The 139,944-nt window shown below is 52.8% G+C and overlaps 5 protein-coding genes across 9 annotated transcripts; 1 reads left to right on the top strand and 4 right to left on the bottom strand.

Moving 5' to 3' along the window:
- Positions 1-3,475: 3,475 nt before the first annotated feature.
- APLNR (apelin receptor) lies at positions 3,476-5,129 on the bottom strand. The gene has a single exon (XM_019414394.2). The coding sequence runs from the start codon at positions 4,845-4,847 to the stop codon at positions 3,705-3,707; it is 1,143 nt and encodes a 380-aa protein (XP_019269939.1). The 5' UTR covers positions 4,848-5,129; the 3' UTR covers positions 3,476-3,704.
- A 44,837-nt stretch (positions 5,130-49,966) lies between these two features.
- Positions 49,967-74,708, bottom strand: TNKS1BP1 (tankyrase 1 binding protein 1). 3 transcript variants are annotated; one of them, XM_019414395.2, is made up of 12 exons: positions 74,586-74,708; positions 71,477-71,585; positions 69,797-70,430; positions 68,333-68,402; positions 63,013-64,416; positions 58,958-61,041; positions 52,826-53,192; positions 52,418-52,568; positions 52,170-52,306; positions 51,265-51,422; positions 50,948-51,020; positions 49,967-50,418 (listed from the first exon to the last, which is right to left on the bottom strand). In XM_019414395.2, the coding sequence occupies exons 2-11, from the start codon at positions 71,568-71,570 to the stop codon at positions 50,960-50,962; spliced, it is 5,160 nt and encodes a 1,719-aa protein (XP_019269940.2). In that variant the 5' UTR covers positions 71,571-71,585; positions 74,586-74,708; the 3' UTR covers positions 49,967-50,418; positions 50,948-50,959. The 3 variants fall into 3 exon arrangements, with proteins under 3 accessions (XP_019269940.2, XP_053755673.1, XP_019269941.2); XM_053899698.1 differs by lacking the exon at positions 74,586-74,708 and adding an exon at positions 74,474-74,542; XM_019414396.2 differs by lacking the exon at positions 74,586-74,708 and adding an exon at positions 71,915-72,039.
- A 1,045-nt stretch (positions 74,709-75,753) lies between these two features.
- SSRP1 (structure specific recognition protein 1) lies at positions 75,754-85,338 on the bottom strand. Of its 2 annotated transcripts, none has more exons than XM_019414400.2 (17): positions 85,224-85,338; positions 84,598-84,733; positions 83,485-83,670; positions 82,847-82,952; positions 82,124-82,314; positions 81,789-82,019; positions 81,558-81,661; positions 81,327-81,455; positions 80,862-81,083; positions 80,089-80,161; positions 79,542-79,680; positions 79,367-79,412; positions 78,081-78,210; positions 77,484-77,654; positions 77,216-77,304; positions 76,498-76,684; positions 75,754-76,258 (listed from the first exon to the last, which is right to left on the bottom strand). In XM_019414400.2, exons 2-17 carry the CDS (start codon positions 84,649-84,651, stop codon positions 76,187-76,189), a joined length of 2,130 nt encoding a protein of 709 aa, XP_019269945.1. In that variant the 5' UTR covers positions 84,652-84,733; positions 85,224-85,338; the 3' UTR covers positions 75,754-76,186. The 2 variants fall into 2 exon arrangements, with proteins under 2 accessions (XP_019269945.1, XP_053755671.1); XM_053899696.1 differs by lacking the exon at positions 85,224-85,338 and adding an exon at positions 84,859-84,979.
- A 53-nt stretch (positions 85,339-85,391) lies between these two features.
- Positions 85,392-115,002, top strand: P2RX3 (purinergic receptor P2X 3). 2 transcript variants are annotated; one of them, XM_019414402.2, is made up of 12 exons: positions 85,392-87,376; positions 94,366-94,501; positions 94,949-95,020; positions 95,257-95,320; positions 96,406-96,499; positions 96,804-96,881; positions 97,620-97,761; positions 98,227-98,363; positions 111,827-111,920; positions 112,235-112,300; positions 112,917-112,994; positions 113,429-115,002. In XM_019414402.2, exons 1-12 carry the CDS (start codon positions 87,258-87,260, stop codon positions 113,540-113,542), a joined length of 1,194 nt encoding a protein of 397 aa, XP_019269947.2. In that variant the 5' UTR covers positions 85,392-87,257; the 3' UTR covers positions 113,543-115,002. The 2 variants fall into 2 exon arrangements, with proteins under 2 accessions (XP_019269947.2, XP_019269948.2); XM_019414403.2 differs by lacking the exons at positions 111,827-111,920; positions 112,235-112,300; positions 112,917-112,994; positions 113,429-115,002 and adding an exon at positions 98,705-99,785.
- A 3,625-nt stretch (positions 115,003-118,627) lies between these two features.
- On the bottom strand, positions 118,628-122,587 carry PRG3 (proteoglycan 3, pro eosinophil major basic protein 2). The gene is made up of 6 exons (XM_019414404.2): positions 122,523-122,587; positions 122,057-122,197; positions 121,330-121,643; positions 120,522-120,653; positions 119,599-119,710; positions 118,628-118,814 (listed from the first exon to the last, which is right to left on the bottom strand). Exons 2-6 carry the CDS (start codon positions 122,115-122,117, stop codon positions 118,756-118,758), a joined length of 678 nt encoding a protein of 225 aa, XP_019269949.2. The 5' UTR covers positions 122,118-122,197; positions 122,523-122,587; the 3' UTR covers positions 118,628-118,755.
- Positions 122,588-139,944: the final 17,357 nt, after the last annotated feature.

The raw sequence follows: 139,944 nt of genomic DNA, 5'->3' as shown, positions 1-139,944 counted from the left end.
TAAATTCCTGCAGCTTTTCCCTGGTGTGGTTCCAAAGGCTGAAAACAAGCGACACCCAGTCCTCCAGCTCCCTCCTCCTTCCCACCGCAACCCTCTCCCTCCTCACCCACTGTTTTCGTTTTCTAAACATTTTTTTTTGAGTTTATTTTTTTTAAGAGAAAGAGAGACAGAGAAAGTGAGGGGGGAGAGGCTGAGAGTGGGAGACACAGAATCCTAAGCCGGCTCTGTGCTGTCAGCCCAGAGCCTGATGAGGGGCTTGAACTCCCAAACCGGGAGACCATGACCTAAGCCAAAGGTGGAGGCTCAACCGACTGAGCCACCCAGGCGCCCCCCTCCTCACTCTCTTTATTTCTTTCTCCACAGCTCTGTCTCTGTCTCTCCCTTCACTCTCTCTCTGCCTCTGTCTCTTGGTCTCTCTGTCTCTCTGTCTCTCTCTCTCTCTCTCTCCCTCTCTCACATCCCCCACCCTTCCTCTCACCTCCCCATCCGGACCAGTCCCTATGTGGTGAGCACTCCCCACGTGTGCCAGCGCCTTACAGCTGAGGCCCTCACTTTCCTTCCAGCCCACCTGGCCCTGCCTCACTTGTACTTCGTGCTTGAGAGCGTGGGCTTTGGAAATGGTCAGGTTCAGCTCTCCCCGGTCTCGTTCTTCCATGTACTGGTTGTGCAACCTTGGTCGAGGCACCTGACTAATCTCTCCGAGTCTTGGCTTCCTTACCAGCCAAATGAGGTAAAAATGCCCGGCTCAGATTAAATGAGATAATATTTGGAAGAGCTTCGCACACACAGTGGTAAATCACAGCAGACGCGGGCTCTCTCGTCACCATCCATCCTGCTGCAGTGACCACCTTTGCATCATCTGCAGACGCTGTTAGTGCCCAAAATCTTCAGGGAAGATGAGGAACACCTCTGGACTGAGTAGTCCCCCTCCCCAAGGTTTGCATTTCAGACTCTTCCTCCCCCAAATCAGTGACCATCCATCTCTGACTCTCTGCTCTTTGGTGCCCACCTTAATTTGCCCAGAGAATCTGTGTGGATGCGGACATCCCCAAACCTGGCCTCCTCCAGAAATCATGTGAGGAGTTTTTAGCAGTTTTGAGCCTCTGGAGGGGTAGTCCAGGAAATCCTGATTCTGTAGGTCAGAGGTGCCGCTCAGGAGTGGGTATCTGAAAACATCCGGAGTGACTGTTTGGAGACCAGGCACCCGAAATTCTGATCTAAATTGAATGCATGCTCACGGAACAATGAATGAGTGAATGAGTGAATGAATGAATGTGTGCACTCCAAAGTATGGGCCCATTGGCTCCACAGCTTTTCAGAGCCAAAAACTGAGCTGCTTTATTTCCTGTGCTCTCCCCTGGTCTCACTCCCAACCCTTGCCCTGCCCTGGCATGTATCTCTCCGTGCTCTTCCCACCTCCCCCCCTCCCTTTCTAGTTTCCCACCTGACTCCCATTAGCTCCTACTTTCCTCCTGTGCCCCCTCAGCCATGCCCACGCCACCTCCCACTGCAACATTTGCAAACTGGGGGCCTTTCCCCATCCCAAGACACTTGTGTGAGAAGCAGCTCTGGACACAAGAGTTACACAAAACAGATTTATTTAATGAACCTCAGTGACTAACAAAGTCAGAAAGTAGCAGAGACGTTATGAAGAAGAAGGGGCTGGTAGGGGATGGGGTAGCCTCCACCCTCTGTCCGGGGCCACCGATGAGTTCCAGGAAAGAGGTCTCTGGGGTCACCGAGGAGAGTCTCGGAAGCTTCCCTTCTAGAAGCTTCCTCCAGCCTTGACAGCATGCTTTGAGGGCAGTGCTGGGCTGGGAAGGGAAGATTCTGGCCTGTGAGGGGGAGACTGAGCTGAGAGGAGTCTCTTCCTTTCTCCTCCTTCCTCTGCTCCCAGGGCTGGCGCCATCCCAGGGATGGTCAAGCTCTCCATTTACACCAAGCTGGGCTCTTCCTGCCTCCGTGGTACAAATCTCGTCCTTCACATCCCATCCGGAGTCCTCTGAGAACAAAACCTGGAATATACACACCCCTGCCCCTAGCTCACAAAGGCCCCACCATCAATTTTGTCCTTGAGGCCTCTCGGGTGCCATGAAGTCATGCCCTCAGCCCTGCCGAGGGGTCCTGTCCAGATGGTGAGGTGAGAAAAAAACCCACCCAGTTATTTTCACCCCAGGCAAGAAGGCAGCCTCCTTAGAGAGAGGGCCACAGACCTGGGAAAAGGCTAAACTCGAAGCAGGGTGGGGAAGTGTGGAAAGGGGGCCACGGGAAGCTCTTTACCACCTCCTGCTTCCCTCGTGGAACTAGGAAGAATGGGACCCACCACATTGGGTTTCCCCAGGTCTTGGGCGCCACTGTCCTGGGGACAGATCTCCCCAGAGGGGCCCCAGCAGTAACATAGACTTCTCTCTTTAAGCACGGACCAGCCGTCAGAGCCCCCAAATCCAGTGGGGGGTGGACTCATTTTTACTCTATATTGCCTCAATATGTCCCTCTTCCCCCAAGGATATTGTGTGAAGAGTGGAGGTGTGGTAGAGAGTAGGGGGTAGTTCACCCAAGTGACAAATGACTTCATCTATGTACACACACACACACACGCACACACACACACACACCTCTTGGCACCAAGAAGCACCAGTGCTCAAGAAAAAAGCCTCCTGTCTGGGGATGACAGGGTGTAGGGGGGAGACGGGGATAAGACCTGCAGCTCACAACTCTGGAGGAGGCTGGAGGGGTGAGGAATCAGAGAGGGAAGCCAAGCAGCATATAGACTAAATACAGACTCCCTTCTTCCTCCATGTTCCCCTCCCAACCCCTCCCCCACTCATATAATGAAACAGGGAGCCGTCCCTGCATCAAATATGGTAGCCTTCCGATTGCCATGAAGAGACTGAGCGAGAGGGTCTGAGGAAATCTGTAAAAAGCATATCTTGTTGGCATTGGGGAGGGGGACGCAGGAAGGGAGGCACCCTTCTGGGATAACCTAGGGCCCGAAATCACAGTGAACTGATCCAGTTTGGGGGAAAGTTCTGGAGCTCCCAGCTGCAGAGCCTGGAGTTAACTCTTGGCTGGCACCAGCCCTCCAGTCCCAGTCCCTGCTGCTCTCTCCCCCTCCTGCACTCTCAGGGAACCAGATAGAGCTGCAGCAGGGGCCCTGTGTGCAAGCTTCAGGATTCTTAACCCTTAGGAGCCCTGCAGACCCGGGAGGTAAAAAGGGGAAGAAGGAGGGATTGAGGGAGGGGGTGTGCTGTGAGAGAGGTGGCTGGAGAGGATTCAGAACGGAAAGTGCAGAGAGAGGGGAAGCAGGGACAGGGACATGGGGAGAGAAAATTAGGGGGAAAGGAGGGAGAAGAAAAAGCTGGAGAGCCGTGAAAAGGGGTGGGGGCAACCCACGTCAGCTGAGCCGGCGTGACTTCCCCCATTTTATACAAATGGGGAAACCGAGGCTCAGAGAGGTCAAGAGACTGGTGCACCGACACCGAGCGGCTGAGCAGGGGTCTGCAGGGCTCCGTCTCCCTCCACTAAACTGCACACATCTGAACAAGACTGGAGGAGGAAGGACCACAGGAGCGGGCAGGGAGGCGGGCGGCAGGGAAGGGGGCCAAGTGCAAGGGAGAAGGTGCTATCATGCTACCTGACTTTCAGAGAGCGGGGGCAGAGGCCCGGGCAGGCGGAGGGCACCGGGCTCCCCTCCGACCGCAGCCCTAGTCCACCACCAGGGTCTCTTGGCTGTAGGGGATGGACTTCTCGAGCATCTGCTCTCCGCCCTTCCCCGAGTTGGGGCCGGGCCCCTGGCTGTGCCCGGAGGAGTAGCTGGCGGACTTCTCCCCGCTGCCGCTGTGGGCCGCAGCCCCGCAGCGGCCCTGGCCCCAGCAGAGCACCGAGGCGCAGGCCTGGCGGAAGCGGGGGTCGAAGAAGGCGTAGAGAAAGGGGTTGAGGCAGCTGTTGACGTAGCTGACGCAGGTGCAGTAGGGGAAGACGTTCATGAGGAAGAGGTCGAAGTCGCAGGGCCAGCGCAGCAGGCCGCCCAGCGTGTAGAGCGTCTTCACCAGGTGGTAGGGCACCCAGCAGAGGGCGAAGGTCACCACCAGCACCACGATGATGCCGAGCAGCCGGCGCCGCTTCCGCAGGCCCTCGACGCGCTCCTTGCGGAAGTGGCCGGCGATGGTCTGGGCGATGAAGAAGTAGCAGGTCAGCATGACGGTGAAGGGCACCACGAAGCCCACGGCGGTGGACGAGACCCCCAGGCCCACCTCCCAGGCCCACTCGGAGCCGGAGGCGGCCACCACGGAGTAGTCCATGTAGCACTGCACCCTGGTGGTGTTCTCCAGGTCCCCGGTGGCGCGGAACACCATGACCGGCGCGGCCAGGAGGGCGGCCAGCACCCACAGGACGGCCGTGGCCGCGGCGCCGCTGACCCGCAGCCTCAGCCGAGCGTTGGCCACCGGCCTCACGATGGCCAGGTAGCGGTCGAAGCTGAGCCCGGTGAGGCAGAAGACGCTGGCGTACATGTTGACGAAGACGAGATAGCTGCTGAGCTTGCAAGCAAAGGTGCCGAAGGGCCAGTCGTAGTCCCGGTACGTGTAGGTGGCCCACAGCGGCAGGGTCACCACGAAAGTCAGGTCGGCCACTGCCAGGCTGGCGATGAAGATGTCGGCCGAGCGCCTCTTCTCGCGGCTGCTGCGGAACACGGTCCAGAGCACCAGGCCGTTGCCCGTGGTGCCCAGGAGGAAGACCAGCATGTAGATGGCGGGGATGAGGGCCCCCGAGGACTTCCAGTCCGTGTACTCGCACTCAGACTGGTTGTCTGCCCCGTAGTAGGTGTCAAAGTCGCCGGCCTCCTCCATGCTGGGCGGCGGAGAGAAGACGGGGCAGGGGCTCCCGCGGGTACCAGCTCCGTGGCTGCGGCCCCGACCCCGGCGGCCGCCCTGGGCTTCTGGCCCGAGCCTCAGGGGGCAGGCAAGAAGGGGCTGAGGGTGTCCAGAGCCCTTCCCGGCAAGCAGGAGAAGCTGCCTCCGGATTCTGGAGGGTGCCTGCCCCTGCAGACGTCCCTCCGCCCTCTCCTCGCCTGGCCCCAGCCTCAGCTAAGAGGCTTCCTTGCGCCCTCCTGAGTCTCTGTCTCCTCCTTGTCTGGTCACTCCCTCCTCCCACCCACCTCCAGACCCACCCCTCACTTGGGAGTCTTAAGATCTTTAAGTTAGTTACAGCCCACTTTTTTTTTTTTTTTTTTTTTTTTTTTTTTTCCTCTCGTCCCCGGGCAAGTGGACCAAATTGAGCCCTGCCGAGCTGAGCTGGGCAGAATGTTATCTGAGGTTTGCAGCCTGCTCTCCTCCCAAGCCCCGCCTCCACCCTCTGGCTACCACCCACCTTCTCCCCAGCCTCTAGTCCCTGGTTTCCTCTGGCCTTTGGAGCACCCCCTCCCCAACCCTCCCCACCTTCCTACTCTCACCCCCTCCCCTCCCCTCTAAATGGGACAAATTATGCAGATTGAAATCCAGCTGGAGCTGGAGCCAGGAAGGGGGGGGGGGGGACGGGCAAGGAGGGTGTGAGATTTCGCAGGATGCTCTGAGCATCTGGCAAGCCCTCCTGGCAGGCAGGTCTGGCCCCCACCCTCCCCTCCTGCCCTCCCAGCCCCCACCCAGACCAGACTTCACTCCACGGTCATCCTCCTTCACACCTCCACTTTGACCCTCCCTCTGGGAACTTTTGTTGTTTTACAGACACGGTTAAGGGGATTTCTCTAGAATTCATAATCTGTTAGCAGACTGCCGTTTGCAGATGGCATTGGAAGTTTTAGAGGGTGGAGGACAAAGTCCCGGAAGGAAGAAACCTCAGACAAAAGTCATGAAATCAAGTTGTTAAATCTGTGGGAAAACTGAGGCCTAACAAGGTAAATGTCTTACTCAAAGTCACAAGACGAATTTTGTTACAGTTCCATTGTTCGCTTTTCTTCTTCGTCTCCAAGCACCCGCAGCTCCTGCCATGTAGTAAGTGATCATTAAATGATTGTTGAGAGAAGCAATGTACAATGGACGAACTCGTGGGCGAGGGAAAAGAAGAAACCAGGTACATTCAGTGTTCAGGTTCTTCCTGCCCTTTGGGGACCAGGTCTCTATTAGACCATGCAGCCAGAGAGGGAGGCAGAGAAAGGGGCGGTCACTGAGGGGATGCTGTGGGCATAGTCCCATACAAATGCACTTTGCCCTGTCTGCTTGCCCTTCCAGGACCTCTGGGCAGGGAAGAGAGAAGGAGAGAAGGATGCACAAGATACGATTTAAAACTGTGCCCCCCAAGACTGGAGGAGTCGATCTCAGGTTGGGCAGGGATAAAACAAGACAAAATCAGGAGATAAGTCTTGGCCTCATCCAAAACAAAGGGCTTACCAAACAAGAATCCCTTGTCTCAAGGGAGGGTTGGTCAGAAAACCTTGCCGGGGCCTTAAAGTAAGGGCCCCCAACTCAAATACCCACAAGGACCCGGTGAAGAGTGTACATGGGCAAAAAAGCTATTATGGGACAATAAGGAGTGGTAGAGTCTGTGGCAAACCAGAGCAAGCACACCCCATCAAGAGGAGCCCTCCTAAGCTTCAGTCCCTGGTTGCCATGCAGAAATATGGGACCCAACATTGCCAAGCGTTCTGATTTTCTACATAATTTTGAAATTCTGGATTTTATGAGAAATGTCCAGATTTGCAAATCTGGGAAATTCATCCCATTAAAAAACAAACAAACAAACAAACAAAAACACAACAAAAACAAAGGGTGGGGCACCTGGGTGGCTCAGTCGGTTAAGTGACTGACTCTCGATTTCAGCTCAGGTCATGATTTCACCGTTTGTGGGTTCGAGCCCCACGTAGGGCTCTGCCTGTCAGCACGGAGTCTACTTGGGATTCTCTTTCTCCCTCTCTCTGCTGCTCTCCCATGTGCGCGTGCTCTTTCTCTCTTTCTCTCTCTCAAAAGTAAGTAAACACTTAAAAATAAAAAAGCAAAGGTCGCAACAAGTAAAGCTTGTCCTCTGCCACTCCCACTCTGTGCTCTTTGAACAGGAGCTGGCCAAAAATGTAAGGCAGAGGGCAACAGGGAGGATGGGCCAGGAACAAGAAACATCAAATGCAAAGACAGAGAAATGACAGCCAACACGGCCTAAATCTCGGGGTGCAATGGGGAGACCCAGGGGAGATGGCGAGAGAGCAGGACAAGACAGACCCCGGGTCTTGGATGGAGAACTGGGTGTGTTTCTCCTTATTCAGCACCTCCTCCCTGCCAGGAGCTCTTTGAACATGCTATGCGTTTTATATGTGTTTATTATCTCTTTCAGTCAACACAACGGTGTTAGGAAGTAGGCACTGTCATTAATCTCAACTTACAGACCAGGAAACTGAGGCACAGGGAAGTGAGGTAACTTGGCCAAGGTCACTCACCTAGGAATTGTCAGAGCCGGAATTTGAACCAAGGCTTGAGCACATGAACTAAAACCTCTTAAGTTCTCCTCCCCCTAAAAGAAAGAAAGAAGAGAAAAAGAAAACCCCCAACCCTTTTCGAATTAGGGGTTTGTCATCTGCTGAGCATTATAGAAATGTGGAATAATGCCAGGATACCTGTCATTTACTTTAAAATAAGCTCTCAGTGGGGCACCTGGGTGTCTCAGTCCATTAAGCATCCAACTCTTTTTTTTTTTTAATTAAAAAAAAAATTTTTTTAACATTTATTTATTTTGAGACAGAGAGAGACAGAGCATGAACGGGGGAGGGGCAGAGAGAGAGGGAGACACAGAATCGGAAGCAGGCTCCAGGCTCTGAGCCATCAGCCCAGAGCCTGACGCGGAGCTCGAACTCACGGACCGCGAGATCGTGACCTGAGCTGAAGTCAGACGCTCAACCGACTGAGCCACCCAGGCACCCCAAGCATCCAACTCTTGATCTCGGTTCAGGTCATGATCTCAGTGTTCATGAGATCAAGTCCTGAGTTGGGCTCTGCTCTGACAGTATGGAGCCTGTTTGGAATTCTCATTCTCTCTCTCTCTCTCTCTCTCTCCCCTCTCTCTACCTCCCCCCCTCACGTGTGCACTCTCTCTCTCTCTCTCTCTCAAAATAAATAAACTTAAAAATATAAAAATAAAATAAGCTCTCGAGCAAAATTTTTAAAAGATGGACTAAAATATTTTAGAGATACTCTCCACTCCCCTACTCCCATGGTTGAACAGGTTACAAGAACCCTGGCCAGACAATAGTCTGTACTGTACCTTAGGGATGGAACCATAGCTTGATCCAGAAACTGCTCTGTGGCCAGTCATTCCCAATAAAGATTCTTGGTCGCCTGAGGCCAGCAGGAAAGCTAACAGGACCCAGCATCTGGAATCTTGGCAGTCTGCAAAATGGCAGTCAGGACACCCAATACGACCCAGAGCGGGAGTTAGGTTGACCTCATGGTACACAGGGGTTGGAACTGCTTAGGGCCTGCTTGCCCTGGCATGTTTGTCTAATAGAAGTCTGTGCAGGTGGCCAAATGGCTTTCATTCATCCGACAGTAAGCTTGGGTGAAAACATGTCAGATTACCCCAACCTTGACCTATCAAAAGGGACCTGAGGTGCACAGGAACCAGTTTGGCTCAGGTCAGGTCAAGACTGACAGCACCTGTTATGAATACAAACAGCTGCTCAGAACACGCCAAGATAAAGGCCAAGTTCAAGACCCCCAGGTAATCCAAATCTTCTCTGGTTCTCCCAGAAAGACATAGGCACCTGGGCCCTTTGCAGCTAAGAACATAGAAGAAGGAGAGCCAGCGAGCTCAGAGTGTCCCCAAAATCATGTTTCTCCCCACAGCTATTCCCATTTGGATCGTGAACCAGACAGAGACCCCGTGGGAGGGGATGTGGGTTCATCTCTTTAGGGCTCTGGTCTCCAGGCCCTGTACCTCTGAGGGGGTAAGAAGCGGTTAATGTCACCTGAGGAACCAAGCTGGTCAAAACGGGAGAGAATCGGGAGGCAAGACTAGGAGGGGGCCACTGATAGGGGGGCCAGAGTGGGTGAAGCGCAGAAAAGATCTGACCTCCAGCCAAAAGCTGGAGCTCCAGCTGGAACCAGGGGGTCTGAGTGCCCACAGCAATGACAGCCTGAAAGGAGGAGAATCAAGCTAGCGTCACACTCCTCACCCAGCCTGACACCTAAGGTCCCTGTCCATGCAACATCGAGATGAAAGTTTAGTAAACAGAACCAGTAGCTGAAGCCTGACCTTCTGTGTCCCCAGGGCTCAGAAGCAATTCCTCACCAGACAGAGAGCACCTGGCCAGACCCCTGTTTTCATTTTGGTACCCACCCCCCTGCCCCCACTCCCCGCCTCAAGTGGGTGCCTGGTAAATGCCTGCTGAATTAAAGCTCTGGGAATGTATGCAGGAAAAGGATGGGAAAGACTGGGTCTTCTTCATTCCAGGGGCTGTTCCACTGCATTAACAAGGACATCTTTTTGCTAAGTTGCTCCAGAATAATCTGCCTTGGGTCATCTGGCAAACCAGCAGCGAGGGCAGGGCCGTTGGCCAGTGTCCCCAGGGGCTGGCCTGCCCTGGAGAGGCCGACTGGTTTCCTGGGGGACTCGGCTCTCTCCTGGGTGATTTCTTCAGGGTATTGTGAGGGACTTGGCATGAAGGGCTCCAGGCAGAACAGCGCCCCAGGCCAGCTGCAGATCCCTTTGAGGAGAGCCCAGACTGCTGGGGGCCCTCTGGAGTCAGTGATTCAAAGCCCCGAGTTTGTTCCTGGCCTAGAAAGCAAGAGAGACTGGCTTGGCCCCAAGCCCGTGACTGTGTGTGGCTGTGTGCACAAACGGGAAGGGTTTGTGTGTGCCGCGGGGCCGCTTGTGAGCATACGGGACTTGCGTGCTCTTGGAGCACGAGTGTATATTGGGTGCGTGCATGCGTTCATGCGCCAGTGTGTACCTGGGTCGGGGGCTGGGTAAGCCTCCCCCTTGTGGGACAGGAAAGAGTGGTTAATTGGATCGCTCTAAGGGCTTGCGGTGGGTGGGTGAGGGAGAAAGCCCAAATTCCCCGGTCTGCAGGGACCTGCCCAGACCTTGCCCCAGGCTCTGGGTGGAGGACATCAAAGTGGAAGCTGGTCTTTCTCTGCCCCTTGCTGACTTCTCACCTCCTCCCCCAGCCCTGCTCCAGCCTCCTCACTTCACAGGTCTGCTTTGAACTTACCCAGGGCGACCAGGCCCTTCTCTCCCCTTCCCAAGAGAAAGCACAGCTGTGTCCTGAACAGCTGGTGGTGTTATCTGAGGGGAAGGGGGGGGAGGACAGGGGAAGAGGATGAAACTGGGCTGTCCAGCCCACTCTGGGATTCCTCTCCCATTTCTTCTGCCACACAACACCCCCTTCCCCATCCCAGCCCTGCACACACACACACACACACACACACACACACACAGCCCTGCCTTAGCAGCTTATCTGACCAGAACCAAATGGCCAGCTGCTCCTGACAATGAAAGCAAACCCCCCACCCCTGCCTCTCGGCAGCCCCTCTTCTCCCCCTGGCCATTTGGTGCCACTTCAAACTCCCAGGCATACTTCAAACGCCTAGGAGACCCTGGGCTCTGGGGACAGCGAAGGCAGGAAAATCAACGGGCCCGAGAGCCAGGAAATATAAGCTCCAGTCCCATCTTGGCTATTACTTCATTCCCTCAGCAAAGGTTTATTGAGCACCTACTATTGGCCAGACTCTACTCCAGGCACTGGGCTCACACTGAATTGTGTCAACAGTTCAAAGCGTGTCCCTGGCCTCCTGCACATGCATCCTCCAGGTGGAGGAGAGACAAAACAGCTGAACCGTAAATAGATCAATGAACTCAGATAGTGATAAGAGCAGCAGAGAAAGCTCGGCCGGGTAATGACACAGGATAAATAGGAAGGGGGCAGTTTTAGAGGGTGGACCACCAGAAGAGGGCCTTCTTGGAGTGGCTGCCATTCTAGCTAAAATCTGAATGTCTAGGTTCCTGTGGGAGCCTGGACGAGGCTCTTCCCTCTCTGAGCCTCAGTTTCCCCATCTGTACGTGAGGACGGTGAAGCAGCTGGTGATTCTGGAACAGTGGCAGTGGCTCACAGAGGAGGCTGGAAAAGTGGATTTCTTGCTAAAGAAGTCAAAAGAGGGAGGCAACCTGACTCCGTGTAGCAGGTCGACAATGGGCAAAATCAGACCAGAATCCGTTCTCCTGGCCACGGGACCCACCTTATGGGGTGTTTGTTAGGCTGTCGGTAACCAGGGTCTGAAAGCCTTTCCTGATTTCCTCACCCACCCCCTCACCCCTCCCCTGACACTACCCATCCCCATTATTTAGCACACTTCCCTAAACAAAGTGGGTCTCTAGTAAGTGTGTGGGCACCGTTTCTCTGCAGCCACGAGGACTAGAATTTCTACAACCTTGGGAGCAGTTAGGGCTTTCTTTAGGACCACCTAGACGGGAGCTAGATGGCTTCTGCGACTTGACATAGGAAAGACTCCTAAAATTCACCCAGGCCATTGACTGCCCCTCACCCAAGCTAGAAGATAGTAAGAGGGTGGGCTGCAAGGAGGGTCCACAGAGGCAGCATCAGCATTTCATGAAACCTTTTGGAAATGGCACACACACACACACACACACCCTTAATAAGACAACCCTCTCTAAAGGTCAAGTCGCGGCCCCTCAGGCTTAGATTTGCACAGCTCGATATGGTGGCTCTGGTTACTCCCTGGTGCTCAAGATGGCTTTGATGAATAAGAACTGAGAATATGAATTAATTATTATTTAACAAACAGAGTGGGTTAGGTAAACAGAATCCTTCCAAAACGACAACGCACTGGTAGGGGAGAATGGAGAGCAAGCCAAGTCGCCTGTGCTGGTGAAAAGTCTGCAGCCAGGAATCCATTCCACACGCTTGACTCCACTGATCAGGAAAGGGAGGCCCAAGGGGAGAAAGGGAATTCATCCAGGTGTCCCCACCGGGTCAGGCCCACTGTCCCCTGTGCCACTCCGCCTACCCCTCCCACCCCTAAAGATCAAGTCCGGAGGAAGCCTTTCTCCTTGGAGCTCACTCGCCTTTGTTAGCCTAACAGGAGGGCTGGGGCAGGAGGCAGCTAGGACAGGAAACAGAGCAGAGGCCGGAAGGAGGTCAGGAAGAGGTGGACAGGACCCTGACCCTGCTCACGCCCAGCCCTACCAGCCTTCAGGAGAGCAACAGGGTGTTTCCAAAAATATTTACAGTGAGTCTAAATTAATGAGGTACTGTATCAGCTCTAACAATAGGAGGATGTGGGGCCGGGCCCTCCAGGGGAGAAGACCAACGCCAGCAGCAGCCCATAGGCCAGACGAGGGCCCAGGAGGTTGGGGAAGGCCCGCTGTGCACACCGCCAAAGGAGGAAATTAAGCCCTCCACCCCCGGGGGCCAGAGCAGGCACTGCAGACAACGGCCCCCCCCATCCCGGCTGCCCCGGGAACAGGAAGATTTCCTAGACCCTCACAACTGCCAAGAGCATCATCAACCCGCCTCCCTGCTCCACTCCAGCGTGAACATCTCCTGTAGTGCCCCCCAGGCTCAGGGCCATCCGGGGGCCTCTTGAATGCTTCTGCTGACCAGATGCTCACTCCTGCCCCTAGAAGCCCATTTCGGCCCCAACAGTGGGCAGAGCTGCTCATCCGACAGGGTTATCTTCGGGAGAGCACAGGCTGCTGCTCACAAGTCACGTTGCCATAGGCGAAGGAGCCATCATTTCAAGCCTCGGTTTGCCCCTCTGTAACATGGGAGCCATTATAGCATCTGCCTCATGGGGGCTGGTGCGAGGAATTCCACAAGCGGGAAGGTACCCAACATGGCGGGGGTATCCACGGAGGCAGAAAGATGTGGCAAAGGTGCAGAGATGCAAAATGAAGAGCTTAAGATGTCTTGGGGCTGAAGTTACATATGGCTGGAGAAAGCCAACCACCATTTTGTGGCCATTAAGGTGACCCAGAAAAGCTAGACTCGCGCTGCCCGGTACGTCACCCGCTCAGCGCAAGTGGCTATGGGGCACTTGAAACGCGGTCAGAGAGAGCAGAGAAGAGCCACAGGCACGCAGTGCGCACCGGGTTGCAAAGACAAGATGTAAGGCGTCTCATTAGTAATTTTTTTACATTGATTACACATCCAAATGATAATATTTTGAATATATTGGGCTAAATAAAATATATTATTAAAATGAATTTTACCTGGTGTTTTTTTTTTTTTTATGTTACTATTGCGGCTATTGGAAAAAACTTAATTGCCTATGCAGTTCCCATCATATTCCTGTTGGACCACACTGAGCTAAAGGATCACCTGGAAGCTGTACGATGTTCACTCTGGGGTCGCCTGGGTGGCTCTGTCCGTGGAGCATCCGACTTCGACTCAGGTCATGATCTCGCGGATCGTGAGTTCGAGCCTCGCGTCCGGTTCTGTGCTTATAGCTCAGAGCCTGAAGCCTGCTTTGGATTCTGTGTCTCCCTCTCTCTCTACCCCTCCCCGGCGCACACATGCACACTCTCTCTCTCTATCTATCTCAAAAATAAATAAAAACATTAAAAAAATTAGATGTTCACTCTGGAGGCACCTCTGAGGGTAGGTTAGAAAGGGGAAGTTCATCAGGAAATGGATGCAAATTGTTCAGACCAAAGTTCTGTTTTAGGGGAAGGACTCAGATTTTTTTTTTTTTTTTTTTTTTTTTTTTTTTTTTTTTTTTTGGTCCCAAGGCACAATCCAATAGGGATGCGATTTTTCTTCTTCCTAAACTAGGGTTCCAGATAAACCAACCACCCTGATAGGTAAAGGTTGTCAAGCACTGCATAAGCACCTTTAAATGCCTCCCCCAGTGCAATTTTCATCAAAGTTTTTTTTACATTCATTTAAAAAGTCATAAGATAATTTTTGTTATCATTCCCATTTTACAGATTGGTAAACCAAGGTTTGGAAAGTTACATCACTGGCTCGGGAGCACTTGGCTTACAAGTGACAGAGGGGCAATTTGAACACTTGACTTTGACTCGAGAAGGCTGCCATATCTTCAGCCCAGATATACTCTCCCAATGCGGGGCCCTGCTTCTGCACCCAAACAGAACCTGCTAGTGCTTCACCAACAGGGACCTCGGAGGCTCTCCCGCACGGCACTGCAGCTCTAGCCTGGTTGTAAACAGTCTGCACCATGAGGGTAAGTGAAGAAAAAGTCCCCTACGGCCGCCATCGAGGGCCCGCAGGAATTCACAGGGCCATGCCAGCAGAAGAATAGTTTGCAAGACAAACATGCTTTGCAATGGTTGGGAGAGTAAACTCTGAGGCCAAAACGCCTGGTGTCCAATCCTAGCTCTGCTACTCTATCCCTCCAAGCCTTGGTTTCATTAACTGTTAAATGGGGGTAATAACATATCACCAGAATTATGAGATAACAGTCGTCAGAATTATGAGATACTAGACAAAAAGACTAAGTCTGTGCCTGGCCAACTGGCCGAGAACAATTGCCTAGCAAACATTGCTTATTACAGTTTCCTTACTTAATCCACATAATTACCCTATGGGACCCAGAGAGCCAGTTAAGACAAATAGGAAGAATGATATTCCCAGTTTACAAATGCAGAAATTGAGGCACAAAGACATTAATTTGTCTAAGTCCCTCGATTTCTAAGTATTGGAAAGAGGAATCAGACCTAGGATGGCTGGTTCCCAGGTCTGTAGTCTTAACACCATGACATCTAGCTCATGATTTTGGACAATCTGTGAAGTCTTTTTTTTTTTTTCTTGTTCTTTTTTAAATGACACTATCTCAGCTTCTTGAGGCTGCTCAACCTGCCCAGTGCTTTGACGGCAGCCAGTAGGACAGTCAACAGCTCGGTGTGAGTGCAGAGAGGCAGCTGCCTCTGGATGCCACAGAGCTCGGCTGATGGGTTACCCATCAGCCCTAGGGCTCCACAGGTGCCACAGGTATCCAGTGACAATCTGCCTTTGCCAAGAAGCCATAACACAGGTCCTGTGGCATCTCTCGCCCTTGTAACTGCTCAGGGACAAGGGGTGTCTGGGGAGATAGAACTGAATACTGATGTCACTACCAGACCCAGAGCACAGAGCTGCCTCCCAAGGTACATCTTGGCCAGGCTGGGATCTACTGTTCTTCTGACCTGGGAGATGCTGACATCTGCTGGGGATGAGCTGGTACTCAGCCTTGACCTCCCCTGAGCCTGATTCCCAGCTCTGGCTTCTGGGCCCTGCCTTGGGGGCAGAGATCCTGAAGGGTGAGTCCCCCAGGGGTTCAGGTAAGCCAGACCTCTCCCTCCTCTGGGCTCCCGTGGCATCTGGAATTGCCAACCCCAGAATCTTCCAGCTGTGGGGCTATGCTAAGAATCCTTAGAACAGGGGACTTACCCACAGTCCAATCAGCTGATGATTCCGAGGCTGAACAGATCTGAGAACCCAGCCTGGGTACCCAGTCTCCTGAAAAATCAAGCACTAGGTCCCTACACCCTGCTCAGTGTTTTGAGCTACATGTTATCTCCTGAAATGTGGTTACATTGCGCTGATATTATCCAATATCACATTATGACACTCACGTAGGAAAAGAAATGTTCTTGTCATTTTCACTTAGGGTGAAAACCAGACATTGAATCATCCTCAATGTTATTCATCACACTTCCTCAAGCATGTCACTCTGTAAAGACATATAAAGGGGGAAAATGTAACTCCTTTATTAAAGAAAATTATGGACTAGAAAAAGACTAACGAAACTTTTTAAAATAAACTGACAACCGATTTAAAAAGAAAAAAAAGTTGGTCCTCTCGTCCCTGGAGGCAAGAATCTTATTTCTGAGCACCTAGCGCCACCTTGTGGTCCCACGCATAACAACGATCGCAGCCTTCCCCACGGTCACTGCCTACGTGGGTGCTGAGAAACTTAACATAAGGACATGGGGGAAGGGAAGGGGGAAAAATAGTTACAAACAGAGAGGGAGGGAGGCAAACCACAAGAGACTGTTAAATGCAGAGAACAAACGGAGGGTGGATGGGGGCGGAGAGGGGAAAATGGGTGATGAGCACCTAGGAGGGCGCTTGTTGGGATGAGCACTGGGTGTTGTATGTAAACAAATTTTACACGAAGTCATATTCATAAAAAATAAAAAAAGTAAGTGAATAAACTGTGATACATGCAGGGGGAAAAAAAGACTGAGAGTTTCTTATCTGAACCTTTTATCTCAATGAACTTTGTACTGAAATCTCTCCCGCTATACCCACAAAGTTTAGCATGGAAAACAGGCGGACCCACAGTTGAGTGGGCCCTAACAAGAAATGTGAATACACAGTCTTCGTTCGTAACCCCTCCAAGCTATTGCAGTCTTAGCCCTGGGGCCCTACAGGCTACATAGAAATTTAACTCATCTATTTTTTTTTTTTTTTTTTCCTAATGTGTGTTTGCTTTTTCTCTTTTCCTCTTTCTCTTCCCGGAAATATTGTCCTGTGTCTCGGGCAGCAAATGCTCTAGGACAGGTGAACTTGGGTGCAGAGAGGAGGAAAGAGCCAATCAGTGGCCGCTCTGGGCTCCTGTGACTCCCTCATGTAATGAATGAGTGTTACGTTTCTCCTCTGTGGGGCACCTGTGCTAGGCTTGATGGTGAGCTCAAATACTACCTAGGCCTCTACCCTCAAAAAACAGAGACTAGGGGCGCCTGGGTGGCTCAGTGGGTTGAGCGGCCGACTTCGGCTCAGGTCATGATCTCGAGCTCCGTGGGTTCGAGCCCCATGTCGGGCTCTGTGCTGACAGCTCAGAGCCTGGAGCCTGTTTTGGATTCTGTGTCTCCCTCTCTCTGACCCTCTCCCATTCATGCTCTCTCTCTCTCTGTCTCAAAAATAAATAAAAACGATTAAAAAAAATTAAAAAAAAAAAACAAAAAACAGAGACTAGCAGGGAAGCCCAACATCGGCTAACTAATGACAAGGAAAAAAATAAAAAATAAAAAGTTAAGCTCCAGCAGTGGAAAGCAAGGTATGCGAGTTACATCTACAGCCAGAGTTTTAGAGTCTGACTCTTACAGGTTCTCCACAATCAATTCAAAATTTAAAGAAACAAACAATCAAAAGGCAAGTGTAATGAAATCCCCAAAAAGTCTTGTCTTTCCCACGATGATTTCTTTGATACTATTTTTTTGAAAAATCAAATAGCATGCCAAAAACATTAGAAATGACTCGGTTTCACTAAAACCTGAAATGCAAAATACATACTTAGTCTGCCTATTGAAGAATCCAGAACTGAATACATACGTAACAGGGGTTTGACCGAGTCAGGAAAAACAAGAAATATTCTCCTGAGAAAATGATCACGGTGCTGACAGCTTCAAGATGAGAAGGCAGGTAGAAGAAAAGGATGACAAACCATTACAGCAAACATCGGGCAGCGCATATGCAAAGGTCCTGAGGCAGCCTAGAGCTTGGGAGGCCGAAAGTAAGTAGGTGCAGACACTGGAGACTGAGTCCCAAGAGGAGGCTAAGGGCCGGGCCACATGGGGCTTTGTAGACCACCTTGAGGAGTTTGCCCTTATCCACCCAGCAATGGAGAACTGTACAAGGGTTTTAATTAGCAGGGCATAGTGACAAGATCCAACTGGCCTTACAGACTACAACTGTGTGGAGAGACTATGTGTGGAGAAGGAAGAAGGACAAGAGTTCATTCAGGAGACATTTGTTCTCACAAGAGACGATAGAAGCTTTGATTAAGAGTGTGGTGGTCAAAATGGAGAGAAGTGAAGAGATTTCAGAGATATTTTGGGTTGGATATAGGGATAAGGAAAAGGGAGACATCAGGGTGTCTCTTATGCGTCTCACTTGCTGGAGCTAAATGAATGGGGTGTCATTCATGGAAACAGGGTGTGGCAGAAAGTGGTAAGTGAACCCCAGGATCTACTTTCTCTTTCTCTGTTGAGGGATTATACTGGAGTCCTCTCACAGGCCACTTCAGATCTTCTCAGGCTCCCCTGCCCTTGTCCCAGCTCTGCAAGGACTTCTCTTATTTCATAAAATAAGAGCACACAAGCCTCCTGCTTCAGATTCTGTCCCGGAGGGAACCCAGTCTAGACAATAAGATAACCACCCCCCCTGCCATGTATAAACTGGGGCCACAGCTATGTGACTAGAGACTGGCATGTTCAACCTCCCTCACGACACCTTACTCTCTAATTGTCCACAGGGTATGGATAGAAGTGATAGGTACTTCACCTGGGTCACATCCTTCAAAAAGGACATTGCTTCCCCTTCACTTCCCGGAACAGGGGCATGGGGCTAGTGAGCCAACGGTGACCATGTAGATGAAGACAACAGGTGGAGGAATGATACAACAGCTGGACACCTCGTGGAGGAGAGCTGAGCCACACCTCTGCCTGTGGCTCACAGCTTCGCTGTACCATAACCAACTCGTAGGAAGTCATGGGGAAAGGCCAGGTTTGGGGAAAACCCATGAGTCCAATTCTGAACGCTTTGTCTTTGAGCAGCCTTTGAGACATCCAAGAGAAATGGTGATTGAGATGTGAGCCTGGAAGTCAGAGAGGAGCCTTGGTCTGAAACCATAAGCTTATGAATCGCCTTCCTCTTCTGCGTGGCTGGTAATTAATGTCTAAAAGTGTCTGAGGGGGTCTAGGGAGAAGGTAGAGTGTGAGAAGAGAAGGGAGCCTGTGGGAGGGAACATCTAAGATGGCCCCAGTCATCCCCACCTTCTGTATTTATGCCCTTGTGCAACCCTTTGGGATGTGGGCTGGACCTAACGACTCACTTCTAAAAAGTAGAATTTGGTAAAAGTGATGGCATGTCACTTCCAAATTAAGTCACAAAAAGTCTGGCTTCTGTCTTGGATGCCCTCTCTCTCAATTACTTGCTCTGAGGGAAGTCGACCACCATAAGCTTCCCTATGGATAGATCCACATGACAAGGACCTGAAGGAGGCCTCTGGCCAACAGCCAGTGAGGGACTGAGGCCCTTAATCCAACATCCTGTGAAAAAATGAATCCTGCCAATAACCATATGAGGGAGATTGAAAGCAGATTCTATAGTCCTGGCCGAGCTTTCAGATAACTAATCAGCCCTGGCCAATGCCTTAATTGCAGCTTTGGGAGATTTTACTCCAGAGACACCTGGCTAAGCCACAGACAGATTCCTGACCCAGAGAAATCATGGGATAATAAATGTTTGTTATTTAAGCTGTGAGATTTGGGGGTAATTTGCTTCTGAGAAATTGGTAACTAAGACAGAACTCGTGCCAGAGACTTGAGGATCTCTATTCCTTTAACAGCTGGCAACAGAGACCAAGCCTATAAAGGAGGCCAAGAGCAAACAGTCATGGACATAGGAGGCAATCCAGGTAGGTGCCAAGTCACAGAACCTAGGAGAAGGTAAGGAGGGAATAGTCAGCAGTGTTGGGATGCTGCTGATAGATCAAATAAGATGAGAGACAAATACTTGATGGACGTCAAGATGTGGAGGCACCATTGACCTTGGGCTATAAGCAGCTCTCTCAGGACCCATGGGCCTGGAAAGTCTGTTTGGAATGATTGAGGAGAAGGCTGGAAAGGAGGAAATATAGAACTTTTACTAGAACTTTGACAGTGAAACCAAAAAGAAATAGAGCAGGACAAAAAGAAGTTAGAGCAGGACAGAACTTTTTTAATGGCAAAGATTTGAGCTTCTGCAGAAGCCAATGGAGGCCTCTGGGATGGCAGGGTGAGGAGTGCCACAGACCCACTCCCCAGGAAAGAACCATCACTGGTGACAATGATTACACTCAACCACTTAAAGTCTCTAGAAATTGTTGTAAGGGAGTATAGCACACGAATAAAGATTTCAGAACTAAATCTTAGTAGGTACAGTGAGAGTCTGTGAAACTTGGGTCTCCTTCACCCACTCTTCATCTCAACAAGACAATGGAAGCTCCAATTTGGGCAGGTTGTCTGAATAAAATGAGCCTCCCTCTCCCCTAAGTTCCCAGCCAAGGGATAGAGTATTTCATGGGTAAAGGCAGACCATTTCTCATTTCCTCAAACTCTAAGGTGCAGAGGCTAACCTCCTGGAAAAGGTGGTCAAACTATCAGGGGCTCACTCCCTCCACTTAGTCCTCACTCATAGATCAGGGGCTTAACCTCAGGCATAGCAGACTGAGAATATGGAGGCTCTGATTGCCCTTACCCCAGTTTAGTCGTAGGGTGGAGGTTCTATACAAGGAGAAGCAAGCCAAGAAAACTACAGGCTACCATCATCATTCAGTGCTCTGCTCGTTGTCACTCCTAAAGTAACACTGTCCCAGCCCTCATCTCTGAAGAAATGGTTCAAAGATTTTGTCCAGGAGGGGAAGCAGTTAATACAAATGGAAACCTCCAAAGTTCTTCCCAGAAAGACTGAATATATTTGAAATGGAATGTGGGGAATTTCAAACCTAAGAGTGCTCACAAAAACAATGAGGATTTTGGTGGTAAGTAATTAAGAAGCTAGTAGATCCATTAAAGCAACAAGCTAAACCATAGGCCAATAGCTTACCAGAAAGAATCAGGGTAAGAGACAGCCAAGAAGGGCTCTCCTGGGTCAGAACAAACCTCAAAGACTTGCCTTTAAATCTACCTCTGCAAAGATGCCCAAACCTAATTGGATCAGACTGGAGAGCAATGTATGCCCCAAGGCATTGTCAGCAACAATAGAGCAATCAGAAGAAAATGAGTGGAGGCTAAGAGTGGGATGTGATAATAACAGAGGCAAGCAGCTTAATAGAGATACCAGAGAAAGAGACCAGAGAAGAGAATCCTGCTAAAACTAGTCATCCTAGGGCAACTATGTGCACGCCCAAAGCTATACTCTGTGAAGAGCAACATAAGAAGCTTCATGTTAAGGGTGAAATATAATTTGCTAAAATAGTTCAACCATGTCACTAAACAAACACATGAACAACAACAAAAATAAACCAGGGAGGGAGAGGGTATCAGTCTCCAGAGTTTCTACAATATATTACCTAAAATGTCCAGATTTCAAGAAAAAATTACAAGACATGCAAAGTAAAAAGTGTATGCACTTTTTCCATTCCTCCATGCAATGGGGGAAGGGAAAGAAGCAGCAACAGAAACCATCTGTGAGACAGCCCAGATGTCAGATGTAACAGACTCCAAAGCAGCCATTATAAATATGTTCAAGGAAGTAAAAAGAATCATGCTTAAAGAAGTAAAAGAGATATGATGGCAATGTTCCATCAAAAAGAGACTATCAAGGGGCGCCTGGGTGGCTCAGTCGGTTAAGTGTCCAACTTCAGCTCAGGTCATGATCTCGCAGTCCGTGAGTTTGAGCCCTGTGTCGGGCCTTGTGCTAACAGCTCAGAGCCTGGAGCCTGTTTCAGATTCTGGGTCTCCCTCTCTCTTGGCCTCTCCTGAGCTCGCACTCTGTCCCTCTCTTTCTCAAAAATAAATAAACATTTTTAAAAATTTTAATATTGCATAATGGAATTACTAGAAGAGGATATAAAGAAGAAAAAAATGCAAAGACATAATGCCTGAAAACTTCCCAAATTTGATGAAAACCCTCCAGGAATCTCAACAAACTCCAAGTAAGGTAAATGCAAGGAGTTCTACACCCAGACACATCATAATAAAAATGTTGAAAGCCAAAGGTAAAGAGAAAAAATGAAAAACAGCAAAAGAAAAACAAATAATACTAATTCTCCATAGAAATTTCAAAAAGAAAGAAAGAAAGAAAGAAAGAAAGAAAGAAAGAAAGAAAAGAAGAAGAAGAAAAAAGACAGTCCCAACTCTATGATGTCATTATTACTCTGATACCAAAACCAAACAAAAACATTACAAGAAAAGAAAACTACAAGCCAGTATCTCTTACAAATACAGACAACAAAACCCTCGCAAAAAAAAACAGCAAACAAAATACAACAACATACAAACATTAGCCAAAACTGGGATTTATCCCAGGAATGCAAGGTCAGTTTAACTTCAATTAATGTAATGCACTATTTCAATAGAGTGAAGAAGCAATACTACACAATCATTCCAAATATGCAGAGAGACCATCAGACAAAATTCAACACCTCAGCATGATCAAAACATTTCAAAAACTAGTAATAGAAGGGAACTTCCTTAACCTGAACAAGCATCTACAAAATAAAATCCACAGTTAACATCATATTTAATGGTAAGACTGAATGTTTTTCTCCGAAGATCAGGAACAAGACAAAGATGTCCGGTTTTGCTATTTCTACTCCAAATTACACTATAGACTCTATACAGAGCAATTAGTCAAGAAAATGAAATTTTAAAAGAAAGAAAATGAAATAAAAAGCACCTATATTGTAAAGGTAGAATAAAACTATCCTTGTTTGCAGATGGTATGATCTTTTATTTAAAAAATCCAGTGGCTCAATCGGTTAAGCCTCTGACTTCAGCTCAGGTCATGATCTCACTGGGTTTGTGAGTTCGAGCCCCGCGTTGGGCCCTGTGCTAACAGCTCGAGCCTGGAACCTCCTTCAGGTTCTGTGTCTCCTCCTCTCTCTGCCCCTTCCATGCTCATGCTCTGTCTCTCTCTGTCTCTCAATAATAAATAAACATTAAAAAAATTAATTAATTAAATAAATAAAAAATCCTAAGGAATCCATTTTAAAACTATTCGTCCTAACAAAAGACTTTAGCAAAGTTGTGGGATACAAGATCAATATACAAAAATCAATTATATTTTCCAAATGCTAACAATTAACAATCTGAAAATAAAATTAAGAAAACCATTTACAATAGCATCAAAAGGAATAAACACTTGGGAACAAATTTAACAAAGACATACAAAACTTACACTCTGAAAATAACACATTGTTGAAAGAAATTAAAGAATATCTAAATAAATGGAAAAGCATCCCATGTTCATGAATTGGAAGACTTCATATTGTTAACACAGCACTACTCTCCAAACTGATCTACAGATTCACTACAATCATAATCAAAATTCCAGTTGGCTTCTTTTCAGTAATTGGCAAGATGATCCCAAAATTCTTATGGAAATTCCAGAATTATCAAAACAATCTTGAAAAAAAATAACAAAGTTGAACAACTCACACTTCTTGATTTCAAAACTTACTACCAAACCACAGTAATAAAGACTGCATGGTACTAACATAAAGACAGGATGGATATACATCTCAGTGGATTAGAATAGAGTCTCTAAAAATAAACCCTCACATTTATAGCTAATTGGTTTTTGGCAAGAGTGCTAAGACAATTCAATGGGGGAAGAAAAATCTTTTCAACAAATGCAAGGACAACTGAATATCCATATGCAAAGGAATGATGTTGAATCCCTACCTCATACCATAGAGAAAAATTAACTCACAGTGGACAAAACTTAAATGTAAGAGCTAAAACTATGAAACTGTTCAAAGAAAACACAGGTATAAGTCTTCATGACCTTGGATTAAGCAATAGTTTCCTGAGTATGACACCAAAAACCACAAGCAGCAACAACAAAAAATAGATCATTTGGACTTCATTAAAATTGAAAACTGTGCTGCAAAGAACACCATCAAAAGGTAAGAATACAACCCATAGAACAGGAGAAAATGTTTGCAACCATATACCTGATAAGATACTTTTATCTAGAATATGTAGATTATAACTTAATAATAAAAAGACAACCCAATTAAAAATTGGCAAAGGATCTTAATGGACATTTTTCCGAAGAAGATATACAAACGGCCAATAAGCTTGTGAAAAGATGATGATCATTAGCCATCAGGGAAATGCAAAGCAAAATCACAGTGAGATACCATTTCACACCCACAAGGAGGGCTGTAATAAAAAAGCCGATAACAAGTGTTGGTGAAGATGTGGAGAAATCAGAAAACTCACACACTGCTGGTGGGATGTAAAATGGTGCGGCCACCTTGGAAAATGGTCTGGCAATTCCTCAAAAGATTAAACACAGAATTACCATATAACCAGGCAATTCCACTGCTAGGTATATACCCAACAGAAATGGAGACATGTCCATACAAAACACTTGCACACAAATGTCCATATAAACATTATTCCTAATAGCCAAAAAGTGGAAACAACCCAAAGTCTATCAAGTAAAATGACGTGTCACCAGAATATTATTTGGCAATAAAAAAGAATGAAGTGCTGATATATGCTACAATCCGGATGATTCTTGAAAACACGATGCTAAATGAAAACAGTAACAAAGAATCACACATTGTATGATTCCACTTATTTTAAACGTGTAGAATAGGAAAATCTATAGAGATAGAAAGTGTATTAGAGCTGGGAGGGGAGGTGGGAAGGGGTACAATTATGGCGGGGGGGGGAGGTGGTCAGAGAGTTTTAACTATGTTCTAAAATTGGGAGCACCTGGGTGGCTCAGTCCGTTGAGCGTCTGACTCTTGATTTCAGCTCAGGACATGATCTCACAGTTCATGGGATCAAGCCCCAAGTCAGGCTCTGTGCTGACTGCACGGAGCCTGCTTGGGATTCTCTCTCTCTCCTCGCTCTCTGCCCCTCCCCCCGCTGATGTGCACATGCTCTCTAGCTCCCTCTCAAAATAAATAAACATTTAAAGACTCTGAAAATAAGCATTTAAAAGACACAAATATATATTATGTTTTAAAACTGATTCTAGAGATGACTGCATAACTCTGGATACATTCAGAACCATTAAATTGCACACTTACGTAGGTAGGTGAATTGTATGTGTGGGATGGGATGTACATCTCAATAGAGCTGTTATTCAAAAAATAGAAGCCAACAGAAAGGATCCTGTTGAAAGAAGGAGTGAAACAGATGAAGGCAGAAAGGGATAAATGACAGTGTAGGGCAAGGGAGGGATCCTAAGCAGAGGTGGGAGGACTCACTTTCTGCAGCAGGACAGCAGCCCTGTCTCCCTGGGGGGTTTGGGGTCAGTACCGGTGTTGGAAGGTCTGAAGACCTGGGTTTGGGAAGATGTATCTTCTCATCTGATGGACAAACAGGAAGACAGAGGGGAGCAGGTCGGGGGTTCGAAGGGAATGGAGAAGGTACGAAGCAGTTGTGGTGGAGAGCGAGGGTGAAGGCTGTTGGAAATGCCATAGCCCTGATGTCACCTCACAGTCTTGCCCCTAGCTCCCCTGTTTCCTGCTTCTCCCTTTGGTCCTGCACCCAATTCATGGAGGACGTCTCAAGCATAAGCATTTATGGGGGATGGGAGGGAAATGGTCTTCAAGCCAATGAGAAATGGACGGCCTTGCACAACAGAGAAGAGAAAGGCTGAGTGAAAGGCAGAAGAGAGGGAAGCTCAAGCCAGCCGGGACTTGATAGAACCAGAGGTCACCTATATGCAGGGCCAGCTTCACGAGTGTGCAACTGGTACAGTGGCCCAGTGCCTACACTTAAAAATTCTCCACGTGTGGTTTTCTGCTTTGCTGTCACTGTCTTGAAATTTTTAATCATTTCCAAACAAGGGGCCCCACATTTTCATTTGGCACTGGGTCCCACAAATGAGGTAACCTGTCCCACCCTACAAAGAACTATCCAGAACATGGCTAAGAATGGCTACACAAGCAAAAGTGGTTTCTGTACTGCTGGGGTTGGGGGCAGGGTTACAAAGCTCAGACTTAGATTAACCCAAGAATGTCTCCCCAGACCATCTCTCCCCCTACTGTCTATCTCCCCGGTCTGCTGCGTCTTACTTTACACAAAATTTCAGTAAGACACTGTGGTAGTTCTATCGTTCGAATAAATTTACTGGGAAGGGGGAATTATGCTGCCCCACCCCACTGACATCTGGCTTGGCTGTGTGATTTGCTTTAGCCAGGAAATGTGTCACTTCTAAGCAGAAGCTGTGAGTCCCAGCATGTACTTTACCAGGGTTTTTTTTTTTTTCCCCTCCGTTCCAAAAGCAGTCATGCCCCAGATATAGGCTGCCCTATCGGCCAGATCCTGGGGCGAAGATACCACGGGGTCATGCTACAGCCGAGCTGGGGTGGGACTTCAGTGTGAGCAACAGACAGATCTCCATTGCTTTAAGCCCCTGGAATCCGGGGCTGTTTGTGACTGCAACGTAATCTAACCTATGCCGACTAATCAGAGTGGCCCCTGCTTTCCACGACCACGTCAACTTAAACTCAGCAACTTAGGAGATCTCCCAGGGCTTTTCTCTCACCTCTAGAACTCACTTGACGCATGATATGTATTTGTCGAATTCATACTAGGGAACCCCTGTGTCCTCTGAGTGATATCCGAACTCCTCTGTGTTCAGAACTCCCCGCAACCAAACTTTACTGCTTCATCTCCCACTGACCACCCCCGCCCCCCCCCCCCAGATAACATCTGTTTGCTCATCTTCACACACATTTCATCTACTCATTCATTCATTCCGTTATCGCATATATACCGGTACCCACTCTGTGTTAGGTGCAGAAGTGTTTACCAGACCCGGTCTCCCTGCCCCGGTGAGTCCCCAGGCCTTGGTCATGCTGTTTCTCTCTGCCAGGAGCCTCAGTCTGACCCCTCTCTACCTACTGAAGCTGCTAACCATCCTTCCAGACACAACTGAAACCCCACCTCCTTCTGCTCAACCTGCCCGTCACCCCATTCACTGGGGAGGAGCCTCTCCCTCTTCTCAAATCCTGCACTAATCGTTTTCTGATAAATGACTTGGCAATCAGTTATATCCTGCCTGACGGCCTCTCTCCTGTTGTGCTTTGAAGGGCTATTTAAATCTCATTAGTAAAACATTTATACCTTTTCCCCCCCAGGTCCTTAAATAGGCGCATAGAAACAGCACATTGCTTAACGCAGACTTAATTAACTGAAGTCGAGGGAAATGGCCTTATTTATTTCGCGAGTCTTGCTTACATTCAGCCAACTTGTGACCTAGAAAAATGGCCATTTCGTCTTGTCCAAGCTGATAGTTCCAGGGAAAGTAACCTGTTATCTTTGGAGGACTTTCCTTCGCTTGGGTTCCAGGGAAGAACACGCATGGCGGGTCCTCGAAAGAGGCTTCCTCGCTGCCTCTTCGGCTCTCGTCCTAAACCTCAAAGGCCCCAGCACCCCTAAACTCTACACCACTCAGAAGAGTCCTGGTAGGTATTAGGGGAGAGAGCTGTTTCGGGAACATCAGCTCCTTCCAACCTCCCGACCAAGTCCTTCCCTCTCCTCCCAAACTAGGAATGTCTCCAAAGATCCAGCAGAAAGACGAGAGAAAACCAAAAACAGGAAAGTGCTATTTGCTCAGTGCCTGCTGTGCGCTGGGCACTTGGACGAAGCACTGTTGCACAGTGCTCATTCCGTCCTCCCGGACGACCTTCAGAGGTGGGTGGTCTCCACCTTCCAGAGAAGGAAACCGGCTTACGGACATGAAGTGCCATGCCCCAGGTCACTCAGCAGCAGGTGCCAGTGTCCCCCTGTCATCCACGCAGCCTGTCTGCTCTAGTTCCTTGGGAGTATTTTCCTGTTTGCAAAGCCTCTTGTTGACTCCTCGCAACCATCTTTCTCAGTGAGTATGGTCTCCATCCCACAGATGCAGAACCAGGCCCCCCCAAAGACCTTGAACCTCATCTCTCCCATCACGCAGAGGCAGAGAGCGCCTCAACGGGGCACACTGGAGTCATCCTGCTCAGCCTGGCCAACTTGTCACAGCCGAGCTGGCAACAAGATGCTCATGCCGGGCTGCTGAATGATCAGAAGCAGCGCGGCCTGGGCTTTCCCGCTATCGTTTTAAAGATTATTATTCAGTTATTTCAGCTAATTAAGCCTTGAGTGCCAGCCAGCTGGGCTTCCAGCTCAGAGAGGAAATGCAGGAGCTTGGGCTCCGCTTCTGCCTCCAGCTTCCCCCCACCCCCCGCCCCCTCTCTTTCTCTCTCTTGCCAGGGCAGCTCAGGGCCTGGAAAGGTGAGAGGTAAGGAGATCCAAGAAGGGTGTTCAGCCTCCCCTGCCACCACCCACCAGGGACATGGGAAGTCTGGTCTCTGTTGCAGAAAAATCCTCTGACCCTTTCTCAGGGAGGGGCAGTCTGTTCTCTACAGCACCAGCAGGGAAGAGTCAGGACTGGCTTGAAGCCTGGGTTCAAGGCCAGGAGCAGTGCATTGCAACATGGCTCAGTAGCTGTGGGGGTCTGGAGAATCCCCTGTTTACTCACTTGCATGCCACCTGAAATGTAGCGTTAGCACCTCAATCAGGAAGCAGTATAGCCTAGTGCTGCGTCCGTCTAATGCAAGAGCCGGGAGCCACGTGCAGCTATCGAAATTCTCGTTTTAATTAGTTGAAAGTTCATTAGATTACAAATTCAGTTCCTCTGTCACACTAGCCACATGTAAGGGTTCTAGGGCTCTAGGTATCGGATAGGCAGCTATGGAACATCTCCGTCACCGCAGAGGGTTCTACTGGACAGCACTGCCCTGTGGTTAAGGGGTGTGAGCACCCACGCTCGACGCACGGAGGCAAATCCCAGTTTACGGGTAGTCTTAAGCAAATTACTGAATGTCCTTCTCCTCGGTTCTCCCATCTATAAAACGGGGAATTATAGGGCCAAGTTCACAGACTTCTTCAGAGACTAAATGCAAAATATACACCAGACACGCAGAAGAATGCCAGATAATGGTAGAGACCCAAACACTGGCTCTTATCATGTTGGCATGAGGCTTCAGTCTTACCAAGCGATTTCACACCTGCTACTTTATTTGCATTTCACCATGAGTATGAGACAGGCGGGGACATGAGTCAGCTGAGCCATTTTATAGAGAGGCAAATTGAGACCCAGACAGGACGTGACTTCTCCCAGGGGTGACAGAGCCACGACTCGAGCTGAGTGACTAATTCAACAACTAACACTTGTGGATTCTCTCATGTCCAACATCTTGAAACATCTCAGGACGTCCTACTTCAGCCTTAGCCTAATCTCAAGAGGCCAGGAATGTTCCTCTCATTTTAAGAGTGAGGTTCTAAGAAGGGAGTAATCCCAGTGCTCTCTAGCCCTTAGTCTGTGCCCAGCACTGCGCTAAATACTCATTTAATCTTAACAACAACCCAGTGGGGTAGATATGCTTATTATTCCCATCTCAGTGATGAGAAAGATGAAGCACAGAGAGGGTCAGCAGCTTTCCCAAAGTCACACAGCCAGGAAGTAGTGGAGTCAGGACACGAGAACCCAGGATGTCTGACTCCAGCCTGCTTCGAGAGATGTCCCACTTTACTGACGCACGCCCCGGCACAGGTGAATGAAGCAGGAGCAGGACAAAGCCCCTTTGTTCCCGAGCCCTGTGTCTCTCTCTCTCCTGCTCTATCACTGTGTCCCAGGGGAGGAGTGTGCCGGCTCCTCTCCCAGCCTCAGGTGGAAGGTGGGAGGTGAAGCATTTAGGAGGTGGCCGCTAGGTGCGCGCCCGTGACCCGTGGGCCCAGCTGCCTTTCTGTGCCTCTCCCTCCGCCTCCGTCTCAGTCTGCTCAGGCGGCCGTGACAAACGGCTCAAACAACAGACATTTCTTTTCTCAGCCTTGAAGGCTAGGAGTCGGTGAAAATCAAGGCATCGGTTGGCTCGGCTCTTTCTGGGGCCTTTGTCCTTGGCTTGTACGCGCCTGTACGTGTCTGTGTCCCAATCCCTTCTGCTCATGAGGACACACATCCTCCGTTAGAGCCCACCCTAGTGACCTCGTTTTAAGTTAATTACCTCTTGCAGGCCCCTGTCTCCTCACATGCAGAGGTCCGGGGCGATATGGATTTGGAAGTGAGGAGACACAGTGCAGCCTGTAACACACCCTGCCTGACCCATTTCTTGGTCCCCAAAGGGCCCCTGGGCGCAAGGGCCCCTGGGGGCAGAGCTGCAGGGAGCCGGTGAATGGGGAGAAGGGCCCCCAGAAGGAAAGTAAAAACTCTGGGAACCCAAAGACCGCCTAAACCAACCTCCACCACGGTGATCTGGTCGGGCCTGAGCGGGAGAAGGACACTGGTGATCGTCCCTGTTTGGTGACTGCCTTCCCTCTGCCGGGCCCTTTAAACACTTCTCCTCAGTGAGCCCCCGCAACAAGCCTGAAAAGCGGGTGTTGTTATCCCGAGTCACAGATGAGAAAAGTGGTACTCAGCTTGATTTAGAAACCACCTGGTACGACGGGACGCCTGGGTGGTTCAGTCGGTTAAGCGTCCGACTTTGGCCCAGGTCATGATCTCATGGTTGGTGAGTTCAAGCCCCGCATCCGGCTCTTTGCTGACAGCTTCAGATTCTGTGTGTGTCTCTCTCTCTGCCCCTCCCCCACGTGTTCTCTCTCTCTCTCTCTCTCTCCCTCTCAAAAATAAATATTAAATACATTTTTAAATAAATTTTAAAAATAATAATGATAAAAAAAAACTACCTGGCATGAGAAAGCCGTTGGAGTTAAGAACCATGGGTCTTAACTTCCCAGTTACACAGCCCAACAATCTGTCCTGTTTGGTTGGTGGCCTCGCCCCTTTCCCACCACAGACCTTCACACATGTTCTTCCCTTCTGCCAAGGATGCCTCCCCCGCCCCACTTGTCCCCCTTAATTCCTGCTCCTCCTTCCTCTTTGGAGAAGCCTCCCCTATACCCCAAAGTCAAGTCTAGTTTCTTGGTTATTTGTTCTAACAGCTCCATGATCCTGCCCGGTATGCACAGGTTATTCTGAGAAGTCAGGTGCCCCCGCTGTCACCAGACTGTCAGCTCTTTGAGGTCAGGCACCGTGTCCTTACATCCCCAGTGCCTGGCAGAGTATATGGCACACAGCAGATAGCCTATAAATGCCTGTTGAACAGAATGAATATTACCTCCTCTCAACAGCCTTACTTAACACGCCTCTCCCGCCAGGAGTCAGGTTTCCTTTCTCCTCTTAGTTCCCCCGACAGCACATCTTGCACTGAACCATTCTAGCTATATTTGTCACCCTCTCCCGACTATGACTCTCTGGAGATGAGGCCCAAGTCCTATTCATGTGTCAATCCCAAGAGCCCAGCTCACAAGCAGGTGCAGAGTAAGCAGTCCACTGTGAACTGAGAGCGAGAGTGGAGAGCGGAAATGCACCCGGGTGGTGAGACCCGCCCTCCCCCCCCCACCCCACATCTGACAGTGTTCAGACAGCCAGAGATGCTTTTTGGAGAACCACTGTAACAATCACGACTCTCGAATAACTGAAAAGTTCCATCAGCCTTCAAGCATGACCGGATCCGGGGGCTCACGCACAATGGCATCAGGATACAGCGCTTTGCTTTGCTATATTAGCCTTAGGCAGATTTTCTCCCTGGCCTGAGTAGCTTCCAAAAGGTCCAGGCCCATATCCTTCCCCACTGTGAGTCCAGTGAAAAGAGACAGTCTAGTCCTCGAGAGTTCAAAAGAAAGTTCACAAATGGAATCCTACTGGACAAGTTTGGTCACATGCCCACCGCTGAACCAATCACAGCAGCCTGGAAGAATTAATATGGAGTGGGTGGTCAGGCCTAGACCGCTTGCCCTGCCCTGGAGCTGGACAGGGAGGCGGCCCCACTGAACCCAGGGATTTAGAGCTGGCTCCGTAACCAGGAGACGGGAAAATGGATGCTGAGCAGACAAGACCCACCATGTCCGCTGTGACCAGCCTTTCCAATACAACTCAGTTCACCCGTGCTCCTACGAGGCTGCCAGAAATACGGTTGCAGACTCACGGTACTTATCCCCATCCCCTGTGGCTCTGAGATTGAACTTCAGTAAAGCACCACCTGGTTTCCCACCATCCTGCTCCCCTGCTCACCCAGGCCTGTGGATTGCAAGCCCTAGAGCCCTGGACCAGAATTCCCCAGGGACAGAGATTCCACCACCCTCCCCACCAAGCTCCTCACACAGCAGGGAGCCGGCCCCAAGGACAGGCACTTCGCCTTGATGTAGTTTCCTGTTGCTGCCCTTCCTAGCAAGATATCACTGGCCTTGGCTCCCTTCCTGACTTTGCTATTTTTTCCAACAAAAAAAGGAGGCAGCGGGACTAGAAAAGGGTTTCCCCAATAACCCCAGCATTTCAGCCTCTATTGTGCCGTTGGCTAGAGACTCCTTGACAGATTCAGAGAATGATGTATTTTTTTTTTAATTTTTTAGTTTGTTGGAGGGATGCAACGCAGGGTAATGAATCACTTCTAGGTGCCCGCAGGACTCCCTATGTCCTTGTCTCCTACTTTTCACCATCTTAGGCTCTAGGTTACTATAAGAACAGAAAAAACACTTGTCTTTGCCCTGCAATCAGCTTCCCAGTGCTTCCTCGGCATAACAGTGACTGAGATTTACCATAGCTAATTTTTATCAGGCACTTACCCTAATTTAGGCACTGAGCTAAGCACTCACTCAATCTTCACAGCAGCCCCACGGCTGGTCTGGGTGCTGTTATTGTCTGCAATTTATAGTTAAGAAAACCAAGCCTCAGTAGTAATTTGCCCAAAGCACACAGCCAGTCAATGGCAGAGCCAGAACTCAAAGGCTGTGACCCTAACCGCTATGTTAGGAACCTCAACTCCATCCACACCAATGTTCTCCTTCTCCCATACACGGTATATCTTTACTCATGCTGCTCTCCCAGAATAGGGTCCTTCCTCCTCCTCTCTGTGTAGACCCATAGCAGGAAGTATATTGGTGAGGGCACTGCTAGGCTACAATTAACCCCCAAATCTCAGTGGCTTTATTACAACAAAGATTCATTTCTTGTTCATGTCATGTGGGTCAAGTGGCCTTCCTCTACGTTATAGATGGCCTCCAACAGGGGACAGGAGACACGAAAGGGGAACACTGGCTGTTAACCATCTCTGCCTAGGGGAAAACACACACATACACACACACACACACACACACACACACACACACACACACACACATGTCATTTCTGCCTACATTTCACTACCCCAACCAAGAGTATGTGGACATTTGGTGAACATATTCTGTCTCTGCCACAAATTGACCACACAGCTCCTGCCAAGGGACAAGCAAAAGGTAAAGAGAGCCAGCCAATACAGATGGGAGTGGGGGTGAGGGCAAAAGGTCCAAGATCCAGGCTGGGGCTTGGGAAGTAGGGACGGGTGGGTAGGATTTGGGGACTGACCAAGTACCACCAACTCCAGACTCCAGCTCGGGGCGGGTGGTGCCATATTTCTATCATCTTGAGGATTGCCCAGAAGAATTCAGCCACTACTGAACTTGGCTAAGACTCGGAACTCTCCTTATCTAGGTCTGAGGCTGCTAATTACAGGATTTGACCTGAATCAAGGGAACAATGAAATAAGAATAACAGTCCCTGACTTTCTAAGCCTTAGAGTTTACAAATCATACTCACAGCCAAAATCTCATTTGACCTTCACAATAACCCTGTGACGTGGGTATTTCATCTCCATTGTCTGGTAAGGAAACACAGAGAAAAGATGATGTAATGAACCTAAGTCACACAAAGCCTGTGCGTGCTAGAGTACTTCTCACTGCCAGCTTTCTGAGCCCACGCTCGGGACACTTTCTTCTGCAGCTCAGCTGCCTCTCATGCAAATTTCCAAGGGAACTGACCACATGGAAGTGAACATTAACAGAATTTGGACTCAAGAGCTCAGGTGCTCCGGGCGTGGAGAAATACAGGTGCTGGAGGCAGACAGCCTGGGTGTGAGTCCCAGCTCTGTCACCTGCTAGCGCTGGGCTCACTGTCCTCGCCTGAAAAATGAGGATGAACGGTACCTAACCCATAAGGTTGTGGTGGAGATTTAATGAAATAAGGAATATCAAATGCTCAGCACAATGCCTCACTCAACATTAGAGCTTAATAAACACTCAATGATGCCGTCGTCCTTCTTAGAGACGAAAGGATGCCAGTATCCTTTCCTTCCTCCCTGGGGCATGATCGTGTGTCACTACATTACACTCTTGGCTTCAGCCAGAGAACAATCTGACCCCCTAACCCAGCTTCACATGTAGCTTCCTACAAAAAGAGACTATTCCTTTTAAAACAAAAAACAAAAAAAACAAACTCTTTACTTAGGTATGATTGGCATACAAAATGCTGTACATATTCAAGGTATACAATGTGATGAGTGTGGGAGTAAGTATATACCCATGAGACCATCGCTCCAACCTGTGTAAGCCATAAACACATCCATCACGTCCAAAAGCTTTCTCCTGCCCTCGTTTTGTGTGTGTGTGTGTCCCCGTGTAATGAGGACACTTAACACAAGATCTGCCCTCTTAGCAAGTTTTAAGGATACGATAGAGTGTTACTAACTAGAGGCACACTCTGACATACAATAGATCTCTAGTACCTACTAATCTCGCATCATCTTGACTCTGTACCCCTTAATTAACACTTCCCCATTTTCCCTTCTCTCCAGCCCCCGACACACACCATTCCACTCTCCACCTCCATGTGTCTGACTACTTCGGATTCCTCTTATAAGGGATATCATGTAGCATTGCCCTTCTGTGTCTAACTTGACTCACTTAGCATAATGTCTTCCAGGTCCCCCCCTGTTGCTGCAAATGGCAGGATCTCCTTCTTTTGTAAGGCTGAGTATTCCATTATACATATATACCATATTTTCTTTATCCATTCATCTATGAGTGGACATTTAAGTTGATTGCATGTCTTGGCTATGATGACTAAGGCTGCAGTGAACATAGGAGTTCTGATATCTCTTTGAGATCCTGATGTCCAGCCCTTTGGTTGCAAGCCCAGATGTGGGATTGCTGAATCAAGAAAAAGTTCTCTTTTTAACTTTTTGAGGCACCTCCATGCTGTTGTCTTTGTCTGGGGATCAGCACTGGCCATCGCCACCAACCCCCTGGGTCTTCATCTCAGTTTTGCTGCCACCCAGGGGCCATTTCACGCCATGCCAGGGCTACCGTCCAAGCGTCCCTTTTAGGACAGTGGTTCTTGAAAAGGAAGTGGGGGTGGAGGAAAGAGGAAAGCACATCTGACTCTCGGGGAGCCAGGAGACTGTAAGGGTTGCAAAAGTCCCGCAGGTGATTCTGACACTTCCCCTCCATGCTGTGCCGTTAGAGACCCATGGACCGAGGCAAAGCTCCAGAAACAAGAAATGAGGGGAAAAGAGAATCGGGATGATCCCGTTTTCACCAACACCAGGAATGCATGTAAGCTGTTGCTTCCAAGGCTTTTCTGCTCTGCTTTGTGGGTGAGCTAATATTTCGCTTCTGGAGCAATTCTGTAGCCAGTAAACAGGGAAGCTAAGAAATGACCTTTCCTAAAGATTCTTAAAAGTAAACCATGATAAGGGAATTGAATCAATTGAATCAAGAATATATAAAGAACTCTGATAACTCAAAATAAAAGACAAACCCGAAAAGGGTCTAAAGAGACATTCTTCCAAAGAGGATATTCAGGAGACCAATGTGCAAATAAAAAGATGTTCAGGGCACCTGGGTAACTCAGTCAGTTAAGCGTCCGACTTCGGCTCAGGTCATGGTCTCACAGTTCGTGAGTTCGAGCCCCGCATTGGGCTCTGGGCTGACAGCTCAGAGCCTGGAGCCTGCTTCGGATTCTGTGTCTCCCTCTCTCTCTGCCCCTCCTCCTCTCTCTTTCTCTCTCTCTCTCTCTCTCTCTCTCAAAAATAAATAAACACTAAAAAAAAAAAAAAAAAAAAGATGTTCAACGTGGGGTGCCTGGGTGGCTTGGTCGGTTAACGCATTGACTCTTGATCTTGGCTCAGGTCCTGAACCATGAGATCAAGCCCTGCATTGGGCTTTGAGCTGACAGTGTGGAGCCTGCTTGGGATTCTCTCTCTGCCTCTCTCTCTGCCTCTCTCTCTCTCAAAATAAATACACTTAAAAAAAAAAAAAAAAGATGTTCAACATCGTTAGCCATCAGGGAAATGCCAAGGAAAACCGCAAAGATATATACCATTGCAAACCTAGTAGGATGGCTAGAATCAAGAAAACAGGTGTTGGTGAGGATGCAAAGAAATCAAAACCCTCACGACACCACTGGAAAAGGGTGCGACTGCCCAGAAAACAATCTGGAAGTTTCCCAAAAGATTAAACATCGAGTCAACATATGACCCAACAATTCCACTCTTTGACATAAACACAGCAGAAATGAAACCTATGTCCACACAAAAACATACACACGTGTTCATATAAGCATTATGGGTAACAACCAAAAAGTGAAGGCAGTCCACGTGTCTATCTAATAAAATGTAGTAAAGCCACACAAAGAGTATTATTTGACAATAAAAAGGAATGGAGTGCTGGCATATGCTATAACGTGGATGAATCTTGGAAAGATTATTTATGCTGAGCAAAAGAAGTCAGTTCCTTGGTTTGTCTCTTTTTTCCTTGGCTCATTTGTTTTGATTCTTAAACTCCACATATGAGTGAAATCACGTGGTATTTGTCTTTCTCTGACTGACTTATTTCACTTAGCATGATACTCTCTAGCTCCATCCATGTCATTGCAAATGGCAAGATTTCATTCTTTTTTATGGCTGGGGAATATTCCATTTCCACATAGACATATACATCTTCATTTGTTCATCTGTTAGTGAGCACTTGGGCTGCCTCCATGATTTGACTATTGTAAATAATACTTATACACAGAGGAGTGCGTGTATCCCTTTGATTTAGTATTTTTGTACTCTTTGGGCAAATACCCAGTAGTGCAATTGCTGGATCATAGGGTAGTTCTAATTTTAACTTTTTGAGAAACCCCCATACTGTTTTCCACCGTGGCTGCACCAGTTTGCATTCCCACCAACTATGCCCGAGGGTTCCTTTGTCTCCACATCTTCGGCAACATTTATTGTTTCTTGTGTTTTTTATTTTAGCCATTCTGACAGGCGTGAGGTGGTGTATCATTGTCGTTGTGATTTGCATTTCCCTGATGACGAATGATACTGAGCATCTTTTCATGTGTCTGTTGACCATCGGGATGTCTTCTTTGGAGAAATGTCTGTTTGTGTCTTCTGCCTATTGTTTAATTGGATTATTTGTTTATGGGGTGTTGAGTTGTATCAGTTCTTTATGTATTTTGGATACTAACCTTTGATCAGATCTGTCATTTGCAAATACCTTCTCCCATGGTATAGGTTGCCTTTTAGTTTTTTGATTATTTCCTTCACTGCGCAGAAACCCTTTATTTTGATGTCTTAATACTTTCTTTTTGCTTTTGTTTCCCTTGCCTCAGCAGACATATCTAGAAAAATGTTGCTATGGCTTATGTCATAGAAATTCCTGCCTGTGCTCTCTTCTAGGATTTTTATGGTTTCAGGTCTCACCTTTAGGTCTTTCATCATTTTTGTGGATGGTGTAAGAAAGTGGTCCAGTTTCATTCTTTTGCATGTGACTGTCCAGTTTCCCCAACACCATCGGTTGCAGAGACTGAGTGACAGCGTTTTGTAACGAACATCTCTTGAGTGTGCTGGAGGCCAGGCTATACATTTTTCTTGCACATACGAGACTGTACTTGGAGATAGTCCATGTGCTTCCCTCTTCAGGAGGCTCTGATAGGGAGGCAAAGATGTGTGGGAGGAATCACACCCTTACAGGAGATGCCTTTTGTTTTGGGGGCGATGCGGAAGCAGAGAATTAATTAGTTGACAACTGGCCTAAAACAGATCAGAGCAGGTCTGAAGAAAGGAGCAAGGATGAGGTCACGGCAGGGCCGGGCGGCAGCAGTGAGCTCAGGAAAGGAGATTCTCTTGCCATTTCCCAACCAGTGAGAAGGCTTAACTCTGCCTTCCCAGGTCCAGGCACTTCTCACTAGTTATTATCAGGGTAACAAACGATCCCCAAACTTAGCAGCTTGCAACAGTCATTTTATTATGCACCTGTACTCCATGGGTCAGGGATTTGGACAGGGCGCAGAGTGCACAGGTGACCCGAGGGATGACTTGTCTCTGTCCCATGATGTCAGGGCTTCAACTGGGTAGATCTGGAGGTGAGGCATGATTGGACAGCTGGAGGCTGGAATCTTCTAGGAACCATTCCCTTGCACGTCAGGTGCCCTGCCTGGGTAGGCTCAGGATGGACTAACAACAGAGTGCCTACGTGTAGTCTCCCCACGCGGCTTGGCTTCCTCAGAACATGGCAGCCTCGGGGTAGGAAGCAGTCTTCTGAGGTGGCCCAATGCCCCAAGCCCCAGTGCTCCAGCACAGGAAGTAGAAATGACACCACCATTTGTGTCTCAGCCTAGGAAGTCCCAAGTAGCCTCCTCGCATGCTCTATTGATCAATACAGCCACAAGCCCACCCAGATTAAAGATGTCCTGATGGGAGGAATATCAAGGAATTTGGGCATCACGTTTTAGGGAAAAGGCAAGTTCAGGGGCATATGTGGAACAGACTGAGGAGGATCTTCCCTGTTTCCTGAAGGATCCTTTCACCCCGTGAGGTCCTCTCCTCTCCTCCCGTGGGAGAACCTCTCAGGTGTTGTTAACAGTGAGCAAAAGAAGCAAGACACGAAAGAGTGCATACTGGGACCTGAATGGACATTTCTCCAAAGAAGATATCCAGATGGCCAACAGACACATGAAAAGATGCTCAACATCACTCATCATCAGGGAAATGCAAATCAAAACCACAATGAGATATCACCTCACACCTGTCAGAAGGGCTAAAATTAATAACTCAGGCAACAACAGATGTTGGCAAGGATGCAGAGAAAGTGGAACCCTTTTGCACTGTTGGTGGGAATGCAAACTGGTGCAGCCACTCTGGAAAACAGCATGGAGATTCCTCAAAAAATAAAATTAAAAATAGAATTACCATATGATCAGTAATTCCACTTCTGGGGATTTACCTGAAGAAAACGAGAATACTAATTTGAAAAGATAACGTACCCCCTATATTTATAGCGGTATTATTTATAATAGCCAAGATATGGAAGCAACCCAAGTGCCCATTCCTAGATGAATGGAGAAAAAGGATTTGGCGTAAGGATGCCTGGCTGGCTCAGTCAGTAGAGCATGTGACTCTTGAGCTCAGGGTTGTGAGTTCAAGCCCCATGTTGGGTGTGAAACTTCCTTTTAAAAAAAGATGTGGTGTGAGGCGCCTGGGTGGCTCAGTCGGTTAAGCGTCCGACTTCGGCTCAGGTCATGATCTCGCGGCCCGTGGGTTCGAGCCCCGCGTCGGGCTCTGTGCTGATGGCTCAGAGCCTGGAGCCTGTTTCAGATTCTGTGTCTCCCTCTTTCTCTGACCCTCCCCTGTTCATGCTCTCTTGCTCTCTGTCTCAAAAATAAATAAATATTATTTAAAAAAAAAAAAAGATGTGGTGTATATGTGTAAAATGGAATACTACCCACACAAAAAAAGAATGAAGCCTTGCCATTCACAACATGGATGGATCTACAGGGTATTATACTAAGTGAAATAAATCCAACAGAGAAAGACAAATACCATATGATTTCACCTATAGGTGGAATCTGAAAAAACAAATGAACAAAACAACAACCAAATAGAAACAGACTCATAAATATTGAGAACAAACAGGTCGTTACCAGAGGGGAGGGAGGGTGGGTGGAATAGGTGAAGGGGGGAGGGTCAAGAGGTACAGACTTCCAGTTACGAAATAAATAAGTCACAGGGATAAAAAACATAGCACAAGAAATATAGTTAACAATATTGTAATACCTTTGCATGGTGACAGGTGGTTAGGTACAGTTCTCATGGGGAGCATTTCATAATGTGTATAATTGTTGAATCACTATGTTGTACCCCTGAAACTAATATAATAGGTCATACTTCAATTTAACATTTTTTTAATAAGCGCACACGGTGTGATTCTATGTACGTGACAGTCAAGGACAAATCTAATTGAGGGTCAGAATAGCGGTTTCCTGGAATTGGGGTTCGAAGGGATACAGGAAGGGAGCCTTCTGAGCTCTGGTATGTTCTATATCTTGATGTGACGGGTGGTTTCACAAATGTATTGCTACCTAAAACACCATCAAGCTACACACTTCGAATTCATGCCCCAGACACACGAGGTCCATAAAGGATTTTAAAAAGAATTATCCAGCAGGAGCACCCGCGCTCCATCGCGCCCCAGCCAGCTTTACACGCCCTAGAAAAGTAGATTCCCAGGCCTCCTCATCCAGGCTGGTGGGTGGAGCGAGGAGGCTCTCCCCAGGGGCCAGTCTGTTCCACCCCAGGCCCCAGACCTTCTGCCCCCTCTTCCTTCTCAGTTTCAGGAGCCCCAAGTCAGTGCTGGAAGGGCCAGACCCTCAGGGAGTTTATTCCCCGGTATTTTATGGAGGAGGAAAGCAGGAAGCAGAAGGGTGGTGGGGCTTGCATGTGCACCCGGAGAGGCATCTAGGCCACAGACCTCTTGGACTCCAGCCGAGGGCGGCCACACGGGAAAAGGCCAGATAGCAGAACTCTGCTTCCTTCCCTCCCAGTGTGGAGGGTGGGGGGCGGGGGGAGGGGGGGGTATGGTGCTGAGCTCTCCGTGGCCCATCAGACTCGGATTAGTGGGGTCTTTGTACAACCACGCCCACCCACATGGGAGTTTCTGGAAAGCAGGAAGGTTTACTACTTACTAGATAGGCTGCTGGAACCCACCCGGCTGGGCGGGGCTCCCACAGGGCGGGGCAGAGAGCCCCTCTTGGCCCCTCCTTGGGGCGTGGCCCCAGTGACCAGCCCTGAGGGAAGTGGGCCTGTGCAATCTCACCAATCCCAGCATTTCCTTAGGGGACAGGAAGAGGAGATGCTTTCGCTTTCCAGCTGGCCTCCGAGGCCAGAGCAGGTGCGGGCATCTTCAAGTTCCGACCTGTGAAGCCCAACCCTGAAGGTCGAGGCCTTTCTTGATCTGACTCCTCCCACCCCCACCTCCCCTCCCACCCAGGCCCATTTCTCCGCGTCCCACCGCCAACTCCTGCTACTGGCTGAATTGCGTTCCGCTCCAAAATTCATTTGTCCAAGTCCTAACCTCAATACCTCAAATTCAACTACCCGTGTTTGGAGACAGGGTCTCTAAAGAGGTGATTCAGGTAAAATGAGGCCATATGGTGGGCCCTCACCCAGTAAGACTGGTGTCTTCATAAAGAAGAGTCAAGGACACACAGACTCTCACAGAGAGATCACGCGAAGACACCAGGAGATAGCGGCCATGTGCAAGCCAAGGCGAAAGGCCGCAGCGGAAACCAACCAGCCAGCACCTTGATCTCAGACCTCTAGCCTCCAGAACGGTGAGAAGTTGTTTAAGCCACCAGCGTGTTGTAATGGCGGCCTGAGCAGACGAAGACAGTGCCCATCAGCAAGACTGTCACATAATCACACCTGGCCTTTCACTCACGCTGGCCCCCGACCCAGCCTGGGGTGCCGTTCCTTCCCTCTTCCTCCCACGCTCGGACGGACTCCACCTTCCAGACCTCCATAGACGGTCAGTGCATTTCATTTCCCTTCCAGAGCCCACATGTCAGCAAACTGCTCTCCGCAGCCTAGCTCTGTGCATATGTCATCATCATAATCTCTCTGACGCCATATTTTGGGTTCTCCTCTGTAGTCATTGCCTTTGCCAGACTTTTACCCCGAGACAGGGGCTGTACCTGACTCATCTCCACCTGCCCAGTGTGAGTAACAGATGGCTCCATAAAATGCCTGTTGGACTGAACTGAATCAGGGAGTTTGCTGAATGTCTTAGCACAGCTCTGGCAGGGTCTCCGGCAGTCAGACCCCGTGGCCTCCCCTTCAGGGCCTCTGCCCTGCTCCCTGCACAAACTCTAAGAAAGGCTTTAAGGTCAGAAGAATTAACACTTCCTTAGAGATCAGAAGACAAAAACCCCAGGTGGGAGCCGGGGGGCAATGCTTAACCCCCAGATATGGGTTGTTAGTGATGACAATACAGACTGCCAGAAGCTGAAAATTGGAGACTTTCAGGAAGGGAAGTCCTTTGCCACCTTCCCAGCACCCCAAAACTTGAGTCTATGGCTCCTTCTCATGCTGGGTGAGACCAGCCCTAACCTGTATGTGAATCTGAAGGAGAGTGTGTGTGTGTGTGTGTGTGTGTGTGTGTGTGTGTGAGAGAGAGAGAGAGAGAGAGAGAGAGAGAGAGAGAGAAGAGATGGGGAACGGGGATGGTTATGTATGGATCTTGGGGTGGAAAAGTCCCCAAACCCACCTGTGCCGTGAAGCAGGGATACAGGCTTCTGGTCCTCTGAAGAGAACACAGCATTTGAAGTCCAGACAGGCCCGAGGCTCAAAGTCTAGCTCCTTTGCTGCCGGCTGATGCAGTGAGCCAAACCTTGAGATGAGAGGACCCAGCATAGCCGCTGGCTTTTGGTGGGTGTCCTTCATCCACGGGGCGCCACCCTCCTCCTGACATCCGCCTGGACCTAGTGCTGAGCCCGGAGCACATCCTGCGTGGGGCCAGACTAGCAGGGGTTAACAAGAGAAAGGCGGGTTGCTTCTTGAACACAAAGGGCTGGGTCAATAGATCTGCAGCAGCAGCCACTGATCGATGAGGGCAAAGGCTCCACGGGTTCTGCCAGCCAGTCTCTGAAACATCTAAAACAGAGCAATTCAGGAAAGCCAGGCTGAGGCTGGAAAGGCCCTGTGGCATGTCTGTCCTGGGGCCAACAGCCTCAGAGCCCAGCCCTCTCCCCACCCACCGGACCCCCGGGGATCACACTCACACTTGTGAGAGCTGGAAGGAACCCCAGGCATCCTCCAACTCCGTTCTTAATCTGGGGTCCGTGTTAACAATTCAGCCATCTGCGAACTTGGACTGAAGGAAAAAATGTTCACACATCTATAACTGAAATTTAGCGTTTTTTCCCTATCTTGAACGCAGACATCAAACCACAGTAGAATGCGGAGTACCTAAGGCTTTGTCACTAAAAACGATGACAGGTTTTCTCATCGCTCATTAGTCATCGCAGCACTAATCTAGTGTGTGGTGTGTGTGTGTGTGTGCGTGTGTGTGTGTGTCTGTGTCTGTGTGTGTGTGTGAACACTAGCACATCAAAATTGTAGTAGATCTTGTTTTATGCGTTACTAAATAAACACATATACCACAAATTTATTTTAATATTTTGATAGCTTTATTTCAGTATAGTTTCCTTTGTGATCCTATGTTTTGTCTTGTTTTACCAGTTTGCCAGAAGGGTCCATAGTGGTTCAACACCCACTATAGATGGGAAACTGGGGCCCAGAGCAGGCAGGGTTTTTCCAGGATGGATGGATGGATGGATGGATGGGTGGACAAATGAAAAAAATACCACAGTGATAGCGATAATAATAGCCCTCACTGACTGCCTACCCTGGGCCAAGCTTTTTTTTTTTTTTTTTTAAGTAATCTAAGCCTCACAACAGTCCCATCTGTAAGATGTTGTTGTCCCCACTGAACAGATAAGAAAACTGAGGCACGAAGAGACTTACCCAAGGCCACACAGCTAGTAAATGGAAGAGCTATGATTGAAACTCCTGAGCCTGCACCCGGAACCCCCCTTCTCTGTGACTGCCTGTAACCAGCTGTGCATGGTTTAGTGCTGAGTCCTGAGGTCACAGACCAAGGTCTGAATTCCAGCTCTGCCATTTGCAAGCCGTGTGACCCCGGGCAGCTTGCTTCACTTCCGCACGTCAGAGTTTTCTCATCCATAACATGAAGACAGTAACATCATCCCTGTGACGGGGTCATCTGCAGATTAATAAGGCATGGAATGCATTTAGCACCGGGACTGGCACATAGGAAGTACTCAACAGTTTGGTTTTCATTGATGAAACTAAGGCACAGACACGTGCAAAATGGTCATACGTGCCTACGTCTAAGATTTCCAGAAATTATGAAAATAAAAGTGTCAAGGCTAGAACCCAGATTCCAGCTTCTGACAAGACCGATAGGGGTCAGGAATTCACAAGTGCCCGTTGGGATTTTTTTTCATGTCGTGGGAGAGGGGAAAGGCTGAGACTGGAAGGCCATCTGTGAAAATGCCAGAGCTAGGGTCTCCCTTCCAAATACAGTACGGAAAGGGGATTGAGTAACTTTACAGCAGAGACTAACACTGCCTCGGCCAACGGACAAGGATACAATGAACAAACACTAGGTCATGATGAGAGCGTGTATATTCAAAAGGATGAGAATGATACTTTACCTCAACGTCCCAAAAACCTTAATCCCTGTCGAATCACGGGAAAAACATCAGACCCTCTCAAAACGAAGGACACGCTACAAGTTACCAGACCAGGACTCCTGGACACCATCAAGGTCACAAAAACAAGGAAAGTCTGAGAAACTGACAGTCTAGAGGAGTCTAAGGAGACATGACAACTAAATGTAAGGTGGTGTCCTAGATGGGGTCCCGGAACAGAAAGGGGGACATTAGGCAAAAACAAAGGAATGTGAATAAAGTGTGGCTTTTCATAAACAATAATGTATACTATTGCTTTCATTGTTTGTAACAAATGGACCATACAAATGTAAGCTATTAAAATTAGGATAAACTGGATGTGGATTTAGAGGAACTCTCTGTACCATTTTTGCAACTTGCCTGTAAATACAAATCTAAAATAGAAAGTATTCTTTTAAAAAAATGTCAGCAGTATATCTGGGTGGTGACATTCTAGGAAAATTTCTGAATTTTACATCTCTGTGTTTTCTAGGTGATCTACCATGAATGTTTTGCTTTTTTCCATCAGAAGAAGATTCGATAAACTTTGTTTAAAAAAAAAAAATGAATGGGGGCCACTTGGGTGGTTCAGTCAGTTGAGTGTCCGACTTCGGTTCAGGTCACAATCTCACAGTTCATGAGTTCGAGCCCCATGTCGGGCTCTGTGCTGCCAGCAGGGAGCCTGCTTCAGATCCTCTGTCTCCTCTCCCTCTGCTTCTCCCCAGCTTGCACACTCTCTCTCTCAAAAATAAATAAACATTAAAAATAAATAAATAAATGAATGGGGAGCCCTCTTGCACTACTGGTGGGAATGCAAACTGGTGTAGCCACTCTGGAAAACGGTATGAAGCCTCCTCAAAAAGTTAAAAATAGAACTACCCTATGATCCAGCAATTGTACTACTAGGTATTTACCCGAAGGATACAAAAATACAGATTCGTGCCCCGATAGCACAATCAAAGATAGCCAAACTATGGAAAGAAACCAAATGTCCATCAACTGATGAAGGGATAAAGATGTGGTGTGTGTACACACACTGGAATATTACTCAACCATCAGAAAGAATGAAATCCTGCCATTTGCAATGACATGGATGGAGCTAGAGTGTATTATGCTAAGCAAGTCAGTCAGAGAAAGACAAATATCATATGATTTCACTCATATGCGGAATTTAAGAAATAAAACAGATGAACATATGGGAGGGTGAGATAAGCGGGGGGAACAAACCATAAGAGACTCTTAACGATAGAGAACTGAGTGTTGATGGAGGGAGGTGGGCAGGGAATGGGCTAGATGGGTGATGGGTACTTGTTATGATGAGCACCGGGTGTTTTAAGTAATGAATCACTGAATTCTACTCCTGAAACCAATATTGCACTGTATGTTAACCGACTAGAATTTAAATAAAAATTTGAAAAGAAAAAAAAAATGCACTACCCTAGGGTCGAGAAGTAACAACACCCCTGTGACCAGCACAGCTAGCACCCAGACCTTGGTTTCTAATACCCTTCACCAATACAAAGAACCAAGACTACTTAGAAAATGGTTGATTCTTTAACTGGAGCTGGAAATACACAGGAGGAGCCTGGAGCGTTTTACAGTGCCAACAAGTAAGGAAGTACTCAAAAAAAAACCATGATGATGAGAGCACATCAAAGAAACACAGGGGCCAGGGCACCTGGGTCGCTCAGTCAGCTAAGCATCCAACTCTTGACTTCAGCTCGGGTCATGTTCTCACGGTTCTCATGTGATGGAGCCCCACATCCGACTCTGTGCAGATAGCACAAAGCCTGCCGGGGATTCTCTCTCTCTTCCTTTCTTTCTGCCCTTCCCCTGCTCACACTCTTTCTCTTTCTCTCTCTCTCAAAATAAATAAACATTAAAAAAAAAAAATTTAAAGGGCCGACTAAAACATCTCCCAATGGCCAAAGCTAGGATATTTGCACAATAAAATAAATACGTTGAATTATAATCCAAAGTATAAAATAAATATCCATGAAGAGGTGGAAAATAACTCCCTACCACTGAAGTATGGGCTGCTCATAGGGAAAAAGAGTAACTTTACATGGGAGAAACCCAACAAACACTACCAGGTGATCAAGACTAACTTCAACAGGATTGTCAGGCTGATAATATACACATATTCTTGGCATGATGAGAATGGCACTTCGCCTCTGTAGCCTTCTCAAAAAACCATAACCTCAATCTAATCATGAGAAAAACATCACACACATGCTGACTGACATCCCACAGGACAGCTAACCAATATTCTTCAAAATGCCCAAGTCCTCAAAAAGAAGGAAAGTCTGAGAAACTGTTACTGCTGAAGGAGTACAAGGAGAGCTAACAACTCATTGCAGTGTGGTATCTTGATGGAGTCCTGGAACAGAAAGAAAGAGTATTAGGCAGGGGCGCCTGAGTGGCTCAGTCGGTTAAGTGTCTAACTCTTGATTTGGGCTCAGGTCATGATCTCAGTTTGTAGGTTCATGGTCGCGTCGGGCTCTGCACTGGTAGTTCAGAGCCTGCTTGGGATTCTCTCTCACTCTCTCTCTGCCCCTCCTCTGTTCTCACTCTCTCTCACAACAACAACAAAAAAAAACCTTAAAGAAAAAAATAGAGGACTCTCATTTTAAGAAAAAAAAGAAAAAGGGGCACCTGGGTGGCTCAGTCGGTTAAGCATCTGACTTTGACTTGGGTCATGATCTCAGTTTGTGAGTTCGAGCCCCGCATTGGGCTCTGTATTGACAGCTCAGAGCCTGGAACCTGCTTCGGATCCTGTGTCTCCCTCTCTCTCTCTGCCCCTCCCCCGCTCATACTCTGTCTCTCTCTCTCTCAAAAATAAACACTACAAATAATAAAAGAAAAAGAGGAAGAATATTAGACAAAAACTAAGAAAATATGAATAAAGTATGGAGTCAGTCCAGAGTGTCTAATGTCTAAATAGGAGTATTCCATAAAGAGAAAAGCGGGAAAATAAAAGGGAAGATATTATCAATAATTCAACAAAATTTCCCAGAAATGAAGGGCATGAATTCCCAAAACGAAAGTGGTCTCCAAAGTCCTGGCACAGTGAATGAAAATAGACTCGTACTTTAATTAATAATAATAATAATGTATCAATATTGATTCAGTCTTTGTGATGAATGCACCATATACTGTAAGATCTTACTATTAGAAGAAGCTGGGTGTGGGGGTATACATGGGAACTCCCCGTACTATCTTGACAACTTTTCTGTAAGACTAAAACTACTCTAAAATAAAAAGTTCACTGCAAAGTTCTTAAAAACTAAAATAAAACAGCTTTAAAATAAATAAATAAAAAGGAATGAATGGGTGTTTGGCCCTTTGGAGGCAGAGTGCGATATAAATAAAAGTATAATTAGAGCCGTTTCTTGGGCAGCGATTAAGACCCACTTTATCACTCTGCGCCCAGGAGGCTCTAGCCGCAAGGGCCTGGCGCTCTCCCCAGGGCAGGGTGTTGTGCCTCTGAAACCTGCCAGCACTTTTCCTGTCTGTGATCAATCAGCACTTTCTGGCAGAGGAAGGGAGGGAGCCAGAGCGGCTGCTGCAGAGGCCAAAGGGCTTGTCCCAGGTGAACCTATGCTTCTGGGCGAATCAGCCCCCAGGAAGTCCTGTCCACCAGCTTCAGCCTTCTCTGAGCCATCGGCAAGGGAGTTACTGCTCCATCAGAACTGGCCTGTCTCCAACCCTCTCAGGACAGGCAGTGACCTCGGCAGAGGGCTGGACCACATTTGGAAGGAGGAAGAGCTAAGTGGGCAGCAAAACCCTTCAGAAGACCACCGCCCAATACCCACCGCTATCACCCAGATCCCAAGGGCACTATGGGCAAAGGCCAGCTTGTTCTCAGGCTCAGTCCCATCCCAAACGCCAATTCCAGCTTCTGGATCATAGGGAAATGTGGGACACCTCCCTGGGCTCGGCTCCTGTTCAGTTTCCAAAGGCTTCCCCCCGTCATCTGGTATCCAATTCCATCCATCCATCTGGATGGGCTCTTGGTGAGGGTCCCGGAACCAAGGAAGAGGGGAGAGACGGTATTGAGACATTTCTACTTGTAATGGGATTGAGACAAGGTTCTCTGAGAAGGGACACCTCAGCTTTCTGTTATGTAGGAATAGGGTTGAAAAAGGTTTGAGTCCTTGGTAAACACACTGAGCTGTTGCCTTCTGCCTGAAAGGCTGTACACAGATTCTAGTAACTCTTCCAGAGTTTATTCAACTCTTCAGAAAATGCCTTCAGAGCCACCTTTGATCAAAATTGATCAGCTCTCTTGATTGCCCAAAGTATTCCCCAATCCAAGCCTCCAAGTGACTTTCAGCTGTTTCCAAAAGCCAAACCCAGGTTCAAAGACCTGTCCCCCTGAGGCCACTCCCAAAGAACCCCAGGCACAGTCTGGAAACTGGCAGCATCTCAAGAATGTTACTGCCCCTGTTGTGGTGTTTATCAGACACCTGCCTTTACGGTCAAAGCTTGCGTGGGCTGCCCTCTCTCCTGGCCTCCCAACAAAGGCCCTGAACTGTCCCCCGGACAGAGAGAGAGCGTGGGACACCCGCACCCACACACCAGATCTGGCTTGGCTTCCCTGGGAGCGGGCCCATCTCTTCTCCCGCCCAGCAGAGCCCGGGCACTGGGACAGCCCAGGCTCCATTTGTCCCACTAATGAGTCTTAAGTGTTTGGCTTGGGCTCCTGCCAGTCCTACTCCTACAGGGAAAAGAGAATGGGAGAGAACAAGACAAAGCTCATGCCAGCTCGGCTCTGCTGGGCCCTGGGAGGGCTGGCGCAGGGGTTGTCCGGCATAGACCCACCCAGGGGTGCAGCCGGGGACCAATGTGAGGCCTCCTGCCTTTCTGTTCTTGTCTACTTCAGGGGTTTCTCGAAATGCAGATTCCTGGGCACAACCACTGGATTGGCAGCCTGGAGGTGGGCCCAGGAATGTGCATTTTAATAAGCACCCCAAGGAGATTGCGATGCGTGGTCAAGGTTAAGAAGCACTGCTCTGGGAGGTCTACGATGGGAATTCCGGGCTGGTGTGTGAAACTGTGTACCCATGCATTTTTCTAGACAGTCCACAGCTTTGGTCAAATTCTCAAATTGGGTCAACAGCCCCCAGACACCTTAAAATAAAATAAAACAAAAAACTAAGGCGGTGAGTGGGATGATTTCTAAATTCAGGTGTAGCTCTGACCTCAGTGACTCAGTCCAGGCCCCATCAAGGCAAGCCTCTCCTCTCACCAAGCCACAGAGAAAGAGGCTGGCAAGTCTGGGGAACCCAGGATGACAGAGAACTAGGCCGAGGGACAGTAGGATGCCGGTGGCCAGGGCCCAGTGGACATTCTAGAATGCATGGTCTGAAAGGGCCCTTAGGGATCACAGAAGTCAAAGCCCTGGCAAGAAGGCCGAATCTCCACCAACGTCCAGTCCTCTCTGGCCACACAGCTGAACTACACTTCCCAGTATCCCCTGCAGTTAGCGGAGGCCGTGAGCTGAATTCTGGCCATTGGTCCTGTGGTCCTGTGGGAAGGGTCTCCCACAAGACCCTCCCCGCTCCACTGTGTGCCTCAGGGAACGCCGAGCCCCTATAGATAGCTGAGCCACAACAGCGAAGCAGCCTGGGCTCTAAATGACTATGGTGGCCCCCCGACCACCAGCCCACCCCAGGCTGTGCCATGAATGGAAAAGAACCCTTTGAGGGTTGAGTTACTGAGATTTGGGGGTTGCCCGAATCAGCAGTCAGCCTACTTGAAAGCAACCCGCCCTCCTCAGGGACACTGAGCCTACGAGCCAAGGGAAGCAAGCACCAGTATCATGGTGAGCTCCCGGTACAGGGCCGGGACCAGAACTTCCCAACTATGGCCTTGGATGGGGGACAGGGCACCATAACCACACACCACAAGCTGGGCAGCACCAATTCCCAAAAAACTTTATTGTTTCAAGTGGCAAAATGTTATTGGTCTCTGTGGGGCACCTGGCAGGACGGAGGGAGACCTGGGGTGGGGCTGGGGCAGGGCTCCGCCCATTACAAAAATCAAAGGCTTTTATAAAAAATGCTATAAATTGGTATCAAAAGAAAACCCAAGGGAGGCTGGAGGAGGAAGCAGAGAGGGAGGTGTGACAAGAGCAAGGCGGGAAGGGGGGACCAAAACCTTCAACCACTAATGCCTGAATCTGGTCAGTTGGGGAGGTGGGGGCGGTGTCAGGAAGGGGATACAAAGTGCATAAATGTGCCTCCCCAGACGCTCCTCAGAGGTGGAGGGGGACAGAGGCTGCAGCCTGGGGCATGGTGGGGCTCCAGTCATCTCCTCGCCGGGGACCCCACAGGAATGGGCACTGCCTGAGACTGCCAGATGGGAAGGACCTGCAAAGGGGGAGGGGGGAGAGGTCAGAGCGGGAGGGACGCAAGGGGCGGGCAGAGGGGCCTCTTCAGCCTTGGCTTCCTCTCCCCGCATCCATCCTGGCTCTCCCAGCTAATAGGCCCAGTTGTGAGGAGGGTCCCAGCTGGGGACTTTGAGCCTGGTGAGTGCCCCCAGGAGTCCCAGACCAGAAGGGTCCCAGACCAGAAGGGCTGGCTGACCCCACTCGGGCCAGCCGCTGGGAGGAGGAAAGACTGTCCTTGGGCCCAGGGAGGAAGGCAGGATGGGCGCCCTCCTCCCAGTCCCTCCCAGGCCAGACAACACCCTGCTCTGTGGGCAAGATCTAGGGGAAGCCAAGAGGCCCACCAGGTCCTGGAGCTTGGCTCCAGGTCCTGGAGCTTGGCTCCAGCTGCCTGCTGCCAGCCTCACAGAGAAAGCCCTAGAACAAGGTACAGGGCCTCCTGAGCCATCCAGGGCAAGCCCTACTCACCCCCAGGTCCCAGACAGGCCCCAAGCCTAGGAACCCGCCCTCACCTCGATGACTTCTCAGACCTTCTTCTTCTTCAGCTTCAGGGCTTGTAACCAGTTGGGCGATGATCCTTCGGACCTAGACGGTACAGGGCAAAGGTCACAGGCAAACCTCAGGAAAGGTGAGCAGAGGGAGGAGTGGTAGGGAGAGCAATCCTCCGGAAGAGGCAGGCTGAGGCCTTGCCGAGGAACCGGAACTCTCGTGCCAACTTAACAGTGAATTTAGGGCTTATCGACCCCTTCTAGAGCCTCAGCTTTCCTCTTCCATAAAGCAGGGTTTCCCTTTTCAGGCCAACCCAGTGAGGCCAGTCGAGGTCACCTACCCTGAGGATTTCTCTGGCTTGGGAGGTAACGCAAGGGGCTTCCCCAGCCCTGGGACCTTGCAGGACTTGGATCGCTGCACTGCGGACTCCTTCTGGCTCGGCTTGCTCTCCACAGGCTCCCCCTCTTCAGCTGAGCGGTTCCGGGGGCGCAGCTTGGCCTATGAGTTGAGCCCGAATGCAGAGACATCAGAGGAACAAGCAGGGGGATTCACGGAGGACAAGGCCTGCTCCCAAGCGGACGCAGTCCCCAGAAACGGGCACGGACCCCTCTGCAGTGCTTTCACCCAGATCGATAGGAAATCGTTTAAAGACAAGTTTCCAAGAAGGGAGCCGTGCCTTGCGCCGAGTAGGTCCTCGAGAAGATACTGCTACACTCGATTCAGACTCACCGGGCTAGACAAAGCCAGTGGTGATTTCTCACCCCTGTGCCTTTGCTCATTCTGTTCCCTCTGCCTAGAACACCTCCCCATCACCCCACCCTCCACAACCAGCTCCTATACATGCCTCAAAGCTCAAACACTTATGTGAGGCCTTCCCCAACATACCCTCTCATCCCACACAGTGTGGCCGCATGAAGTAACTCCTCTGTCTCTGAACAGGCCCAGCCCCTTATCTGTGCCTCCCCAGTCACACGTCTCCCTCTCCTCTCCCTTCACCAGAGCTAATCAGAGCCAAGGCTTGTGTCTCCCACACCCCGGGAAGTTCTGGAACACGAATGCCCTGTGCTTCCTTCCACCACACTCAGCCCGCAGCACAGGGGCCAGCAGGGAGAGCAGGATGGCAGGAGGAACGGGAAGAAGGGGCCAGGGGAGGGATGGACGGACGGATGAACGACGGACAGAAGACAGGCTGGACGCAAGGTGGCTAGCTGGGCTGGACGTGCCGGCTGAATGATCAGATGGTACCTTCAGGGCTGACGGACTCAGGCCAGGAAAGAGGTTGACTTTCAGCCCCTTGGTGCCCAAGGACATGCGTGTCCGGCGGTTCTGTGGCTCCTCTGCCACCTCCTCGTCTGAAGACGGCACCCGAGAAGCTCGTGGCTCTACGAGGGCCCAGAGGGGGGACTCAGCACAGACAGCAAGCCCACAACACCCCTCCCTCGCACGGCTCCCGGACAGCGACACGGGCATCAGGAAACAAGACAGGGACCTACCCGTGGAGTCCTGGAACAGGCGTGCCTCCGAGTCTGCCGCCTCTGACAGGCCCAGGGTGCCCCCAGGCCGGATGGCCGGGGCCCGGTGCCCACGCTTACGCCCCAGGTTGGCACGGCTCCGGTACATGGCGCTGTCTAGGACCTCGGTGTCCTGCTCGGGACAAGGGCAACACCACTGGCACCGCTGTCCCGTCCCCAAGACACCTCAGCAACAGCTGCCTATGAGCTGCTCCCCCCAGCGGCCTAGAGCCCCTGTTCACTTGATTCACCTGCTGCCCCCTTCCTGCCTCCCAGGCTGACAGCACTCAGGGCTCTGCTCGGCTCAGGCTCCAGGGACGAGGCTCCGGCTGCGTCACCCACCTGCCCCCCAACAGCCCAACCACTGCCCTGGGCTCAGCCTACACTGACCTCAATGAAGGAGAAGTCCTGACTGGGAGAACGGGGAGGAGGGCCTGGGGGGGGCCGCCGAGGGGGCCGCGTCGGGCCCTGCTCGCCCTGCCCGACCCCTGAAGGGCTCCAGGTGCCGTCCACCTCTTCTGTCTGGCTGGCTTCACCATCAGGCTGCGGCCTCCAGGAAGGCAGAGGGTCCCCACCAGGCTCCAGGGGCTCCCCTTGGTCGGCACCTGCTGTGGCTCCTTCCTCCTCCAATGGGTCCCTGGGGCCTGAGGCTGCCGACTCCCTACGGGCTGCCGCCCTGGAGCTGCTGGCAGTCAGCATCCCCTCCAGCAGGCCCTGGGAGCCAGAGGGTGGGGAGCGGGCCGGGCACCTGCCAGGACTGCAAAAGAGACAGACCAGAGGCCAAGGTCACCCATGAGGTCACACCTCTCTCCCCCAAAGCTCACTTCACAGTATCTGTGCCCCCTACCCGCACCTCTCTTTCTCCCTCCTTTCCATGCTTTCCCAGCCTCCTCCCAGAAGGACACGGTCAGAGCCTTGTACAGCACAGCACAGAGGGGACAAGCTGGGCAGCCTGGCAGGGTCAAATCCCGGGTCTGCCACTTACTAAGGCTTTCTTTCTTTCTTTCCACCATTTTATTTTTTGAGAGTCGGAAAGAAACAGAGCACGTGCAGGGGAGGGGCAGAGAGAGAGGGAGACACAGGATCCGAAGCAGGCTCCAGGCTCTGAGCCGTCAGCACAGAGCCCGACGTGGGGCCCGAACCCAGGAACACAAGCCGAAGTTCACGACCCGAAGCCCGAATGAGCCACCCAGGTGCCCCACTGAGGCTTCAGATGAGTCCCTCCACCTACAAAAGTCTCGGGGTCCTCTACCTCTGTAGTCGCTGGGGCGTGAAATGGGAACCACAGCACAAAGTGCAGCACCTGGCACTTGGGTGGCAGCGTGCACCCATCAAACAAAGCCAGCCGTCGTTACTGCTGCCGCAGCTACTGTTCATGCTGTCAACGTGCCCCTCCTGGGGGCGCCTGCCTGGACAGCCAACTCTCCCTGGGATGAGCCAGGCACTGGCTGGTCTGGCTATGCAACATCTTCAGCCCTCAGCCCCCACTTCCTCCCTTCCTGTGCCCCAGTCTCAAGGAACAGCCAGGGACTCCCAGAACACGCCGGGCCTTCCTGGACCGCTGTGTGTGTGCGTGGACAAGCCGTTCCTCTGCCCGGAGAGCTCCCCCACTGCCTCTCCACTCGGTCTCCCTGCAGTTCCTCTTCTGAAGCTGGCTCGCTCCCCTCCCCCACGCCTCTACCTTTCCTCAGCCCTGTGAGCCCCCCAAGCTCCCACCAGGTCTGTGACCAACTAGAGGACAAGAAGGGCCCCTCGTGGGCCCGGGGCTGGCCAGGAGGAGCAGGACAAGGCAGATGTTTGCCCAGTGATGAAGAGGCTGGGCCACCTTGCCTCTCAACTCGGCCTGTGCATCTTCTGCCTGCCACTCCTTCAAAACACAGCAGCACCAACACACGGGCACATCACACACGCTCACCGACTCGAGGAGCTGGTGTGTGGGCCAGCCGCCACCCCCTAAAATATGGACACACCCCACGCACACAATGCCCCTCCCTCAAGGTACATCTAGGGCCCAGCCCCCATAAGCACAGCCAAGCCACTCCCCAACATACACACACACACACACACACACACACACACACTGACACCACACACACACAGGGCGGGGGGCGGGCGTGGGAAAGGCTGGCAGGGGCAGTGCCTGGAAGCCAGGCCTCGGAGAGCTCCCCAAGGGGAGGGGAGTGGGGCAGGTGAGTCAGAAATGAGCCGGAAGAGGGGAGGGCAGGAGAGAGAACGTGTGTCAGTCTGTCTTTCCACAAGCTGCTGACAGATGGAAATTAAAGCGGTCTGGGCAGGAGGGAGGAGGCGGGGGTGGTGGCAGAACGGAGCAGCCCTGGACGGGGGCCAAAGCCAGCTCACCCTGCAGCTCCGAATCAGGGAGGCTGGAAGGGAGGGGGCAGCGGCGGCACCCCACCCAGCCTGAGGAGGCCCTGCCCAGAGCCTCTCCCTGGGGTGAGGCCGAGACAAGGCTGAGGGCAGGCCCTGAGTGAAGGGGATGTGAAACAGCGGATGGGTGGATGGAAAGATCCACATCCAGAGCAAGATCTGGCCCTAAGTCCCGTGGGCAGAGGGCAGGGGATGAGCTCAGTGGGTTCTGGGGGTGGCCACGAGGAGGGGAGGGTGGGAAGAGCACTGGGGAATGTGGTATGCCTCATCCCTGTGTAAACCCCCATCTCAGGAGAAGCTTTCCTGCCTCTGAGCACCCGGAACACCTATAACCTCAGCTCCTCCCTGGCAGGGAATCGGGAGAGAACGGTCAGGAGCCTGTGCTGAGCGCTTACACTGGCACAGATCTCGGCTCATCCCCCACTACGCCCGCGGTTACCTGTCCACTCTGAGCCTCGGCGTCTTCATCTGCAAAATGGGGAGATTAAAAGTGGCTACACAGGGACACCTGGCGGGGACTCAGTCCATTAAGCATCCGACTCTCGATCCTGGCTCAAGTCGTGATCTCTCAGTTTGCGAATTCGAGCCCTGAGTAGGGCTCTGCCCTGATAGCACAGAGCCTGCTTGGGATTCTCTCTCTCCCTCTCCCTCTGCCCCTCCCCTGCTCCTACTCTCTTTCCACCCCACCCCCACCCCCCATCTCTCAAAATAAATAAACTTAAAAAAAAAAACGTAGCTATACTTCACTGGGTCTGCAGGCAGTATGTTGGAAATGTGTGTTCAATTTTTTTTTTTTTTAATTTTTTTTCAACGTTTTTTATTTATTTTTGGGACAGAGAGAGACAGAGCATGAACGGGGGAGGGGCAGAGAGAGAGGGAGACACAGAATCGGAAACAGGCTCCAGGCTCCGAGCCATCAGCCCAGAGCCTGACGCGGGGCTCGAACTCACAGACCGCGAGATCGTGACCTGGCTGAAGTCGGACGCTTAACCGACTGCGCCACCCAGGCGCCCCGTGTGCTCAATTTTGACGAATTTTTACGATAATCATCCTTCTCAACACAGGCTCCTGGCCTGAGGACTTATCTCATTTTGCACCATCTATAACCCTCACCCCATCTGGACTTAGGGTCTCCTGACTGCTGCTCCAGGTGCAAACCCAGGGAATGGCATGTGGTAGATGTGCACAAAATCAGCTTTCCAGGGAGCGCGTGGGGAGCGAGGTCAGTTAAGCCTCTGACTTCGGCTCAGGTCATGATCTCTTGGTTCACGGGTTCCAGCCCCGCATCAGGCTCTGTGCTGACAGCTCAGAGCGTAGAGCCCGTTTTGGATTCTGTGTCTCCCTCTCTCTCTCTGTCCCTCCCCCTCTTGCTCTGTCTCTCTCTCCAAAATAAATAAAACATTAGGAAATTTATTTAAAAAATAATAAAAATAAATAAAAATTTAAAAAAAAGTCAGCTTCCCAGTATTCAAGGCTCTAAGGCCCAAAATGAGGGAGGCTTAAGCCTGGAGCTAGAATGATGTGTCTAAATGGGCAGAAGCTGGCTTGGACCCGCGAGAGACAGGAAAAGTGCCCAGAGAGGACGACAAGGCTGGGGCCCGAGGGAATACAAGGGGGCCATAATCCCCAGCTGTGAACCTTGTACGTGTCATGCTGCCTCCCTGGGCCTCAGTTTCCCCACCCATGAAGTGAGGGGGCTGGCCTCAATGATCTCTCAGGATCATCTCAGATTCTATGAAGACCCCAAAATGACAAAGAGGTCTCTGTACCACTTGGGGCCCCAGGGAGGGACAGCAGATGACCAGGAGGCCACAGAGAGGAGAGGACAGTGCATGAGCTCTTGGGGGACCTAAGAGAGCCACTCCCACCAGGAAATGGTGGCCCTACACACAGAGGAGAGGCCTGGAAGCTCCCCATGACCTCTCACCCCCATGCTGGTCTTGTCACAGCTGTGCTGGACAGGACCACCTGCCATCAGGGGTACCTTTTCCCCCCACAGAGATGATGACAAAAATGTCCCCAAGGGCCTCACTTTATGGACAGCTCAAATTTACAATCCAAATTTGCACATCAGATACAATTACAAGTAGCAAGCATTTTTTTTTTCAGTGTTCACCCACGTGTCAGGCAGGTTTCTATCACTTTACATGTGTCTTCAACTCTTAACCCTGAGAGTCTGCGGAGAAAAGCACTCCCAACGTACAGACAAGAAATGGGAGGCCCTGAGGAAGAGAAGGAACGTGTCCAAGGTCACAGAGGTGGTGGCAGAATCAGTACCCAAGCCTGGCACATGGTGCCAAACCCAGACTACTCGGAACTGTCCTCAAGGACTTCCCAGGGGAACCTCCAAAATTGCCTTCCAAGAGCAATTTTCCAGGGTGGAGAATTTCCCTAAGTCAGATGCCCGGAACACAAGTTCTTTGGATATTAGTCAAATAAGCTTGGGAAACCTTGCACTAGAGAAAGGCGAACAGGTTTCCTTGTGGCTGTGTTTTCATGTGCTACCACATGCCCATACACAAACACTCGAGGTCTCCGACAGGGCCACAGAGTGCACAGCATTCCTCAAACGTACAACACAGACAGAAAACCAGAGCGTCTTAAAGGTGTGATAGAGGCTAGGCTACCTGAGTGTTAAGGACTCCCTTCCTCCTCGGCTCCTACCTTCCTCTTCCCCAACCCAGATATTCCCGCTGTCCCCTTCTCAACAGCCACCCAACCGGAGGGGAAAGGTGGAGGGCTGTGGGTCCTGCTCCTTGGTAATCTGAGAGTCTTGAACATAACCACACCTGACAGCATTTACAATGTGCAAATCAGAAGGAAGCCCTGCTGTGCGGCCGTAAGCAGGTCACACCCAGTTGGAGATGATAAAAATCCCTTTCCACGTCTTAGGGCAGCTGTGAAGGTCAACGAGGTAAGATGTGCAGTTGATGCTAAGCCCTGTAGAGTGGAGTCTCGGGAAAAGAAACCAGGAGCAACCACAGGGCGTAGGAATGGTAAGGTTTCCCGAAGCTAACCTTCGAAAGCCAGGCTCAGAGACGTCCAGGAACTCATCCTGGATCCCAGGGGCCTCCGCACTCCCCACCCTGTACACCCACCCCTTCCTGCAGCCTTCATCACCAACCCATGCTCTGCCCACCTTTCTCTCTCTCTCTCTCCCTTCTCCTTAGCCGCAACTAAACCTGTCCACACCCCATGATTCCCTCTGGACCCTTCCCTGTCCCCTCCACTACCACCAGCCCCTTCCACTTACAACACAGCCCCCACCCGACTGCCCAGTGAGAAGATCCAGCTTCTTCCGAAATGCAGAACTTTCTACTCAGTCAAGAGAATAAAACCAAATCTCAATAAACAGAAATGTTAAGGAAATAGACGCGATGGCTTTTTAGTACCCTTTCTAGGGGTGAAATCACCTCCACTGGTTTCAGAACGTAAAAATCCCTGAGACAGACTGCAGCTGGCTCGTCAACTACCAGTCTGTTCCTCTGGAAAGCTCCCTTTCAGGAACTCCATGCATGGAGGCCAAGATCATGGGGTCAGGAACCAGGTCCCTACGACCTTCAGGTTCTTAAATTGTCTGCTCTTCTGGGCCTTAAGACAGGGCAGGCAAGATGCCCCTAATCTCTGCAAGAAACAAGCGCCACTGTGCACTCCAGTCCTGCCCTGCAGTGGCCCAGGCCACGGGGACACGCAGAATCCTCCTTCCGACACCCATAAAAGCATCCGTATCCCCCGGCCTGGGAAAACCCGCGGCTTTGGGCCAAGAGGCCTGGGGAATAGGTGCTGTGCACAACCTGGGCACCAGAAGACAAGACACACCCCCTGTCTTCCAGGATAGTCGCGATACGAAGCACCGAGGAAGCCTAAAGCATGGGCAGCAAATGAACACCACCTCAGACATCACAATCATCATCAAAAAAAAAAAAAAAAAGAGAGAGAGAGAGAGAGAGAACTCACCTGTAGGTGTGTCACATTTCAATTCTTAAAAAATTTAAAACTTCACAGTCCAGACCATCTCCATTTTCCAAACCCTAAATGTCCTCAGGGGAAAGCGGTTTCTTCCCTCCTCAAAAAAACTTGCAGGGTTTCATACAGCGGCTGCACCTTCCCTCCCACACAGGGATGGGGCTCCCTTACCTGGTTCCAAAGCCAGGGGTTTCTCCCATCTCCATCCCGGGTTCTTCAGGGCAGTTCTCCAGGGAAAGGAGGGAGTGGTCTTCACCCTGGGTCTCTGGCCCACTGGTCCCGCCAGGTCCCAGCTCTCTGGCCTCCAGGCCCGGGGACGAGACACCATTGTCCCTCAGCCCCAGCTCTAGGCACTGGCTGACCTCTCCTACCCCGTGCTCCCTGGCTTCGCTTGGGGCCCCCGAGAGCTCTGCGTTCCGGAGTCCCAAGTCCTGGGTCCAGTCCATCCGGCCCACTCCGCACCCCCGTGAGTCCTGAGAACCTCCAGACTCTAGGTCACATGGCACCTCCAAATTCTTCAGGCCCAGACTGCTGCCCCAGTCTACCTGGCCCGCCCCAAGCTCTCTGGGGCTGCAGCCTGCCCCCGGGGCCATGCTCCTCAGCCCAAGGTCTGGGGTCCAGTCTGCCTGTCCCACCCCACGCTCCCTAGATTTAAGGAACTCTCCGGCCTCCACACCTGACCAGTCAGTCTGCCCCACGCCACTCTCTCTGGCCTGGCTGGGGCCCCCTACATCCCCGACACCAGCCAGATCCCTGCTCCTCAGGCTGACATCGGAAGTCCAGTCCTTCTCCCCAACCCCAATGCCCCTGGGCTCCTCGGATCCCCCAGCCTCCAAACGGCTGGCCAGGTCCACGTCTCTCAAGCCCAGCTCATCTGACCAGCCCATGTGTCCCACGGCTTCCTCCCTGGCCTCACTTGCGCCCCCAGAAACCACACAGCCGGACACCTCCAAGTTCCTGAGGCCCAGCTGGTCGGTCCAGTCCACAGGCCCGGTCGGGGTCTTCTCTGGAGGCACAAAGGGGCCACCTGCCATCTGGCCAGAAGGGCTCAGGCCAACACCTCCCACCCGATCGTCACCGATGATGCCAAACTGATGGCCCCTCTCGGCAGCCTCCACGCAGAAGTCGCCTCGCCAGTCTCGCTGCCCCGGGCTGAAGGTAGCCTCCGGCTGGGGTACGACACCAAGGCTGAAGTCGCCCGCCCAGCCTCGCAGGCCCACCTCCCTGTCACTCCGGCCAGCATCGCTCGGGCTCTGGCCCCCTGCCTGCTGCGCCCCCTGCAGCCCTCCAGCATCCTGGCCAGCCCCGCCACCGTGCCAGCTGCCCTGGTCTCTCTGTCCCAGTGGCCCGTCCTGGGACTGAGGGGTGCTGGGGCTGAACAAGCCCCCTGATTCTCTCTCTTCGGGCGGGCTTGCATCCCTGCTGGTCTGGCCCGGGCCGTCCCTGCCACTCGGAACCTTCTTTTCAAACTCCTCATCCTGCTGTTGGGCTTCCTCAGGGCTGAAGCCAGCGCTCAGGGCTCTCATTCCGAAGCCTCTATCCTGGGGGCCAGGGGCTGTGGAGCTGCCGCAGCCACTATAGTCCCTCATCCAGGCGCTCTTCCCGAAATCCTGATCTGGCTGCTCTGCAGAATCTCTCTTCCCAAACTCCTCGTCCTGCCCGTCTGCCAGGTGGTCCTTCTTCCCCAATTTCTGGTTCTGCTCGTCTATATCCTGGCTGGCATAAGCACCCAGTGAATCTCTCTTCCCAAATTCCCAGTCTTGAAGGCTTACATCCCGACCGCAGTAAGTACCCAGCGAATCTCTCTTCCCAAACTCCTGGTCTTGGAGTTCTGCATCCCGGCTGGAGTAGGTGCCCTGGGAATCCCTCTTCCTGAACTCCCAGTCCTGAACATCTGCCTCCTGGCTCTGCTGAGTGCCAAGCTGGGCTGGCTTTCCAATCACCCAGTCCTGGGCCCCGGGCCCCCCTGGGGCAGACACTCCACTCCCATCCTGGCTGGAAGCCTCGATCTCCTCCTGGCCGATGCCACACCTGCTGGCCCAATCCCTGGAACTCGCTTCCCCAGCTCCTTGCCCACGCTTGCTGGTCCAGTCCCCCTCTCCAAGGCCTGCGTCCCCTCTAGGGCTTGCACCACCAAGGCCATAGTCCTGAGAAGTGTCTTGAGACCAGTGGGAAGGACTAAAACTGCTGGGAGAGGGGTCTGCTGTAATTCCAAATTCACTCTGCAGATCTTTCTGGGCCCAGCCAAGGAGTCCCTAGGAATCAGAAAAAGAGAGAGACACAAAGAAACAATGCTTAGAGTCAATCAGGGTGGGAGTCCAGAATGAGAATCAGCATTGCCTAGTCCAGAGAGCCCCACGTTAGCAAGAGAAACCCTGGGTTTAGATCCCAGCTGTGTGACCTTGACCAAATCACTTAACCACTCTGGGCCCCAGGGTCCTCACCCTTAAATGGGAAGAATTCCTACTGCCTGGGGTGGTTTGGGAGAATTAAGCAAGATCATTTTAAGCCAAATCTCAGCACAGTGGCTGGCATGCAAGGGGCACTCAATATGGACACTCAATCAATGATCCCATGGTCATGTTTACAGGCCCTTGGGTAACACTTGGCCAAGCGCCAAGAGAAAGGCTGCCAGCAGAGTGGTCTTCACAGGGGTGTGGAAGGAGTGACGTTTCCATGAAGGGTGGTCAAGACTCAAAGCCCCTCCACAACCTGCTTTCCAGGTGGAGAGTCTGACCCTGCCCCTGCCCCTACTCGCCCCTGTAAGTTCCCAGGCCCTTCTTCCCTAAGGAAAGCGCCCTTCTGCCTGGCTCCTCCCAGGAAGACCTCACAGCCCTCGCCTTGTCCCTGGAGGAGACAGGAGGGACAGGAGCTGCCACAGGCGGAAAAAGCCGGTCCAGGGCCCCCTGCACCAGCCCCCCCTCAACCCCATACTCCCTGACTCACTCCTTCAGGCGGGTCAGCCCTGGGCTCAGGGCTGCGGAGCCGGCCCGCCTCGTCCCGCAGCGCCGCGTTGGCTAAAAGCCTCTCCAAGATAGACATGCTGGGCTCCTGGTCCCCGAGCCGGGCCATGGCCCCTGCCCCCAGCCCGCCCTGGGCTGCTGGGTGCGGCTGAGCTGAGTGCAGGGACGGGACTGGGCCGCTCCCCTCGCCTGGACCTGTCCAACGACTCTGGCTCCCGCTTGCCCTGGCCCGGCTCCCTCCACGGCAGCTGCAGCTCTGGCAGCCCCGCCCAGAAGCCAGTTGAGTCACCCAGCGCTGGACAGACACACCTACCAGGAGCTAGCCCGGTCTTAACTCCTTCCTGCTCCTCCTTCTCTACCCCTCCACCCCCTGCCCCCAGAGGCCTCCCGGCTCCTCCTTCCTTCTAGCCCCGCCCCTACCAGCCCAGGCTGGCCTTGAAAACCACATTTCAAAAGCCACCTGGACCCCAGCCCTTAAATTCAGAGGCAGCCCGGTAGGAGAAAGGGCACTGGCCAGGGAGCTGGCGCTCTGATCAAGGCCCAGCCACCAACTTGCTGGGCAACCCTGCACAAGGCTCTGCCCTCTCTGGGCCCCGAGCTTCCTATCTGCAAGGCAAGTCTTGAGCTCAAGGGTAACAACGGTCATAAAGCCAACACTCAGTAAACACTCTCGATGAGCCAGGTGCTATTCTTAGTACTTTACAGGTATTACAACTTATTTAATCTTTGCCATCACACCGTGAGGGAGAGTTCATCATTGTTACCCCCATTTTACAGAGGCAGAATCCAAGGCACAGAAAAGTAACTTGTTCAAGGTCACATCTGGGCCAACCACAGAGAACGCAGGCAGTCTGGTTCCGGAGCCCAAGCTCTAAACAGCTGCACTGCGTTGCCTTCCTCGACACCGTTTGTAAGGAGGCACTTTGAACGCTCAGTATATGTCAAGCATTGTGCTCAGCACACTTCATATTCCCTGCGGTACCACCCTAAGAGGCAAATGTTCTTATGGTGAAAGGTTTCTGCAGCTTAGAGGTTAGGGTTAGCAAGACGACTCAGCCGGCGGAAGCTCGACTTGGATACGAACTCACTCTAAAGCCGAAGCACCAATCCCATACCCTCTGCTCTGTCAGCTCTGCCAGACTGCCCAGCCATGAGGAGCACATCCACAGGTGCCTTGCTCACGGCGGCATCCCGGGCTCTGGACACCGAAGCCCTTGCTTCCATCCCCTGAGGCCCCCACCCTCCCTGCGGCCCTGTCCTCACCTCGGAGCAGGCACTTGGGGCCTGCGTATCCTTCAGCTCAGACCCGGCTCCCCGCCTTGCACTGCCGGCACTAGGTGGTGGCGAGGCCAGGAGGTCATCCAGCCAGCGGGAGCTGCTTTCAGGGCCTGCGGGCTCGGGGGACACACTACAGGGATCTTGAGCTTCTGTCCTGGGTTGGGTGGCCTCAGCCTGGGCCAAGGTCATGGCCTCCTCCTCAGCAGGCAACGCCTGCTGGGGGTCAGGGATGCCAGCAAAGAGGACGCAGGGCTGGTCGGGGGGTGCTGGCTGCTGCTGCCCCAGGACCGGCTCCAGGATGGGCAGAGCAGCCTCCCTGGTGGCCAGAGGGAGCAGGGACTCCTGTCCAGCCACGGGCTCCCGCTCCTCATATCTCTCCTCTGCCTGCAGCAAGGCCACTCCAGGTGGGCCCCCTGGTGTCGGTAAGGGCTTGAGGGGAACAACTGGGGACTGAGGTTGACTCTCGCCATCACCCTTCTGGGCTGGGGAGATGCCTGGATCATCCACCTGCACCCAGGAACCAGGAATTCCTGGCCCCTCTGGAGCCGACTGGGTCTCTCGCCCCTGCTGGGACACTCCTTTCTCTCTGCTGGATGCAGCCCAGTCACCAGCCTCAGCAGCCTCGGCGGCCTCGGTGGCTTCGGTGATGGGGGAGGGAGGTGGGGAGTCCAGCCGCCACACCCCAAGACCCGAAGGCCGAGTGGGGAAGGTCCATTCAAAGGACTGTGACAAGCTCCAGTTGGACTCTGTCCCACTCCCGAAGGGACGATCCAAGGCAGACTGGCTCCCCTGGGTTTGGGGCAGGGCAGCCAGCGAGCCCCCCAGCTTCTCCTGGTCTTGGCCAGGCGGCCGGAGCACACCCTCAGAAAATCGGCGCTGAGCCAGGCTGATGGGACGGAGATCTATGTCACCCTTGGCCGCCACATCCCCAGATGGAAACGTCCGAGGAAGATCCGGCAACTCACCCCCCTCAGTCAGGGGCTGGGCAGAGGTAGCCGGGGGCTGCCCCAGGCTGTGGTGCCCTGAGACCTTCTCAAGGGCTGGGTTGCCAGCTGCAGGGGGCTCTGCGGCTTCCACAGCAGGGAGCCCTAAGCTCGGGGCGCAGTCGGAGCTCTGACCCTCATCGGGCAGGGCTACAGTTGCGGCTGCTGGGGTCACAGGGGGGCAGGGAGAGGGCCCAGAAACTGCAGGACTCTGGGCTTCTGGAAGCTGAGAGTGGCGGGGAGAGCTCTCATCAAGTGAGTGATGTCTGGGAGACCCCTCAGCAGGTGAGTGAAGTCGGGAAGACTCTGGGGCTAGGCCTGAGACTTCAGTGGGGAGGCTTGGGCTGGCGGAGCCTCCATTCTCTGAGGCGGAGCCTGGACTCGAGGGGCCCCAGGGCTTGGAGACCTGCAAGAGAAAGGTCAAGAGCCATTACTCCCCTCCCACAGAGACCCCAGGTCGGCTGCTTCCTCACACTCTCAACTCCACAGACCAGAGGAGGAAACAGGAACTCAGAAGGCGGGCCTCTCAGGGCAGCTAAGGGAAGCCCCGAGAATTATTTTGGGGCATCTTATGCTTCTTAGGGTCTGCAGACCCCACCCCCAGGCCCTCTCCCCAGAAAATGCACACAGCCTCACTCATAGCATCTCCAGTGGTTCAGATCTTCCCTCCCCGCCAACTCCCAGAGCTCACCTAAGGATGTAAGAATCTGTGGTGCATCGGTCAAGAACCCCGGCTTGACAAACAGAGAAGGAAAATGGGGAATCTGCCATCTGGGCAGGCGGGGTGTTGCCTCGGAACAGGTCTGTAAGCCCAGGGTGGAGCCAGACCACCCACAGGAGCAGCTACAGGGGGCGCTGTGGCGCTCCCCACCCCGTTCTGTGTATGCACACGTCCCAGCGCTACCCAAGGAAGCAGGCAGGTCCTGCCTCGGGATCCAGGCAAAAGGCACCAAGGGACATGAAAGCACATGGCTTGGAGTCATCGGCACTGCCTCCTATGAGCCGTATGCCCTCCCATATGGTGGTGAGGTGGTATCTCCGAGCCTCCGCTTTCCCATCTGTACACTGGGGCTAACGGCAACAACATCCATCTCAAATAAATAAGATCTGTGCACAGGGCCTCTCGGGATAGGACTTACGGAAAAAATAGATGCTATGGGATAGGGGTCTGGGAGAGGAGGAAGGGGCAGAGCGCCTGGCATCCTGGCATTCCACTGCAACACTTGGCCTGTCCCCAGACAATGAAGGAAGCCTTGCTCCTTTTGACCTGTGCCCTCCCCAGGGGTCACGCTTCCCCTGCCACCCCCTCCAACGGGGCGGTTTCTCCCGCATCATCGCCCACTGGGTCTGGGAGAGAGAAGGTCCCACTTGCTTCTCAAGTCCCTTTCCTTTGCCCCCATCCTCCCTCCTCTCCATACAACTCCAGTGTTCAACCGCACGCCCTAAACTACACCACCCACCACCCCTCCTGTCTGAGCCCCTACAGAGCCCTCCAGCATCCTGGTTCTCCGTTCCTTGATCCCTTCTTGCATGGTCACTTTGTGAGCCACCTCTCCCAGGTCATACTCTACTCCTTGTCCTCACTGGTAACTGCAGCCCCTCTATAATCTCCACTCCAAGTGTCTGCTCCCCGCTCCCACCTCCTATGGGTCCCGCTACCTCTTTCCACCTCGCTGATCCTTCAAACGCCTCTGCCTCCAGGAAGCAGAGCCTACTAACCCTCCTCCTTCTCATGGTCCCTGTTCCCCTCCTGCCCTCACTTCTCGGTGGTGTTTAAGTCACTTCTTTCCACAATTCCCCCACCAACCTCCATGCAACGTTTCCACCCAGCTCTCCACCTCCCCGCAGCTGTACCTGGGGCTGGACGTGGCTGCAGGACAGGAAACAAGCCAGATGCCCGATCTCCCTACCGCCTGATCAGCTCTCAAACCTCCAGGACCTCAAACGAGCCCCAAGCCCCCGGCCGTCCCCTAACGCTTCCCCTCGCGTGCCCACACTCCCAGGGGATGCTTCTGCGTCTGGTGTTCTCAAACCCTAACACCACCTGCCGCCCTCATCAGCCACCAGCCCTCACACCCTACTGCCTGCGTGTGAGCCCAAGCACCATGCTCCCCTCCTATGCTTGTGAGCGGTCCTGGCTCAGAGCTCTCTCTCTCTCCCCTGCATCATTGATTTTTCCTTCTCTACTGGCTCATTTCCACCAGCACACAAACTGCTCTTATGTCTTCTGTCTTAAAAAAAAAAAAAAAAACACTCTTGACCTCACCTCTCTCTAAAGCTTACCACCAGGTTTCTTGAATGCGTTGCCTACATTCACTCTCTATCCATGGAGTTCCTCTTGTCTCGCTCTCTCCTGAACCCCCTCCAGACAGGCTTCTCCCTTCACCCGGCCAGCTAATGCTACCGTCAAGGTCACCAATGACCTCCCTGTAGCTGAATCCCATTCCCAGGGCTCATCTGCCTTGACCTGATAGCAGCATCTGACCGTGGGTCATGCCCTCCTCAAGCCCCAAAGGTGGCTGCTAGCTCTGTGTGGCCTCTAGCACCCCAACCTCCCCAGTCTCCTCCTGGTCTCCCCTGCTACACATGGGGCCTGGGCCCCCTGCCCTCCTGTGCCTCCCCGGCTCCTCTGGTGACCTTAACCCCCCTGTTGACCTGCCCTTCTTAACTGCCACGTTGTACGCTGACAACTGTCCAGCTGTCCCCTCAATATTTCCACTGGGGTATCGAAGAGGCATCTCAAACTCAGCAAATCTAGAAACAAACTCCTCATATCCCCCCGATCCTGCTTTACCCTTCCAGGTGCCCACCTGAATGAACGGTAACCTCGCCACCCTTCCACTGCACAGGCCAAAGGCCCTGCCGTCATCTGTGACTCTGCACTGGCTCGCTCTCCTATCAAGCCACCTGCAAACCCTGCCCGCCTCACCTTTAAACCCTATCCAGAGTCGACCTCCAGGGTCCAGCCACCAGGCTTATGCCCCCACTGGTCCCCGCTGCCGCTCTTGGCTCCTTGCAACCAAGATGACGCTTCGCGACCAGGCCAACACCAGGTCGCTGGTCTCCTCCAAACCCCTCAGTGGCTTCTTCCCCTCACTCAAGGCCAAGTGTTTCCAGTGGCCTGTGAGGCTCCACACCATCCAACCCTGCACCCGACCCACCAGCTGTCAGACCTCGCTGGCAGGCAACTCCTCCTCTCTCAGTGCAATCCAGGCATCCTGGCTTCCTTGCCAGGAAGGTACTAAGTCTCCTGTACTTAGTTCTTTCTGCCCAAAACGCTGTTCCCCAAACGCCCATGCAGCTCACTCCCTCACCTTCGCAGCAAGGCCTCTCTCATTGCCTTGGGCCCAGAGCTCCCTGCCTCGATGGGACTCCCGCACTTGTGACACACTGCAGTCTGCGGGTTCAAGGGATGCCTGTGCTTGTGTCTGCCTCCCTGCACTGGGAGAGCTCCCTGGGAGCAGGAGGCCGTGCTCTTTGTTCTCTGCTGTGTCCCCGGCACTCGACTCACGGTAAGTGCTCAGTAAGTATCTGTCGGATGGACGAGGGAATGTGGTCGGGTCTCCATCGAGGGGGAGACAGGACAACCCTTGGCCAGAAGGGCCCTATGAGCTAGAAGGGGTATCAGTTACTTGGGAGAGCAGGCTGACCATCCTCTGAACACGCTGTGGGGAGCAGTGAGGAGGAAATAGGGAACACCCGCTTCTGACCCCCTTGTCCTCTAGGCTGCCTCCAGCTGCTCACCTCTCCTCAGGGGTCTTGCTCTGCTCTTCCTGGCACTCGTTGGGAGACATTGCTGGCCCCTCCTGGGAACATCCCCTAGAGAGGGTCCCACTGTCCTCATCTGAACCCCGAGAAGACAGCCCAACCAGGGAGAACACTGGAATCAGGCACTTCAGATCCTGCGTCAGCCCCTGGGTGCCAAACCTTCGTGAGCCGTGGCGTCCCCACACCTCACACGGGACCAGGAGGGCCCAGCAGCCAGAGTTCTCATAAGGACTAAGTTAGTCACCGCTCCTGGGACGTGCCTAACACGCCGCAGATACCTGATCAGGGCTGGTTGTTATAAATACTATAATTACTGCTTGTAACGAGTAGTTTCACAGCTTGAACCACACTTAACCACCTCGAGGACTGAAAACAGTGGCCTGGGAGTCAAGAAATCAGAGTCTCGGGGCCAGACCTGGGTGGGGCACGCCACCTCCTCCACAGGCCTCAGTTTCCCCATCTACACCACAAGGAGGTCACACAAATGATCTCAGAGATGACCCCTCCAGCTCTAAAATACTACGATTCTGATTCATAACAGGAGGCTAACTCACATCGGCAGGTGGGTCCAAGCTGGCTGGCTGAGCCAGGTCCCCGTTGAAGGCCAGGTCCAAAGGGGCATTCCTGTAAGGGAACAAGAAATGGAGGCAGAGAATAGAGCAGTCTGCCACTGATGACCAGGGGGAGACTGGATGGAGAGTCTGCCGAAGTGACTTCAATAGCCCCCAAAGTCAAACCCCCCAGGCATCTACTACTGAGCCCCACCTGGAATCACTGAGGACAGAGAAAGTGTCTCTCGTTTCCAGAGAGAAAGTGCCCCGGGAGACAGTGCCCATTCCCTACCTGCACATCAAGGGTTAAATGCCCCCCCACCCACTCCTCTAGGAGAAGCACCCTGCATGCCCAGGCCCCTCAGTGGTTCCCAAAAAGCTAACTTCTCCTTCCCCTAGCCCATAAGGGGTTAACGTTCTCCTCCAGCCAGGAAGAGTGCAGCTGGTCCCGGCTGCCCTGCCAATGCTTCTTGAAGGATTGCAGGGGGAGGAAAAGGGGGAAGAGTGATTTTCCAAAGTTGAAGTTGCTCCTCTTGAGTTCTGCTTAGAGCAAGGAAGGGGAGGAAGTCTGAGAGCAGACGGGCCTGGGCAGCGTGTGACCTCCTGGATGCCTGGGACGAAGAAGGATGAACTAGGGCCCCTGCCCTCCAGGCAAGTTCAGGTGAGAATGGGGCCAGGCTGGGGGGCAGGGTAGGGCAGGGGCCTTCAGCTTGGGACTCAGCCCAGACCACAGGAGCCCTGCCCTTCACAGCAGTAGGAAGGGGAGGGGAGCCTGTGCCCACCACTCCCAGGGGCACCTCCTGGCCAGCCCTCCTTTACACTGGCACCAACCCCAGACAACTGTAGCACGTCCCACAGTCTCCAACCTGGCCGTGACCTCTGTGCACGGACGCTGGCCGGCCTGGCATCGAGGCGTGCTCGTGTCATAGCTGTTCTATCAGACTCCTCCTTGTGGGCAGACTGCACCCTGCTGATCCTATCCTCGCCCTCTGCCCCCCCCCCCCAACACACACCAGCACCTGCACGCTGTCCCAACCTCAGTAGGAGCTAGCACTAAAGAGAACAAGCTTTGGAATCAAATAGACCTGAATTCAAATCCTAGCTCTGTCCCTTATTTGCTGAGGAACCACGGAAAGTCGTTTAGAACCTCAGTTTCTGCATCTCTAAAACAGGTCTAATATTCTCTCCATCAAATAGCGGTCAATCACATGAGGCAAATTCAACTCTCCGGATAAAAAGACCCAAAAATAAACTTCCATACAGTGCATTGAATTCCACCGTTAACATATATCAGCTCTGTAAAAGAACACAGCAGCACTGACACCGTCTACCAGGGGAGTGTTTTGTGACTTAGACCAGGGTCCGCCTGCACTCATAGCACACTGACCCCAAACTAACCTAACCGTGAAGGTCACAGTCCCAGATAAAGCCACCCCCTTGTCCTCCAGGATGCCTCCCTCCGCTCACCTCTCCTCAAGGGTCTTGCTCTGCTCTTCCTGGCACTCGCTGGGAGACTTTGCTGGCACCTCCTGGGAGCATCCCCTGGAGAGGGTCCCGCTGTCCTCATCCCTGGGACCGGTGGCCACACCATACGTCCTGGGGCCATATCTTGAGCTGCCATCATGGTTAAAGGTGAGGCGGGAGCCCCAGAGGCGATCAGGGCTGGCAGGGACCTCCTTCCGAGGCTGCTCCATCTTGGCCAGGATCTCTTCCACTGTGGTGGCTGCAAAGCGCTCTGAGGCCGGACGGAAGGGGGCAGGGGCCTTCCGCACGCCTCCTGGGGCAGCACATCGAGCTGGGGGTGTCAAAGGTGGCATCTCTTCTTTCCCGGCCTCCTCTTTCCCAGTCTCTCGAGTGGCTTCTCCTCCAGTAGAGGTCTCAGGCGTAGGCCTTGGTGCAAAGGGAAGGGGACGCTTGCTGCCACCATAGGGCTGGGGTCCTGCGAGCATGTTCATCTTCCGGGCAGAAGGCAGCTCAGCCAGGGGGCCCCGGGGGGGCCGAGGCCCAACAGGCACCAGCAGGCTGGGCTTGGCAGGCAGGGCTGGCTTGGCAGGCAGGGCCCGAGGTTTGGGCTTGACGGGGGGTTTGGCCCGAGGGTCACCTACCGAAAGGAAAGGATTGGTTGGGGGTCTGTCAGAAGATCCAGGAAGCAGAACTTCATCTCCCACCCTGTACAAACTCCGAAAGTTCACATCTTTCTAGGTACAGGGTAAATGTCACCTCTTCCATGAAGCCTTCCTTGATCATCCATACACATCTCAGAAGCACCTTCACCCATCTCCAAATTTCAAAAACATTACTCAATCTCCCTTACAAACTAAAGCTACTTAAGGGCCCAGCTGGCATGTAATTTCTCCTTATAGCCCCCTTTGCACCCTAGCACATGTTCTTATCAAACGAACACACTAATGAATGAACAACAGAGCCAATAAATGGATGCCTGCCTGCCCACATCAAGCAGTCAGGCCACCATGTCCCCAGTCCTGTCCCTTCCTCTTACATGACACTGTACTGCTCCACCACCCATAGTAAACCTAGCTCAGCTTCTCCACTCTGGCTCCCTACTCCACCCCCCTCCCAGAGTACACGCCCAGGCCACCTTCCCACTGTCATCCGGTGTGTGATCAGGAATGAAACTTACTATTGACCTAAGCCAAACAGAAGTAAACCTGCTACAGGAAAAAAACAAGACCAGAAACCTACCTTCTACATAAGGCATTCCACTGCCAAATAAAAGACTTGGAATTACTCATGGCCATGGCCCTGCTAATAGAATCCTGTATCACCCACTCATTGGACCCAGCCCAAGAAAGGAGTCTAGACACAGAGCCAGGAGGTCTGGGTTCAAACCCCCCTAGGTGCACACCATTTCTCCTCTAGGCCTCAGTTTCCTCCTCTGCCGAACACATGGTTTAATCCGCACCATACCTCGAAGGGCAGTCTGCTCTCATGTGCTGGGGACCTAGGTTCTCAAACCTGGTCTGAAAGGGCTCGACAGGAGCGAACGACCTCGCAAACTCATCCTGCGTAGCCTCAGTCTGCCTCCCACTCTCGCTCCCCCGCCCCCTCCAAGACAGAGCAGGGGTTCCGCTGCTGCGCCCCCACCCTCCTCCGGGCCACCCTCCTCCGCCCAGCACCCATGGGTACCTGGCTCCGAGCCAGCAGACACCGGCTCCTCCTGCATTTCCCGGGGCGGTGGGGAAGCCATGGCTGCGCCTTCCCGGAGAGCCGACACTTTCATCACATGCGGCAGAACCTGCGTGAGAATTGGGGAGCCGAGGGGTGTGAGCGGGGTGGCCGGAGACCCAGGAAATGAGAGCAAGAGACTGAGAAGGCACAGGGGCTGCGAGCTGGCAGCAGGCTTGGCTGAGGGAAGCGTCCTTCCAGCAGGGGCAGAGTGTGGGACCGGAAGCGGGAACTTCAGAGGGGGCTGGGGGAGGTCAAGGGAGGTCCCCCGCAGGCAGCCGTATCCTCCACTCGTCCCAGACGGCTCTCTCAACTCCGGTCTCCTAACCCCGGAGTCCTGGAGCTTCAGGGACCCGCCCACTGCTCCCTCTGGCAAGCTCTCCAAGACACCCCACTTACCGTTGCCAAGGCACCCCTTGGGTCCGGCAGCCCTGCCTGAGGTATCCACTCAGGGCCGGAGCAAGAGGGCCGCGAAGTCTGAGGTCTCTCCGTGAATCACCTCATGGGAGACGGGAAAAACCCGCTCCTCCCCAACCTGGGGCTCCGCCCCACCGCCTGCCTCCCCCCTTCCCGCTCACCCTGCCCCCCCCCTCCTGCAGCTGGGAGTGGTTCCCTCTCCCCCCTCTTTCCCCTCCTCCTTCCACATCCCTGCCCCACGCCCGCCCGCCTGCCTCGGAGCTGTCTCATCCAAACACGGAAAAATAAGGAATAAAAAGTAAACATCTGGAATACATTTTTTTTTCTTTAATTTCTCAATCGCTTTGGCTTCAGCTTGGAATTTGATGAGGTAAAGCCAGGGCCTAGTCCTGTTGCCATAGCAATGGCCTCCCACTGGATTTCCAGAGCCTCGCCAAGAGGAAGGAGGAGCCGGCCCAGGCCTGGGCTGGGAGAATGGGACAGGACTTGAGAACATCCGGGGGGTGGGGTGGCTTGGGGGAGAAACTCCCTGGGGTTCCCCTCTGGGCAGTCAGGGCGGGATAACCAAGGCAGATGAAAAGGGGATATTGGGCATCACTCACCAGCCCAGGGTTGGCCTGAGGGGTATTGAGGGGGACAGAAGAAGAATTTTTAAACCAAGAGACACAGCCCTATGGCAGGGACCAAATGATGCCCTTCCTCTAAGCCGGTAGCAGGAGCTTGGGGGTCTGATATACCAGGATTCAGACGCTGGATGGGTCTACCACTCTCCAGCTGTGTGACCTGGGGCACACTGCTTCCTTCTCTAAGCCTGTTTCCCTCTGTAAAAACAGGAGTTAACGAGACAGGTGGGAAGCCCAGGTGAGAAGGTACATGCAAACTTAGCACAATGCCTAACCCGGAAAAAGTATCCAATAAAGGTCGGCCACTATCAGCATGATTCCATTGGGTATCACCAAGGAGGGAAGATCCTTGGTAACTACCTCCTCCTTTCCCCAGGCCACAAGCTGCCAGCATTCCAGACCATTCTTTCACTCCCTAGGGCCCCAGTCTGGTCACCTGCTCCTCAGACACTCCACTACCTCCTCAGTTCCCATTCTGACTCGTGGAGCACCATCCCACCCACAAGAACCCACCGCCACCACCACCGGGCTCCAGAGCCCCCTGGCTGTCTCATTCCAAAGGAAGGAAGAGGTTTCCTATCACCTGGTATGCACACAGCCCTGAGGACCACCCAACACTCTCCCACCTGCAAGGGGCACTGCCTTCCTCAGCACCCACTCCAGCTGGCCTGGGAAGGCACCGCCAGATGCCAAGAAGGGACCTCTGTGGCCCAGCCTTTGCACAATTCACCCACCCCTCACATGTGACCCTGCCCCGGCTTGTTTCTAAGACAGGAGAGAACACGAAGAGCATAAAGAGAAACCCAGTACCATCCATCCTCGGTCAGCCAACTACAAGGGAGGGTTGCACACCAGGGGTGGATGAGAACCGTGCAGAGCCAGTCCCAATGTGCATGGGGGAGGGGCACACGGCAAGGAAAAAAAAAATTAAAAAAACACAAGATTGTTTCCTTGTCCTTGAACACTATTACAAGGGACATGGTGTGGGTGGTTAGAAATAGGGGCAAACTGACCAAGAAATGTAAAACCCTTTTACCTGGGGCCCTGATGGGCACCTCTACAGTATGAGGGGCTGCAGCAATGAAGTGGGGCCTTCGGCTTCCCCAAATGCGAGGGCCAGAGAAGCTCAGAGGCCCCGGCCAGGAAACCCAGGTGACCAAGGCCATAGCCAAAAGCTGAAGAATCACAGCGGCACTGAGCACTCCCGCCCCCAGCAGTCAGGGGATACTAGCTGACCCCCAGGAGCAAAGGCCGCCAGAGGGGCTAGAGAGAGAGGCTGGGCAGCTCCAGCCGGATGACAAGGGCCCAGACAGCCACCGGCGCAAGCGGGGTCGCCTCTAAAGACCCTGGGATCTCCGGCCGGATCCGGGACAGAGAGGTCGACAGGGACAGCACGTAAACTGCTGGAGGAGGGAGGGCCAACGAGAAGACGGAACAGCCCGGGGCGAGGGGCCGTCTGGAGGGGCCCAGTGGGGAGCTCTGGACACAGAGGGGACGCCGGCAGCCGAAGAGGAGGAGAAGCGGGTGGAGGAGGAGGAGGAGGAGAAGGAGGGGGCGGCGGCGGCAGAAGCGGAGGACCTGTGCGCTGGATATGAAGCAGCCGGCGAACAGACGAGGGACTGGGGACGCGGACCGGGTGGGGGCGGAATGGGGTGGCTGGGGGCGTGCCGAGGGAGCCGGGAGAGGGGGCGAGCACAGGCCCGGGGAGGGAGAGGCGGGGGTCCCTCCAGCAGCTCCGCCCGCCCCCGGCCCCGCCTCAAGCCCTCGCCCCCTCCCCCCTTTCTTCTAGCTCGGGCAGCACGAGCTCCAGACCGTGCACCCTCCGCCCCCGCGCACACGCGCCAGCTCCCCAGTGACCCCCGCTTCCCCTGCACCCCCGGCCCCTGCAAACTTTCCTGATGACCCCCCCCCCCTTTACCTCAAACCCGAGGTCCCGGCAGGAAAGCGCCCACTCCTTCCATGCCTCTCCCCCGCCCCTATCCCGGACCCCGCCCCCTCCTTCGCCCTCCTGCCCGCCCCCGCGCACTCACGCGCTCCCCCGGGATCCGGCTCCGCTCGGCTCGGGCTCGGCGCCCCGACGCCAGTCCCCGCCGCCGCCGCCGCCGCCGCTGCCGCCGTCACCGCGGGACCAAGCCAGAGCGAGCCCCGGCGGGGCCCCGCCCCTAGCTCCGCCCAGGCCCACGCCCCCAGAGCGCCTCATGAATATCCATGAGCCGGTGGAAACCGGGAGTGGGAAGCCCGGGCAGAAAGCACCGGGCCGTAAGCACCGGGCCGTATGCAAATAGGCGCAGCCCCGGTACCCAATTATTTATGAGTCTTGCAAATAAGGGGCCTGCCCCAGGCTCAGACCCCGGAGAAACTGACGCAACTAGGCTGCTAGGAACACTCAGGCAAAATGCAACCGAGACGGCTGCCTAGAGAGGCTGCCTGGGGACGAACCACTGGGGCCCGGCGGCCGGCACTGATTGCAGCACCATAGAGTCACGGCGAGACAGAAGGGAACCGTTGGCGGACTGGAGAGGCTTCCTGTGGCAAACACCTGAGAACGTACCAACGTGGCCGCTCCACGTGTATCAGTTCGGAGGTAGAGCCGCGGTGAGGACGACTGCAAGCTCTATTTTCCTAGCGGGTCCTCGTTTATCTTCTGATTTGCCCCCTTCGCGGATGGAAGTTCCTCTCGACCTCAAAATCTGGTATACCCCTTGCCTCCCATAAGAACAAAAGCTTCACACACACTGCACAGCTTTCCTGCACCCCTACCCACACCCCCCTCAACACACACACACACACACGCACACACACTCACGCACGCACCACTCTCCAGGCTCAGGTTTCCATTCTCCCCGCTGCAAGGGGGCCAGTCACTCCTGATTCCATTATCTAAAGCCCTGGAAGACCGTTGACTCCTAGGTGATTGAGGACTGCGCCAGAAGCTGCCTCCCCTCAGCTTGGCTAATGGAGTGAACTGTGAAAGTGACTTCCTAATCAGATCAGCTCTCATTTCTAGACTCTCAGGTGGCCCATCCCGGCAGAAGAGAGTGAAAACCAATGCTTGTCCAACCGGGAACAGAACAGGATGTACCTGGAGACTTGCTTCCCGGCTGGCCAGCAGAGCCCTGCCCAGTCACAACAGCACGGTAAACACCACCAAAAACAATGGGGACAATACAACAGGGCTAGAGAGGAGGCATAAGGACATGGTTTCCAAAGTCAGTTCCCTTTATTAAATGTTGAATTTTCACAGACCAGAAATACAAAATAAAAGTAGAAATAGACCCCAGTTAGGAGCTACAGGCCTGATCGCACATGACCCCTGCCGCAGCAACTTGAACAGGAGAAGCAGCGGCTACATCCCCCTAAGGTCGGGAGAGCAGGCCAAGTGTTTCACCCTGCACTGCCCTGCCCCCCACCCAGTCTCTCCCCAAATTATAAAGAGCCATCCTCGGAAAGCAGTAGAGGGAAAACGCCTCCCCTGCTGCCCCAGTTGAAGTGCACATCCCACCAGAAGAGCTTGTCCAGATGGCACAAAATCCAAGGACTACATTTCATAGGAGAAACTGGTACCAAAACACGGGTGGAGAGACTGCAGGTGTGACAGGGCAACCTCCAGAAGAGAGAATTTCCCCCTGCTCTACTCATCAGATCCTGATGCTGAGTCTTCTGAGCTGGGGGGAGTACTGGCCAGCTCCTCCTCTTCAGAGTCCTGAAAATCAAAGGTCTCTTAAGGAGAAACGTTGCGTCCTGGTTGCCCTCCCAGGGAGCCACTTTTCAGTGATGGAAGGACCCCTAATTCCCTACTCCCTCTCCCTGAGCTGCAGCACTGGCCTTCGGACCTCCAATCTGCACTCCCTTCCCCCCTCATTACTCTCACAGACCTACCACAGCCCCTGGCCCCCAGCCAACCACCCCTCAGGGGCCCCTCATCCCAAACTCCTGCCTCACCTCGCTCCGCCTTCTCTTCTTTTTGCTCTTGTTCTCTCCAGAAGAGCTCTCATCACTGGACACAAACTCTTTGCTCTTAAAGCTCTCACTCAGCTGCCTTGACGACGACTTGGATGATGAACCCCTCGAAGGCGTTGATTTCTTTTCCACCTTCACCTTTACTTTCTTCTTCTTCTTTGACTTGTCCCTATAACAGCAAGAGGGAGAAGGGTCTGGGCCTTCAGGCTCACCCACCAAAGCCAATCCACCCTAACTTTTAACAGAACTTTTCTCACTCACGGCTGCACTGCTATCTCACTATGAACGCAAACAGCCAGCCAGGTCAGCCCCAAGAGCCCCAAGGGAGGGTGTCCTAAGCAAATAACCAGAAAAATCACAGGCCGGAGCCTGAAGCAGTTGCACTCACAGACTTATCTGGCATCTCTTGCTTTGTCTTTAAAAGTTCATGTGAATGATGTTCCGTCGTAATTTTTTGTTAATTCCCCCATACCTTTGAATAAAACTGACCCTCATGAAAAGGGCCCCCTTTATCCTGTGACTTCAGCAATTCCCTAGCAAACTGCCCATACTTGGGTAATTGCCTACCCAGACTTGAGGAGCACTGCCCTATTGCGGTCAGAGCATACCTATTATCTTCAGCACCCTGATTCTCAACCTAGACCTGCAAAAATAGATGTCGAAAAAGCAATCACTGGGCCATTTTGTTCCCAACACTCACCTCTTAGAAGACTCACCCCGGCCCCCTTCATATTCTTTCATGGCTTTTTCATATTCCCTCCTGGCATCCTCAGCCTTGCGATCCCACTCCTGTCTCTCACGCGCGCACACACACACGCACACACACACACACACACACACACACACACAAAGAAAAAAAAAAAAGAGAGAGAGAAGAATGAGGCCTCTTCCCTGACACAGGCAAAATCTATACAGAAAAGTCTCACCAAAGGCCCATCCCTGCCCCCTCTATCTCTGCTACCGCTCACCTCTTTCTTCTCTTTGGACATTCCCTTCCAGATCTCGCCTGCCTTCTTGGAAAGATCTGTGATACTGATGCCGGGATGGTCTGACTTGATCTTCTCTCGGCTGGCGTTGAGCCACAGCATGTAGGCAGACATTGGCCTCTTGGGGGCATTGGGGTCTTTGCCCTTCTTCACCTACATAAGAACCCAAATGCCTTCAACCATCTTTTTCTCACAGACACCCCCATGTTCTCCGAAAGAAATTACTGACAACACCGACTTGGAGGAAAAACGGGGAGAAGGACTAAATAGGCATAGAGCTAAACTAAGGGCTCCCAATGACAGGAACCCTGTTTTCCTCCCCCCAGTACCCAGTGCCTACCTCACCAGGGGCCCCTTGTCTGGGGCTGCTGGGACAGAAGAAGCCAGTCTCCTAATTCAGATCTCCCAGAAGCTAATTATCTCAAAGGCCAGAGAGAAAACTTTCCAAGACGATACTCCTCAAGGCCATATTCATTGGCCACAAAAAGCAGCCCCAGGCCCACCTGACAGGCCCCACTGGTGGTGGACGGAAGGCAAAGGGAACGGCTTCCCCAACACCCTCCCAACCCAAGCGTGTACCTCCACAGGCTTCTTGCGGCTCTTGCGGTCCTTGGCCATCTTGGCCTTTTTAAGCTGCTTCCGTTTCTTCTCGTCCCGGTCACTGTCACCCTCATTACTGGAGGAGCTGGCAGAGGCGTTGCTGTCAAACCTGCCAGGGGGGAGGGGGGGCTTAGACCCAGGAGTGAGGACAGCACCCCACAGCCTCAGGGCAAGAGGGAAATGAGTCTAAAGCTCCCTGCCCAGAAAAGGGGAGGCGGGACCACAGGACAGCCTCCACCATTGGTCTCCACCCTGCTTCTTCCTCTCCACTGAGGTGGCTTTGGGTCCCCTCCCCACACCGGCCCTGCCTCTTCACACCCAGCATGGCATCAGTCAACCAGTGAGACACCAAGTAACAAAGGCTTCAGCTGCTCTCCTTGGTCAAGGCCTAACCCACGACCTCCTCCACCCCCATACTCTTGGGGACAGACACTTGGTCTCATCTTGCCCAGAACATGCCCCAAGGCCTCTTCACTACCTCCTTTGAGCTACTTGTCTTAATCCACCCTAGAGTCTTTTGTGATGAAGGGACAATCATTATAGAAAAGGGAAAATTTTTTGTAAGTAAATATAATAAAATAAAATCTAGGGCCGCCCGGTGGGCTCAGTCGGGAGAGCATACGATTCTTGATTTCAGGGTTGTGAGTTCAAGCCCCACACTGGATGCAGAGATTACTTTAAAAGAAAAAGAAAAAAAAACAGGAAAACTAACTTCAGTCCAAGTCCATCCATACCCATATAATTAGGTTCTTTAAAATACACAGGGAGGAGCACCTGGGTGGCTCAGTTGGTTAAGCTTCCAACTTCAGCTTGGGTCATGATCTCACAGTTCATGAGTTCAAGCCCGGTGTTGGGCTCTGTGCTGACAGCTCAGAGCCTGGAGCCTGCTTCAGATTCTGTGTCTCCCTCTCTCTCTGCCCCTCCCCTGCTCATGCCCTCTCTCTCAAAAATAAATAAAACATTTTAAGAAATAAAATAAAATACACAGATTCAGCAACCGACCCCAACACTCCCAGCTAGTGAGTGGGCAAGCACTGGCTCTCAGTGCCATTTTCTCCCCACTGCTTTTTTGGCTTTCCGACGTGCCTTGCACTTGCAAAGCCCTGGACGATTTTGAAAGCATTTCCGGGTGTTACCTCATTGGAGGTCACGTTCCCACCCTGGGTCAGTAGCTAATGCTGGGACACGAGAAATGTCCAGATATCTTCTGGTCCCTCAAGCTTACAGGCCTCCACCTCACCCCCGTGAATGGAACCAAAACTCACTCCTCTGCTACGTCTTCCTCCTCTTCACCTGGGTTGAATGACTCATCTGAAGAAGAACACGGGATGCATCAGCATCACCCCATACGGAGACCCCAGCCCCTACCCAGACACCCAGCTCTGGCCCCAGGCAAGAGTCTGACCGCCCCCAGCCCCAGCACCGCCGAGGCTAGCCCACCGGTTTCTTCTCCTGAGTCATCGCTGCTGTCGTTGGCATTCTCTTCCCGGATCTTGCCCTCCTCCTTCATCCGCTCCAAGTAGGCATCATGCTGGTCCTCATCAGAGTCGGCATACTCGTCGTAGCTTGGGTTCATACCCTAGCCAGAGAAGAGAGGGGAGTGAGGGCCGGCTCACCCTGGTGCAGAAGCCCTGTACACTCAAAAGCACACCCCCATGCCTGTGAGTAAGACCAGCTCCCAGAAGACCCTGGGGCCGGACTGTCCACACACAGCCAACATGCAGGGCCGATGCCCGAGGACTTCCTGCCAACTGGGTTAGTCCCAGCCCCTCCCACTCCCGGCCCCGCTGGGGGCTCCTGAGGGGCTGCAGAGGCTGCTCTAAGGTCATGCTGAGGAAACCTGCACCAGGAGGGGGGAAGGGTCACACGCACCTCTTTTTTCTATAAGGGTAAGAAGAAAAGAGAGAGTGAAGAAGAAGCCAGGAGAATCCATCCCTGCCCACCCCCGACAGGAGAAGAGGGTCATCCTTTCCACACACACAGATACCTCTTTTAATCCTCGGTTCTTGATGTTGAGTTTTTTTGCGTTGACAAAATCAAACAGTTTCCCATACTCCTCCCTGTGTGGGGAGAGGCACCGTGTTACTAGATGGAGGGGCTGACGCAGGGGTGTACCATGTGCTGGTCTGACACCCGTCGGTCAGGGCAGACCGTGGGGCCTAGAGCTGGTCTGACACCCGTCGGCCAGGGCGGACTGTGGGGCCTGCAGCTGGCGAGCACGCTGCCCAACCTAACAGCCCACAGACCCCTGGGGGCAGCGGTGAGGGAGAGTCAGACACTAGTCTTCGAAGGAACCTGCAGTCTCAAGCATCTGGGAAAGAAAGGATGGGGAAGGGTGTGTACCTAGGCACCAGATATGCCCAGGGCAGGGGTAGAACGTCAGGGAAAGGGACGTTCTCATCTTTGTACTAGTCTGAATTTCGTACTTCACAGGGTTGTTATGAAGACTCAGCCTGAAGATGTTTGTAAGACGCTCAGCCCACAGTGAGCACTCAATAAACATTAGCTACTCTCTTCCCGGGCACAAAACTCATTCCGGGAAAGGGAGAGATAGCATTTCCATCATAGGGGGAGTGGAGAAGAAGGGCTAGTACCGGACACCTAATATGGGAAACAATCTAAGTACAGAAAGTGATAGGCTTTCCTCCAAGGAGGACCAAATCCCAGGGACGCAAAAGAAAAATTCTGCTCAAGGCTTGAAAAGTTGGGGAAGAGTCACAGGCCCAGAATGCCTAGGAAGTGACTGGCGGAAGCCCTCACCTCTCAATGCTACTGAAGGTGTACTGGGTGCCCTGCTTGGTCTCAATTTCAAAGTCAAAGGAGCGAGTGGTGGTGGTGCCGCGGGCGAAGTTGACAAAGGAGATCTCATCGAAGCGGATGTGCACGGGGGGCTTGTGGACGTAGATGAAGCCCCGCTCCAGGGGGTACAGCAGTCCTGAGCTCGCCTTGTAGGAGCAGGTGATGCACTGGGCCCCTGAGTGCCTGGCGGAGGATGTGGGGAGCCCAGTCAGTGCCTACCTCAGCAGCAGGTGGCACAGAACCAAAGGCACCTCTCTCAGCAGCGACATGAGTATCCTCAGGCCCTCGCGTGAGGAAACCTCACTAGGCTGACCCCTAAGCAGACAGCTGACACCCATCATGGTCAGACCCAACCTGACCTCCAAGAGATTAGGTTCCCAGCACGGTGCCCCCTAGGCGGGCCAGAGCCCAGACCAGCACTCTCACCCTTGGAAGTTGCCTGGGACTGTAATCTTGCGGTTGACCAGGGCTTTCATGACCCGGCTGACCATCTCGTACAGGGATCCTGACATGTTCTTAGTGAGCCGCCCCTCAAAGCGCTTCTCCACCTCTTCCCTGCAAACAGAGGAATGCGAGGTCACAAGCACTGCTGCCTTCTAACAGCACGCCGGTCTCCTGCCAGGACAGCGGGGGACAAGAGTTCGGGGACACACTCACTCGTTCATGTTGAGAGTCAAGGAGATGTCCTCATCCTTGGAGAAGAGGAGGATCAGGAAGTGGTAACGGGTTTGGCCCTGCTTGATGGGGGGATCTAGGCTGATCTGGTAAGGAAGAGCCGACAAGGTTTAGCACCACGAGAACTGCTGACGAACCGAACACCGGCAAGATCCATCTACTAAAGACTCGGGCACAAACCAAGCCGATCCACCCCCAGGGGCTTCTGCTTACCACAAAGAACATCTGGCGCTGGTCCTTGTGGGGCAGCAGAAAGAGACGCAGCACGGTGGTATAGGGGATCTTGTAGTCGAAGGTCTTGCCGTGCAGGTGCAGAAAGGTGGGGTAGATCCGAATGTCATAACGGCCTCGGGGAGTCAGACACTGCAGCTCCCGGAAGATGCAGATGGCGTCTCCAGTGGCCTGGATCACATCCGCCTTGGACAGCACGTTCTGGGCAAAGGCCTGCAGAAGTGCACCCTGGTAGTCAGGCAGCGGCGACCTGCTCCCAGGCCGGCCAGGGCCTGCTCAGCGCCATATGCTCCCAAGGCGAAGAGGGGAGGCCTCACCTCAACAGGGTCCACGCCATCCTCCTGGGTGGGAGGCACATAGAAGCGCACCTCCATGAGAGAGACCTCTGCGTCGTCGTTCTGGTGGAATTCTAGTGTCACCTCATTCTTGCCTGTGGTACACTGGGACACGTTGCTCAGGGGGATCTCGAAGACCGGCTGGTCGCCGATGTCAAAGGAAAGCAGCTGCCCTGAGGGGTAAGGGCTTATCAGCCACAAGCTCCTTCCCTCAAGGTGTGCAGAAACAGCCTTCCCACCAGACTGCTGACCTCCTGAGGGTAGGACCTGGGGCTGTTCTGTTCACACTGTCCCCCCAAGACGAGGCACAGTGCCTCATACCCCCTTCGTCCTTGATAAATATATGATGACCTATAGGGGCACCTGGGTGGCTCAGTCGGTTAAACGTCCAGCTCTTGACTTTGGCTCAGGTCATGATCTCACGGTTCGTGAGTTCGAGCCCTGAGTCGGGCTCTGTGCTGGCAGCACGGAGCCTGATGGGGATTCTTTCTCTCTCTGCCTCTGTCTCTGCCCCTCCCCTGCTCGCGCGCTCTTTGCCTCTCTCTCAAAATAATTAACAAACATTAAAAAAAATTTTTTTGAATATATGATTAATTACAAACTGACAAGAAACCATAAATAGTAGCAGAAAGGAGTAAAACAAGGTAAAGGCTGACATCCTTCATCGCACCTTCTCTTCCAAACCTTAGTCTTCCCAGGACTCACCACCAAACTTCACCGTTCCCCAGTTCCAGCCCTTCACACAGAGGTCCTTCTCCATAAGCTCAAGACGATAGTGAGTTTTGAAGAAATCTGAGAGTTTCTCAAACTCCTGTGGGTAGAGGGGAGAGAGCAATCCCTGTAAACTCCGGTGGCCTTAACACAAACTTAAGCATGCTGGGATTATCTGTGAGAAACTGCTTCAGTATCCTTTCTATCAGAAACCCAGGCTGTTGAAAGAAGTTGTTGCTGAGGACCAGACCCTCAGACTAGGGGAGGAGGAAAGTATATGAATAACATTTCTGGTTATAGGCCTCACAGTGCCCTCTGACTTTATAGAAGTACTGCTTTAACGAGAGAGAAAATAAAAAACGGAGTAAGACCTTTGACTCGAGCAGTTCAAAACGGAAAAAGAAAACTCAAACTAAAGCACTAAGACTCTGAATCTGGATAAAGGCAATGAGCAGAAACCACCAAAAATTTATAACGGTAGAAAAGCTTCTGGAGTCAAAGCACAAGACACCCAAAGCTGAACACTGCTTAACGGCCTCGAAGGCCCTGCTCAAAGAAGCCCCAACTCTTTCTAGATCAAAAACAAACAAGACGGCATAGTAAAAAGGGTTTATGGCCACAGAACATCTCACCGATTCTCGGAAGCCGTCATACTTGTAGACATGGCCGTTCTTTGTAAGCAGTTTCAGTCCGTGGCCCAGCGCAACACGGCGCCAGATGCCTTCTGTCAACTCCCCAGCCTGGATGTTGTCCACTTTGCCCGTCTTACTATTCTTGAAGATGATACCCTGGCGGCTCAACCTCAGCCGACCATCATTCTGTTGGAAAAACAGGCCCAAATGGAAGGGTACAACGCACAGGTGTACCAGGCTCAGACAGTCCCACCCAACACCTATCCTGGGCTGGCCAGGTACAGATGTGGGACCAATAGCTGCAGGGGCGAGAGTCAGAAAGAAGAGACAAATAACCAGGAAATCTGGATGCTAACACCAAACGCCGGCATCCAAAACCCTTGCGAGTCCTCGGTTTCAGCGCTCGGGACTGAGCGGGACAAGCGGTCCCTCTCAAGCTCAGATCCTGGGATTCCTATACAGTCGGTCTTTGAATTACGATGGCTCTGCTTAACAATTTTTCAACTTGATGGCGGTGTGAAAATGATACATGTCCAACAGAAACCGTTATGTGAATTTTGAATTTGTGTCTTCTCCCAAGCGAGCAGCATGTGGTACACGCTCTCATGATGCGGGGCAGTGGCAGCGAGGCATGGCTCCCCAGTCAGCCCCCACGATCACCAGCGTCCACAACCAACACACGCGCTCTGACTGACCGTGCTCTACCCATTGTTTCACTTTCACGACAGTATGCAATAAACCACGTGGGGTGTTCAAACTTTATTATAAGGTAGGCTCTATGTCTGAGGATTCTGTACAGCTGTACGCCCATGTAAACATTCTGAAACCCTGCGTAAGGTAGGTTAGACTAACCTAGGATGTTCATCAGGTTACACGTATTAAGTGTATTTTTGACTTAAAGGGTATTTTCACTTTACAGTGGGTTTGGAGGGACATAAGGGAAGTCGAGGAAGATCTATACACACTGCTTTCTGTTGGCAAAACACCGACTACGTTATATTCGGACTCCTTTTCCAAAGTAGCAACGTCAGCAAAGCAAGCTCTTGCAAATGGACAAAAAGTCTACTGTCCTTCCCTCTGTTGGCCTGTACTAAAAACCCAAGCTCTTCTTACCATGGAGCCTTTCACCTCCTGATAGATGTCGTTGAACTCCAGTGTTTCCGCCATACTGATGTGTCCCTGGTGGCCTCCACTGGGAGCTGGGCCCCAACTCCCGGCTGAGTGTGCAGATACTCAGCAGGCTGGGAATCTGAATTCAAGAGGGAGACGGAGAAACATCAAAGACGACACCTCACTCGACCCATGGACGGAGCCAGGTGGCAACCCCTGGCTGAGCCTGGGATGTCTCAGGATCTCCTCTGCCTGGGAACCCACAGGCAGGCCCTGCAGACTTCTCAAGGAGTCAGGCCCCGCAGGGGCTGGAGAACCCGGCCTGGAGGAGCGCTCACACCCGGGCCACAACCCGCTCCGGGCGCTCCGCCGGGAGCCATGGCAACGAGTAGTAGAACCCGGATCCTGCCCGGAGCTTGCACTTGGCCCGCGCCCGGACCCAGCTCCGAGCGCAAGGTTTCTCTCCCAGCGCTCCCACCGCGCCACGGCCCGGGACCCACGGTTCCCCCTCCCCCTAAAATGGATTCGCCCGCTGCCCGTGGATTCGAACGCGGAACGGTCCATCTTGAGCGTCCCGCGGGGGAGCGGGGCCCGCGCCCTCCGGGGACACAGGGCCGGAGACCACCCACCTTCTCAAGATGCAGCCTCGCTACGGCCCAGGTGCGGGCGGTGGGCGCGCTGGGGGACGCGGGAGGGGGGGCGGGGACAAGGGGGACTTGGGGGGGACGCTGGGGAAGCTTTTCCCGCGTGCGCGGCCCCGCGTCCCGCCACCGGAAGCCGTGCACGGACCATAGAGAGGACGAGCTGGCTAGAGAGACGTGAGTCCGGCCCGCCTACGAGGGTGTCGTATAGAGCGTCGGCCGCCCTGGAGGACCTGAGAGAAGGGGATCCGCGAGGAAGCAGCGCGGCGCGAACCTGACAAAAAGATGGGAGCGCTCGGGGCTCTTTCTTTAAAAATTACATCTCTCCAGTGGAGGACTAAGTTCTGGAGGGAAATTGCGTAGTTTTATCTTGTTAGACTTGCCACAGATTGCGTATGCCTGTCTGTCCCTCTGTCTTGCACAGGAGCAGTTTCTGTGGAGTAGAAAGGAGTCTCTGGGTACAAGAAGAAAAATATTTCGAGTTGCGGAGAGAGGTGACCCGCCCGGCTCCTGGTTGGCTCCTGGGTGTCGGTGTCACGGTGACTTGTACCGCTCTCCCCTGACGTCGGGGACTGGATGCTCTGAAAGGAGTTCACGGCGCCCAAAAATTTCACACCCCAGACTGCAGTATAGGGGTCGCCTGGAAGAGACTGGCACGTGGCAGTATCAAGTTCAAGTGCTCGTGTTAGATTCCCCTGAGAGGCGGCGCTGATTCGAAACCCTAGCAGCGTGGGATCTCGGAAGTCGCGTCCCCCCCCCTCCCCCAACCAATATAGTCGTAGGGCTCATCTGGTAAAATCAGAGGAGGCCTGGCCTCCTGGCAGAGATGTTTGAGTTTGACCACTACGACTTCCCTTTGCAGATGGGAAAACTGAGGCCCAAAGAGGATTTGCCCAGGGTCCCAAATCTCCTTACCCCGGTCCACTTCCCTTCTCTCTTAATCACGGTGACTCTACATCCGGAATGATTGGTAATATGTGTCCTGCACGAAGACGTTAGGACAGAATATTTAAATTCAAGACTTCCCCGCTAATCTGACTTAGTTATGCCAGTTTGCTAACTCAATCCTGGGATAAAAGACAGAATGCACTGTTGCTCCCTGAATTCATGACTTTAACCTCTGAGTAAAGGCCATTCCAGCACTATCTAGCGACATACATTCAGTAAATATATATTGAGCTCCAACTCAGTTCTAGGATTTGAGGAGACTAGGAAGCAAGATAGAAACAGCCCCAGCCTTCCAGGAGCATAATATGAAACAAAAGGTTCAGACAAATAAACTCACTGTAAAACAATGCAAAACAAAACACCCCAAGGTGATAAGGTCAGGCTGCAGATAGACTGTAGGCCACTGCCAGCTTGAGTTAGGAACGTGAACCATGTAACTCTTTACTCACTCCTCCCAGAAGGTCAAGAGGAATATTCAAGAGACCCTTCCCCCCTGACCCATGCTATTGGAGGCAACTCAAGAAAGGAGTAGATGGCTGCAAAACCGAGCGACTTTAGGAGGACACTCAAAAATGAAGGGGGCGCTCAGCCCAGGAAAGGCTGCTGGATGCCTGGGGGATGGGATGTTTCAAGGGGCTTTAAGAAGAGCATGAAGCAGCTGGTGAGCTGGAATAAAGATGCGGCATAAGAGAACGGAACAGAAAGGGTAGACAGTGCAGATAAAACACGAGTCCCAGAGGGCCCTAGCCGGCTGCATCCCAGGCAATCAGGAGCCTGGGACTGGAGACCCCACCCCTGCCGTGACATCACAGGGGAGTGGGGTGGAGACGAACTAAAAGGGGGTCCCCCCTCCCTGGCCTTGGACTCTTGGCAGCCCAGAGTATCAAGAGCAGAGAGAGCCTGGGCACTGAGCTAGGGTTGCCTGACTTAAAGGAACAGGCTCCCCACCCGTTCCTCAAGCCCCCCCAAGCTGTCCCCTCCAGGCTTTGATCTCTGTCTCCCTGTCCTGAGGACCCCTCCCTCCTGAGGCCACCATTGGGTCCCTTCTCAGTGGCCCCTGAGTGCTCTCTCAGCATGAACTGCGTGTCTGATTTCTTCACCTACGAGACCACCAAGTCAGTGGTTGTGAAAAGCTGGACCATTGGGGTCATCAACCGAGCAGTCCAGCTTTTGATCATCTCCTACTTCGTGGGGTGAGTCCTGTGGGCCTTCGGGTCCTGGCAGGGGAGGGCTGCCTGGTGTCCCCTCGGTGTTGTTGCTGTCCAGCGGCCTGGGCTTCTCTGTTGGAGGAAGCAGTCTCTTCTATGGAGCCGTGTCCCATGGACTGGACTCGGCCACTCCCATCAGGAATCTGGTCCCCAGATGAGTTCTTTTCCCCAGTAAATCCTCGGGAATCAGAGGGTGGTTTCTAGGCACACACCCCAAGGAGTGAGTTCTTGCCTTGGTACCACGCCCTCCACCAGGAGAAGTCCCAGGTGACCATCTCGCTTCTCCCTTGTATCCTGCCCCCACCAGAGAACAGACCCCCCCACACACACATCTTCCCGTTCTCCTCAACCAGTGCTTTGGGGTCCTAAAAAGACGAGGGAGCACAGGAAAGGGGAAGGGAAGGTACTGAAATAGGGGAGACAGTGCTGGTTTGATCCGGTTGATGGTGGGGTGGGAAGGAGGGAACTGAACCACTTTGGAATGAGGGATTCCCTTCCTGGCTTTGGGGAGATGGTGAAAAAATGGGGCAAGGGGAGAAGCCCTTGCTCCTAGAGGGTAGGACAAAGCAGGGGGTCTGCTCTTTGGTGAGGAGGAGAGACACAGGCACAAATAACACTCAAGGGAAGAGTTGCTCAGGGGAAAGGTGGCCATTTGAATATGATACAGGGGCCCTCCTCATGAATCCAGAAACACTCCCCTTTGTCAGAAAGCGAATGTTCTCTACTGCTACCTGACTTTGTACCATATAACCCATCCTGGGGGCTGCTTAAGAGCCAGTGGTCAGAAGACTCCCTCCCAGTGCCCACCTTTAAAGGCATGCGCTCCCCCCCCCCGACACACACACACGCACACACATATATACACAAAGGGCCATGAAACAGACAATGGCTGGGGAGAAAACACAGGTTCTGTCTTTCTCGTGGTCATTTGCGCACACCGATGGGGCACCAGAAATGACAGGCAGAAACCTCTCAAGTTTTCTTTCCTGGTGTGCCGGTCTCTAGTCTCATGGTGTTCCTTGAGACAATGCCGTTCCTTGAGACAATGGCTCTGCGTGTGAGAGACAGCTAGCCAGTGACACCTGTCATGAGTGAATTCAAGCAAGTGAAAGGGGACGTCCGGTGCATGTGTGAGCGGCAGCTGTGCGTGCATGGGCCTCCTTGCCTGAAAGGTCAGAGCAGGGTGTGAGTGTGTGCTCAGAAAAGCGGGCAGACGTGGCTTAAGGGATTTTTTTTGCTTTGCGTGCTTTGTGGGAGCCAGTAGGCTTCACTTATGTGCCTGTTTGGACCAGGCTATGCATCCAGTGCTCCTCTCCGGGATATGACAGAAGGGGTAGGATAAGCAGTGTTGAAGTTTACTTACAACTGGGAGGTTTTGTGAGATACAATGTTTGCCAACGTTCCATGTCCGCATCTCCAGAGTCTGGCTGGAAGTTGGTTCTTAACTGTTCCATGTTGACATGTATATACGATGCTGTGACTGTTTATAGCCACGAGACGAGATGGTATGGTGGTCCAGGTGGATCCCAAAGCTGCCTCAGCACATTCCTGGCTCTGTTGGCTCTGGCAGAAGGTCGATGGAGGGTAGACAGCGCCTCCTGGGCCAGTCTGCTCTGCTCTCCCCCTGCCCCTGTCTCTTCCTCATCGTGATACGATCTGATGCTCTGATCCTCAGTGCTGGAGCTCAGCCCGCAGGAACAAGCAGGAGAGGCTCTTCGGCGTCTTGATATCCAGCCCCATCCATCTCCCAGCCTGACAGCTCCCCATGGAGCAGCTCTTTCCAGTTACATCCGTGCAGTCTGCAGCCCAGCCCCCTGGCCTGAGCCCCATCTCTGTGCACATGAGCCCATGCACCATTAGGACTTCATGATCCATTGTCATTAATTTAGCAGAAATTTACTGAGCATTTCTTCATGCCAGGCATTGTGCACCAAGGACAGAAAAGTGGGCAAAAGCAGACAGGGCCCTCACCCTCATGGAGCTTACAGTGCAAGAGATGGGCATTAATCAAACTATCTCCAAGAACAAATGTAAAATTTCAACCAAGGCCCATGATTTGAAGAAGAGGCACACGGTGCTAAGAGAGCTGCCAGCATGGAGGTATTTGACCTGGTTGGGGAGCTAAGACAAGGTTTTCTGGAGGTGTGGTGCCCAAGGCAAGATCTGAAGGACAAGTAAGAACAACCCAGGGTGGGGGAAAGGGAAGGAAGAGGATTCAAGGCAGAGAAACCCAGCTCTGCGAAGGGAAAGGGCCTGGCAAATGGGGAGAAGAAAAGAAGGTCTCTATGGCTGGAGCAGAAGGAGCAAAGGTGAGTGTGGCGTGAGATAGGAGTGGGATCACAGACCCAGCCAGACCTCAGACACCCTCAGAGCTTTCATTTGTACAGAAGGACAATGGATGGGAAGTGTGTGTGTGTGTGTGTGTGTGTGTGTGAGAGAGAGAGAGAGAGAGAGACAGACAGAGAGACAGAGACGGAGGGAGGGAGGGAGGGAAGGAGAGGGGGAGAGAGAGAGGAGACAGACAAATGAGATCTGAATTGGGAAGATCATTCTGGCTCATATGCCAAGGGATTGGAGTGGGTAGGAATGGACACAGGATAATCCGTTAAGGGTGGTGCAGTCATACGGAGAGAGAGGAGGATGGCTTGGACACAGTAGAATTTGGAAGGATTTTTAATGCTGTGATAGTAACATGTAACTAACACTTGAATCTCTGCCATATCATCCCTGCGAGGTAGACCAGATGCACAACCTTACTAGGACATGTGTAACATGAGCCAACCATTCCTCTTATGCATTTGCAGTAACACACCAGCTCATCGTCTGCACGTATGCTCTCACCCCTGCTCCAACCTCGGCTGCCTGTCTGGGGTTCACACCACTTCATCCCTGGTTTCTTTTACCCAGCCAGGTGCACAGAGAGGCCAAGACTTTCCTGGTGTTTCTCATGTGGCCTTCCTGGGCCCCGGTGGCAATCCCCTGTCTCCTCTGTGGGGTGGGACTTCCTAAGAGCCAGTCTCTCTTTGGGATCCTCTGGGGAGCTGAGGAGGAAATAGGAGATCCCTGGGGACTGAGTTTACAGAAGTGCTGGTGGTTCCATGTCTGGTTTGCAGGACCTCCTTGAAGGAAGTGCCTTCCTGCAAACTGACAGAGGGGCACCCCCCCCCCTGCCCTTTGGTGCTTCATCATCAGAAGGACCTGTGGTGGCTGATGGTGCCTTGGACCCCTCACAGCCCTGCTGTCCCCGTCCCTCCCTCCCCCTGAGCAGCCCAATCCGTAGACTCACTATTTGCACAGCTGCCCCATTTGGTTCATAATATCCAGCCTCATTTTGAATCTTATAAAGAAGCTCAATACATACAGCAGTTAAAAGGGGAGCTGCTCTCATTTAGAGAGAAGGGCCTGAAATTCCACCTTCTTGGCCCACCACCCCATCCTCCCCCCTGGATGCACCCTAGGCACCCCATGGGACACTAGGTGGCAAGTATGTGGGAAGACCTTCTGGAACCTCCCACGTTACAGGTGCAGAGAGAGGAGTGGTTTTCACTCTGGTCTCCCTCTCCCCTCTCCACACCCCATGAAGGGGAGGCCATGGAAGGAAGAGCCTCTGGTTAGAAGCCTCGCTCTGACACAACTATGAGTGGGGCTTGGACGGGTCACCTTATGTCTCTAAGTCTCAGGCCTCATATCTGGAAAATGGGTTTAGGAATGTCCGCCCCAGGGAGGTATGGCGAGGCGAGCTGCCATGTCAAGTGCCTTGCCTGAAATGGGAGAGTCAGTGATAGATGGCAGCTATGATCATTTCATGGACTCCCCAGCACACCTCCCCCTTCCCCCCCTCCGGCTCACACCTTCCTTAGAGACCCCTCTCCTCCTGACACACACACACCCCACGCCCACTCCCCGGCCTCCTCCCTGACTCCTTGGGGGTGGACAGAAGGGGCTGGGATGCTGATCTGGCCTCCTTCCCACACATCCCACCTGCCAAGGAGCTGACACCCGCTTTCCGCTCTATAAATAATAAACCAGGAACACAAGAAAAAAATAAGTCAGAGTAGCAGAGTAAATGCCAAGAATCGAAGGCCCAGTCCTGCCCTATCTCCTCAGCCCTGGCCTCTGGAGACAGACTCAGTCCCTCTGTTCTGGAAATGAAGCATCCCCTTATTTTGAGCTGCCCTGATGACGTCCTTGGGCCCCAAGGGGCCACTGAAATTCTCCCACTTATTATTTAACTCAGAGAGAATTCTGATGTGGAGTCTCCTACCCACTGGGCACAAGAAGGAGCTTTAGAGGAGAAGGAGGAGGAAAGAAATTGGTTAATTACTCTTCCAAGCCCTAGGGGCCCTTCCTCCTGCGACTGTGCCAAGCCTAGAGTTGTTGCCCCGGTGACCGGGAGCCAGCAGCCCCAAGACCAGCCGTGCAGGGTGTGAGGTGTGAGGGTGTTCCGAGCAGTCTGTCCGGGTTGGAGCCCACCTCTCAGCTTGGCAAGTCAGTACACCTCTGTGCCTCTGGTTCCTTATGTGTGACCTAAGCGCCGCCTGGGTGGCTCAGTCGGTTGGGCTTCTGACTACGGCCCAGGTCGTGATCTCATGGTTCATGAGTTCGAGCCCCATATCGGGCTCTCTGCTGTCAGCACGGAGCCCGCTTCTGATCCTCTGTCCCCTTCTCTCTCAGCCCCTCCCCCACTCTTTCTCTCCCCCGAAAATAAACAAGCATAAAAAAATAATAATAATGACAAAAATGTCTCTCTGGGTTGTGGTAAGGACTCAGTGAACCCTTACCGCACGGAGCACTTAGTGGGCTGTGTTGGTTAGGTGATAATGATCTGAACCCCGCTTCTCATCAGCAGATGTTCCTGGGCTTTATGGACAGGGCAAGGGGTCTTAGGAAACCATGTCATTAGATCACCACTCAGAGATGTGGCTATTCCGTGGCCAGGCACACTGAGGTTCCAGAGGGCGTATTGTGACTGTGGCTTCTACTTGGGGCAGTGGTGAGCTCAGCTGGGAGCAGGGAGACCTGGGCCCTTGGCCTCACTCCCTCCGCTGGGCAGGGCCCCAGCCGTGAGCTGATAATACTCATTTGGATGTCAGATGGTGGATGAGATTTGTGTGTGAGATTTCCTTACGAGACCTTGATGAAACCCCTCCCCTTGCAAAAAAAAAAAAAAAAAAAAGAAAGTAAAGCATACAACACCACGGATGTCCATACAGGCAGGGTGTTCGTTCGAGCCCTGTACAAGCATATGAACAACTCCTAAGGCTGCATTAATCAGGATGTTGCCTGCTATAAGGTGGCAACAATAAAGCAGGTGACAGGTTGGGAGCCACCCGCCAGTGCTGGCTGTGACCCCACCCCCTCTGTCCCACTCAGGAGAGCATTTGGAATTCAGACCCGTGAGGGAAGCCCCATTATGGGGCTAACTCCCAGCCCTCTCACTGAAAACTGCACAAAGAGTCTCTTGCAAACGTCAGCCTGTGTTCACATAAACAGGACGGGTAGGTGCCCATCCTACAAGTGACTGTGACCCCCAGCATGACCCCGGAGCTGTTCCCCGCCATGGGGAATGCACAGGTCATCCAGTCCAATACCCCCTCTCAACTGAAAACATCTCCTTGAGTCTTCCCAGGCACGTGGAGCTCACCACCTCCCATAGCAGCCCATTCTTAGACAACCTTCTGGGGTTGGAAAACTCCCAGGCCTGAAATCCTAACTCCCTGCTTATAAAGTCCTCAGGTCAGCTTCCCAGCCTGACCCTTCCCCAGCTTTGTGCTTTCCACACTACACAGCCTCCAGTTCCTTCCTTCTGCTCATCCTCATCTGATGGGCCACCCCAACCTTGTGCCGTCCTCGGTTAGCATGAGAAAGTGACCCTAATCCAGCAATTCCCAAAGTGCATTCCCGGATTCCACGAGATGTCACCAGTATTTCTCCAAAACTAGGAGTGTGCAGCATTTTCCAAATGCGTATGATGACCCTTCCTCATCTGTGTAATGGGGACAGTGACGGCATCTGCCTCCCCGTGTGCTGTCCGGAGCTAATAGGACTGGCTACAGGCTGGGAGTTTGCTATTGAGGCCAAGAGTGGCTCGCGCCTTAAGGGCTCTCGCAGGAGTGCAGAGGGAAGAGTGGCCTGCAGGCCCTTCTTGCTGCTGGGGAAGGCTGCGAGGGTCCAGGAGTCCGGGGAGAGAGGCGGAGGTGGAAGAGTGGGAGCCCGCCCTGATCCTGGCCCAAGTAATGGCTTGAAGCGGCAAGAAGAAGGCAGTACAGGTAAACTTCCACTGGGTGGCAGCACAGTCCAAGGAATGAGGTCAGCGGCCGCCGCCTGCTAACCCAACTCCTACCTGCCGGGTAGTGAGCTGCTCCTCCCCTCCTCCTCTAGCCTCATCTGGCGCTTGCACAGGTGGAGACTCTACCAAGTGTCCAGCTCCCAGATGCCTTCACTGACTTGTTTACCGCACACCTACTATGTGCCGGCACTTAGGCTCACCCATGAGCAAAGCCTGGGGTGCTCAGGGTCAGAGGTGTAGGATCCCCTGCCCCTCCCCTTTCCAGTCGCCTGCCAAAGAGGTGGCCTCTGAGTCAGCGGGAATGACGATGCGTTGGCAAAGGGACGATGTCGCCCTCAAGGGGGCGATGCTGCCCCCAAGGGGGTGAAAACCTATCCTTGAAATTTTTATGTGTAAAATACAAATATACATACTGTACATAAGCTGATATCTGTAGTATTAAAATTTCACGATGGGGGGGCGGGGGAGGGGAAAAAGTCTAAAAGTGGTCCTGAAGCAGTAAACAGGAAAGATGGAAAAACTCTAAGCCAACACAGGGTGAGGTCTCCCCTCCAGCACAGGCCTTCCCCCTGCCACAGGGCCAGACCCTGTGCTGTCTAATGTTGGGGAAGGAAGCCTCTCCTGGCCTCTGTCTGATGGGCCTAGACTCTCTTCTCTTGCTCTCCATCCCTGCTCTTCTGCCCAGGTGGGTGTTCTTACACGAGAAGGCTTACCAGGTGCGGGACACAGCCATTGAGTCCTCCGTCGTAACCAAGGTCAAGGGCTTTGGACGCTATGCCAACAGAGTCATGGACGTGTCTGATTATGTGACCCCACCCCAGGTACAGTCCCACTACCCCCAGGGCGCTATGTGGATGCCCAGATGCTGGGGCAAGGTAGGGAGAGTGCCGACGGGATCCCCCAACCAGGGTTTGTGGCATCGGTGATTAGAGAAGCCCTTCTCCTGCAGCTGGAGGATGAAGGGGTGGGGTGGGGTGCTTGGGCCTGCCCTCCAGAGTGCAGCACTAGGCATCAGGGAAGCAGGGTCCCCCTCAGGCTCTGCCACACTCATCCTGTGATCAGCACAACACGCAGAGGGAGGCAAGAGACGACGGGTGGATGGTTAGACCTGACTTGGACCCACCTCTGCCCTCTATTAGCCCTGTGACCTTGGCTGAATCTCTTACCCCAAGTATGAGTTTCCTCATCTGTAGAGTGGGGATAACAGTGATACCCAGCTCCTGGATTGTCATTGGTGCATTTTTTTTTCTCTCCCTTCTCCTACCAAGGGTACCTCTGTCTTTGTCATCATCACCAAGATGATAGTTACTGAAAACCAGATGCAAGGATTCTGCCCAGAGGTGAGGGGAGGAAGAGAGGTTGGACGAAGCAGGTCAAGGAAGAAAACTTTGCGGGTGGGGAGCGGTGGCAGGGAGGGGCATGGGTGTGAGCAGAGGTCCGAATTCCGGCCTTGGAGCTGCGTCCTGGGACCTCCACCTCCAAAGGCCCCCAGTTATGGGGAAGCATTGGGAGCCAAGAGGCTCATCCAGGCCCAGCGCAGGGTCCTACACCCACCTGCAGCCCTGTCTCCCCACAGAGCGAGGAGAAGTACCACTGTGTATCAGACAGCCAGTGTGGGCCTGAGCGCTTCCCGAGTGGGGGTGAGTGCACCCCTTCCCCTTGCCGCCCCCCCCACAACCCCAGAGTGTTAGTGGGACCCTGGAGGGCAGCACATCCCCCATGGGGGAGAGTCCACCCTAGGAGAGAGCATGGGAATTGGCCTGTTTCTTGGAATTCTGCCAGCATTTATAGATGCTCACGTGAGCCAGAGCCAGTGGGGGCTGCCCCCAGAGGAGTCCACAGCCCGGGGATGGTGGTGACAGAGAGGTGTGCCATGAGGGGGCAAGTGCCGTCAAGGAGGAACAGTGGGAGCTGGGGAAGGGAGAGAGATTGGCTCCAGGTAGGTGGCCCTACATGGCTTCCTAGAGGCGGTGACATTTTAAAATATTTTTTTTTTCAACGTTTTTTATTTATTTTTGGGACAGAGAGAGACAGAGCATGAACGGGGGAGGGGCAGAGAGAGAGGGAGACACAGAATCGGAAACAGGCTCCAGGCTCCGAGCCATCAGCCCAGAGCCTGACGCGGGGCTCGAACTCACGGACCGCGAGATCGTGACCTGGCTGAAGTCGGACGCTTAACCGACTGTGCCACCCAGGCGCCCCTTTCTTTTTAATTTTTTTTTTTTTAATTTTTTTTTTCAACGTTTTTTATTTATTTTTGGGACAGAGAGAGACAGAGCATGAACGGGGGAGGGGCAGAGAGAGAGGGAGACACCGAATCGGAAACAGGCTTTTTTTTTTTTTAATTTTTTTTTTTCAACGTTTTTTGAGGCGGTGACATTTTAGATGGGCCCTGAAGGATGGGAAGGAGTTGGCAGCATAGAAGGGTTTTGAGAAGAACATTCTAGAAGGAACAACTGCAGCAAAGCCTCAGAGGCAAGGAAGAGCACACCGTGACCGGGGAGCAAGGAGACTCATCTCCCTCTGGCTTGGTCTAGGGCTCAGGAGGAGAGGAGGGAGAGAGCTCGGCAGGGCTCCTGTGCCATTGGTCCACCTCCCTGGCCCTCCCTGTGTCTCCCCTCCACCTGTGGGATCCCTGAGTGTGGGGGCGGGGGTCCCCTGATGAAAGGTGGGGTGGGGGTGAGGGAGTGGCAAAGACCCCCAGCACTCGTGGCTCCCCTTACAGGGATCCTCACCGGCCGCTGCGTGAACTATAGCTCTGTGCTCCGGACCTGTGAGATCCAGGGCTGGTGCCCCACCGAGGTGGACACGGTGGAAATGTGAGGACCCCACCCCAGCTCTCGGTTGCCAAAGTGGGGAGCTCTGTCTGCACCCCTGCGCCTGCAGAGGGTGTCACAGGCACCCCCAGTGGTGTCCAGTCCAGGGCCGCGAAGTGGTCTCAGGATGGCACCTTCCCCCTGCCTCACCTGCCACCCTCCTCTCCCTCTGGCCCTCAGCCCCAGAGAGGCCAAGGCCAGGTGCCCGGTGGGAAACATCCAGCAGTAAAGGTGGTCCCTGGGCGAAAGCACCTTGTTTCCCCTGTCTCTTCCCAAGAAGCTAAGGCCCCCTTGTTCTCACCCACAGGCCTGTCATGATGGAAGCCGAGAACTTCACTATTTTCATCAAGAACAGCATCCGTTTCCCCCTCTTCAACTTTGAGAAGTGAGTCCCAACTCCCTCCCTAAAGCAGGAAGCAGTGCACCCCCCCCCCCCCGCCCCAGCTCATTTTCAGAGGGGTGGAGAAGCCCATTGCGCGTGGTTCTCTCCATGGTGTCTCCCCATCTCCCTGGGGCTCCTGTTCCCAATCTCCCAGCTGGTTTTGACCACCAAGTAGTAGGGAGGCCTCTGGGGCCAGTCTCTGTGCCAGCCTCCCGCCTCGGGGCTCTGAACCCAGATGGGAGTTCTGCTCCAGGCAGGTGAGGGACAAGGTCAGCCTGGGCCTGGAACCCAGATCCCACCAACCTTCGGGGCCTGAGGGGCCCGTTCCCACCTCTTTCCTCCCACATCAAGCCCAAGTGGGTGTGTCCCTTCCCGCTAGCTAGTTAGGAGTTGGTTGACTCCTTCACTCGGCCGGTGCTCCGCGGGCATCGGGCGTGTGCAGCACGATGCCAGTTACCACGGAGGTGCCGAGAGAAATCAGGCGTGACTCCTGGCCCCTGGGAGCCCCAGCCTGGGTGCTGGGGGATGTTAGACATGGGCACACTCAACTCTGATGCAGAGAGAGGGGAGTCGGAGTTGCAGGGAGGATGCAGGAACAGAGGTGACGGAGCCTGCGAGTGTCCAAGATGTCAGGTCCCCGTCCCCCCTGCCTGGGCCGGGAGGGTCTCTGAGAAGGCTGTGTATGCCCATCTTCGTGTGAACCCTGGCCCTTGCTTCTCATCTCTCCTCCTCCCTCCCCAGGGGAAACCTCCTTCCCAACCTCACAGCCGCCGACATGAAGACGTGCCGTTTCCACCCTGAAAAGGCCCCCTTCTGCCCCATCTTGCGGGTGGGGGACGTGGTCAAGTTTGCAGGGCAGGATTTTGCCAAACTGGCCAGCACGGTGAGCGCCTAGAGGAGGACCCGGGGCCCTTTGGCAGGCGGAGGAGGGTGGAGGTCCCGGGAACCCGGGGCCGTGGCCAGGCAGCGCCACCTGGTGGAGGCATGCCAGGTCTGCAACTGGCTTCGTGCCTCAACGGGGTCTCCCACCCCTGTCCCGGGGGCCTTGCCTCCCTCACCCTTCCTGCCAAGCCTCAGTCTGCCATCCTCGCCTTCACACTCCACGTTAGAGCTCTGAAAAAGCCCACGTGGAGCCTTCCTGCTGCCAAAGGGACGGAAGACAAAAACGGGATTTATGGGCTCAAAGGTCCTCACCCCTGAGTGCAGCACTTTGTTTAGGAAGCAGCACGGGCGAACCACTTTCCCTCCACCTGGAGAATGGGAAGAATCACGTGTCTGTCTGTCATGACCCCCTGTCCCCAGGCCGTGGAGACAGCCCTGCCTCCTCACACCTGGCCCCCTTCCACAGGGCGGAGTCCTCGGCATTAAGATCGGCTGGGTGTGTGACCTCGACAGGGCCTGGGACCAGTGCATCCCCAAATACTCCTTCACCAGGCTCGACAGCGTTTCCGAGAAGAGCAGTGTCTCCCCAGGCTACAACTTCAGGTAATTTCGGGGCTCCTGGGACATCAGGAGGAGGAGGCAGGGGCCGTTCTAGAGTTCCGCCTCCAGCAGCAACGCATGTGGAGAAGAAAGGGGGCCACGTGGTCCCCCCCCCCCCCCACCCCGGGCTTCAGCTCAACATCAGAGAAGGCTTTCTAAGTGCCGCCACCTGGCGATGGCACGGCCAGGTCAGCAGTGAGACCGCACGACCAAGGCCTCCCAGAGGGTGTGGTCTGTGATTCTGACCCCTTCTGAGCTCGGGCTCTGAAGCTGGAGTGTGCTTCAGGAACGCCCGGGCAGCCCTTGTCGGGCACCTGAGTTTTCTCAGGTTTCTCAATCCACAGAGCAAGGGCAACAGTGGTGCCAGGTTACAAGATGGAAAGAAGGTATTTCCGTTCTGTCCATCTTCATCTCGGTCCCAAAGAACAACCACGGTGGCCGTTGGTTCTTTCTTGCCTTTCCAACCAAGGGCTCAAACCAGCCTTTAAGCACCATCTGGTCCATACTCCCAATGTCCTTGAGACATAAGGAACCTCTCCCTGACACCCACCACCACCACCATCACCTCCATTTTGAAGAGGGGGAAAGAGGAGAACCCAGAATTAACTATTTGGAACCAGCTGAAAGCCCCTGACGAAGCCCTTGACCTTCTCCCTACCTGATTTCCCCATCTGTGAAATGGCCGTAGTGCCATTATCTTGAGGATCCTAGTAAGCAAGGTGTGAAAAGTTTCAGCTCTCTGTTTTGTTTTTCCCTTAACTTTTGAAGATCCTGAGGTCTCTGGTAGGGCCTTGATTGCACACAACAGTGTCATACACTAAACGGGTTGACTAGGCAACGATCAGGGAAAATGGTACACGTAAGAATAGGTTTCAGTTACACGTCCGAAGAATGGTTACTCGAACTTTCTTTGTTATAGTGGTGTTTTCCAACATAATGGCATAGATAAGCGAAAAAGTAATCATTTCACCTTTTTCTTAACCTTTATTTGTAGTTTTAAAACTACATCTAAAACTACATCCCATTACCCTTTATATTTAATAGTTTAAAATATATATGTATATTCTCTGGAAAGAAGAATTTTTTAAAATTGAAAGTGCTTTCATAATCAACTCCAAACTTTAAAAAACCATAGGAAACAACACATATTTTAAAGTAGGTTAAAAATACTGTTCGGCTCCCTGGCAGAAATTGGCATATTTATTCAGTGGGTACATCACACAGAAATCAATACAAAGGATATTTGTATGGTGGCTTAAAATAGCAACGTAATTAATAAAATTCTCAGGATCTAAAATGCAAAGTTTTCATCTTCATAACTTCCCCCTGGCCAGTGGGAACACTTCAGTTTTCCTAATAACTTACATGGCAGATGAGCCGGTGAAGGATGTGTGTATTATGAAGCCCCCAACTACTGGTGCCCTCCCCCCCCCAGTTTTAGAACAAGTTGTTTCATTTAAAGAAGAAATGGTCTGGCATTCTGGATCTCCAGTTTATTGTGCTATGGCCGCCCTGCCACCCGCACCCCCTTCCCGCCAGGCACAGCAGGACACGAGGTAGAACTGGTCCTGAATCAGCTTAGATTGTATTTGGGCAGACAGATCCAGGATCTCCAAGAACCCTGTGAGCCTAACCTCTGCAGGGGCCTTCGGGGAGCTGTGTGAGAGGTGTGGACCCCAGGTAACTAACCGCCTCACCGAAGGCTCCTAGGCCAGAGTATGAAGGGGCAAAGCTGCTCAATTCAACCCCTGTAGTTTAGAAGAGTTTCCAAGGGGGCCCAAAGAATAGCTCTGGCGTGGGGGAATATCTGGGGACTGTGACAGACACAGGGCTCCGCCCAAGATCCCCCAAACCCCTCCCCCTGGGTGCCCACCCACTGCCCTCATGTTCCCTTCAAGCTACTGGCACCACATGGACCCCCAAGGCTAAGCTAAGCAAGCGCCCACATCGGGGGAGGCCACAGACCGCCCTCTGATAAGAGGCTAAGGGTCACAGCCCAATTCGGCACAGGCCACACTTGGGTGTCTGACACGGGAAAACTAAGAACCCACAAAGCTCCTCATTCCCCAGCACGATACGTTGTTTGGCACAATGCTCTGTGATGTAGGTGCCACCGTATCCCCACTTCACAGGTGAGAAAACAAAGGCTTGCAGCCTGAAATAAGTTTCCCAAGGCCACACAACCAGGAAGGGTGGGAGCCTGGACACAACCCTATTTTCTCAGCTGATTTCCATGCATCCACGAGAGCTACGGACATTCCTATGTGTTAACCCTCCGGAAAACATGCTTGTGTGCTTGACATTTTCATCCTCACTTAAACAAAGAATCTGAGGTCCACAGAGGCTAAAGGGACTAGGGGCTGCTGGAGGCACAATTCAGGGTCTGGCCTTTTGTCCCCCAAACAAATTCACCTGCTGCTCCGTCTCTAACACAGGCCAGATTTTTTTTTCAACGTCCTACAGTTGCCATTCGCTCTGGAGGGAATGGAATCATTCAGCCAAGAGTCAGCCTTGTTTTAATCTGCAAACTCAGACGAGAGGCAGCTAGAGATTCGCATTTCCATCACTAATTACTTCTGCAGCTCCTTTCCAAATTCCCTCCCCCTCCTTCTTGCCGCTCTTCTCCTGTAGGATCAGAGATTTAGAGAATGTATAGCCAATGAGGACCCCTGGGAGACCCCTAGACTGAGGTGGCCTTTTTACAGATGAGGCAGTGGAAATTTCAGAGGGGAAGTGACTTGCCCAAGGTTACAGGAACACCTTAAGGAGCCTGAGAGGTCATTTGTCCCATTTCCACTATCAGTCTCGCTGTAACACGGCCCCAGACGTGGGGCTGCCTCACAAGATGGCCTGTCCCTCATTGACAGCTCCAGTTATTGGAAAGGTGACCTCGTATTGAGCCAGAGTGTGTCTCCCTTCGACTTCTACCCCAAGTACGTGGTGCCGTCCATCTAAATTAATCTTTGTTTGTGTGATCTCCTGAGGTTGCCATCTGTCCCTACCTGAAACTTGGTGGAACGATTTTATTTTTACTCCTCTGTCTATTCTGTATGGCTGAACACTCCAGGAGCCTCTTTAATGTGGTATTTTTATGAAGCCTCTTTCCAAGTACATTGAGAGTTGCCATCGGTGGGTCCATCCGGATTCGTAGTGGACGAAGTACAGCATTTCCAAAAATAAGAACTGGCGAGAGTCACCGGTGTAGTGGTGTGCAGGTGACAGGCACCCCAGTGGCAGCGGTGTAGACAAGGGCCAGGTCCCTGCATCCCAGGTGGACCCTCGGTGCACCAGAGCAGGATTTTAACCAGAGTACTGGGAGCAGGCAGACCGTGTCGCATGTGAATGTGAGTATTGTGTAAGGTTTTGAGGGAGTGGGTGTGTTTGTTAGGGGATGAGTGTGAGTCTGCGGGTGAGTGTGCAAGTGCACTGTGTGCCTGAGTGTGCCCGTGAGAGTGTGTGTGTGTGTGTGTGTGTGTGAACACGCTGTCAGTGAATGTACATGAGTGCGCATGAGTATATGGGCAGAGATGGTTACAAAGACGGATTAAAAATACTATAGCAGTCAGGGTCCCAGCAGGAAACAGATGGCACATGCAAACTGGGTAATTTGAGGAGAGTTTAATAAAGGGACTGTTTCAAAGGTGTGGGCAGGGTGTAGGAAAACCGCAAAGGATAGCGCAGAGCCTGGGGCCAGTACCCGGACGCCGGTGACTGCCCGGGTCTGAAGGGGCGAGGGCAGGAAGCAGTGACTGACACCTGGGGACACCGCTGTCAGGACAGGAGTTGTGACCCCGCCAGGCTCCACCCGAAGCCAGAACCCAAACCACGGACTGAGGATGTCCGAGGCAGGAGTGTGGATCAGGGGTGTCCTTCATGGACACAGGGAGGTCTCTAACCCTCATACGCCCCTGAGGAGCCCATGGAGCAAATGCCCCATAAGATGCACGTGTTCATAGACAGGCATTTTCTTTTAAAAAAAAAAAAAAAGGAACACCTTATTTCCACAAATAAGATAGAAATGCATCCTCAGAGTAATACATCCAAGCGATATGTAGACACTCCCTTTCACTCCTCCAGTTTTGCTCCCCTTACAGGAAGTTAATGTGCTGGACAGTTTGCCGAGCTTCCCTCCAGTGCTTTTTCTCTGCGTTTCTGTGCAGAGAGATTCCAGGACTTTGAAGATCTTTAAAAAGCCCATCTCCAGACCTCAGAAGAAGAGCCCCCCAGAGTTAAGTTTGCAAAGCCTTTTCACACCTATTTTGTCAGGATTCACAGCTCACGCCCACACCCCCCCACAGTAGACACTTGCCCCAGGTCACACAGCTTAAAGAAGAGGTGCATCAGGGCCCAAACCCAGGGACCTGATCTACAGCCAGTGCCCCTAGCACACCTGCCACCTTCAAATCGTTTGCAACAAGGAAGCAACCAGAAGAGAGACACCCAGCAGCGATGGCCGGGATGATGGGAGAGAAGCAAAGACATGCATTCAGCAGCGTCTGATTCGCATTTCTCCCCCCCGAGCGCTGCTAAGACAGCTTTGCGACTAAAAGGCAAGGCGGTTTTGGATTTCCTCTCTTGGTGTCTGGGACAAAAAACACTTGTTCAGCTGCGAGATGTTCCTCATGCGGTAGGTGTTTCTAGTGATCGCTTCGTGTTGGAAATGTACCCACGAAGCTCGGAAATCTGGCACCTGCTCTGTTTCCACGCCGAAACGTGCGGATCAGCAAGATCTTAGGCCAATCGACAGAGACAGAACGAAAGTGTGCCCTTGGCTTTGATCATTCTTTCTGCAATCTGGATTTTTCTCCTTCCAAAAGCCATGTGTTAAAAGCAGCCATTTCCGTCATCTCCCCAGAGACACTCGAAGGCCCCTTCGACGGGGGTGTATTTTGCTTGAATTCTCCATGATCCATTTTCCTCTTCCCTTTGTTTAGCTGGAAGTGGAAGAGAGGCCACTGGAGCGATCCTGAATTTTTACAGCCTTGTATAACGTTCCTGTCTAGCCTGTCCACACAACAACCAACTTTATTGTAGAATATAATGGCTAACCCTCACTGAGTGCTTACCCAGTGAGCCAGGGACTTAGCAAGTGCTCTTTGTGGATTATCTCATCAACTCTGAAGAATTTTATAGCTGGAAACTGAATGCTCAGAGGTTTCATTATCTGCCCAAGGCCACACAGCAAATACTGCTGGACTGGATTTCAAATTCTGACAGCCTCCAGAGCCTGTGCTGGTAACCACAAGTATCCCGGTAGGACCGTATGGTTACCCCCATTTTACAGATGAGGAAACTGAGGCTACAAAGATTACTCCCGGAACAGACGGCTAGCCACCTGGCTCTCGGGTAGGTACTTCTTCCAACTGTGTGTCCGTTGATCTTTCCCTGCCTCATCAAAGATGAATTAATAGTAATATGTAAAAAGATCAACAACAAACCATTGTTTAAATGTCCGTCCCTGAAGCTGATTAGGCTCCGAGAATATGAGTAAGTAAGTATGGCTTGGGGTCTTCGCTAAGGGAAGGCGTCCCAGCTCCAAGGATGTTGCCCCCCCTCCCCATGCAGTGAGTCTGCCAGGAGATATTTTCCTATCAGTATAAAATCAACTGTAAAAGTGTATTTCAGCTGGCAAAACTGCTTCTCACCAGGCAAAAGCTTTGCTGGGAACACCACTTCCTTCACTTGGAAACTCACATTCCGGGCCCTAGTTTTCCCTTACAAGTCCAACCCGGATCCCGCAAGTTTGCTGCTATTTTTTCTGCGGCTGTGACAGTTACGTGTCCCTGCTTTAGGAAGGAATCTCCATCACTCCATGGGATCGTTTCTAAACAGATGTCTGAGAGCTTCCAAGGGATTTGTACATTGTGATAAAACCCTTCTCCATTCAGCAGACGGTTATTGACTGCCGACTGGTGCAAATGTCAGCCCAGCGTGGAGAAGCGTTTCTAAGAGCTGGAGCCACCCGAGGCTGGAACTGGGCTGCTTCTGAAGGCAGCGAGTTTCGCCTCTCTGGGGGGATCCCGGGAGCGGGCAGCGGTGGCCAGCCTCTTGTGGCTAACGAGGGGAGGGCTCTGAAAATCTCTTCCAATTCCAGATTATATCAGGCTTTGTGGCTCATACAAACGTGAACGAGACCACTTCCTATGGTCAAGTGGAAATGATACAAACCCGAACCCAAATAACAAAATGTTTTATACGACAAATCTTTTGTGCCGGAGCGAGCCGAGAATAATGAAGGTGAAGCAGAGAGAGCCCCGGGGGGGGGGGGGGGGGGTTGAAGCAGGAGGCCTGCAGGCTGTGGTTGAGGCTCCCCCCCCCAGATGCTCAGTGTGATCTTCAGCAAGTCTCAGCCCCTCCGGGGGCCTCAGTTTCTTCTTCTGTGAAATGGGCTGTTCAAAGGTGATAAGGCTCTAGAAGTCTGAACCAGTGCCTGTGGGTGTCTGGGGAGAGGCTTTGGAAGGTCGGGCTGCTGAAGCGTGCACTATTATTTATGGACCTGTCTCATCGGAACGTACTTTCAACCCTGCCCAGCAGAAGCACATCTGACAAATGATTTATTACGGTAATTGATGTTTGTACTTACTCATTCTTTATCTATTGCTGCTCGCAGCATGAGGGATCACGTGCGCGCGCACACACACCCTCCCGACCCCGACAGCTGCAGCCCTGCCTGGCCACCCCCCAGGCTCCCTGCCCCTTCCGGGCGCAGTGGCCTCAGGCGTCCAGCTCCATTCTCTCCTTGCCACCCCGGCTGCGCTGTCTCTCCCCAGCAGCTGTTTTCACAGGGCACCAGCTTAGCAAGTCCTTGCGCCACCCCGAGGCCACCACGAAGTCTCCTTTCTGGGCCCTGTCCCGGGGGAGCGGCAAGGGGGGGGCATTCGAGCTCAGATCCCGTCTGTGCCCCCGGCAGGCCCAGGAGCAGGAACAGAGCGGCCGTTCTTCTCTCCAGCCCGATGATCACGGGATGATGTTCCCCGAAAGCCCTGTGCCTCACGCCCAGCAGCTCACAGAATCCTCCGTAACAAGCCCATAGCACCTGCTGGCAGCTCTGTTTCACATCTGGGGAGACTGAGACGCCCCCAGGTGAGGGGCTTCACCTCAGCTGATGAGGGCTAATTGGGAGCCGCGGTGCCAGCCCAGGACGGTGTCGTTTCAAAGCCCTTCCACCGACGGCCAGAGCACCGGGCGGCCGTGAGGTGTCGGGGAGGCAGGAAGTGTGGAAGCCTCGGGCCCAGCACTCAGCAGGACGAAGCACTCCGCACATATGACGTCTCTGCTGTTGTCCCCGCTTCTCCTCCACAGGGGCTGGTTCCCACCGACAGCGCCTACTCTCCCACCCAGCCACCTGCCACATCTAAATGTTTTCTATTTGGGAGACAAACAGCCCGATGCTGCCACCTTCTAGCAGCTCCACCTAGAGAACGGGAGCTTTCTGAGAGGCCGAGTCAGGAGGGGGAAACCGGAGGCCGACGTGGCTAAACTGAGTCTGTGGGATGTCAGGAATCTGGGGAACCAGCGACAACTGCACTTGGTAGGCCCTTGAGCAACGGCGGAGCGTGGGGTCTGCCTCCAAGTCCTAACTGTCAACCACAGTCTGGGGCAGCAGGTGCTGAGGCAGAGACCCCGGGGCCGGGCGGAGGCAAGACAGGTAGCTCGTTACGGTTACAGCCTCCGCCCCATGCTGGCAAAGCAGCTCTGGAGAAAAGGGAGACACCGGATTCCCCGTGTCTGCCCATCTCTGCGGTGTAAATACGCCTCCCTTGTCAACTCGAAGCTACAAGCGTGAGGTCACCGAGTGTGGACTTGGGAAGAGACGCACGCACGGGCCCACCCGTCTCTGTCCTCCAGTCCACCGAGCTCCTGCGGCTTCTTCAGAGACACCGTGTCCTTTCCCGCGAGAGGGCTTGCGGTTCCCTCAGCTAGGACAGCTGCCTCCGCCTCTGGCCTGCTCACGTCTCACCTCTCCTTCCGGGTCGCAGCTTTAATGTCACTTCGCACAGAGCCTTCCTTGACTCTCCAGCCTAGCTCTTCACTCGATGAGCTCTTCGAATGGTGCTCTCTCCTTTTCAGCCCCGACATCGGGCTTTAGCTACTTATGGGAATGTGTGGCTGTTAGTATTTCTCTCCCTGTGAGGAGAGCAGAGCTGGCCAAGGTATCAGCAGTGCCTAGCACAGTGTGCCAGTGCCTGGCAAAGGGTAGGTGTGCTCTAAATATCTGCTGGGCCCTAGTGGATGAATAGGAGTTTGCAAGGTGGGAAGGGAGGGGAGGGGAACAGCATGGGCAGAGGCAAGAAGTCCGTGTCTATGAGGTGTGCTCAGGAAGGCAGGCAGGTGGTGTGGCTGTTACTTCTGGTGCCTGGCACCGAGGGAGCATCTGCCAGTAGGTGAGGAAGGCGGACTGGGCCCGGCGGGGTGTTGGTGGCGTCGCTCTCGCCAGCCGCATTTCCCAGCCGAGAAAACCAAAGCTGGAGAGGTAGGAATCGGAGGATTTGGGAGAAATCAGGGCCGGGCACGGTGTAGCTCAGCCCATCCCCTTTACAGACAAGAAAGCTGGGCATCCCTCTCCCAACACTGCATGGCCGGCGTGTGCTTCCTGTTCTGCTCCCAGCCAGTGACTCTGGGTCATTGGCTCCGGGTCATTGGCTCTGGGTCGAGAGACCCACCTTCCCAACACAGAAGGTCCCCCGCTGGAGAACTGAAAGCAATTGGCCAGGATCTCACAGAAGTCAGGCAGCGAAAAGAACAGTCTAGAACGCTGGCTACGAGTGTGGGCTGTGGCACTGGACTGCCTGAGTTTGAATCCCAGGTTCGCTCACCGACTGGTGGTTTGGGGACCTTACACAAATTGCTCAACCTGTGTGATCCTGGTTCCTCATCTGTAAAATGGGAAGAGCAGCAGTGCACGATTCCACGGGGTTGAGTATTCAATGCGCTAGTAAGTGCCATTCACTTGGCACAGTGCCGGGCACGTAGTAAGCACTCAGCACATGCTGGCCGTTCTTCCCACTGGTAGGACTCTCTCCAGGATAGATATTGTTTCATGTATCATGATCCTAGGATATGAAAGGAAAGGGACAAGCTTTAGGTACTTTTCCGTCCTCCCCGTGGCTCTTTCTGTTCTCACCGCTCGGTTGAGGAAGAAAGCTCAGAGAGGTTTCCACTTGTCCAGGGTGGAAAAATTAGTCAAAGACCACAGAACCACGCCCAGACCTCCAAGACTCTTGGAGGGGAAAATCCTAGCCATGTGGCATCATTGGAATTTGCTCTCTCCCTGGCTACTCTTGAAAACCTCCCTAATTTTTTTTAATGTTTATTTATTTGGGGGTGGGGAGGGAGACGGGATCTGAAGCAGACTCAGCCCTGAGAGCAGAGAGCCCCATGTGGGGCTCGAACTCACCAACTGTGAGATCATGACCCGAGTCGAAGTCAGATGCTTAACTGACTGAGCCACCCAGGCGCCCCCAAAACTCCCCAATTTTAACTCACTCTCCGTTCTTTGGTAGGTAACTTCTCCTCCCTGAACCCCAGGTCTCTCAGCTGGAAAATTATGGATGTTTGTAACAGTCAGGGTAAATATTGCTAACTGCTGTAACAAACACCCCCTCAGCTCGGAGGCTTCACACAAATGTTTGTTTACTGCCCATGGCACAGTTCACACTGGGTCAGCGCAGTCGTTCGGGGAGCTGGGCTCCTGTCACCTCTTGAATCAGTCTCTCCTAGGGCCTGAGTTCACCCCTAGCTCCCCAGTGGCCGGCCATGAGGAAAGAGAGGATAAACAAGGTACGATGTTCCAACACACCTCAGCCCACATTTGGCAGACTTCACTTCCATTCACGTTCCATTGGCAAGAAGTAGCCAAGGCCCCCACCTTAGTTCAGTGCAAGAGGGCGGGCAATATGGTCCAGCCACGTGCCAAGAGAGAAGACACCCCAGACCCTGGTGCCACAGGGCTGGGCCAGATGCCGTGACGCTCACCGGCCACACTCGAGAGCAGAAGTCAGGACTCCTGGGCCCTTCCCTGCTTTTAGCCTGGGCCCTCCCTCCCTGAGCACCGTGCTTCCTCCCTCCTACCCAGGAAGAGAACCAGTCCCTGCCAACCCGCCTCCGAGGGTGGGTGGTTGGTGAGATAATGATCTTATCATACGTATTGCCTCTTGGAAGGCAGGTGCTGGAGAAAAACCAAGTCCGCTTTGGTTTTTCTCCCTGTTCCTTCACATTCCTTCCCAAGATAAATTTAGCCAGCCCTCGCTTTGAACGCAGTGCCCAGGATGCTGACTTTTTGTTCTCCGAGTCAATGTGAGAGCATTTTTCATGACGGTAGCCTCAGGCCGGGAATGCAGACTTCGGGAGCGCAGTGCCAGCCTCTGCCCTGCCCCAAACACCTGTGACCCACAGTCCCACCCCGGCCCGGTCCCCGTGGACAGCAGGTGCCTGAGCTCTCCAGGGATGTGAGCAGAACACAGAATACAGATGGGCTTTGAGATCTGGCTCCAGGTCTGCTTCTGTCCTTACTGGCCACCTAGAGCTCGGAGGCAGCACATTCAGGATTCAGGGCAGAGACTGGAATCCCGGCTCAGGCAGGTCACCTCCTCCTCTGTCTCCCCATCTACAAAATGGGTCCTCGCCCCTTCTTCATGAGATTAACTGCGTGAGATACTTGTCTTAAGAGATTTTCATATTTTATGGTATTCAGTTAACAGGAGTGGAGAAGGTGATGGTCTACACTTTTTCTCAGGCCAACCTGAAAGCCACAGTGAGGACTTCCTGGAGCCTCTGTCCATTCCAGATGCTTCTTTTCTGGACTTCTTTAAAATCTCCTGAGAGGCGTCCTTGGAGCACTGTATTCTTGGACCTCCTCGTCATCATAAGAGTGACTTCCCTTCTGGGGTCTATTTTGCATCCCCCCTCCTGCTGGTGCGGCCTGGTCCACTCCCTTCTGCCTGGTCTGTGAAGCCCTCCGCCGCCACCCAGACCATATCTTATTATATCTTGGAGGTGGGTCCAGCCCCTCCCCTCTGTCCCCATCCTCCAAGACTTTGCTTCTTAGGGTTAGGTCTTTGGGTTCCTCTCAGCCTCCTTCCTGGGGCCACTCCCATTTTTACTCTGGGTCTCTGTCTCCAGAAGATCATCCTGCCCTCCCCTGCCTCCCCTTTTGGCTGTAGAGTCCACAGGACACACGTTCCCAGGTCAGGCTCCCTGGGGAAGCTTCCCCTTACTGGCTAGGCTTCAGCCTTACTTTTCAGTCCGGGGCAACAGGTGCACCATGTGGGGACACACACACACACACACACACACACACACACACACACACACTGGCCACACTGGCTGTTTCCCCATGGGAAACGTGGGGCCCAGACTCCTTCCAGACCCAGTTCACCCCTTCTTCCTCTGATGGCCTGTGGATGCCTCCCACGGCTGCACCCACCTGGAACCAGAGGGTACGGAGCTTGGCCGAGGCAGGCTCTGCAGACCAGGCTCCCAGGCCCTGCAGAGAAGGGCAGAGTGTCCAACCCAGAGATGGCAACAAGTGTCGCGGCAGTGCCTGTCCCAAAGGACGGGTCTCCGTGTTTACCCCTGTCACTAACAGATCTGCAGGGGGGACATGAGCACCCCCTCTTCCTAGACATGAAAAGTGAAACCCTGAGGGCTGGGCCACATAAAAGGCCAAGCTGCCAACATGGAGTGGAGCTTCGGACCCCTTTCTGCCTAACTGCAAAATTCCTCACAGCCAGAGCAGACAGTGGCTGACATTTTATAAGTTTAGATGACTCTTCCCCAAGATGATCTTGTTCCCAAACCCGTGATCCCTCTGTTGTCTCAGCACTTGGCTGAGCATTTTACTCTCTCCGCTGTACAGATTCAAATGCAAACAGCCGTGGGAGGGGCGGCACAGCAGTCCGGGAAACCCCTTTGAGGAAGGAGTTTCTCAAGACTCCTCTTTCTGCTGGGAGAGGCCTGGGAACCTGTGGGGATCAGAAACACTGAAGGGGAGGGGTGCCGGGGTGGCTCAGTCTGCTGGGCTTCCCACTTGGGCTCAGGTCATGATCTCGTGGTTCATGGGTTCAAGCCCCGCGTCGGGCTCTGTGCTGACAGCTCAGAGCCTGGAGGCTGCTTTGGGTTCTGTGTCTCCCTCCCTCTCTGCCCCCTCCCCTGCTCATGCTCTCTCTCTCTCTCTCTCTCTCTCTCAAAAATAAAAATATTAAAAGATGAAAGAAGGAAAGAAACAAAAAAAGAAAGAAAGACAGAAGGAGAAAAAGAAACACTGATGGGGACACAGCCGCGGCACCACATCAGACCCGTGTCAGGCCCACACACCTATGGGGTTCTCTGAGCCCCTTCATCATCTCACTTGACCCTCACCGTTTTCCTGGGACACTGGCATCAGGAGCCCATTTTACTGCCATGGGTTAAGAGATTACACTTTGCTGACACTAGGGTTTTGCCTAGCATGGGCAGGGCGTGGGGAGGGGGCTGGGGGCGGGGGGAGGATCGACCGGCTTTAAACAAATGCAGTTCACCTGCTTACTGACTGTGAAGCCACAGGCAGTCCCTTCACCTCCCGGGGCATCTTCACAGTGAGGTGCTCGGGGGCCCCCGTTTTGAAGGTGATCGTTCCTACCTGTCCCCAGCAAGGTTCCTGGCACCCAGCAGCCCGGGCAGAGAAGGTGTAGAGGATATAGTCCTGAACTTGGGCTACTTCACCCCCCTCAGAGCCTCGCTTGAAAAACAGAGCAGTCACGTCCCTACCCAGCAGGTCTGTGATGAGGGTAGAAGGAGACATGGTGTCTAAAAGGGCTTTTTAAAGCCTCTCTATAAATGCGAATGTATTTCTTCAGCAATAATAACAGCCAACATCGGCAAACATCTCCTGCCTGCATACTGTGTTCCAGGCACTGTTCTAGACCCCTGGGTGTGGGGTTCCATTCAATTCTCACAGCAGTCCTGGGAAGCAGGACTTCTATATTATGACCAATAATAATGGAGGAACTTGAGTCTCAGAGGGGTTAAGGAACTGGCCCCAGGTTGCACAGCCGATAAGTCGCAGAGCCAGGCTTTGAGCCCAAGGAGGCTGACAAGCCTATGGGAGGGGAGCATCTGCTGCGAGCTGGGCCCTGAGATACCCAAACAAGTAAAACTGAAGACGCGTGGAGTCTAGCACAGCTCAGACTTTCATACACATCAGAATCATCTCTGGATATTATTTAAAAAGGCAGAGTCCCGGGCCCCACCCCCAGAGATGCTGATTCCACAGGTTTGGGGGAGGGCTGGGAATCTGCCTTTGTAACAAGCCCCGAAGATGACGTCTGTACAGAGGGCCAGCTAACCACACAGGGAGGACAGTGGCAGGCGTCCAGCAAAACCATCGATAAGAGTCGCTCAGTAAGCACAGATTGTAGGCTCCAGGGGACTCTGAAGGTTCAGGTAGGAGTCCCCAGTGCGACCCACCTGCCGCCTCTGGCCTCCAGGTTTGCCAAGTACTACAAGCTGGAGAATGGCAGCGAATACCGCACACTCCTGAAGGCTTTTGGCATCCGCTTTGACGTGCTGGTGTACGGGAATGTGAGTCCTCGGGCTGGGGTGACGGCGGGGCACAGGGGAGGAAACCCAGACCGGTCTTGGGCCCCGAAGAGCCTCCTCTGGTGGGGGCGGGGCGGGGGGTGCCAAGGTCCTGCCACTGACCAGCTCTGAGAGCCTCAGCTAGTCACATCTGTAGTCTCTTCGCGTGGGCTGGGGCGTGAAGGGCTGGGGCCTGCTGGTCCACCAAGAACCCTCCGCCCATGGGCTCTCTCTGGCTGCGAGTCCACGTTCAGTCTCAGGCCTCAGGACCTCGTACCTGACCCTCTGCCCACTCTCCGGGATCTTTGTGCATGCAGGCTGGCAAGTTCAACATCATCCCCACCATCATCAGCTCTGTGGCAGCCTTCACCTCCGTGGGAGTGGTGAGTTTAGCCCCTCCAGGCTCAGACAGGAGGCCAGTCAAGGTGGGGCTCCAGCTAGGGGTGGGGGGGGGGGGGGATGGTGGCCCAGGTAAGCCCTGCTTCTGCCTAGAATGTAAAGCCTGACCTCTTGCCAGATACTTCAGTCTGGCAAGGGGACTGTCCCCCACCCCCAGACTGGGTCAGTCCTGAGTGAACATGTCCAGTCACGGAGAGCTCATTACCTCCCCGTTTGCGGGAGGGACAGACTTGGTTCAGAGCTCCTGTTCCCCACCGTGAAGGTGAGGGAGGAGACTCCAGGGGTCCACAGACCTAAGGAACAGAGCCCTGCTCCCAGGGACTCCTACCCCCTCACCCTCCGCTTCTCCCATCAAGTCCTCTCCCTGCATTTTGGTCTGGGGTCACTGCCAGGAGCTGGAGATTCGGGTGATGAAGACATTCTGCCAAGCCCCTGGACATTTTTCCAAGTGGAAACATCAGTCAGGTGTCTTTGGAGGACTCCTCCCGGCCCCTGGCCTGCTGTCTGCCTGAGGGCAATCATGCCCACTGCTGCTTCCTGCCAGCCCGCTCCTCCCCTCGCAGGGCAGTCTCACTGAGTCCACCCTGCCTCTTCCTCCAGGGGACTGTCCTCTGTGACATCATCCTGCTGAACTTCCTCAAGGGGGCCGACCAGTACAAAGCCAAGAAGTTTGAGGAGGTGAGCTGGGGAGGGTGGGGGCAGGCGCATGAGAGGTGGAGGGACAGGGCAGAGAGTGGCACTAGGCCCCAGGGACTCTCAATCGCTCCCCCTTTTGGGGACTTCTTCAGGGGAGCTCATTGGGCCTCGGTGCAAGTTGGGGGTCCAGAAAAGAGGGATTTGGCCAAGAAAGGGCTCTGTGGAGACCCTTGGGGGCTCTGTGGGTCATCACTGCCAACACCCCCATCTACTCATTGCCCCTCTCCGTTTCTGGTTAGCTCAGGTTCCTGTCTGCCCTTGGGGTGCACGGAAAGACTGTTGGGATCACGCAGACTTGCTCGAGCTCCTGGATAAGGAGGCCGTGAGCCCCACCTGCTGTGTCTGCCAAGTGGGGTCCCCACAGGAGGACCTTCCCCGTAGTTAGAGCACGATAATGCCAGCCTTTCTATCTGCAGGTGGACGAGACGACGCTGAAGGTCACCGCCTCGGCCAACACAGTGTACCCCAGCGACCAGACCACCGAGGAGAAGCGGTCCACAGATTCGGGGGCCTACTCCATCGGCCACTAGGGCCCCTTCCGGGGCTCCATCTGCTCACCCTTGGGCTCCAGGCCTCCCACTAGGGCACCCACCTAGGCAAGGGGGGGAGGCAGAGAGGGGGGCCTTCGTTTCTACTGTTCACCCCAGGAAGCCACACTGGAGCCAGGTGTCTGGGCCTCGCGGCGCTCTGGCAGACAGGTAGCCCTCCCTGCTAAGACCTCACTCTCCCCTTCACCCCTTGCCTCACCCTTGTCTGCTTCCCTGGACCCCTAGGGCAGTAGCACCTGAGCTGCCCCCCTTCCCAAGAGTAGAGAGAACAACAGTGATAACGAGTGGCCACAAGGCACTACTAAGTGCCCGCCAGTGTCACGCACATTATCTCATTTAACCTGTAGAATAATCCTATGAGGTAGATATTAGTTTCCCTGTTTCGAAGATAAACTGAGGCTCAGAAAGACTGAGTCATTTGCCCAAGGCCACACAGCCAGGAAGCATGAGAGCTGGGATTTAAACCCACATCTAACCCCATCACCCACAACCCCACAAGGGAAACGTGAACTCCCCGGGGGCATCTGTCCCCTCCCCGCCCCCCCCCCCCAAGCTGCTTCAGCCTTCCCCACAGCTACCAGGGTCAGGTTCAGCTTAATAAAGAGTAAGCCCCATGCTTTCAACAGGAACTCGGGACCCATTTTAGGGGAGATCAGTTAGACAGGGATGTGGGGGTCTCTTTCTCTGCCTCGAGTGGATCCCCAATTCAGAGGGAAAGAGGAAGCATGACTGTCAGCGAAGTTTTCCATTGCTCTGTCCCCAACCAAGAGAGGACCATTCTCTTCTCTCTCTGGGACCCCCACATACTCACACGCATCGGGCCCCCTCACTCCAGGAGTGGAACTAGCCCCCCACCCCCTTAGGCTGGGGTGTGATTCCCAGACCCCAGGGCCCTTTTCTAGCTGGGTGGTGCTTCTTTGCAACACCAGTGAACAGGCTCCAGTGAGGCCCAGTGCCCCGTGAGCTGCTGGCCAGCCAGGCCACCCCCCACATGGCCCTAATCAGTGGTTAGTCTTCTACTGCTAGAAACCCTCTCATCCCACTCTCCCGTGTACAGATGAGCCAACTGAGGCCAGAGAGGGGAAATGACTTGTGTCACACAGTCAGTGACCAAGGGAGAACCCAGCTGTCCGGGCGCTGAGGGAAGGAAGCAAGAGCAAGGAGCCAGAGAGGTCGCTGGAGAAGCATCTGGTCCCCCCACACCTCCATCAGCCTAACACCCCCTCCCCCCCTCTGGGCTCACCTCCCGTGAGATGCCCGGGCATCTCCCCAGGGCAGAGTTCCGGAGCAGATTTAGGTCTTAAGGAAGCCTGAAGGATATACAATTTGGGGTATCTTTTTAAAATAATACTAAATTAGGTAACCGAAGGGGCTCCTGCAAGAGGGAGGCCCCAAAGTATCAGTTTCATTACCTCCCAGTAAAACCACGTCTGGAAAAACTGGAGCGGAGACATGACTCTGTGGTCTCAGCTGCAGTGAGCTTGCCTAGGGATGGAGGGCTCGCCCCTCTACAGAAGGCGCAGGGAGACAGGGAGGGGGCAGCTTTGGGGGTCACTTGGGAGGGACCAGTGTGGGAGCAGTGGGCACTCACAAAGGCCTGAATCCAGTGATTCCCCCCTCCCCCACCAGGGGAGAAGGCATCAGGCCCATCACCCCCCCCACACACCTCATCCTCAAGCTGGTGGGGTAACACCTCCCCGGGGGTGCCCTCCGGCGTTGGGCCGCGTCCAGAGATCTGACCAGCAGAGACGGCGGTGGAGGCAGCGGTTCTGGAGCCGGGAGACCCACAGGCATCCCCAGCAGGGCTCACGGGGGGCTCCCTGCAGAGCAGCCTGAAGCAAACTTGTCCTCCCTTTCCTCGGTGCGGCGGCCGCCCCTGGGCCCACCCGCAAGCGTGTGAACTCGCAAGGGTGAGCCGGACGGGCAAGCCACGCTGCGCTAAGTCACGGCTTCGGTGTGCCAGGCCGAAGGCTGCTGTCTGTAGTGATAACGCTGCCGGCTGGGCTCTGCCGCATCGTGGCGAGAGATCCATCCACCCTGGAGGGGTCGCTGTGGCTGGTTACTAATCCTGCCGGATGGAGAAAGAAATCTGGGATCCGTGGAAGTTTGAACTGGAGCCCACGCTCCCTCCTAGCGGGTCCCTTGCGTCTTGAATGACTCCGCGTAGAAGCTAACTGCCCAACGGGCCCAGGGCGCGACACATGTCCTCTACTGCAACCCTCATCGTACAGAAGGGGGGCTGAGGCTAGTAAGGAGGAGGGACTAGACTGGCAGAGCCAGGCCTCGAAGCCCGAGCGTTAGGACTCCAGGGTCTGCAAGGTTGACTTCCATGCCACAGCTGAGAAAAACCCAGGAAATCTGTTGGCGCCTTCTATGTGTCAGGCTAAACTAGGCGTCTAAGCCGCAGGAACCAGAAAACCTCAAAACCTCATGATTTAATATAACCGAGTGGGTCAGACAGCCCCCTCCCTCCACCTGGTGGGTGTGCCCAGACACATGGGCGCCCAGGTCAAGAGCGGCAGGGAAGGGGGACCTGGAGGCTCATGGACCACCGAAAGGCCAGGCTCGGAAGAGGCTTATGTCACTTCCAACCACACTGCCTTGGCCAGACTCACTAGCATGACTAAGACCCCAACTTCACCGCAAGGAATACTGGGGAACAGCCTTCCTGGGTCCTCAGGAAGAGGAAACAGTGAAGACACCACCCTCTGTCTCATTATCCCCACTTTTAATGGCCTCTCTTCTCCACAACCCTCCCAGCCCATGGCCGCTGACAGTTACTCACCTCCTTCCCTTCTGTGTTCCTTCTCACAAAACCTTGTTTTCCGCAAGCCACCCATCAACCTCCCAGACGGATTAATAGATAACACTCTCAGGAGTTTCTTCTCCCGAGAGTATTTGCTTTTTCAATCAAGGACTTTTCAAGATGGAAAGGCCTTAAACATCCAAAGATATGAATATATAATTGTTGAAGTTAAGGCCCACTAACTGACAGTGTTGGACCTTTGAGGGGTAGCTTATCTACCCTATTGTGCCTCAAGCAAGCTTCAGTCTGCAAGGATCTGAGCTCCTCTCCATTCCCCTCCCTCTCTCTATCTCTCGTATTGCCTGGCAACATGTTGGGCAATTGGCATTGGCTACAGCTCATTCCCCATCAAGGAGAGAAGTGGAGGCTGATAAGAGGGAGCTTGCCATTCAGCCAAAATAGCGGACCCAGAGCTCCCTATGCAAAGCTTCCCTTGCTGACCATCCTTCCCACCACCCACAGCCAGATTCCACAGTTCTTTTAGAAGCTGAGCATCAAGAATTAGCTTGTTGAAGTATGCAAGGCAGGGATTTGGCTGGGGATCTGGCCCCCAGGCAGCCCCCTTTCTCTGCCCTTGGGAAGACCAACAATGCTGTGATTAGGAGCTTCCTACCTGATGTCCATCTAAGGCAGACGGGTACCTACAGGTAGTCCCTGGGTCCAGCATCGGTGACGTTCATCGCAATGCCCAGGCTCATTATCCGGTTGCCAGGGACCTGCTGATATTCAGGGGACCCACCTTCCGCTTTTCCACTTCTCCTGTGGTCCTCCATTCCTGTCCTATGCCATTAACTGCAGCACCTTCAGAACCAAAGCACATTTGAGAATACTGTGCTTTTGGTTCCTGAAGCTCTGCATCCCATCACGTGCCTAAACAGATACACACGGACACACACAAACGTAGACTTGTACACGGGTATGGCAGACATGCACATACATACACACTCACAAACATATGGGTCGAAGATGTACAAGTACCCACATACACATGCATGCACAGAATCGGGCATGTAAGGGTGCAAAGCTATACAGAGATACACAGACATCCAGGCATATCCATAAATATACAGAGACGTTGAAAATATACCCACACTCCACACACAAATATACACCGACTCATACAGATTTATGCATATATTTACAAATACAGATTCACGTATACACAGATAAAGACAGATATACAAAGACTGACTCATGTACACACCAAGATACATATACACACGTGTAGCTGGGCACTTACAAAAATACTTGTACATTCTCCCTGCACCCCATGTAGAGCTATACCCCAAGAAGCATATAAGTGGATCCTCTATCTATCTCCCTCAATCTCTCTCTCTCTGTCTCCATTCTCTCCTCTCTCTCTCTCTCTCTCTCTGTCTCTCTCCACCACACCCCTCCAACAACCCTGGGCTCTGTGCCCTCTTAATGCCCAGTCCCAGGTCGAGCTTCCTGCTTCTCAAGGCCAGATCCTTCCCGGAGCCCAGCGTCATGCCTGAAAATGCAACATGTTCTGGCTAGGTGTCCCCAGGGGCTGAGGAAGTGAGGTGAGGGAAAGAAGCTGGGCCCCCGGGCTGTGCAATCAGGATGGGAGCCGCGTGGCCACCAGACGCTCTAACTTTTGCCCCCAAGGCCCTCCTGGTGGAAGCAGCTCCCTCCTAAGAATGTGTTCCCTCTCCAGAGGTAAGCTGGGAATGGGGAGGAGGGAGAGGGAATTGCAGTGGGGGAGGGGACACACCTGGGAATAGAGAGGAGAACACATCTCAGAAGTTGGGGACTGTGAACTCACACACTGGTGGTTGGGAGAATACAAAGTAGGGGCCAGTATCTGAGGCCAGGAAGACCCGGGTCTAGAGGAGCAGGGGGCCTAGGTGAGACTTCCTCCCTCTCACGTGGTTACCCCTGTGGACTCTCACCACACCCCACGTACACCTCAATTCTTCAATGGGCGACATCGCCTCCACCTTGGAAAGCCACCCCCCTCCCACCCCACCCGACTCCCCATCCCGGATCCAAACAAAGCAGGAGGGCCCGTCTCCCACCGCACCAATGAGGCCAACCCCCAGCGCCTGGGGGAGGGGGAAGGGGGGGGGGGGAATCCGGCCCCCGCCGAGAAGGGTGGTGGAAAGCCCACCGCCCAGTCAGGGCTCGGCCACCGGCCACCGCCACCCACCCCCACCGGCGCCCTGCCGCCCTTCCTCCTGGCCACCCCGCGCCCACCCGGGGCCCTCCAGCGTGGGCAATAAAGAGACGGAGTCAGGAGATGCTGTGGGAAGTCTGGGTTTATGGCCAGAAGAGGCTGGGGGACAGAGCTGGGGCGCGGGGGCCAGCGGGGGGGGAGGGGGGGTGCGAAGGGCGGGGGATCCGAGGCAGGGGCTCCGCAGACACCGGCTCAGTAGGAGCAGACAAAGGGCAGACGCCTTTGGCATGAAGTGCGCCGCCAGTGACCACCTAGCAACGGAGAGCACAGTGACGTCAGCCGCTCGTGGCCGTCCTCCCCTCCTCAGGCACCACATACGGGTCCGGATCCAGGTTCCCGCCGGGGTTATGATCTGGCCGCTGTGGTTCCCACGCGTCCCCACCAGCTAACGTGATTCTTCTCCCCCGGGGCGGGGAGAGTGCTGCTAACTGCTTTATTCCGTTTCATCTTCACGGTGACGCCAGCAGGTGGGTGCTACCCTCACCCCCATTTCACAGATCGGGAAGCTGAGGCTTAGTGGGGGTCATAACCTGCCTGGGTCTCAGAGCTGGAGGCGGATGGCTACCGTCTTACTCCGGCACATGCGGTCTCAGCCGTGGTGCCAGCTCCCTCACATCTGGCATCCGTGCTGTTCCGAGCTGGCGAATTATCTGTCAGCCAGCCCTCGTTCCCACATCTCTCTTTGGTCCCTCATCCATATCTTACATTCACATCTGCTACTCTCATCTGTCACATTAGTCACTCCGCCTATCAGAGCAAGGAAAGCAGTCCCCGGGCCCTGAGCCTAGCTCTGTCAGTGAGGGTGGAAAGCCTCCAGCTAGCTCCCAGACAGGGCTCCCCATCACCTGGGTTTGCTCTGAGGAATCCCTACATTCCGGCCCTTCTCACAGAGGACATGTCCCCCCAGCCGGGGGAAGGTGTGAGTTTGGGGAGGTGTGTTGGGGTAACTCAAAGGGACAGTATGTAAGAGTCTATCTCTCCACCCCCACCCTTTCCCCTTCCCCTTCCCCTTCCCGTGGCCCCAGTCCCCCTCACCTGGGGCGCACAGGGTCACACAGTTGCCGTGCCCTTGGAAAGGCTGCCCTGAGGCCCAGTATTGAAAATTCCAGCAGCTCCCATCGGTCCATCGAAACCTCCGGCACATGAACTAAAGTGATAGACTGGGTAAGAGTACAGATGTCCAGAGAGACAGACCCAGGGGTCCAGAAAATGCTGAGTATTCCTTTCTCCTCTCACTGCCCACCCAGCGGGGAGCCAGATACCCTAGAGACCCATCCTTGAGGGTTTGCAGGCCATGACAATGCAAGAGCAACCAGGACTCCCAACTGTCGCCCAGAGCAGGCTTGTCAAGCCTTACTGTGCATACGAATCTCCCGGGAATCTTGTTAAAATGCCAATTCTGATCCAGGAGGTCTGGGGTAGGGCCCAAGATTGGGCATTTTTAACAAGCTACCTGGTTTGCTGACCCTCCTGGTCCACGGACCACACCTGAGCAGCGAGCATCATGGTACTCATTTATCCACGACCCCAGACCTGCCTTGAGAGAAGAAGGACCCCATTCTAGAGATAAAGAAACTGAGGCCCCGAGGAAGTCATTCAGCTAGTAAGTGACTAAGCCGAGCATGGAGCCTGTCTCCTGACTCCAGTGATGCGCTGGTAAATGTTCAACAGCCAGCTCTGGGGGAAGGTGAGAACACAGAGGGAGGGAGGAACCCCGATTTACAACAACTGCCAAGTTCTTTGGTGTATATATGTCCACTGGGGGCACGTTTCAGGCTACAAGCACGCAGTCACTGAGCAAGGAGCTGAGACCAGATGCCCACCATCATTGGTTCTCACTCCACTGCCTGCTGCCTCAAGGTCATCTCAGCTGCTGAGGTGAGGCTAGACGCCAGCAGAGGCTCCTTTGAGGCGATCAGAAAGAAGTTCCTGTCCCCCGAAGTTGGTGCCCCACTTACCCAGCCCCGGCTGATGGCTCCAATCCAGACCTCATTTTCGTTGAGTACTCTGGCTGAGCAGAGGATGCGATAATCTAAGTTGTAGCTGTGTATGGAGACGAGGTTGCCTCGGTAGCACCTCCTGCAGATACGCTGCAGAAAGAAGAAAACGGAGGGTAGAGAATTCGCTGGCTTTTCTCAAGTCTCTGGGTCTCCAGGACAGAGCCTCTCATCCCTTTTCAGGTCAGAAATCAGAGACCTGTCTGCCCCTCTCAATCCCATGTTTGGCTCCCTTTTGTGTTGTCAGGAACTTTTTGCAATGACTACGAATATTCAGAATAGTCATAGCTACCGTTTGTGGAGAGTTTTAGTGACCCCGAGACTATTCCCAATACTCCCCACATATTATCTCATTTAATCCCCACCACAACCCCAATGGGTTGGTACTGTCTATCTCCATTTTACAAATGAAGGTTCTGAAGCTCTGAAAGGTGGAGTGGCTCGCCCAGTAACACGGCCCATGAGAGTCAGAGCCAGGCTCGAACGCAGGCGTCTCTGATACCAAAACCTTCCTTCCAGATCAGTGGTTCTCAAAGTGCCGCCCCCCAAACAATACCATCATTACCTGGGAATTTGTTATAAATGCAAACTCTCAAGCCCCGCCCTAGACTTGCTCACCCAGAAGTGTGCTTTAACAAGACCTCTAGGGGATTCTGACGCACACTAGGTTTTGAGAACCACTAATCTAAAAGGGAACAGAAGGTTGAATCGAGTCTCTTCTCCCCTCACCCCCACCCCAGTCCTCCACAGTAGCTTCCCTGCCACTTACCTGAGCACAATTAAATTTCTGGGCCTGCCGCACCAACAGGAAGTTGCAGGTTTTGCACCCAGGACTGCTCGGAATTCGAATTACGTCTTCTTCCTTGGGGCACTGAAAGTCCTTGTCTAGGGCAGCTAGGTCCGAATCCATGGCCTCCCCGTCCTCAGATGTGACCTGACAGCTGGAAGCCTTGGCCTCCTCTCCCTCTGACTGAATCATCTCATCAGTCAGAGCCAGGTCTTCTCCCTGCTCCCCTGAACCTTCCAGATTCTGACTCAGATCCACTTGTATCTCATGGCTGTCCGGACTGCAGGCAGAATTCTCTGGGAAGGAGAGGTAACCTGCTGTCAGTTCTGGGTCTCCTTTCTTCCAGGACCATGGACAATGCCAAAGGCCCTACTTGAACCTTCCTAGAGCCATCTGGAGCTAATCCTGGATCTCCTTGGTGTTGGGTGAGGAGAGAACATTTGGGTCATAAGCACAAATGGATGAGATGCTAACTTCTGGCTGGTACCGAGATGTGTATTGTGGGGGTGGGTGGAGGCACCTGTGAAAAGGCCTTCATCTTCACAGGTGGGTGGATTTTAAGTTGAGGAGATGGCTAATCAGAGATGGGCTGGGTCAACTGGAGAGGGGTGACTGTGGCCCTGGCCCCATGAGGCAAAAAAAAAAAAAAAAAAAATACAGGAAATAGGAGAAAAGAGAAAGATTGGTAAGACAGGAAGGAGATGCTTACCCAGATGGAAAGCAGCAACTGTCCCCAGAAGGAGAAGGAGCAGGAGCAGTGGGCCTTTCATATCCACTCAGGTTTGGGATGGGGACACAACTCCAGCCTCCTTCCTTGTGGGTGTCCTGTGTGTCTGCACAGCTCTTGGCACTTAGAAGAGACAAAATTCTTGTTAACTGGCTGATTAAGGGACAAACTAGAGCATTCCTTCCCTTCCCCCAACCCCTGGGGAACAGACCCTGAGCTGGAGAATTAGGAAAAGGACATGGGGTGTCAGCTCAAGTACAAAAGTCCCTTTTTCTGAAAGTGCCATCACCGCTTCCCTGGAACGGCCCTTAGCTCAGACACTTGCCCCTGCATGAATAAGCCTGCTCAGAGTCAGGGCCACTGTCATTCATGCTGGGGAATGAGGGGAGAGGATGGTGGCCTGAGGACAAGCTTCCGAGGTGCATGCCATATTGGGTCAAGTACTCACCTCCAGGAGTCTGAGGCTTCCACTCTCAGTGCTCCTAGCTGCTGGGACCCAGAGGCAGCTCTTATACTGGGCATCTGGGGAAGTGGGAAGAGGCCAGGATGATTGCTTCAGGCTGGGGTGGGGAGCAGTGGAGCTGATAAGACTAAGTCTTGCTCAGTCCTCTCACCGTTGAGCCCTGATGCCTGCTGGGACTCCAGAGACCTATCTCCCAAGGCCTGCTCCATATGTGGGCACCCAGATGCCCCAGTGTGTTCCAAAAGACCCCAGCTGACTACTGTCCAGGCATTATTACCACCCCTAAAGTGCCCCAGTCTGAACAATACCCCTTAATCCCAGGAGCAGCCTTCCTCTGGTGAATATCCCAGTTAATGAGGTAGGGAATCCCAGGAATCTGGGAGAGCATGTGGGGAAGAGGTGGTTGGCCAAGGGAGCCTCCGCCCTCCTGATCACTTATCTGGACCAGGTCCTTTAAATGCATCAGATCCATGAATCCTCACCTTCACCTTATATATGGTTATCCTTACTTCACAGATGTGAAAAATGAGATTCAGAGAGAGAAAGCAACTTGTCAGGGTTGCACACGTAACAGGAGAACTGGGATTTGCAAGTCTTTTTGGCTCAAAACCCTTCTCTGTCTCTCTGTCTCTCCATCTCTGTGTCTCTGTCTTTGTCGCTTTCTGTCTGTGTCTCTCCTTCTCTTTCTTTCTTCCCCCCCCTTTCTCTCTCTCTTTCCATCTTTAATGTGTGAAAAATTTATGCTCATTCTTTTATGCTGTGGATCTAGATCAAGGTTCTCAACCTTTGCTCTATCACTATATAGAGCCAAATCTTTGTTGTGGGGGGCTGTCCTGTGCATCATAGTAAGTTTAACAGCATCCCTGGCTTCTACCTACTAGATGTCAGTAGCACCTTCCCCAGTCATGATGATCAAAAATGTCTCCCCATATTCCCAGATGTCCTCTGGGGAACTAACTTGCCCCAGTTGAGGTTCATTGATCTAGAACATGCCATGTTGTCCAATCTCAAGGCTCATCTTCCAGCAAGGGGGCAGCAGTTGGAATGGAAAGTTTCATGCAGAGTCATTCAGACGCCCTGGGCCACCCTCCTCCCCATCCCCACTCCCCATCTCCCACCAGCTCTCTATCACCACTAGGGTCTCAACTAGGGGAAGTGAACAAGGCACTTGCCTCAGATGTGGAATTTAAGAGGGCACTAAAGAATTCAGTGGCCAAGAGTAACAATATTTTAATATAATCTTTTGTGAACATCAAAATAAATGCCAAAAAATCCATGAAGAACAAAATGTCAAATTTTTAATCAATCAAGCTCCAGCCAAATTCAGTGCAACACAGGGAAAGGCCAACAAGTGCTGAGCCCTGACTGGATATCACTGCCAAGAGCTAGAAGACTTGTCAAGGTGGGTGTCTCAACTCTGTGACATCCTAGCTGGGCCATGCATATTTGTTTCTTGGATTCCATTCCAGCCTTCCAGTACTCAAAGCACTAGGGACAGGTAACCCAGAAGGTGAAGAGGCCTGGGTCCTTCTCCCCCACTCCCTCAGGGTACCTACAAATGGAGAAGTATCTGAAAGCTCATTTCTGCACCCAATTGCAGAGTAACGGTCTTGGCCATTATCTCCCCGGCCCAACGGACTTGACTCTCAGCTTCTCTTCCTGTCTTGGAGGCTGGGGGATGGACCAATTCCAGGCCCCCAAAAACCTGGTCTCCGGATTTTGAGCTTGAGGCCTCCCTAGTAGGAGGGCTAGACCCTCTCTCCATTTTTCTTACTCATCCGGGGCCCAGGCCAGGGATATCATTTCATTTGTGTTTGGGATGACCACTAAAGTCAGCTAGTTCCATGAGCCAGCACCATGATAAGCTTTATGTGTGTCATTTAATTTGAACATCCATTTCATAGATGAGGAAACGGCATCTCAGAGAGCTTAAGACACAGCAAGTCAGAGACAGGCCTAAACCCAGGCCTTCCAGCCTCTTAGCCACCCCAAAGCTGCCTTCCTTCTGCCTCCTCTCACTGACCTCCCTTCTCTATGACTTACCCCTCTCCCTGTTGACCCTATTTTCTTTGCACACAAACCCTGGGCAAAGACATTCCATTGACTTCAATGACCTCCTTCCTCACTGACCACAGTGAAGTTTGTCTGATTTAAAACTGGAAATAATATTTTTGAAGGTCCACCACGGACCAAAGACTACGTTTCATTAAGGATTTTATATCTATGGTCCTACTTGATTAATTTTACAATCATCCTGCAAATTAGGTATTGCCTTCTCTAGTCTACGTATCTACTGCACGAGCTCAGAGAGGTTAAATTACTCGCCCAAATTCACACAACTATTAAGAAGTGGCCCTCATCTGTTTGACTCCCACATCCTCGCTTTCTTTGATATGCCCAACTGTGTTAGCCCCAGACAGTGTGGCCACCATTTTCATCATCCATGAGACTCCAATGTTCTGGCTTGCTGTTTGCATTTATATTCATAGGGATTTGAAACTCTGTCTCAAGATTCAGCCCAGCCCCACACTGCACAGAGGGTGGGTCTCTCTATCTTGAGGGGCAGTGTAGTGTGACGTGTCTTAGAATCATGAGTTAATGTCAGCTCCTCTGTGGCTTGGTCTTCTCATCCTCATGAGTGGAGGCTCATGACAGGACGCTACATCTAATAAGACCACCTCTAATAAAGCTCCCAGAACATTGCCTGGCACGTGGGGTTGGGAGGTGGCCCTTGTCAGGAAACCAGGACTAGAAATGTGACCCTAATCAACAAATAAGCACTGAGTGTTGATTGAGCTCCTGCCCTGTGCTTTGCATGGTGTAAGGAACTCCAGGGATTCTGTTGTAAGCAAGTTGGCTTTACAGAACTTAGTCAACATCCTGTTGGAGATGAGAAATGACACACAAACCCATATTTGGGGATGTAAGCCCTCTTATTTCATTAATTTTGCTTTTTAAAAAATGTTCCTTGTGGATATATAGCATGCATCCTATAAAGTATGCTGTATGGTGGGCAGCTCAGGGGATTTTTACAGTGAATGCACCCTCAGAACCATGCCCAGATCAAGAACAGAATGTTACCCGCTACCCAAATGCCTCCTTCATGGCTTCCTCTTGACATTAATCCCCCACAGGGGATCTCCGTAGGCTGGAAGGCCCACTTCTGCCACAACACACGGTTCCAGCAGACTTACGAAGAATAAGACAAAGTCCACTTATCACTTAGCATTGAACCTGGACCTAGTAAATGCTTAATAAATGGGAAATAGTGTTACTCTTTATTATTCATATTGGAATAAAGGGAAGCCGTGTCTTCCCACGGCAGAATACAGTCTGTGAGGGCAAAGAGTGAAAGTTCTTCATTGGCATCCTCCCCAGCGCCCAGCCCAAGGCTGAACCCGGAATAGCGTTCCAGAGTTCCACCATCTTTGAATTCAGCAGACTGTCATAGAACGGCAGCTACAATGGACCTCGGTTTGATTTCCATCTTTCTCAACCAACTGTGCGAACTTGAGCAAGTGGCTTCTCCAATCTGGGCCACACTCAAAAAACTAAAGCTCTTGATTCACCTCTAAGACTCTGGAGCCATCTGTAATTGTATGTGTTTGAGGAGTCCAGGAAGAAAGGGGCTTCAGGGCATTGACTCCTTACTTTCTGTTCACTTCCCTGACGGAGCGAGGATTCCTTCCCCACCTCTGATTGAGATTCCCTCCTGTCCACCTGGGCTGGAGTCCTATGGCCCCAAGATGAACCCAAGAGTAAGGGAGTGTGCCCTGCCTCTCCACTGTGCCCCATCCCTACATGACCATGTCCTGGAAGCGGCCACAGGATCCTAAGGGTAGAAAGAACATGCTGTGGAGCAGACAGCCGAATCGCAACATTGGCCACATTTAGATGGTCTGTCTTGGGCAAGTCTTTGAACAGGGCCATAACTTCTCTGAGCCTGGTTTTATAAAATGGGGTAATAATTACTTCCCATACAAGGTCATCTTTGTAAGGTGCTTGCCACAGTAAGGGGTACATTGTGGGTGTGTAATAGGCAGCAACAATTAGTAGAGATTGTGCTTCTGTTGTAAACAACCATATGTTCCAGAATGGGAGGAGGCTAGGTCTTGTATTCCCAGGCCTTATATAGAGTTGGACATATAGCATGTTGTCCTATATTGGGTTTCCCCAGAAACAGGCCCTGAGACAGGATTTGAGTGCACGTAGCTTATCTGGGAGGTGCAAGGACATTTGTAGGGAAAAGAGAATTCAGATGGACAAGAGACGGCAGTCAATAACATGTGTGCTACAAAGCCAGCTGCCTCAGTGGATGACGGGAAGTTAATCCCATTGGAAAACCCTGGGAGACAGTGCCCAGTACATGCCTTAGAATCAGTCCACTTGAAGGGCAAGGGATTAGGACACTCATACTCCCACTCCTATGAGTTACAGACTGTTCCCAGGGACATGTTAATTTCCCGGCACATTAAGGCAACCACACTCTTGGGCATGCGGATGCAGGCACAGGACATGGAGAGTCCACCTGGAATGGTTGAAGACACAGGGGGGTTCTGACAGCATCTGCTCTGCTGGGGCTAGGAATTGGGTGTTGTGTGAAAAGAGCTACTGGACCCATTCTTCTGTCTCCAGGGAGAGTCCACAGTCCCCAGCCCATACTCCAGCCTCCCTGAAAGTGATCACTTCTGGCTTCTTTTATGAGAGACAGTGGAGTGGGGAGGGGCCGTCATTGTAGGGCAGAAAAGTTCCTTAGGTGGGGCTAAGCACAGAGGATCAAAGATCAGAGGGGAAAAGTCAGTTTCAGGAAAGCAATTTTATTGTTGGGATCTGGAAGCAGAGGCAGCAGGCAGGGAGGGGAGGCAGCTATGGGGGCGGTGCTTTGGACTCCTGGCTGGGTCCAGCTCAGTAGGAACAGATGAAAGAGAGGCACCCGCAGCAATGAGATCGACACCAGTGGCCTCCTGTGAAGGCAGAACAGAAAGAGACCTTCAGCCTCTAGTGCCCCCTGACTCAGCCCCAGACAGGCCTTTCCTCCCCTCTGCTCCACGTCTCCATGGCCACGGAGTCTCAAGACCCAGAAGGCCCTGCCCAGCATCTCCTCCGGGAGGCCCTCCTACTCCCCTAGGCCCTCCCATCTGTCATCCCCACTCCCCCGGCACCTCAGGTACACATGAACACACATCCGCCACCACAGGCCCACAGCCCGGTATGTAAAGTTCCAGCAACTGCCCGTCAACCCTGTGAAAGCGTTTGCGGCAATCCTAGAGGAGGCAGGAGGAGAAGATGTGGGCGGGGGGGGGGGGGGGGGCTTGCCCTTGATCGCTGGACCATGACGGACACTGTCCTGGTCAACTGAAATGCTGATCTGCAGTGATCACCATCATCACATTCTATGCATCGCAGTGATACGCTCATCCTCTGGCCCCAGCGAGAGGTAAGCAGGAGTTGCAAGCCCATCACAGAGAGGAGGAACCAGGCTCACAGTCTCGCCCACATCCTACATGCAGACCGTGGCCCCAAACCTCCTTGCTCTGAATTCTTGGCCTTTCCCAGGACCTAGGCAGCCTCCTCGGTGTCCCACCTAAGTCGTCTATCTGTCCCCAGTTCTTTAGAGGATTGGAGGGGAAGCACAGACAGATCTGCAGCATTGTGAGGCACTGGCTGGGGTCAGGAGTGCACCCCACTTAGAGCTGGGACCCCGCTTACCCTGTCTACGACCTTGCCTCCGATCCAGACCTGGCGCTGGTTGAGCCCGCTGACTGAGCACTGGATCTCATCATTGAAGCTGAAGCTGAGGACAGAGGCGAGGTTGTCCTGGCAGCACCTCTGGCAAACTGACTGTAGCACAGGATAAAAGAGGAAGAGTGGAGTGCCCCCCACCCCGCCAAGGAATTCATATCACCTTAGTCTTGGGTCTCTAAATCTCCAAAATTCATCTTCCTCACCTCCATGCTCGCCTCCACAGCCATATGAAGGTTGGAGATCAAACTGCAGTTTCTGTTTCCACATGACCCTCACCTCTCACCCTGGCACCTCAGCAGGCCCCAGCCCCTGCTGACACCCCCAGGGTCTTCAATGAGGAAAATAATTAACGATGCAGAGGCTGCAGACATCTATCCCCATCCCCCACTCCAGGTCTCAGTCTCAGCTCCAGGCCACTCATCCAAGCTTGGTTCAATTTCCTGGTCTTCCTTACCGGCCAGAGGCGGGGGCAGGTCTTGCATCCAGGAATGCCCTCCAGTTTCACTGTGTCCTCTTCCTTAGGGCACTGAAAGCCCTTGTCCACCTCATCCAGGGCAGAGGCCAACTCTACAGCACCCTCCTCCTCAGGGGCATCTTCACCTCCAGACCACCCCTCCTCTTCCTCCAGCAGTGTCAGCTGCCCCATAGGGGCCTCCACGGCCTCATTTTCTGGTATCTCCCCAAGCCTAGGCAGGGTCTCACCTCCATAAAGCTCTCAGAGTTAGACATTACAGTCCCTGGCAGGGAGAAAGGCCAAGGGCCCCCTTCTTCACATCTACGCCTGCTCCTTCCCCAGCACCATGGACAGCGCCCACCACGCCCCAGGCATCCGAGAGGGTTCAGTCCTGGAAAGAAAGGTACCTGGAACCAAATCAACACAAGGAGAACCCAACCTCCTATAAGAGGTCGTAGTGTTAAGAGTGAGGACTTAGATTCAGGCAGTTGTGGGTTTGGGTACTGGTGCCATCACCAGCTTGGGTACTGGTGCCACTACCAGCTTTATTTTCTTGTTTGTGATATGGGTACACAATACTATGTACCTTGTGGGGATGCTCTGATGTTTAAAAGAGATAGTGCAGGGGCACCTGGGTGGCTCAGTCGGTTAAGCATCTGACTCTTGATTTCAGCTCAGGTCATGGTCTCACGGTTGGTGAGTTACAGCCCCACGTTGGGCTCTGTGCTGACAGCACAGAGCCTGCTTGGGGTCCTCTCTCTCCTTCTCTCTCTGCCCCTCCCCTGCTCGTGCTCTCTCTCTCTCTCTCTCACACACACACACACACACACACACACCCCTTGGGAGTGGGGTGGAGAAAGAGAAGGCATGACAGTAAGTCCCTGAGGCTCCAAGAAGCTGGGGCCTTTTCTGAATAGAAGTGAAAACCATGACAGGCAGCCGAGGCTGGCTCTCCTGTGGGGCTGCAAGTGAAAAAGGGAACATTACCAGTATTGGTTTATACTTAATGGGCCCCTCAGAGTCTGTGGAATGAGAGAGAACTGAGAATCAATGATTGCTGGCCTTCCCAGGAATGCACAGCACTTAGGTAGTGGGGTCTCTCCTCAAAGCTCTGGAAACCACACACACACACCCAGGTCCTCCAGGCTCTGCCTCCCCCAGCCAAGGAGAGCCTTCACATGCCTCAGGAGCATGAAAGGCAGGAATGAGAAGTCTCGCCCCTACTGACCCCTGAAAGACACCCACGGTCCCAGCCAGCCCTCAGAACCTCCCAGCCTGGGTCAGACACCTCCCCAGAGATTGAACATTTACCTGAAATCCACTCCACCATGACAGGGAAAGCGCTTACCTGCCCAGAAGTCTTCCTGGGTCCCGAGGAATTCACAAAGCTCAGGTTCTCCTTCGCTCCATCCCGCAACAACGCTTTACAGTGGGGTCTTGGAGGAAGTGCCCCAGAGAAAGGAGGATCTGCCCCAACTTGAGGGACATGGGAGGGCTGATAAAAACCATTTTCTCAGGGTGCATAGGTGGCTCAGTGGGTGGAGTATCTGACTTCAGTTGGTGAGTTTGAGCTCCACGTCGGGCTCTCTGCTGTCAGCACAGAGCCTGCTTCGGATCCTCTGTCCCCCTTTCTCTGTCCCTCCCCTGCTTGCTCTCTCTCTCTCTCTCTCTCTCTCTCTCAAAAGTAAACATTAAAAAAAAGTTTCCTCACTTCCCTGGGGAGCCCAGTCATTGCTTCCAGATTTGTCTCCTGACACCCCTTTCAGGAACCTAGGGGCCATTCTGGGACTGCCCTGAACCAGTGGTTCCTCTCCCGGGCTGCACTTTAGAATCTCCCAGGGAGTCTTTCCAAAATACACAGCTCTCTGCTTCTCTAGTGGGAATGTAAACCGCCACACATATTTTGGAAACAAATCTGTCAATATCTATTAAGGTTAAAGGTGCACATAGCGCTTGATCAATTTCACTCTTTGGAGACTATCCTTTGGAAATAAAAGCACCTATAAGCAAGAACACTTTTACAAAGTTGTGTATCGCTTTACGGTGTGTAAAACGAAATTCTCCATGAAAACAAGGAGCTGACTGTCCTGTGGATGGATAGGTGGTGAACAGAAGGAAAAGGAACAGGGCGTTCCAGGCATGAGCAAACGTGTGGTGGTGACGTGACCTTGGCATAAGCACAGGACAGACAGTGTCTTTTCTTGCAAAACTAAAGTTAAGAGTGTACACATCGGAGGGGCGCCTGGGTGGGTGAGTTGGTTGAGCGTCTGACTCTTGATTTCGGCTCAGGTCGTGATCTCACGGTTGGTGAGTTCGAGCCCCACATCGGAGTCTGCACTGACAGCGCGGAGCCCGCTTGGGAGTCTCTGTCTCCCTCTCTCTCCCCCCCACCCCCACTCTCAAAATAAGTAAATAAACTTTAAAATAAAACAGCACACACATTGGAAAGGGGTGGAGAAAACAAGGAAGAGTACATCCCATCCTGAGTCAAGGAATGGAGACAGCCTTCCCTGGCATCCACTGATTTAAGGAGACAGAACGCAGGAATCAAAGAAATGACTCCAAACCAGCCTGCACAAGAAGCAGAATGCAGCTCGTCTCCACCCCCAGCCCCCCTGCAGGGCCACTTTGCATGTTCCACGAAACTGTCACAGCCAGACAGTGACACGATAGAGCCATTTCTTGAAGGTCTGTTGCTGCTCAGGGACCCCAACCCCCAAGGGAAGGCTCTCCTTTAGGCCACACAATCCAGGGTCTGAAATCCACAGCTTAAAGACCCTAGAAATTCCATCCAGGGTCACCTCACAGCTGTGTGACCCTGGACCACGTTCCTTAACCTCTCTGTACTTCATTATCATTGTTTAAAAAGTGGGGATAATTATACAGACCTCCCTGGGTGATCAAAAGGAACAAATGAGATGACGTGTGTGAGCTGCCCAGCCCCCTGGCTGCCTTCGGGTTTTCAGAATTCCACTTCCCGTGGACCTTGGGAGAGGTCAGGCCTCTCATTCTTGACAAGAGAGTGCCAAATAGATTCTCAGCCTCTCTTGCAGCTAAGGCATGTGACTAGGCTCTCTCAAATGGGAGCATCCAGGCAAGACTTTGAATCTGGAGCTAGGGACCAAGAAGTGGGGGCCACGAAGTCCTCTCCCTGGCAGTGCAATGGTGACATCCAGTTCCTGGGGCAGAAGTGTCCACAGCGCTAGAGAAGGGATCCAGGGCCCAGGCCCCACACTGCTGGCCACAGGGTCTGAATCACAGCAGCAGCAGCAACTGGGCCCCCCCCCCCACACGCGCGCCCCTTCTGTGGCCTGGTTTTGGCTCCCTGGTTCTCTAGTCCTTCCTGCAATTTTACGAGCTACCTCGTTTCCTTTTAATAAATTCGTTTTCCTACTCAGATCCGCCAGGGAGAGGTTCATCTGCCTGGCGCTAAGAGCCCTGACTGATGCAGCATTTAGCACAGGAACTGGCATTTAGTTACTGCTCAATAAATGACAGCTTCTCGTGTTAATAGGCCTAGAAGTGATCAAGGTCTTGGGGACTGACCCACATTAATCAAACTCTCAAGAGACTGATGTCTACATCTGGTGCCAATGACATACTTTAGGTTGACCTGTACCCACATAGGGCCCACTTAGGGCCTTCAGACCAGCACATTCCCTCCCTGCATCACAAGCTACAAATGTTGCTAAATTTGTGTCAATTTGTCACACAGCACAGAAGACTAATAAGATGTTACAGAGCTCCGAGGCCCATTCCTTCCCAGGACGAAGTTTATCGTAGGGGATTGGCACAGGGGAGTATCCGAAAGGAATGGTCTTGAGGACCTCCTGGAGAAGAATCCCGGGTCAGCAATCAGGAAATATGGACAGAGAAAGAGAGGAGCCAGAGGTCCCCCCACCCCACCCCTCAGACCATAGCAGGCTGGGGAAGTCCCTTCTGGTCTCAAGCTCTGCCCTCAGAGGAGTGATGTCCCCCCCGCCCCAGAAGCTAGACCTCTGGGACTGACCAACTGCCTGATAACTGGGCTTGGCCAACACTCCTGTGGGGCAGATAAAAGGTGGTGAAAGGGCTAACATCATCCCAGGGCTGAGCAACCAGGAGATGGGGCCCCAGGCCATTGCTCTGTGAAATCGGCCTCAACAGCAGCTGCTGTGACACTTCCCTGTTTGGATGCCCTAGTGACTGACCTTGACCAAGAATGCAAGAGCTGAAAGTGACCTTGGAGATGACCCAGTCCAGTCTCCATGTCTCAGCCACGGAAAGCACCCCAGACGGGACTCAGAAGTCCCATTCCCAGATCCATTGTTCTTTCTGCTCTCACTGTGAGATTACCCTTGGTCCCCTCCAGGCACCTCCCCTCCCGGACACTGTGGACTCACAGCAGAGTGAACAACATTAAGCCTCCACAGTCCGTGCCTCCCCTGCCCACATGCCGCCTTCACAATCTCCCTGGTCCATCTATTTCTGTCCATGTCTGCTGCCACCTCTCCAGCCCAGGCCACCATGTTTGATGATGTACATCAGAACCTGCCGTCCCCATGCTCCTCGTTCAGTGTCTTCCTTCTGCACTCACAACCAATCCAAACTCATTCCCACTGCCTACCCCTGGTAGTCTGGCTCTTGTCTGCTTGTCCAACCTCATTGGTATGAGTGACCCTTGTCATACTGGTTTTAGCTCCGTTGGCCAAGCTGAAGCCTTCATGCTGGCTCCTTCAATCAGATCTTGGCTCAAAGGTCACCTCCCCAGAGAAGCCTTCTCAAGAGCTCTTTCTAAAGAAATCTCCTCCTGGGATGCCTGGGTGGCTCAGTCAGTTGAGCATCTGACTTCAGGTCAGGTCATGATCTCACAGTTTATGGGTTCGAGCCCCACATCAGGCTCTGGGCCGACAGCTCGAAGCCTGGAGCCTGCTTTGGATTCTGTGTATCCTTCTCTCTCTGCCCCTCCCCTGCTTGCACTCTCTCTCAAAATAAATAAATAAACATTTAAAAATTAAAAATAAGGAAAACTTCTCCCTTCCCATTCTGATATCAAGTTACTTTGTTTCACATTGTTCCATTTATTTCCATTTGAGCATTTACCAAAATCATACATCTTACTTATTTATTGGTTTCTTGTTTATGGTCTGTCTCCCCCAGTAGGAAGTAAGAACAAGGACTTTGCCTTTCTCATTTACTAGAACTCTACCCAGATCATAGAAGGAGTTTTCCAATTATATGATGAGTTAATTAATCAACTTGAACTCTGCACCTGGAGAAAGTCCAGCTGAGTTTAGATCAAGGTATAAATCCATCAATGTTCTGAGCTCTACCTACCACAGACACAATCCTGAGCCAGGCTCTGTGTTCTGCAACATTCATTCGTTCATTCATTCACTCATTCATTCATTCGCCTAAAATACTCATAGATAGTCTCTGGCTTGATATAGCTAAAACAGCAAGACAAAGAGAATGAACTTAGTAAAACAAGGAGGTTTTGCTTTAAATGGGCTTTCAAGGATTGAGGAGAGGAGAGGAGAGGAGAGGAGAGGCAGGGAAGAAGTGGGAGGCGCTTCCAGAGACCAAGCCACGGCGTGATGCTGCTGGAATTTGAGTCAGGATATGAACAATTTGGTGTTTCCTAGAGGTTAAGTCAAATCACCAGGGGCTTCTCTGCTCTGCCCTGAAGCCCAGGTCCTCCCACAAGCAGTGTAGATGGGGGGGGGGGGGGTTGGTTCCTCAACCCCCTCTTACTCCTCACACCACAGTGTGAGGCTTCTGCCCGCCCACTGCTCCACAGAAACTACTCTTGCCAAACTCCCCACCCAACTGCCAACGTTGCAAACCTCAGCCCTTCTTCAGTTCTTAGCAGACTTGACCTCTGCATTGCATGACACCCCCTCACGTCCTCCTTCTTAAAAACTGTCTTAGCAACCTTTGTAATCATCCTTGCTGGTGGGCTCCTTTTCCTCCTCCAGAAAGTTAAACATTGGCAATCACCTGGCTTTCTGGTGCCTTCTTTCCTAACACTGCACACTTACCATGGATTATCTCATCTACATCCCTGTCTCAAGCTACCAAGTACGTGCCGAGCACTCCAGCCCCAGCCCTGCTCATCAGGTCTGGCTGCCACTGCAGACTCACATATACGGCCACCTAATAAGTTCCCGACTTGAATGTCCCACAAGCATTGAGAATTCAACACACGCCAGGCTGAATTCACCCTTACACACACACCTGCTCCTCTCCTCGTGGCCACTTTCTCAGGAGGAAGCATCCCCTTTCACCCTAACCCCTACGCCAGGACCCTGGGGCCATCTCTTTCTTGAGCATCTCGTCAACCCCCGGAGCCACTCCTTTGCTGCTCTCCCAATCAACTGCTGGCCATCTTCCACTTGGATCATTTCAATGGCTCCCAAATTTCTTTCCCTGCCCCCAGCCTTACCACCTCTCCCCGCCTCTGATACATTGTCCAGAGGCCGCCAAAATAAGCTGTCTAAAACCCTGCTGTTTCCCGGTCACACACGATCTCTCTAGCCTCATGCTTTTGCATCCAAGAACGCCCTTTTCCTCCCTAACCACTGTGCTACCCCTCCTCTTTGTCTCCCTTTCAACCAAGGATTGCCTCCTCCAGGAAGCCTGCCCTGATTCTCCAAGGGAGCAGTAGAAAGGAGCCTAATCGGGGCTCATCTCTCTCTATCCCAGCCCCACCCCATCTCCTTGCCATGGGCTACCCACATGTGCTACATGCTCCCTGTCACGTAATGTTCCAAACAACCCGGTGAGGCAGGCACCACTGTCGTCCATAAATTACAGACCAAAAGCCTGAGGCTCAGAATGGGTACTTGTCGGGTAAGCGTCAAAACTGGGACTTGAATCCAGAGTCTGCACTCTGCCCTCCATACCTCAGCCTCCCATGGAGGTCAACTGCTAACACAAAGCGCTCCCCACTTGTTTCCCAACATGCAAGGCATGCACAGCAACCCTGTAAATTCATGCACGGGGCAGGTGACGCAACGAGAAGCAGGAAATGTGCTCCCTGGAACTGAAGAGACCCTGGCCCACCTCAGCAGGTTCCTTATCCCCCAGTCTCCGTTTGCTCATCCCTGAGTTAGAGATGCCACCCTCACGGGGTTTGGGGACGCCTAACAGGAAGGTGGTTATGGAAGAATCCAGGAAGTGCCCGGCCCCTGCTAGGTCCCCGACAAACACCAAGCCCCATCTTAGGAATAGAGAGAGCGCGTCTCGGAAAGGTGACGTGACGGTCCGAATTTCACGTAGCAGCAACCGATGGCACTTGAAAAAGAACTGACTCTTCCGCCTTCCGCGAGGAGAGGTGCCCCAGCATCTTTCACGTACTCATCACTGCGTGGGACAAAGTCACAGCCCACCAGGAGGGGCCAAGTCCGGAGCACCTGGAGCCCTGAGCAGTCGCTGCGCTGTCCCCACCTGGGGGCTCAGAAGCGAGACAGAGATCACGATGGGAAGTTCAGTCGGTGGGAGATGCTGGGGGTGGGAGGCGGGTGACTTCCCAGACACAGCAAGGGAGGGAGGTTTGTGTCCAGAGCGCCCACCCGGCAGGTGGACACTGAATGGCAAAGGCAGGCTGGCCGTGGTCACTGATGTGTCTTGTGGACTTTCAGGTTTGCTGGTCCCAGCCCCAGGCCGGCCACACACACACCTCCTCAGCAGCCAGCTCCTGTCCATCAACTCTCCTTCCCTCCCCCGACATGACAGCCCCAGAAACACCCCACCCTTCTCCAAGGCCTTCTGGCTCAAGTCACCCTGCGGCTTCTGCAAGCAAGTCCCTGCGAGCGGGGACAGAATCTCAGAGTGGTGGAAGATTGAAACTGCCCTTTCCATCCTTCCTCCCTCCCCTCCTTCCTTTCTTCTTGCTCTCCCTGTGTGTGAGTGTGTGCGTATGTGCGTGTGTGCCTTTCTATCTCTGTCTTGTGTGTATGTCTCTGTCTGTCTGACTTTCCCTGTCTGTCTCTCTCTGTCTCTCCATATCTGTCTCTCTTTGTCTCTCTCTCCATCTGCCTGTCTCTCTCGCTCGCTCTCTCATATATATCCAGTGTTTCTTGAGCCTCTGTCCTATGCCAGGCAGGGCGCAAAGCCCTGGAGATACCGTGAGTCGTACAAGATACAGTTACTGCCCACATGGAGCTCTCAGCCAGTGGAAGACACACATTAATTTTTTTGTGACCGTATGTTACACTGCGGCTGTGACAGGCTCTGTGCAGCCGGGCGCCTGGTCCTCTGAAGCCCTGTCCCAGGTCATAGGCTGGAGAGGAAGGAAGGCAGAGCTGGACTGAGAGCTGACAGAGCTACCGTTAACTATGAAGATAACGATGGCTGGGTGGGACTTGTTCCAAAGAAAACTAAACCGTTTCACTTTTAAATAGTGTACTTGGCTTTTAACATGACTTTGCATTTATACTAAAAATTAGTAGCTGCTGCCTGGGTGGCTCAGTCGGTTGAGCGTCCGACTTCGGCTCAGGTCATGGTCTCATGGGTCGTGAGTTCGAGCCCCCACATCGGGCTCTCTGCAGAACCTGTTTTGGATCTCCTGTCCCCCCTCTTTCTGACTCTGCCCTGCTTGCGCTGTCCCCAAAATATATAAACATTAAAACAAATTAATAGCTGCTGTTGAGAAAGACCTACTGTGTGCTGAGGCCAAGGACTTTTAATCTGCAGCCTCACTGGTCCTCACTGCTCTCTGGGGTAGGCACCAGACCCCTGTTTCCGGTGAAGACACAGGCACCGTGAGGCTGTGGCTGATTCAGGGGAGCCCAGCCTGAGAGCAGGTGGGAAGGAGCTGTCTGTCCGGGCTCCCCCCTGGCCCCGAGCACCGCCCCTGGTGGTTCACATTCTTGGGCTCCCCGGTCCCCCTCACGGACTGCCGGAGAAACAAAGAGGAGCACAAAAGGTGAACATGAAGACTAATATTTTTCATTGACTTTGGCTTAAGATTTAAGGTGATTAGAAAGTCACTGTTTTGTCTTTGAAGTTTTCCCATTCTACACAATACAAGGGAATCTGTGTTGCTTTGTTAGGCAGAAACAAGCCGGGGCAGACGCTTGCAGGGTGTTTTCATCCCAAACCAAGGCAGTGACATGCAGACCCCACCGGGAATAAATTGTGGACACTCGTCATTCTGCCCTCCCCGCTCCCCACCCCCACCAGCAACCACAGGTGTTACTGATGACCCCCGAAGCCATCACCCCTGCAGCCAGCATGGCAACCTGCTGCATGCCAGGGGAGGGTTGCATTCATGAACTCATATAATCCTTACAACCCCAGGATGTATTCCTACTGTTACCCCATTTTTCAGAGGAAGAAACAAAGGCTTCATGAGTCTAAGTCCCAGAGCTTGTGTGGGGAGAAGCTGGAAGCTGGTTGTGGACAGTCCAAACAGCGGAGCTCAAGCTGCCTTTGCTGTTTATTCCTTGTGCCCCCCCCCCAGTTCCCCCCACAAGCCCCCCAGTACTTATCATCTCCGCCACAGGTGAGGAACTGAGGGTACCCGTGATTTAGGGCCTCTTCAAGGTCACAGGGCTGGCCAGTGCCTGGAAGGCCCAGAGCCTTTCCCATATGCCTCCTACATGAGTCCACCTGGGACCCGGGAGGGCCCCTGGACCCAGGAAACAGATCGCTGAGGGGCCCAGGAGCACATGTTTGGAGTTAGGGAAAAAATCTAAGCCAGGGAGATGGGCTGGTGTCACTAAAAGCTTCCATCCTGGGTTTAATCACCCTGCGCAGCCAGCCCTGCAGTGACTCCTGGTGGCCGGTGCGACTCAGGCAGCAGCGTGTCCAGGAGCAACCAGACGTGTCCCTCCCCTTTGGAACTCCTCATCGCCCAACGAGGCCTGAAGCCTGTGCCTCGAAACCCAGATACAAGTGTCCTCCCACAGGTGTTTGAGGAAGGACTCTGTCTGTCCCCCGGTGTCACGCCCAGTGCATTTGGGAATCATCTCTCCCTTGGGGGCTGGCAGGAAAAGGCGCTCCGGGAATAACCGCTGGGCTCACCGCTCCAAGCTTCGAACTCAGAAGAGAGGGTCCCCCGGCGGCCAACGCCTTTAGCTGGGGAAGAGTTGGCACCGGGTCAAGGGACAATGATTAATGGACGCGATCTCACTCCTTAGAAAGTCCCAAGGTGGCTCTTTTGGTTCTATTATCACCTACTTCTCCATCTGCTGACCTAGGCTGCTATCGTGGTTCACCATCATCTGGGACGCCCTTGCTCAGGCTGCAGAGGGGGACAGAAAGAGAGTGGGGTACAACATACCAAGATGTCCCCGAGGGGACACCCCAGAACAGGGTGGGGGGGGGTAACTAAGGTGGGGCTGACATTTTTGACAATTTTGATGGCAAAGAAGAGCTTATTTTAGTGATGGCACATACACAGTCTCATGCCGGGGAGAAAACATGCCGGCAGGTTAACCGTGGCCATTTCCGAGGGGTGCAATTAACAAGGATACCCCTTTCTCACGCCCTTTGTACTCTGACCGGTTTCACAACCACCGTACGTTTCCTACGTAAGAGCGAATGCAAAGAAAAGGCAACGTCTAAAATGCACGTGACCTTAGGAGTCAGGTCTGGATTGAAATACCCACGCCACAACGTGCCGCGTGCCCGTCTGAATGAGCTGGGACATGACTCGCCACGCGGAGCCTGACGTACCTGGTTCTTCATTTGTCAGATGGGGCCGATGGAAGGGGACTGACATGGTCACACTCTTCCTGAGGCCATGGGCCGTTCCTTACACAGCGGGAGTTCTCTGCCCCAGGCACACGCGACCTGACCTAAGGGTGGTGAGGACAGATCTGCCCCCGCCCCTCTCCCCCGAGGCTGGAGGCCAGACAGGTTGCACTGGGAGCCTGTCGCTGAGCAAAATCAAAACTTGTGAAACCCCTGAGTTGCTCACTTTGTTTGAAAGAGCCGTTGGGTCCGTGTGAGGAGGAAGTTGCAGGAAGAGGGCCCTCGTGACAGAAATAGGAGTCTGCGCCCATGGGCTGCTTCTCTTAGCTTACTCATCGTCCCCAGAAATCATTACTCTCTCCGGAAAGAAGTGTTCTCTCCACTTCCTGGCCATCCAGATACTTTTTTTTTTTTTTTTTTTAGATAACAGCTCTATTGAGATATAATGCACATACCATGTAATTCGCCCGTTTAAAGTGTATAATTCAGGGGCACCCGGGTGGCTCAGTCAGCTGAGCGTCCGACTTC

This window comes from Panthera pardus, unplaced genomic scaffold, assembly GCF_024362965.1.
Source record: "Panthera pardus isolate Hobbes unplaced genomic scaffold, ASM2436296v1 HiC_scaffold_12, whole genome shotgun sequence".
NCBI lineage: Eukaryota > Metazoa > Chordata > Mammalia > Carnivora > Felidae > Panthera > Panthera pardus.
This window is presented reverse-complemented; position numbering and strand designations above follow the sequence as displayed.

Excerpts from the sequence above, each read along its gene's own strand:
- TNKS1BP1 (XM_019414395.2), bottom strand. The coding sequence starts at position 71,570 with ATGAAAGTGTCGGCTCTCCGGGAAGGCGCAGCCATGGCTTCCCCACCG. Across the intron at positions 61,042-63,012 it reads CCCCAAGTGCCTGCTCCGAG|GGACTCCTTGGCTGGGCCCA; the intron begins GTGAGGACAGGG and ends TCTGATTCCTAG. Across the intron at positions 51,021-51,264 it reads AAGCCAGAGAAATCCTCAGG|GTCCGAAGGATCATCGCCCA; the intron begins GTAGGTGACCTC and ends TGTACCGTCTAG.
- PRG3 (XM_019414404.2), bottom strand. The coding sequence starts at position 122,117 with ATGAAAGGCCCACTGCTCCTGCTCCTTCTCCTTCTGGGGACAGTTGCT. Across the intron at positions 120,654-121,329 it reads AGAAATTTAATTGTGCTCAG|CGTATCTGCAGGAGGTGCTA; the intron begins GTAAGTGGCAGG and ends TTCTTTCTGCAG. Across the intron at positions 118,815-119,598 it reads TGTGACCCTGTGCGCCCCAG|GTGGTCACTGGCGGCGCACT; the intron begins GTGAGGGGGACT and ends CTCCGTTGCTAG.
- APLNR (XM_019414394.2), bottom strand. The coding sequence starts at position 4,847 with ATGGAGGAGGCCGGCGACTTTGACACCTACTACGGGGCAGACAACCAG.
- P2RX3 (XM_019414402.2), top strand. The coding sequence starts at position 87,258 with ATGAACTGCGTGTCTGATTTCTTCACCTACGAGACCACCAAGTCAGTG. Across the intron at positions 96,882-97,619 it reads CCCCTCTTCAACTTTGAGAA|GGGAAACCTCCTTCCCAACC; the intron begins GTGAGTCCCAAC and ends CTCCCTCCCCAG. Across the intron at positions 97,762-98,226 it reads TTGCCAAACTGGCCAGCACG|GGCGGAGTCCTCGGCATTAA; the intron begins GTGAGCGCCTAG and ends CCCCTTCCACAG.
- SSRP1 (XM_019414400.2), bottom strand. The coding sequence starts at position 84,651 with ATGGCGGAAACACTGGAGTTCAACGACATCTATCAGGAGGTGAAAGGC. Across the intron at positions 81,456-81,557 it reads TTGACTCTCAACATGAACGA|GGAAGAGGTGGAGAAGCGCT; the intron begins GTGAGTGTGTCC and ends CTCTGTTTGCAG. Across the intron at positions 77,655-78,080 it reads GCCGCAAGAAGCCTGTGGAG|GTGAAGAAGGGCAAAGACCC; the intron begins GTACACGCTTGG and ends GTTCTTATGTAG.